Here is a 144179-nt window from a genome sequence, read left to right on the forward strand (position 1 = left end):
AACTCCTTGGGTATGTTAATGATTCTGTCGAGATCTGTTCAACAGAGATTAGGGTACTGGTTGGGATAGACAATGGAAAACAGGCAAAAAACTCCCCCCAATCCTTTCAAAAACCTTTGCTCTTTACTCAACTAAAGAAAATGAAGCAACTCTCAGAACTACTTATTAAGTACTGAGCTTTCTGCTGCTATGCAGTGATCTGGAAGGACGGAGACTGAAATTAGATCTATTTCAGTATTGATTAGGGCTTGAAATAAATGTTTACATCCTTGAAATAACTTCTTGGTGATTGTTTATTCATTAATGTCTTCAAATATTAAGTGGGAAGTCCATTGGTCTCCTACAAGTTCTAGATGGGCTAATTAGCCATTTTGTAAATCAATATACTACAGTATTTTATTTAAATAAATTAATTTATAATCTTTCATTGACATGGAATTAAAATGTTGGTACAACTAGTTTTTAGTCCCTAATTAATCTATAACCAATGTTACTATATACATGAATTGAATAAAAAATTTCATTATCAATTTTTTTGGGCAAAAGATAGTGTGTAATAACTTTCTCTGATTGCCAGACCTGCAGAACAATACCCTGACTTCAGCTTTCTAAGTAAAATTGTCTACACACCATTTTTAAGGATATAGAGATGAAGATGCTACTAGTTGTTTGGATGATGTTTTTCTGGTCCTTGATGTTGACCTTAAACTTGAAATTGCTTACCTCACAAATATGAAATTCAGTTGTTTTTACTGCAGTTTTAGGCAATATTCCCTTATTTTGTTTTTCCTAACTAAATACAATGAACAATGCATATCAATTTGTCTGCTAATGCTACTTAAAAGCAAATTTCAACATTGACACTTATCCATTCAATTATCTATTCTGTCATACAACAAATAGTTATGTATGGATGCACTCTCTAAATATTGGGCTAAACAGAGCTTAAAGTGTTATTTGAGGGAACAAGAAAACAAAGACAATATGAAATTAGTCCAATTAAAAAATTTAAAGGTCATATCGGGGCTGGGGTTGCGGCTCATTGGTAAAGAACTCACCTAATACATGCGAGAGGCTGGGTTCAATCCTGAGCACCACATAAAAATTAAAAAAAAATAAAGATATTGTGTCCAACTACACCTAAAATATTTTAAAGATTTTAGTGTTATATTTTAGTAGAAGAAAGCTAAAGTGATGATGAAATATCAGTAATATTATGCATTTTCACAACTATAAGAGTAAATATTTGTGAAAACACAAACTTAAATTTCCTTAATTAGTGATATTATTAGAAATTTAAAATGCTTGACAATAGACTTTAAAAACACTATACATCTTTCTGATGTATGTACAGAATCCAGTGACTGATCAGCACTGGAGTGGCTCTAAAGCTCAGTAACCTCCAACAACCTATCACTGTGTTAAAAACATGGTCACTCATCTTGGTGTATGGCATCTAATAACTCACCTATGGTAGTACTTTAGCAAAATTTTGCTCAGCAGAAACTCTGCTCAAGGTACCATGGGGAATTAGAACTATCTATCAGATGTAGGTAATCAAGCACTATAGACTCCTAGGGTAGCAGAAAAATTGGGGTTTATATGGACATTTTCCTGATGCTCTGTTTTTATACCGAGTCCCATTTACAAAATTCATTGTCCTTTTAGTGTTTCCCCAAGGATGTTGGTTTTAATGCTATTCTCAATTAGTTCTCTGCAAAAAGAAGTTTTCCAAGGTCAAACACATTTGAGAAGAAATAGCTACCATAGAGGCTCTGAGTATTCCTGCTAAAATTAAACCTACTTAAATTAACCTGGAGTTTGTACCAACCAATTTGATTACACCAAAAAAAATCTTTCACATATTACTTTCATTATTCTATTTAGTATTGTATTCACAGAAAATGACTCAGTGTGTCCTTTTTCAGATAATACATACTTATTTATAGAAACATAAAATTGTGTTTGGCTTCTTGAACTCATGTGTAGCTGTTCTTTGACTCTTTGAGTTTTTTTTTAGTGTGCTTACTTTTTAGACACATCTTCATGATTTACTTTGCTTGACTTCTTAAATGTAAATACCAGTTTTCTTTCTTTTTTAAAAAATGTTATTTTATTGGATCCAACCTATGTTTCAGCTTTCCATTTTGGATCATCGGTATTTTATATTAAGCACACATCATCAGTTTGAGATCTTTGCTATTTACAAATGCCATGAGCATCTTTATTTCAATTATAGAAAAGAGATAAGGAGAAGGAATAGTTAATAGTGGAACCATACTATAAACCATCACTCTCTGATTATGACTTTTGATCTCATTAACTAGTGACACATCCTTCAGAAGGGAAATTCCCATAGCTCATGCCTCTAGCCTTTGTGATTTGCAAATGTTTATTCAAGAGGGAAATAATATTTTCCTATTCTTAGCTCCTTCAGTTTTTCCATAATAAAATCATTAATAATTTGGTTTCTAAGAACAGTGGATGTCTTCTAAATAAGTAACACTGGTCAAGATCTTGATTTTTATTTTGCAGAAATATAAGTATGTCCTATAACACCCAGTGTCTTTCCTTGCTCAGTTTTTGTGATTTCAATATATTCATATTGCAGTTTCTATATTAACGAATAGCCACATGAAATTGTATATACCAATTGGTGTAGTTTGTTAATGAATGCATTTGAATACATGTGATGTAAGGCTTTCAAATTTAGCATTTAATATAATTTCTGTTTAAACATCATTTGACTTAACAGATGAGTATTATTTTATAATTCCATGTTTGGAGTGGTCTATTATTAATTTATTTCTACACAAAGGAACAATATAATTTAGCTGAACCAAACTATTTTTAAGGTCATTTGTTTATATTTATGTAAGTGTATTTGCATATGTTTAGCCCCAACTATTCATTTCCACTAATTTGAATCCTGGAGGAGGAGTTTTGATTTTTGTACAAATCACTAAGTTAGTATTATTGAGAATTTGAATCTACTTTACAATAGAAGACCATCTTTCAGTTTTCATTGTTAACAATAATTAAGAAAGGAATGTACCAGAAGTAGTAGAGAGCTCAAATCCTAAGACTGACAAGTCCTGAGTTCATGATTGACACTGTGCAATTTTCTATCTGAGGCATCATGAATAATTTATTCTGTGCATTAAAACTTCAGTTCCCCATTTGTAAAACGGACATCAGGATGGTGATGAATACCTACCTCATAGCATTGTTTTAAAGATTACATGGAATGAATTCAAGTAAAGCCCCTACTACATTGCCTTACAAACATTAAGTGTTGGGTAATGTGACTCTCACATGTGTTATTTTCACTTGTATTTGTTTCAGCCCTCAAAGAGATTATGAATGGACTCTTCCCCCACCCCAGAGCCTATTGAATGCTTTAAGTGTAGTATGAACTTGGCAAGATTGTGTTGAGTTAAATAGATTTGAATGTTTTGAAGGAATCTTTTCCTATAATTTAAAAAATAATCTTTCAAAATTAAGGCAGCTGCCCATTTTTCCTACCACAAATATGAAGCACGTCAGTCACAAAAACAGAATGCATTTTGATATTTGCCTGTGTGTCATCTTTTGAGGGTTAGCTTCAGGAGGTTGGTAGGTCCATGCTCCAAGAGAAAGGCTGGGAGTGCTGAATTTTCCATGGTGGAGTAGCATCAGATGTCTGCCATGTAGTGACCCAAAGTGTGTAAGTCCTACCAAATCAGCCAATGAATCTCCAACCCATGACATGCTTCATACTTATGATAATATCTTTTGTAAAATTCAAGCTCCTCTTCAGATCCTCCTAAAACATCATTGCTAGTATTGGTAGAAAGAAAACTCTATGTAAAGTTTAAGCTATTTTAAAAGAACAATAGAATCTGTTATTCCATAGTTGTTGAAAATGTAAACCCATACTACAGTTACAGAAAGTAAAACAGAATTTGTTTTAAAGCTATTTAAATTTGTTCTAAAGCTATTCACATAAATTAAATGTTTGATAATACTTTAACTTGTAAAAATAATATAACAAAGCTATTATTCTAAAGCAAATACTTCCTCTTCAGAGCTTTGATACCAAAGAAAAGAAAATACTATTTAATTATTCTGTTACAATACAAATGCAAGATAACCACTGAGCCACATCCCCAGCCCTATTTTGTATTTTATTTAGAGACAGGGTCTCACTGAGTTGCTTTTGCCTCACTTTTGCTGAGGCTGGCTTTGAATTCTTAATCCTCCTAAGCCCCTGGGATTACAGGTGTGCACTACCAAACTCAGCCAAGATATTCTTAATAACCAAGATATTTTTCAACTTTTTTGTTTGTTTGTTTTTGACGTACTGGGGATTGAACCCAGGGGTGCTCTACCACTGAGCTATATTTCCATTCCTTTTTATTTTTATTTTTTAAAACTTTTTTAGTTGTAGATGGACACAATACCTTTATTTTATTTATACATTTCATGTAGTGCTAAGGATCGAACCCAGTGCCACATGTGCAAGGCAAGCATTCTACCACTGAACTGCAACCCCAGCCCTTTTATTGTTTTATTTTTATTTTGAGACAGGGTCTCCCTACATTGCTTAGGCAGATGAACTTCTAGTCCTCCTGACTCAGGCTTTTGGTACCTGGGATTACAGACACATGCCACCATAACAGGATCAACTTTTAAAAATTATTGTTATATATATTTTTAATGGTTGATTTTTTGCCCATTTCATTAAACTCTTATGACAATATGATCATTTCTGTGTTTTTGTTTCTGGTATGAGTGAGACATGATCTTTTTGTTACCTGCTCCCCATTCTTGGTATCTATCCCATTGTTGTGTAAGTGATCAATATTTATTAATATTACTTATTAATATTGAGTTGATTTAATAGTTTAGTAACAGTGATCATGCAGAAGTATAGAAAAGATGTTCTTGTATTAAAAAATAAACAGTACTTCTTAGTGAGATAAGAAATATTAGGATTCTAGTCAACTAGATCAAGAAGGTCATGGAGAGAGTGAATGTCCATTTTAGATTTTCCCTTGCCATTTTGTATACATTTATTTAGGCTGTAATTCTCCCAATAGCCTGTAAAGGAGGTAGCATTCTCATTTTAGAACTGGGAAGATTAGAGTATTTATGTAAATGTTCAAGTTATTGTTGTAATTGTAGGGCTAGGTTTTGATTTAAACCTTCTACTTTGATCTCCTGCTGTTTCCCCTTTGCTTGTCAGACTTAAGTTCTCACAGTCCTTTCTGTGCCTTGAATAAGGCAAACTGTTTCCTACTTGGAACCTTTGTTGTTGCTCCAGCCTGTTCTCTAATACTTGGGAAGCCCTTATGCTAGAGCCACTTGTGGATGATTCCTCTCATCTCAGGTCTTGGCTCAAATGTCTTCTTACAGTTTAGTTTTGAAAGGCACCCTGTCTACCTTAGCTACTCTACCAAGTTCTCTCTGCTTTTACACAGCATCCTGTTTGTATCCTTCATACCACTAATCACATCTTACATTATCTTGTTTATTGGTTGGCATACTTATTGTCTACTTTTCCTTAGTAAGGTCTAAGGTCCAAATATGAGTTCTTGATTACTGTGTATCTTTAGCACCTAAAACAGTGATTGGAACATTGTGAGTACTCGGTACGCATTTATTGAGAAGAAGAAAGAGATAACGGATGAGGAAGAGCTAAAGGGAGAGAGAATAAGAGTAATGAGAATCTAGATACAAGTTTCCAGCTTCTTTCTCACTGGATGATTGACTCCTATTGGAATAAGTTATGTAATTACAACCTGTTCTTTTTGAATTTCCTTATTTAGGAATCCAATATGCCATACTCCTTTTAACTCAAATCTGCAAGACTCCAAAATTAAAGTCTGAGTAATTAGAGTAAAAACCATGGGTTGCCCAATTAATAATGCTAAATATTCACCTTGAAATAATTGCAGGTAGTCACTAGGAACCCATAAATTGGGGAATGAAACAATAAATTTCATAAAATACTTTTATAGATACAGATAGAATTGTAGAACATCTGTCTGTAGGCTTACATGCCAGAAAGTAATCAACCAGGACACAAGAGGTGATAGCATCATGTTGTTTGATGGCTTTCCTGAGGAGAAAGTCTTCTGTGTGTGTGTGTGTGTATGTGTATGTGTATGTGTGTGTACACACGTGTAAATATATATATATATATATATATATATATATATATATATATATATACACACACACACATATATATGCATGTATATATGTGTGTACACATATACAATAAATTTCATCATAAAAGGAATATTAGAATTATAACCTTGCTGCTGCGAACCTTACCAGTGTGATAAGTATTGAGGGAAATCTACTTAGGATAAAGAATAAGATGTGATTATCTATTTCTCTTTAATTAGTCATCTTCAGTATCAATCTTTTAATTAAAATACTTCAGGAGAAGCGGTATTATCTTTCACTGGTACCCCATATCACCTAGAACCTTGTACATTGGAGAACTATTTTATGGTTCATTTTCTATGAGGGCTCTGAGACTTTCCTTGGAGATCTTACAGTACTCTGGAAATACTGGTACCTGAAGTCCACTATGGACATTTTTATTTTGCTATGACACTCAGTAGTCAATTGTAGAGTCTTGAAATGATAGTGAAGCTCGGAATTTAAAATACATATATTAATGTGTGGTTAATACACTATAAAATATGATTAAAAGTATCAATTTAAGATATAACATATAAGACTAACTAATATATAAGACTTACATAACATGTAAGACTAAGATATAAGACTAATGTTTGTCTATGTCTTTATTCTAGTCCTAAAGAATATTCTCACATATAATAAAGAATTTCCATTTGATGTTCAGCCTGTTCCATTAAGGTAAATAAATAAGCATCCATATTTTGTCTTCTGATTTTATTATCTATTTTATGCCTGTTTTTCAAATATTTCTGGATTTTTTCCCTATCAAATTTGGTATTGGTGATATGGCTGGTATCATTGGTAGCAATGAGATGATTGACATTGATATTTATATCAACATTAACCTAATAATCAGCATCTTATCTGGGAAGTTAGTGGCTATGAGGGTTAGCTGGTGTATTAAGTGGAGTAGCTCACTAATTTTTCTGTCTTTTTTTTATATAGGAGAATTTTAGCCCCTGGTGAGGAAGAGCATTTGGAATTTGAAGAAGATGAAGAAGAAGGTGGTGCTGGAGCAGGGTCTCCTGATTCTTTTCCTGCTAGAGTGCCTGGTGGGTACAAAAAATGTACATTAAATTCAAGGTCAGGTGTTTGGAACTTACTTTTGTACTTGTTAGTGGCGGGTAAAACATCTCCAGGTTTGCCAATCTTAAGCAGATTATCATGGCCATTCTGTTAGTGGTAGCTATCAGTTTATTGTGAAAGTATCTTACTATTTGTGTCAGGGATCCTCAAAACATCCCGTGTTTAGTGATTGGCTAGGAATATCCACAGGACTCAGCATATAGCTGTACTCACAGTTGTATTCTGAGTCATTACAACAAGAAAACACAAGAACAAAATCAGCAAAGGGTAAAGGCACACAGGCAAATTCCAGAGGAAACCAAACTTCTAAGAGTCCTCTCCCAGCAGAGTCAAACATGTACTTGATTCTCTCAACATTCTTTCACACCTGTGAAATGAAAAATATTGTCTATTGGGGAAGCACTGTAGGGATTCAGTGCACAAGACACTTATTGGGGTTAGCATGAACCAAAACTACAGACTCCAGGAAGAAAGCAAGTGTTCAGCACAAACCATATTGTTTGCATGGACGGTTTAGGCACAGTGATCTTCTTAACAGGGCATGATGGGAATCCTGCTGAAATCCAGGTTCCCAGATGCTAGCCATGGACCAACATTGTAAGTAGGCTTTCTAGAGTAACTGTTTGCTATGTTAATTCTTTTCTTTATATACCTAGCTGTTCTTTAAATAATCATATATGATTGTGAAACCTATTATTTATTACCTGAAAACTTATTTATCATGTTGAATATTAAAGCTTCTAAATGACAAACCAAAGTAATACAAATAAAAAAAATAGCTGGCCAGGATTATATGCTTATAATCCTAGCTACTTGAGAAATTGAGGCAGGAGAATTGCAAGTTTGAGGCCAGTGGGGGCAACTTAGAGAGACTTTGTCTCAAAATAGAAAGAACTAGGGATGTAGCTCAGTGGTAGGGTGCTTGCCTCACCTGTGTGAAGCCCTACATTCGTTTCCTAGTACCACATGCACAAATAGCCATGACACAATTTTAGACACAATTTAAAAAAACATTTCTGAGTGACCTAAACATAAGCCTAGCAATCTCAACATTATTCTAGATTTGTATTGGTTATTCATCTTTTATATAGTCTTAGATATGTACAAAAAATGTTTTTTTTTGAAACTCAAAATGAAGAGTGAATCTTATTTCTTTAATATCAAACCTGTACTTGTTTCTTTCCTGCATAAATATTCAATTCTGAGTTGAACTTGAGAGTTAAGCAAATATGGATTTCATTTTCAGCTAAAGTGCAGTTTTTTTCTTACCCATGCATATAGGAAGTTGAAAACTGCAACAAAATATTCATTGCTGTTCCATGAATATTAGGGCATCCTTATTTCACAGAACTTCAGAATATATCTAGGGTTAAGCAGTAAATACCACCAAAGTGTGCAGTTAGACTCTGGCTCTCCAAGCACTTCCTTTCTCTCAAAGTCTCAAATTCTTAGACTGAGTCGTACATTCAGAGCCAGAGTCCCTCATCCAGTCATGTACTTATATTGAAAGGAAAGGAAAATACCATTCAATGTTATCTGGTAGTTCTCCTAGCTGTTTTTCAATAGTTTTAAGGCTTGTTAATATTCTATTACTCTCAAGCAGTTTTGGAAACATTTTAAGATTTCTTTTTTATAATTTGTTTCTTGTTTGTTTGTAGTACTGGGGATTGAAGTCAGGGGTGCTCTACCACCTAGCTACATCCCCAGCTCTTTGATTTATTTTTTTTTTTTATTTTGAAACAGGGTTTTGCTAAGTTGCCCAGGCTGGCCTCTCCTGCCTTAACTTGCCAAGTTCCTGGGATTACAGGCATGCACCACTATGTCTGGCTCAGTTTTTTTTTTTAATCCATGAATCTTGTCACTTGAAGTCAAAAGGTTTTCTCCAGAGCTTTGCAGAAATTGGTTCATAGGAAATGTCTATTGAGTAGGCTCTTCTTCAAGGCTCTAAGCAACATCTGGCCTGCTTTTTCTTGAAAGTGCTCTGGCCACTCAAATTTTTAACCCAACACCTGTAGTAACTCTTCCTTGCATGCTAAATGGCATCTGTGTATGAAGCATATACCCACTGATTTATCTTAGGTTTTGTGAGAGTATTTATTATTTTTTTCCAGATATGATGGTGACACTTAAGAATTCAGCCATTATCCAAGTCACATATTTCTGAACACAGAAAAATATTTCTAGTACCAGTCAATAAAGAAAATAAAAACGAGAATATACTCATATAACCTATATACAAACAACTTTAATCAGGTATAATTTTTGACAGACCTAGAAATATTATTATTTGAATGCTAATGACCCCTAAGATTTTTATCAAACTTTTAATATAACTTCAAAGTGAACAAACTTCTTATGATTTTACTCTTTATCTTGAAAGGTTGGAGCAGTTCCTCAACTACTAATCAGTTACCAACCAAAAGAAATTGTGCATGTGTTTTCATATTTTCACACAATTTGTATGTGTGTACAAATTGTAGATGTGCAGTACAAATTGCAAAATTTTTCTCTTGCTAGATTTTTAAGACCCATTTCATGTTTTGTGCCATCTACAAAATGTTATGGCCAAATAATGATTTGTCAATACCATTATTTTAAATTATGTTAAAATTATCCCAAAATAATAGAAAATATTATTTTATATATATCATTTTTATTGCATTTTAAAATTACAAAGAAATGTGCACTTAAAAAAGTGTGTGACTTTGAATTGGTAGTATCAGACATCTGAATTTAATTACAAGTATGATAAATCAAAAACAAAGAAGATATATATATATATATATATATATATATATATATATATATATATATATATCACATACATATGATAATGCTTAGTTTACATTTTAGATATCAGGTTCATCTCTGTTCTAAAAGTATGGACAAAAAATTTTGTACTCCTTATTCATGACATTTAATTCACCAAGCACCAAGGCAAAATGAAGACTGACTCACCTCTTATTGAAGTAAATGCCTGTGACAAAAATTTGTACAAAAAAAATTTGTAAAAAGCCAAGCAAATGAAATTATTCAATAAGCAAACTCAAATCAATGTTTTAAAAAAATATAATCTTTGGTAATTTTCCTCTTTTATGTTCTGACCTAGACAATAATGTACTATTTTGGAACAAAGACTGTCATGCCATTTCCAATTTTGGACTAGAAATTGTCCTTATGGTATGATATGAGATATAAACAATAGCAATTTTTAAAAAGTTGAAAGAAAAAAATGACTTCCTCTTCTGCATGTGATGACGGGTCTTAAGGATCCCACTGACCTTTATATCCATGTCACTCCAGACTCATCCTCAGGCTGGTGGTCCTTTCATTGTCTGATTCTCCATGATCTCTATGGCTACACAGAGACTATTGAATGTGAGGCCATCCTACTTGATATTCAGACCTTCATTTTTCTCAGCATCCTCTTGAAACAAAGAAGTTGTGGCCGGGGGTTGGGGGGCTTCATATGCTCTCCCATTGTTTTTCTGTACCTGTTGCAGGTAGAGTGGTGCTTCATTGCTTGGTCTGTGTCAGTGCTGTGGGGTGCCCAGCAGAAGTAGAGGCCTTACTTGCACAATTCCCTTTCCTCTCCACAGTGGCAGTGGCTGTAACATTCTTGGCTAGGTCAGACGCTTTTACACAGTTTTTAAAACATTCTTGAGCGAACTTGTCTGTGTTTAACAAACAGCCATTTGGGGGATCCATAGCTACCTTCATAAATTGTTTTCCACAGATGAAGCACAATGAAATAGAGCAACTTGAGTTTTTACCCAAGTACCACCTGTTAATAAACAGTTTCCATCAACAAGATGGACTTTTTGGTGTCCCCTATTACAGTAGTGTGGTGAAATGGTTCCAAACCTTCTAATTCATTGTCATTACTTTATCAGAGTTGTCTTTAGGTTTAGGCTTAGAATCTTACTCTCGCAGAAAAATCACACTGAATTGAGTAATTCCTTCCAACTCTTTTTGACACCAGTGAGAGCATGCTTGCTCTGGTTGATGCATAAGAGGTGGTTGGGGCAGATAAGTCAGAAAAAAACATGCTTTCTGTGTTCAGTACAACTTGGGGCTCACCAGCTACCAATGGCTTCCTTTGTCTTGCAGTAAAAACTGAAAGTGGAATTAACCAAATGAACACAGTCCTGCTGCTCACTGCTATATGAGTGTTAAAGACCTATCATATTGCTATCTGGGCTACTCAGTCTCTGTCCATTCCTGTGAATGTGAATTGCCCAGTGTACAAAGTTCAAATGTTACTCTTTTTTAATCACTCCCTTACTTGGAGTTCTTAGTGACAGCTCAATAACATCCCTGGGATGTTATTGAAAACTTGGTTTGGACAGCAGTAGCCATTTAGAGTTTTCCATATTTAAAAGTATGAGGCATAAATAGTGGCCTCACAAAAATGTCTATATTCTAATCCTGGGAACCTGTGACTGTTATGTTACATGGCAAAAGGAACTTTGCAGAAGCTTGAGATGGGGAGGTTCTCCTGCAGTTCCTTTTAAGGCTTTAGGGACAATTAAAATAAAGATGTTAAAATGGGACATGATGGTTAAAAGCATGGACTCTGTAGCCAAACTGCTGTGTGATTATGGATAATTTGTTTTTCTATGCCTCACTTTTCACCTCTGAAAAATAGAACTAAACTATTGTTGTGAGGATTAGATGAGAGGATTAGGATAGTATGTGGCACATCACAAATACTCACAAGTGTTAGCTATTTCTTATTTACATAGCAATTCCATGTGGAAGAACATTTCTTCTGATCTTTGCTCTAGATATGAGAGCAGATGATCTAGCTGGAATAGCACAGTTTACACTGGATTGTGTGTAGTGATTTCTTTCTTATCCTTGTTAGTCTTCAAATTTTATGAATGTAGTTGACTTGTTCTCATATTACACTATGTAATTGGATATGTTAATTCTTCACTTAGAAATCTTCCTTTTAATGCATTGGCTCAATTTACAACTATCATGGTTTTATCTTTGATGCAGAAACATGCACCCTTTTTCATCTAACCTGGGAGCTATAGATGGTATGGTATTATTTTAGTATTTGATCTTCTTTTCTGTTTATTATTTCTTCACTCATTGATATAGATTTTCTAGCCATTTGTTTACTAGAGAATGATAACCTCTAGAACTGGAAATTCAGTCATTCATTCAATAAAAATATTTCTTCAACAAAGATATGTTTATTCCTTGTGCATACTACAAAAGGAACATTTCCCACACCTTTCAGGATACTTATTGTGTAGTCAGCAAGACAGAGCCAAAAGCACATGATTATGATTAGAGATGTGCACTAATGTCATAGGTTGGCAAAAAGAAGGGCTGAGGGAGTTTAATAAATCTAGACAGATTTAGGACTCACTGAGTATGTAGGAGTTGACCATGCAGAGAGAGAGTACATCATAGACCATTCTGAAACACCTTAAATAGGCACCTTTCTATGTAATCTATGATCTTAATTATAGTCAGCTTCCTTCATCATGGAGCACAAGGTTTGACATTCTACCTTGAATTAAAAAAGAAATTCAGACTTGAAATCACTGCCTCCATATTAAATTATTCGAAGCATAATGATTACATTAAACCTTACTGTGTAGTCTCATGCAAGAAGATTGTTGGTAAGGAATGTAGCATCAGCCCTACCATTTCAACTGAAAGATCTAGATAATGACAGGTTATAAAATTGACTCATCCTAAAGTAACAACAAGTTTAATATCAACTTGTAAAAAAATAATGTTAACATCAAAAAGACTTTGAAAGTTGTAAAGCAATCATCTTTTGACTGTCAAAAAAAGTAGTAAAGAGGTAAGACATAAAAGAGGTAATATTCTTGGGGGTTTTTTGGGGTGGGGTGTGGTGGGTTCTTTTTTTGTCTTTTTTGGAACTGGAGGTCGAATCCAGGATTTTGCAAATGCAAGGCAGACACTTTGCCACTGAGCTACATCCCAACCCAACATTCTTAATATATAAAGAAAAATTTTAATTCTAATAACCAAAGCAAAATACGAGAGGAACAGACAACATGAGCGAGTGCGCACGCATGCGCGCGCGCGTGCGCGCGCACACACACACACACACATTTAAAAATGCCTGTTAAACATATAAAAAGACACTCAACTTTATTTTTAATAAAAAACATAGATTAAAGCTACTGTTGGTGAGTCTTAGGGGAAATAGGTACTTATTAATCACTGGTGGGAATAGAAAAATGGTACAGTTCCTTTGGAGGGGAATTGAGCATTCTCTAACAACATATAAGTACATATTTTTTCCCTTAGCAATCCCATTCCTGAGAATTTACTCTGAAGATGCACCCGTAAAATACAGGAAAAAGAGGGGGAAACACTTGCATATACACCAGATTCTCTGTTGAGGTGTTTTTTATAATGATAAAAAGTTATAAATAATGTAATTGCCATATGAAGATTGACTGAATAAACTATGATACATAGGATGCTGTGAAAATAATTCAGAAAATCTCCGTGAACTAATGAGTGATTTTTCAAAATATATTATTAGCAGAATTTATCAAGATAGTTCACATTAGCAGATTAAGGTGAAAGATTTCATAATGTTGTCAACAATGCAGAAAAAGTTTTCAGTTAAGTTTGAAATACAGCCTTGATTTTAAACAATTCTTGGCAAAGAACAGAAAAACATCCTTAACTTGATAAAACATGGCTACATGACATTTACAGCCCAAAATCGTTTAATGATGAATTTGAACAAAACAAGAGTGTCTATTACTTCTTTTCATCAGCATTGTTTTGGAAGCCCTAGCTACTGCACTAGGACAAGAAAAATGAAATATAAAAGGGGGGATGTTCTTTATTTGCATATTTATGAATATAGAGAGAATATGCAAAAAAAACCTATTCATAACTCATTAATAAGATAATGCGGTTCCTGGATATAAAATCTGTACAGACAAATCAATTCTATCTCAAACAAGTAATAGTTGCTTAGAAAATGAACTATTATAATATTTATAGTAGTATTAAATAATATCAAGGACCTTATTATAAATTCAACAAAAGAAATATAAGAAATATAAGAGAAGACTCCCCACCCCCAACTCCTCCTACCGCCAGTGGAGTGGTCATGAATGTAGGGGCTGAGGGAAGCAGAGGGGATCCTCGACCCCCAACTCCCATTACCACCAGCGGCGACACCAATGGTCTTAGCCACCAGATTTCAAAGGTGTGCCCACCAAAGGGGTCTGGAAAAATTAAACTATTGACTCCCAGACCACAGCTCCATAGCACTGGGTCTTAGATGAATGACAGAGAGAGTGCTCAGTTGTTAGGGAAATAGAGCACTCGCTGGGGCTGAAAGTGTAACCAAATCCTTGGGGAACTGCCTCCGGTGAGCAGGACCTGGCTGGCTGGCAGGAGGAAGGGGAGGAGGGGCCGTAGAAGTGAAACAGCTCTGGAACAACAGGATTGAGAGACTCCCAGGAGCTGCCTTACAGGGATTGCTGTTGACACATTGAGGGCAAAACTCAGCGCGGAGGGCACAGCTTTGCCTATGGGAAGAGAAGAAAATGGATCTCTAAGACCTAATTTTATTTCTTATTTTATTTTATTTTTTCTCTCCCTTTTTCCCACTTTCTCTCCCCTTCCAAGTTTTATTGTTCTTTCCATTCTCCTCTATGCTATCTATCTCCCTCTCCTTCTTTCTTTTCAAGAGCACCTTCCTTCCCCTTCCCCCCAACTTTCATCCCAAGCATTTCGTCCTCCATTTCGTGTAACTGTCTGAATGAAAATAGGTGAATGTTTTGAGGCCGTCTATAGTGCTCCTAAATACCTAGCTACTACCAACACCCTGATCCAATCGATGGTTAGTATCCCCCTTCAGTAGAGCAATCTTCTAAAGTAGCCAAGACATACTAACCCTTACACCTTCATAGCACCTAACCTAAAGTCCTAACAACAAAAAACAAATCACTATATGCATACAAAGTCTGGAAGCCCTTTATAAATTGAATGAATCAGCTCTAAAGTACAATAAAGCCCAACATCTATAGGCATAATCTCCCACCACAAAGGAGAGACAACAGAGATAAACAAAGCCAAAACAAATGTATAGGAGAAAGCAGTTACAAAGCAGTCAAACAGAGCTGGAAAGTAACATGAACAACATGAAAAAACAAGGGAAAAAAGGATTACAGATAATGCAGGACAACTTAAATCTACAGGAGGACCTAGAAGCATCAGAAACATGGAAAAGGAAAGAAATCAAGGCATACCTAACTGAGATGGAACGGAATTTTAGAGAAGACATGAGACGGCAAGTCTAAGAATTGAAAGTACATTTTGAAAACGAACTAAACAAACAAATTCAAACTGCAAAGAACGAGATTTACCAGGAGATAGAGATCTTAAAAAAAAACAAACAGTAATTTTAGAAATGCAAGAAACCATAAACCGGATTAAAAACTCTAACGAGAATATTACAAATAGACTAGATCAAGTAGAAGTCAGAACATCAGATAATGAAGACAAAGTTTATCAACTTGAAAAGAATATAGTCAGCACTGAAAAGATGCTTAAATCTCATGAGCAATCTATCCAAGAGATATGGGATCTCATCAAAAAATCAAATTTGAGAGTCATTGGAATAGAAGAAAGGTTCAAACCAAAGGAATGGACAACCTATTAAATGAAATAATCCTAAAAACTTCCCAGAGATGAAAGATGGAATGGATTGCCAAATCCTGGAAGCCTACAGGACCCCAAACATCCAAAACTGTAATAGACCAACTCCAAGACATATAAATATGAAGATATCCAACATACAGAACAAGGAGAGAATATTAAAAGCTACGAGGGAAAGGAGGCAGATTACACTCAGGGGTAAACCAATTTGGTTAACGGCTGATTTTTCATCACAGATTTTGAAAGCGAGAAGATCCTGGAACAATGTATTTCAAATGCTGAAAAATAATGGATTCCAACCAAGAATACTGTATCCAGCAAAATTAAGCTTCAGATTTGACAATGAAATTAAAATCTTTCATGATAAACAAAAGCTAAAAGAATTTGCAGCCAGAAAACCAGCACTGCAAAGCATTTTGGGCAAAGTTCTACAAGAAGAGGAATGGAAAAATAGTGCCCAAAACCAACAGCAGGATGTATCTCAGTAAAGGGGGAGGAAAACAACCAAAAAGTAAAAACTAGCCAAAACAAATAAATAAATAAATAAATAAATAAATAAATAAACATGGCTGGAAGTACAAATCATATTTCAATTGTAACCTTAAATGTTAATGGACTAAACTCACTAATCAAGAGACACAGGCTAGTAACCTAGATCAAAAAAACAAATCCAACAATATGCTGCCTTCAGGAGACTCATATGATAGGAAAAGACATACACAGGCTGAAGGTGAAAGGTTGGGAAAAAACATACCACTCACATGGCCCTTGGAAGCAAGCAGGAGTGGCCATACTCATATCGAATAAAATCAACTTTAAACCTAAGTTAATCAAAAGGGATAAAGAAGGACACTATATCCTGTTAAAAGGAACTATCCACCAACAAGACATAACAATTATCAATTTGTATGCACCAAATAATGGTGCAGCAACGTTCATAAAACAAACTCTCCTCAAGTTCAAGAGTCAAATTGACCACAACACAATAATTATGGGTGACTTCAACACACCGCTCTTGCCATTAGACAGATCTTCCAGACAAAAGCTGAATAAAGAAACTATAGAACTCAATGACACAATCAATAACCTAGACTTAGCCAACATATATAGAATATATCAACCATCATCAAGTGGATACACGTTCTTCTCAGCAGCACATGGATCTTACTCAAAGATAGATCATATATTATGCCATAGGGAAACTCTTAGTAAATATAAAGGTGTGGAGATAATACCATGCACCATATCTGATCATAATGGAATGAAACTGGAAATCAATGATAAAAGAAGGAAGGAAAAATCCTGCATCACATGGAAAATAAACAATATGTTACTGAATGATCAATGGGTTACAGAAGACATAAAGGAGGAAATCAAAAAATTCTTAGAGATAAACGACAATTCAGACACAACATACCGGAATCTATGGGACACAATGAAAGCAGTTTTAAGAGGAAAATTCATTTCCTGGAGTTCATTCCTCAAAAAAAGAAAAAAACCAACAAATAACCGAACTCACACTACATCTCAAAACCCTAGAAAAGGAAGAGCAAAACAATAGCAAATATAGCAGAAGACAAAAAATAACTAAAATCAGAGCGGAAATCAACGAAATTGAAACAAAAAAAAAACATTGAAAAAATTGATAAAACTAAAAGTTGGTTCTTTGAAAAAATAAATAAGATCGACAGACCCTTAGCCAAGCTAATGAAGAGAAGAAGAGAGAAAACTCAAATTACTAACATATGGGATGAAAAAGGCAATATCACAACAGACACTACAGAAATACAGAAGATAATTAGAAAGTATTTTGAAACCCTATATTCTAATAAAATAGAAGACAGTGAAGACATCGATAAATTTCTTAAGTCATATGAGCTGCCCAGATTGAGTCAAGGAAGACACACACAATTTAAACAGACCAATAACAAAGGAAGAAATAGAAGAAGCCATCAAAAGGCTACCAACCAAGAAAAGCCCTGGACCGGATGGGTATACAGCGGAGTTTTACAAAACCTTTAAAGAAGAATTAATACCAATACTTTTCAAGCTATTTCAAGAAATAGAAAAAGAAGGAGCTCTTCCAAATTCATTCTATGAGGCCAACATCACCCTGATCCCAAAACCAGACAAAGACACTTCAAAGAAAGAAAACTACAGACCAATATCTCTAATGAACATAGATGCAAAAATTCTCAATAAAATCCTGGCGAATTGAATACAAAAGCATATAAAAAAATTGTGCACCATGATCAAGTAGGATTCATCCCTGGGATGCAAGGTTGGTTCAATATACGGAAATCAATAAATATTATTCACCACATCAATAGACTTAAAGATAAGAACCATATGATCGTCTCGATAGATGCAGAAAAAGAATTCGACAAAGTACAGCATCCTTTTATGTTCAAAACACTAGAAAAACTGGGAATAACGGGAACTTACCTCAACATTGTAAAAGCAATCTATGCTAATCCTCAGGCTAGCATCATCCTAAATGGAGAAAAACTGAAGGCATTCCCGCTAAAATCTGGAACAAGACAGGGATGCCCTCTCTCACCACTTCTATTTAATTTAGTCCTTGAAATACTAGCCAGAGCAATTAGACAGACAAAAGAAATTAAAGGCATAAAAATAGGAAAAGAAGAACTTAAATTATCACTATTTGCGGACGATATGATCCTATACCTAGAAGACCCAAAAGGGTCTACAAAGAAACTACTAGAACTAATAAATGAATTCAGCAAAGTGGCAGGATATAAAATCAACACGCATAAATCAAAGGCATTCCTGCATATCAGCAACAAAACTTCTGAAATGGAAATGAGGAAAACCACCCCATTCACAATATCCTAAAAAAAAAATAAAATAAAATACTTGGGAATCAACCTAACAAAAGAGGTGAAAGATTTATACAATGAAAACTACAGAATCCTAAAGAGAGAGATAGAAGAAGATCTTAGAAGATGGAAAAATGTACCAGGTTCATGGATAGGCAGAACCAACATCATCAAAATTGCGATATTACCCAAAGTTCTCTACAGGTTCAATGCAGTGCCAATCAAATTCCCAACGGCATTTCTTGTAGAAATAGATAAAGCTATCATGAAATTCATATGGAAAAACAAAAGACCCAGAATAGCAAAAGCAATTCTAAGTAAGAAGTGTGAATCGGGAGGTATAGCGATACCAGATTTCAAACTATATTACAGAGCAATAGTAACAAAAACAGCATGGTACTGGTACCAAAACAGGCACGTGGACCAATGGGTACAGAATAGAGGACACAGAGACCAATCCACAAAATTACAACTTTCTTATATTTGATAAAGGCGCTAAAAGCATGCAATGGAGAAAGGATAGCATCTTCAACAAATGGTGCTGGGAAAACTGGAAATCCATATGCAACAAAATGAAGCTGAACCCCTTTCTCTTGCCATGCACAAAAGTTAATTCAAAATGGATCAAGGAGCTAGATATCAAATCAGAGACTCTGCACCTGATAGAAGAAAAAGTTGGGTCCGATCTACATATTGTGGGGTTGGGCTCCAAATTCCTTAATAGGACGCCCATAGCCCAAGAGTTAAATACAAGAATAAACAAATGGGACTTACTTAAACTAAAAAGTTTTTTTTTTTCTCAGCAAGAGAAACAATAAGAGAGGTAAATAGGGAACCTACCTCCTGGGAACAAATTTTTACTCCTCACACTTCAGATAGAGCCCTAATATCCAGAATATACAAAGAACTCAAACAATTAAACAATAAGATTACAAATAACCCTATCAACAAATGGGCCAAGGACCTGGACAGACACTTCTCAGAGGGGGACATACAATCAATCAATAAGTACATGAAAAAATGCTCTCCATCTCTAGCAGTCAGAGAAATGCAAATCAAAACCACCCTAAGATACCATCTCACTCCAGTAAGATTGGCAGCCATTATGAAGTCAAGCAACAATAAGTGCTGGCGAGGATGTGGGGAAAAGGGTACACTTTTACATTGCTGGTGGGACTGCAAATTGGTGCGGCCAATATGGAAAGCAGTATGGAGATTCCTAGGAAAGCTGGGAATGGAACCACCATTTGACCCAGCTATCACTCTTCTCGGTCTATTACCTGAGGACCTTAAAAGAGCATACTATAGGGATACTGCCACATCAATGATCATAGCAGCACAATTCACAATAGCTAGACTTTGGAATCAACCTAGATGCCCTTCAATAGATAAATGGATTAAAAAAATGTCGCATTTATACACAATGGAGTATTATGCAGCACTAAAAACCGACAAAATCATGGATTTTGCAGGGAGATGGATGGCATTAGAGCAGATTATGCTAAGTGAAGCTAGCCAATCCTTAAAAAAACAAATGCCAAATGTCTTCTTTGATATAAAGAGAGCAACTAAGATCAGAACAGGGAAGAAGAGCTTGAGGAAATGATTAACATTAAACAGAGGTGAGTGGGGGGAGAGAAAGGGAGAGAGAAGGGAAACTGTATGGAAATGGAAGGAGACCCTCATTGTTACACAAAATTACATATAAGAATTTGTGAGGGGAAAGGGGAAAAAAACAAGGGACAGAATTAAACAACAGCAGATGAGGTAGAGAGGGAAGATGAGAGGGAAGGGGAGTGGGGATAGTAGGGGACAGGAAACGTAGCAGATTACAACAATCATTAATATGGTATTATGTAAAAATGTGGATGTGTAACCGATGTGATTCTGTATTTGGGGTGAAAAATGGGAGTTCATAACCCACTCGAATCAAATGTATGGAAGATGATATGTCATGAGCTTTGTAATGTTTTGAACAACCAATAATAAAAAAAAAGAATATCAAAAGGAAAAGGAAACTGGAACAATCTTGAAATTAGGGAAAAAGATGGAAGAGTGACTTAATAATTGTTATGGTTGGTGAGATGTTGAATTGTACATTCTCTTTTACTTTTTTAATTTCTCTCGATTGAATTGTTTATGAGAATGCATTTTATAAAAACAGTGAATTCATTATTCTTTTTTTTTCATTTGTTCATAATAGTTATTCTTGACATTAGATTTATTTGGACTAATTATAAATGCATGGAATATAATTTGCTCCAATTCAGTCCCTTCACCTTCCCCATCCTCCCTCCCACTGTTCCCTTTCATGCACTTTACTGATCTATTTACATTTTTTAAAATTAGTATCTTATAGATATTCAAAATGATGAGTTTCATTATAGTATATTCACATATGTGCATTGGAAAGTTAGTTTGGGTTTATTCCACAGTTTTTCCCTACCCACTCCCCATTCCCTTCTTTTTCTTTTATTGATTTTATTTTTTTTAAATACACGACAATGGAGTCTATTACAATTCTTATTACACATATAGAGCACAATTTTTTATATCTTTGTATAAAGTATGTTCACGCCAATTCACGTTATACATGTACTTGTTTTTTGCATTACAATTCTTATTACACATATAAACCACAATTTTTCATATCTCTGTTTGTATATAAAGTAGGTTGACACCCAATTTGTGTCTTCAGACATGTACTTTGGATGATGATGTCCATCACATTCATTCCACATTCATTAGGAGGCTAATCCCCTGCCTCCTCCCTTTCCCTCACTCCCCTCTTTCCTATCTAGAATCCATCTATTCATCCCATGTTCCTCCTCCCTACCCTATTATTGTTCAGCCTCCTTATATCAGAGAAAACATTTGGCATTTGTTTTTTGGGGATTGGCTAACTTCACTTAGCATTATCTTCTCCAACTCCATCCATTTACCTGCAAATGCCGTGATTTTATTCTCTTTTAAAAAAGTTCATTGAGTGTATATATATATATATATATATATATATATATATATATATATATATATATATACGCCACATTTTTAAAAATCCATCCATCCACTGAAGGGCATGTAGGTTGGCTCCACAGTTTAGCTATTGTGAATTGTGCTGCTATAAACATTGATGTGGCTGTGTCCCTGTAGTATGTTGTTTTTAAGTCCTTTGGGTATAGTCCAAGGAGAGGAATAGCTCAGTCAAATGGTGGTTCCATTCCCAGATTACCAAAGAATCTCCATACTGCTTTCCAGATTGGCTGCACCAATTTGCAGTCCCACCAGCAATGTATGAGTGTGCCTCTTTCCCCACACCCTTGCCAACACTTATTGTTGTTTGTCTTCATAATAGCTGCCATTCTGACTGGAGTTGTATCTTAGTTTTGATTTACATTTCTCTGATTGCTAGAGATGTTGAAAATTTTTTTATATATTTGTTGATTGATTGTATATCCTCTTCTGAGAAGTGTTTGCTCAAGTCCTTGGCCCATTTTTTGATTGGGTTACTTGTTTTTTCAGTGCTTAGCTTTTTGAGTTCTTTATAAACCCTAGAGAGTAGTGCTCTATCTGATGTGTGAGGGGTAAAGATTTTCTCCCAAGATGTAGGCTCCCTGTTCACCTCACGGATTGTTCCTTTGCTGAGAAAAAACTTTTTAGTTTGAATCCATCCCATTTATTGATTCCTGGTTTTAATTCTTGTGCCAAAGGAGTCTTATTAAGGAAGTTGGGGCCTAACCCACATGATGAAGATTAGGGCCTACTTTTTTCTTCTGTTAGACGCAGAGTCTCTGGCTTAATTCCTAGGTCCTTGATCCATTTTGAGTTAAGTTTTGTGCATGGTGAGAGTTATGAGTTTAATTTCATTTTCTTGCATATAGATTTCCAGTTTTCCCAGCACCATTTGTTGAAAATGCTATCTTTTCTCCAGTGCATGTTTTTGGCACCTTTGTCTAAAATAAGATAATTGTAATTTTGTGGGTTAGTCTCTGTGTCCTCTATTCTGTACCATTGGTCTACCAGTCTGTTTTAGTGCCAATACCATGCTGTTTTTGTTACTATTGCTCTGTAGTATAGTTTAAGGTCTCATATAGTGATACCACCTACTTCACTCATCCTGCTAAGGATTTCTTTAGCTATTCTTGGTCTCTTATTTTTCCAGATGAATTTCAGGATTGCTTTTTCTAGTTCTATGAGGAATGCCATTGAGATTTTGATTGGAATTGCATTAAATCTATAGAGTGCTTTTGGTAGTATGGTCATTTTGATAATATTCATTCTGCCTATCCAAGAGCAAGTTAGATCTTTCCAGAAATAGTAAATGAATTCAGCAAAGGAGCAGGATATAAATCAACACCGATAAATCAAAGGCATTTCTGTATATCAGTGACAAAACCTCTGAGAAGGAAATGAGGAAAACTACTCCATTCACAATAAGCTCAAAAAAAAGATACTTGAGAATCAACAAAAGAAGTCAAAGTTCTATATAATGAAAACTACAGAACCCTAAAGAGAAATCAAAGAAGATATAATAAGATGGAAAGATCTACACATTCCCTTCTTAAAGTAGAAAGGGAGGAGGAGGGAGGGAGAGGGGGAAGGTGGGCAGGGTCAGATCAGAATATGATAGCCCAAAGAGTGGGGTTTTGGCCTGCTGAGAACTTCTAACTGAAGGAGATTGGAATCCCAAAAGCAACCTCAGCAGCAAAGCCTCTGCCCTCCTCCTGCCCTCCTGTCCTTCACCCTTCTCTCCCAAAGCCAGTCATAAAACCTAGAAAGCGCTCTCTCTCTCTCTCTCCCCCCACCCTTTCCCTCTCTCTTTCCTTTCCTCCCTGTCCCCCTACCCTCCCTTCACCTCTCCCTTAAAAACCCTAATTCCAGACAGGACCTGCCTTAGGTCCAGAAGGAAAGAAGGCTATACAGAGAGGCCAAGAAGAATCTGACCAGACAGGGCTTGCTAGGACCCTGGCAGCCTTTTACCATTAGCTCACACCCCCTTTTCCAGTCATTTCTGCATGGCCATCTATTCTTCATGGAACATAAACATAAAAACATGAGTTTTCCCTGGATCTGTAGGTCTTTATTTCTTAAGGCTTTTAGGTCAAATAAAGTTCTATTAAATAAATGTTATGATTTTTAAAATGTAAAGATATATACTAGTTCATAAATTAGACAAAGCAGTTTATAAAGATAGACTCTTTCTGAAACTCATCTGAATTTTTATTGCAGTTCCTGGACCTTTTACACAGCTATAGAATTAAGATACTGTATTAGTGGTAAGAGGATAAACAGTCCGGTAAGACAGAATAGAAAACTCAGAAAGTGATTGCCACATGATTTATGATTGAGGTGGGACTGCAGATCAGTGGTGGATAATGTCAGTCTTTTTAATGAGTAGTGCTGAGACAATTGAGTATTTATGTGAAATTGAATGAAATTAAAGCTCCTACTATACACCGTAGACAATAATTCTGTGTGACATATAGAATTAATGTCAATAAAATGCTTTCAAGATAATACCTTTATGATTTTGGAGTGGGGTAAGTTTTCTTAAATATGACATAAAAAGCACTGATTGTAAAGGAAGATATTAAGAAATTTGATATTACTAGCAGTAAGTATTTATCATAATCAGAAGACACCATGGCAGAGAAAAGTCATTCTTAATATTCAAAACTAATACTTGGTGTTAGAAGTTAGCAATGGTTGCTATCTTTTGGAAGAGTGAATTGGATAGGGTTGGGGGAAGGACACTCCCAGGAGGCTGATCATATCTTTCCTAGATCTGATACTAGTTATACAGGTGTATTCACTTTTTGAAAGTTAAGCAAACTGTACTAACAATTTGTACATTTTAAAATGTATATGCTCTACTTCAACAAAAAGTCTTTATAAAGGAAAACTACTAAGAAGCTATTTGTAAAACATTTGTCCAGCAAAATAATAGAGACCTCCTACAGCTCAATAAGATAGACATCTCAATAAAAAATTGAGCAAAATAATTGAACACACTTCAGAAAAGAGAAAATCATATATTTGATTTATTCTAAAAGGTGCTCAGCCTTATTAATCTTCAGAGGAATGCAAATTAAAATGATTGATCTCTTTATACCAAAATTGGCTAACATGAAGAATCTGAGAAAACAGTACCTAGTGATAATGTGGAGCAATGGGAACACTACTGCCCTTGGGCTAGGAATAAAAAATTGGCACAACCACCTTGGGAAATGGATTGTCGTTACATAGTAGGTATGGAGGTAACATGCCAGGTGACTTAGTGATTCCTCTGTTTCAGAAATGGGTGCTTATGGGCACCAGAAGATGTTCAGAAGAGTATTTATAATAGCCTTGTTAATTATATCCAAACACTTGAAGTAATTCAAATATCTATCAACACAAGAATGTGTACATAAACTGTAGCATATTTATACAGCCATGTACTACATAATAGAATGAACTTTTCTGCAGAAAAATTCATATATGATATACATACATGTGAATATATATGTATATAAATGTATACATATTCACATTTTTCATAAAATTTCAGAGGTGTTTCTTAACTCTCTGAAGTTCATCCCAGATGTCCAGGTACAAGCCCCTCTTCTAAAAGTACCCTCATGTGTCAATCAAAGAAGATGCATAAAAGGTATTATGTATATATTTAATGATATCAGCCTGAGCCCATTTAGGTTTGTTAATGCAACAGTGAAATGCAGCCTCCAGGCCTTCCCATTCTTTCATTTGTCTGTATTGCCTTCATATTTGTTTAAATTAGAAAGTAATACATTTTTAACAGCACTGTTGAGGTATAATTTGCATATCATAACATTTCCCTTCTGTAAGTATAAAATTCATTGATTTTTGACACTTCTATAGAGTTTTGCATCTGTCATCACTATACAAGTTCAGAACATTCCCATCATCTCCCAAAATTTCCTCAAGCCACATTTGCCATCAATCAAATGTGTATTTTCAAATGTAGTGTGTTGATTGCTTCATGTATTTCAAATAACTCATCATTAAAAGTAGCATAACAGGGCTGGGGATGTGGCTCAAGCGGTAGCGCGCTCGCCTGGCATGTGTGCGGCCCGGGTTCGATCTTCAGCACCACATACCAACAAAGATGTTGTGTCCGCCGAGAACTAAAAAATAAATATTAAAAATTCTCTCTCTCACTCTCTCTCCTCTCTCACTCTCTCTTTAAAAAAAAAAGTAGCATAACACATTGTTGAATAGAAACTTGAAAAAATCAACCACAATCTTTTGTTAAGTGTATTTTGAGGTTCTGTATACATACTTGACTAAAATCAGCTTATTTGCATCTGTTCTCTATTGGTAGTTTCAAAAAAGGGAACATACTAAACGGTTGATTTCTTCCTTAATATGTTCTTGGTGGGTGAATGTTGTCATGTTGTTCTGGGTGGGTTTTTAGTTTTAAAAATTTTAGTTGGTTTTGGGGAAATTTTTCAGTTATACAAAGGCCCTTTTATATGGCAGCCTGTATAGTACTAATTTCTGAGAGAATAAATCATACAAAATAGAATGAAGCATAGAAGTTAGACTATATAGTTAAATTAAAACATAAATATCAAATTGTAAATTACTTTCTTTATTAGGAATAACTAAAGGAAAGAATGTATTGATCAACTCTGATATTAAGTGTCTCAGAATTTAGAAGAGTATAACAAGTATTTTAAAAGCTTTTTTTGTCTTTGTTCTACCACTTCATATTAAGATGCTGAGTATAATATAGAAGTACATATGGAATATAAATATATGAGCATATTATACTATTATGTATAATTGGGCTTCCTGAAGTGATGTTTTTAACAAACTTTTATTATACATACTATACACTATTATTATAGAAATTATTATTTCTGCTTAAAGGTGATTGTATGGTTGGGAAATGCAGATATATTATGTGTAAAATTAAATATTTTTCTAAAAAAGTATAACATCAGATGTTCATGAATTTTGGAAATAAAAATACATAATGCCTAGCTAGTTCCTAAGAGGTAGGCTATATCTTCTGTTTGTCAAAGTATTTACTCTGAATTATTGGTGGAGCTAACTTTTATTGAGGTTTCTCTGTTGCCAGGTACTTTATTACCAAGGTTGCCATCAGAACCGGGAATGACATTACTCATTATCAGGATTGAGAAAATTGGTCTGAAAGACGCTGGACAGTGCATCGATCCCTATATTACAGTTAGTGTAAAGGGCAAATAACTGGCAAATTGCATTATGTTTTTTTCTCAAATGGGACAAAGTTTTTTGACAGGGGATGGTCTTGTATATGTGACAACTTACTTTAATGCATTCTATAATGAGGCAGAATCCTAGAAGAGATCATAACAGACCATAGTTCTGAAAGACTTTTTTTTATTGGTTGTTCAAAACATTACAAAGCTCTTGACATATATTTAATACATTAGATTCAAGTGGGTTATGAACTCCCATTTTTACCCCAAATACAGATTGCAGATTTTTTTTTAATAAGGACTGCAGCCTAAATTCCAAATACCAGAGACTGAAATTTTTTTATTATTTTTTTAATATTTATTTTTTAGTTTTCGGTGGACACAACATCTTTGTTTGTATGTGGTGCTGAGGATCGAACCCGGGCCACACGCATGCCAGGCGAGTGCGCTACTGCTTGAGCCACATCCCCAGCCCCTAGTTCTGAAAGACTTACAAAAAAATATTTCCTACTTATACACTCACTTTTGCTTTTGAGTTTTTGCGTTTGAGATTTTTGCTCCTCAGATTCCATCTAACGTGCAGACTAAACATACATATTGTCCTTAACAGCAGCTACAGCCTTCAGGATGTAGATTAACAATAGCACCCCTCACCTTCCATGGGTGTGTAGTTTTCTACACAAAGCCCCATGTCCTGTTTTCCCATCTCTCCTGCTTCAGCCCCTCTTTTTCCTGTGCTACTGAGGTATCTACATAGGTGAGTCCTACAGAGGCAGATGAAAATCAGGGGACAGGGAAGTAGGGTGCGTCCATAACATCCATGCCCTGAATGCAATCCCGTGGGATGATGATGTGATTAAGGAATAAATTATACCATTTTACAGAAATAACTATAGTTAGTACAAAGGGCTTATTTTAACCTGTAGTTTTGCACCAAAGGAACAGATCGGTGCTGAAGTTAAATGGAGGAACTTTTATCAATTGCAGAAATAAAGTCAGATCCATGGGTTCATTAGTGCTAATTAAAAGAAAAATATGACCACAAAGAAAAACATTTATTTAAAGAACATAATCCACAGCAATAATGCTGGTACACTTTTAAATTACGATGTTACCAGTTATCAAATATATAGTGTACTGGAAAATATTTACATTGTTTGATAGGCCATTTGTAAAACTGCATACTCATTCAGAAAGTATACTTAATACACAAAAATATTCAATGATGTTGTAAATGTTAAATTACCTTTGCATGTTAAACTGAAATATTTTTATGTAAATATTTTTTAATTATTAAATATACTAAATTGTTTTTGAGCTTTTTGAGACACATAAATGAATAACACATAAACACTGAGGAGTTATTAAAAAAAAGTCCTTGTTGAATTTGATTAAACTGAGATTTTAAAACCCGGAAAATTAAAACTATATATAACGTACCATCTGGTTGTTGTAAATTCAGGGTATGTTGTAAACAGTATAACCAGAATTTAGATAATATATATGAAAAATTATTCATTAACAAAAGGGTTTTTGTTGGCTGTTCTCATCCATTTTTTGTTCTTAACAGGGAAATTATGATAAGGTTCGGTTTAAAGGCTTTTCTAAATAAGTCATATACTTGATCAAAGTTAGAAATTGGTGGCAGAGCTCCATTGTGGCAAATTATATACTCCATATTTTTTTTTTTTTTTGCATAGAAAAATATAGTGGGCTATTCCCTAAGGAAAACATGTTTGTTCTTTTTACCACTTCACTATGAAGATCAAGTTTTGTCCACTTGGCCATGTAAAGGCTTCCTTGTCCCCTTCATGAGGTCTCCTATTCAGTCTATATTCAATTCTCTCCACATACCCCATGAACTTCAATAACTCTCACATACTTGCTCACACCAAATAGGAATCTCTTAGCCTGAGAATCTCCTCTCAGCTCTTTCTATGCCTCTTTAGGAAGTGTAACCTTTGCAGTTTCTAGATTTTCTATCTGTATATGTGAATGCTCATAAGCAGAAACTTATTTGTTTCTCCAGATCTGAATGGCATAGATTTAACTCCTGTGCAGGATACTCCTGTGGCTTCAAGAAAAGAAGATACATATGTTAATTTTAATGTGGACATTGAGCTCCAGAAGCATATTGAAAAATTAACCAAAGGTTTGTAATTATCAGTTACTGACTTCTTAAGGACACAGTACTTACCTGGGTTTGTGTTCATAGTGTACTTAACACAAGATCTTACGTCACATAGTTATGAATATTGACTTAAAGAAAGTCAAATCATTTTTTTTAAATATGAGAATTAGCAGTTGCATTATCTAGTTGTGTAATAATGTGGTTAAATATTATTTGATAGGGAAGTTTTTCTCATAATACAGACTTAAGGAAGCAGGTTCCCTAATAATTACCTTAAGTCTTTTTAGGAACCTAATGATTACTAACAGTTAAAGAATTATTATTTTTTCTTTCAATAAGATGCATTGGGTAAAAAGATACTATAACTGGCAGTTACTTTGTAAGAATATGGAAAGGACAATCTGGGCATGGTGGTTTCAGGAGGGAGAGAAATGATATAAGCTAGAATTTTTAAAAAAAAATTTTTTTTTAAAAATTTCTATTCTATCTAATATAGGTGCTTATTGAAACCATTTCTATAGGTACTGCTGATACTTAAGTAACTTCTGTTTTTCTTGTGGTATTTAATATTTTATATTCTTTGGTAGTTTATGATTCTACCTGTGTACATAACTTACATTCTTGCTATACAATTTTGTTGTACTTTGTAGAATTAAATGATATGGAGAAATGTCACTCAGGCATGGTAGAAGAGCTTGGAGTGACAGCCACAGTGAGTTATCAACAGTTGTCTCATCAGACTGTTTGACACATGTTACTTTGTAAAATCACAGGCTTCTGGTGACACATAAGAAATGTGTGGTCTCTGGCTTATGTGGTTTGTTTTAATTCCTTAGGTGCAGCTATCTTCTTTGAATTCAAACACTGCAAGCCTAAAAAAAGGTTTACCAGCACCAAGTGTTTTGCTTTCATGAAGATGGATGAGATTAATCCTGGGCCAATTGTAATAGAACTGTAAGTGATATACATAATAGGATTCATACTGGTCTAATGGTTACTAGTTCATGTTTCTTCTTAGTCCCTCTCATCTAGAATATAACATTGGAGTAGATCAATCATCAAAGTATTTTAAACAATGATCTTTCTATTGTGGTTACAGGTACAAGAAACCCACTGTCTTTAAAAGAAAGAAATTGCAGTTATTGACCAAGAAACCACTTTATCTTCATCTACATAAAACTTTGCACAAGGAATGATTCTGACATGAGTAATATGGAATTTCTGTGAATTTTACCACTCAGTAGAAACCATCATAGCTCTGTGTAGCATATTCATCCTTCAGGAGGCAGGAAGTGAGCCATACCTATAGACCAGTGAGTCCATTGCAAAGCTGTACCACAGAACTAAAGTCCAGCACCTCATTGTTATGACTCCTTTGGATACAGGTTTATTGTAGATTTTGAAACATTTTTTTTTACTTTTCTATTAGTTGTGCAATTAATAGTGTGTTTCCTAATTTACCACTGTTCCTACCTTGCTTCCTGGAACAATACTGCTGTGGTAGGTATGCTCATCTTCAAACTTAATACAGCAATAAGAATGTGCTAGAGTTTACACATTTGCTCCAATATGGTCTTTTGATTTGAATTAACTTTAAACTTTTGAATTGAAGTGGGTAGGATAGTACCAGATTGCTTTGAAAGGAAATTGGATCAGTTATGGTCTGTCTTATAGGCTATTCCTTAGAGCTGGCCTAAATTCACCCTCATCTGATAGTTCTACTTAGAAATAGTGTGCCTTGACCAGATCAATATCTTATATGGGAGTGTTCCCCAGGTTGTAGCTGTGATTTTTTTCCAGATGACCAGATTGTTTTTCTGAAAGTGAGCATATTTTTAGTCATGTTGATTAGTTGTTCTACATCACATTGCTATTGTTTCTAGGGTTAACATTAATGATTCTAGGGTTAATATTAAAACCATCTCAGAATAATTACAAATTTTGGGGTGGATTTACGTCTTCTAAATCATGTCATCTAAAAATAATTGAGTCAGATGCTAATGAGATACTGCAGGAACAACTGCTGTTTTTCTGACAACTGATTGTGAAACCTTAAAACCTGCATACCTTGTCTTTATAAAGTGATGAGTATGCGAAATCTGGAAAGATACTCTATTTTTTTAATATAGGTAGATACAACTGCCATTTATTTCCTATTTAGATATATTGACATTCATATGAAAATATGCAGGTCATTAGCCTATTATAATTTCACTATTTACATTACTTTTAACTTAATGATGAGACATAAATAAAACTTTCATAGGTGGATATTTGATACACAGAACATAAAGATTTGTGAGGAGCTTTTTTGTGGGTTACATGTAGAACCCACGTATTTTAATGTTCACTATTTTAAATGAACAATGCATGAAGGGAATGCAATACTTGGCCTATTTTTAAACTAGTGTAAACCCTAATCATACCATCTGTTTGCTTTTTAAAATGAATAACAGTTATTTTAGCCTTTGCACTTCAAGAGATCTAGTCTTTAATTTTTCAGTTGTATGTTAGGTCAATTTTGTTTACTAGATGAATGTTAATAAAACTATATGAGCCTGAAAGAATTATCAACCAAATTTAGTCTTTTCTTTCATCTGGATTGGGTTAATTTCACAAGTGCAAAAATAGTTCAGTCTACAGTAGTTCTAGGAAATGAAGAATTTACCTTAATAAAATGTTCACTCAACTGAAACTGAGTAGTCAAAATTTCCAGACTGTAAACTTCTCAAGAGAAGGGCCTCATCTTCTCCATGTCATGTAAACTTTCCAAGGTGCTTGGCAGCACTCTGTACCCTGTGGAGTACTCAGTACCTTTTTGTTTGATGTTACTGATGTTTGATGTTGCTCCCTTAAAATCTACTATTAAAATGTAGCAAAACTGATACATTGTTCTGTTTTCTCATACTATAAAACATGTATATCAAAGTGATAATTTTTTTAAAAAACCTTTTTTTTGGCTGTCGATGGACACAGTACCTTTATATTTATATGTGGTGCTGAGGATCAAACCCAGTGCCTCACATGCAACCCCAGCCCCTCAAAGTGATAATTTATATGAAGAAACATTTAGCATCCTTCACATAAGAATGCTTTTTTTTAACCTCTATTTATTTATGTGGTGCTGAGGATTAAACCCAGGGCCTTGCCTGTGCTAGGCAAGTACTCTACCACTGAGCCACAACCCCAGCTGCCACCAAAGAATGGGGTTATATGAAAAAAAAGAGGATACTTTGTATGAATGTCTTTCATCAGCATTAAACAAACTTAAATTGAACATTGTCATCAGCTTAGCTTTAATTCAGACCTGAATGACCAAACCTCCCCCCGCAAAAAAAGGTGATTTTATCTTGAAGCAATTAACACAAAGCAATCTGTATCTCACAAATTAGTTGTTTAAATTTACTTTCTAGTGTGGGAGGGGATGAGTCACTGGACAATAATTACAACTATAGCAGTAATACTTTCAGGTTGAAACACTACTGCTTCACAAATGAAATGATTTTAGTAACTAAACTCAAACACAATTTGCTGGAGAGGACTTCTAAAACTTTTGAGATACAAAAGTATAATTGAATCAAGGGACAGTATTCTCTACACAACCTGTATATGGGCAGCTACCTTGGGCTTTGCTACAGAAGTGGTACAATCAGATGGATGTAAGGACAGGCAACTATGGGTCGGTTCAGAACTGCTCAGATAAACTACGTAGAACGCATTATAACTTACTAATAGAATAAATACAAAAAAGGCTTTAGAGGGAAAACTACTGTTGCTTTGAATAAAATAATAAATCTGCCTTTCCTTGAAAATCTATCTTCCTAGCTGACATCACCTTTATTTAAATGCTATTTTAAAATTAGAAGTTATAGTAACTTCAGCATTGCCTTGTGTCCTGTAGAGGTTGAAAGATACATTCAAAATGTGTTTGTGACTTAAATTTTATTTTACATGGTTAAAAATGGCATAAGCTATTATATGGTTTTCCTCGTACACACAGCTGCTGCTTCTAATATTAAATGGAGGTTATGTAGATTGAATTCTTCCTAAAGGACTCAAATTCTTTTTGATTCTGAGTTATCTTCAGTAGTTTAGAGATTTTGTTTCACACTGAAGCTTTTGCCCCTATTTTGAGAATACTTAGGGGACATAAAAAGAACAATGATATGTTATGTTCTAGGTTTCAACAATCCTGTTACTTTCTAGAATTTAAAAGAATGGAAGAATATGGTCTAGCAGTAAACAAAAGTACCAGGCTTTTATAATTTTATTTAAATCTTAAACCTCTTAAAATGTACTGTTAAAATTGCCGTAATTAAAATTACAGTTCTGGAGAGCTAGTTCTTAGAAACATTGTTTTAAAGACAGTAGTTACAGATTCAGGACTTGCTTTAATTGATTTTTAAATAAAATATATTTGAGTATCTATCAAAAACAAGAATTTAATTCAGCCCATAGTTGCTGATTAAAGACATTATAAGCCTTAGAGTTTCATTCATTCTTAGAGGATTATACTTTTCTAATTTTTTTTATCATATTCCTTGAAAATCAGTGGCAAGGTATGGGAAAGAGAAGAGTGTGTTGTGTACATTTTTAAAAAGAAATTTCCTTATTTCTTATAGACACAACATACCACCTTATATTTTACTGTTATAATGCAATAATGGAAAAAGCAGTAGAACTTCAGGTCAAACAACTCTTGCTACTAATGTAAACTCATTCTCAGAAAACCATTCTCACATGGACAGTGGTTAGAAAAAAGTACATGAATGTGCTACAAAAATAGAGCCACAAGACTTCTCACAAGTAAAAGAAATCCTGTGTAGAAGTCCACAGTTGACCAAGGTCCAGCCTCCTTAACAGTGAGCAACAGGGAATATGCTGTCAAGTCACCATATTCAGTTCTGAGAGTGAGTTTACATGCTTCCCCAATGGCACAAAGTCTCATGACGATCCAATGAATCAACAGACACTTGGGAAATATTAATAAACAATTTTTTATGAACTATTACAACAAAGAACTTCAGCAAGAAGGAAAATGAAGTGTATGATCTTTGAGTAAACATTTTTAGTGTAATAGTCTCTTTGACCAGATATTGAAAGAGAAAAAAAATCAAGCTTATAAAACACCATTTCTCTGTTATCAACTGGAATACACTAAAAATAGGATAATGGAAATACATGTTCTTAAAGCATTTCCACAGGAAATGTCCATAATTATGACATTCTAAATCATTTAGCAATTGTATATGCTACATTAACTAAAACAAAGGTATTCCTTATTGCACATTTTAAACTTGGAAGGATACTCTAGCTTAAGTGGGGGATATTTAGGGGGAAAATATTTTGGCTCAAAATGTATACTGCGCCAAGGCAGCTTCATTCTAAAAACATAAACCATTTAAAATAAACTTTTATATTTTGAAGCCAATAATCCTTTAACTTGATGAATAGTTCATAGTCCATTTTCTGACTAAGTGTCAGAGGTTAATTTTATGGGCCCTGTTTTAACTCCTGTGAACGGCCCTCACTACTCTGAGAATTAGGTGTAGGTGGAGGTTCATCTTTAAAGCCTGAAGGCATTAAGTCTTTTGCAGCAGGTGGTGGCCCATAGTCTTGGGGACCATGAGTTGGAGGTGGTAATGGGGCACCAGGAATGAAGTACTCTCTTGGGCCAAATGAGCCTAAAGGTCTAAATGGTGCTGGTGCGGGTCCTGGAAAAAAATCAAGAGGGTCAAAAGGCAAATCCCGTTTTCCAGGTGGAACACCTGGTGAATATTCTCTGAAGCCTATTGGTGGACGCATACCAGGACCTGGAAAATAAAAAGAAAGTTATGTAAATACCCAGAAATTTCTGAACTAGGGTGATTTCAAGTATGTTAATATAGTCTTTAATTTCTCCCAAGCCTAGAACATCAACTGGTGAACATCCTGACTTGCCAGATGAGGCAAACTGAGATGGAACAAGTTTAGGTTATAGCCTTTGACCAACCAGCCATGAAGCAACATATTAAGGATTTAAACATGGCTCTACCTAGCTCCAGGCTTGTCTTTTTTCTTTCCCTACTATATAATTGCAGAATTATTTCTATCTCACAAGAGCTCCATTTATATTTGGAAGTACTATATTACCATGACAAGATGATAGATTATGAAATAAGAACTTTACTACATCAAAGAAATTTTGATAAGAGGAAATCCCACTATTTATTACTGTATCCATTAAAAATTCATGAAGTATTTCAGCATGGACTTTACACATGCCATCAGAATCAAGGTGCATGCCCTCCTGAAAAAGGCCTTCCACAGCCACCTAATTAAATCAGCAACATTTATTAGGTCACTGTTAAATCCTCCTCTTTAACACTTCCCTCTGACTTTTCTCAAGGTAAGGAGGGTTTGACTTTTCCTTTTCTATATTCTATAACCTACTGCTTATGCTTCCATTATGGGTGATTACAAACTTTATGTTATAGGATTTTCATATCTGTGACAAAATTTTAAGTTATGGCATGTGTCTCATCCACCTTTCCATCTATTGCAGTGCATATCAACAGATTTTCAACAAACATCTGCAGAAGTAATATTTCTGGCTTTTCTGTATATAGCCCCTTATCCTTGTCTATGAGAGATAGCTATTGCCTATCTCAGTATTAGATTATGTAGTGTCCCATATGTCCCAGAAAACTGGAGGAAAAGTTAAAATGTACTCAGCTTTATCCTTTCATTGTTAAGACCTGAGATAGCAACCGTTTTAGCAAGCAATAGAAATGAAAGATGAATGTGATTTATAAGTCAATCACTACTGTTCAGATCATCATACCAAATGGTGGAGGAATTGGCCGAGGCCCAAAAGGCCCACCGAGCTGAAGTGGCGGTCCATACCAAATGGGGGGGCCCATGAAGGGTACCCCTGAGAAAGGAGGGGGCCCTTTCATAGCCATATGAACCTGCAATTTAAGATTTGAAAGCAGTTAAAAGTTTTAAAATTCCTATATATTAAGACAAAGTACCAACACCGATAAAAGCTAAAACCCAAAACAGGCACCTGTCCAGAGAGCACCATCAGTGCAACAAAACTCTACCCACCCCTCCTGTGTATTCCCCCTGACAGCTTACAGAAGTTGGAAGGATGCCACAAGAGGGAGCAGTTTGTTACTGATTATATCTGCACAGGAAAGGGAAAGGCAAGAGAACTGGCAGAGGTTATTAACAGAGGTGATTTCTGACCAGTATGTCATGCTGTGTTCACTACAATCTATTTCAAAGGGAGTCCCCCCCTCCCCATCACTTCCCTTTCATCACAATAGCTCATTATTTCCATATTAAGAATGAACAGAATAAAATGAAAAATCCATTCTCTACCCATGTAATAATAGCTACTATTCAGAGTATCTTCAGTAAGTCTTTCATATATTATTCAACCTCTGAGATCTTTAAGTAGACTGTCTTGTTTTAAATAAGAGGGAACAAAAGCAAATGGAATATCATAATTTGTTGAAGGCCACACTGCATATTAAAGGAACTCAATCCCAGGTTTGCCTCCAAGCCATGCTTTTCCCACCTCTACTCCTCTCTAACAATGGGTCTTTGCTCTCTTTTAAATCTTCTACTACAAAGGGTTTTGGGGTCTAATCTAAGCTGCCCTTAGATTTCTCCAGAGATGTATATTCCTGGAATATATATACACTGGAACTTGAGAAGTATTTTCCAACACAGTGCTATACACACAAATTAGGAAGACAAGGCTTTAATATTTACTTTCATTTACTGTACACCATTTGAGATATTGATTTATCATTTCCTATGAGTAGTGGGTTTGAAACTAAACAATTAAAAATTTATTTTATTATAGAGCTGCAGAAGACCTACCAGATATAATAGCAACACAGTTACAAGAGAATACACTTATGTGAACAAATGAGACCATTTCTTGGGACTGGCTCAAGAGGTCATTTCAGATTATCATTGTTTCACTGAAACAGTATTTCACTTTCAGAAAATCCGATACCAGTCTAATTCAAATCACTCAAAATAGGGTTTGCACAAATGGAGGAATTCTTAAATAACATTCTTCCAAACAAAAATAAAAATGATGAATTATGTAATTTATAATGAATTTACTTTGCCTTAGAACATTCAACACAAAACACCATATAAAGTTAGAGTGATAACTTTTCACATTCTGTAGTTCATTATAGTTGTACACACTTAAGCAACATTCCCAAGTGAAGGAGAAAAATAAGCTCAATATTGCATGCAGTTTAAAGCAAACAAGATCAGTGTCATGCTCTGAATATCCTTTCCAGAAATGCACAGAATAAAACCCAATTCAGTTCTCAACCTCTAAGTACTTACTCCAACTGGATGCTCAGTCAAAGAAGTAATGGTGGAGACTGAGGGGGTCTCAGGTTCTTGGGGAACAGTTTGCTTTTTAAAAAAACAAATGGGATAGTACAAATAGAACACAAAGAAAGATAAAGCAAAGAGCAAGTACTGTAGGAAAGCTACATGTTCCTGCATGACCACATGATTCACAGTAACTACAGAACTTACCTTGCCCTCATTTGTCACCTTAGCTGGAGAAGAACTTCTGGAGCTGTTGTTCACGTGAGCTGGACCACATCCTGGGTCTGTTAGAGATCAAAGAATGGATTCAGACTTATTCTAACATGAAAAGAATAAAAATCCTCCATCCACAATTACAGATTCTTTGAAATTACTTGGTCCCTTTACCAGAGGCAACGGGTTTCCCAGATGCCTCAGAAGACCAGTATGAGGTAAAGGTCCATCCATTGACCCTTGGGAAAGGAAGATCAGAGCCCTTGTATGTATTTTTCAGAAGAAATAAACCACTGGTGGACAGGTCAGGGTTCAACAATAACTAGAAAGCAGCATGAAACATGGGTTTCCCAGGGGTTGGGGTCATAGCTCAGTTGTAGAGTGTTTGCCTAGCATGTGTGAGGCACTGGGTTTGATTCTCAGCACACATTTAAAAAATAAATAAAGATATCATGTCCATCTACAATTAAAAATATTTTTTTTTTTAAAAATGGGTTGCCCAATACGTAAATCACAATTTATGAAGAGACTTAAGTAAAATAAAGAACTGCCTTGGGTTGACAGAACAGCAGATTAATAAGTACTGGTCCTAAACTTTAAGCTATAGACTTGAAGTATGTATAGGCTGGCTTTTCTTTAGTCTGTATAACCTGACTTCCAATCTTACCAAGACTACAGTCCTGTTTAGAATTGGAAATAAGACTCAGTATTTCATGTTGGAAATATGTATGCTACATAAAGTTTAAGACTACTTTTATAATATTTGGGAAAGGAACACCATAGAGATTTAATTTAAAGATAAAGGTTTACACTTCACAGTGTAAAATTTAAAAGGAAAAAACAATACAGGGACCTCCAGGAAAAAAAAAAAAAGTTTTCTATTCTAGAACAGATTTTACAGAAAACATTCACTAAGATAAAGTACGAAATTATCTTCTATATATTGTTCAGGCCCAAATTCTATGTTTTCATTAGAATATTCAAAAGGGAAAAAAAAAAACAAAACCTTGAAGCAGTTTACTATAAAGCAACATGTGAATGCTCACCAAATCCGTTTTTAGGCGTATCCTTTCGATTAAGAGTAGCAGAAGGAGGTCTCCCAGCTGGCTCTGTTGTCAGTGGAGGGGAACATTCTCCACCACTCACGGGGGATGGACCAAAAGAGCCATTATGGCTCAGTGGACCTAAAGACAACAATGCCATGTTACTACTTTAAGGCAGCCTTCTCCCTGACACCAACCCTCACCTCCCGCTTTAGCAAATCATTCAGATTATTTCATAACCATTACACACAGAAATAAAAAGTAATTTACATACATTCTGCACCAAGAAATAAAATAGCTCCTTTTACAAAGTGTCCCCTACCTCTCCGAGGAGGATTTTGTAAATTTGGTCTTCCCGGCATAGGTTTTACAATCACGGGTTCATATTGCCGCAGTGCCATCTTTTGGGCCATTTCCAATAGTCTTGAATATTGAGAAAGAATGGGCTGAATTATGAAACAGCAATCTATTCCTTCATAGATAATATCTAGCATAACCTTAAAACACTATAAAACATATAGTAAGATACCAAAATCACATACTTCTGTCTCAAATTAGCAGCTTCCCTTTTCTCTTCAGCTATAGCTCTTTCGAGCTTTGAGCTATTAAAGAGAAAATATTCAAATTCAGTTGCGGTAGGCTATGCACAAAATAAAGAAAAGGGGGAAAAAATCTTACCCAGTTATCATGAGCTTTCTTCTCATTCATAGCAATCTGAAAAGGACAACACATTAAAAAAATATGTTTTTAGGGACTCATTATAATAGCCTATAATTGTCTGTATTAGATATCAAAGAATTCTGCAACTACAGGACAGTATTAATTACTACCTGGTTTTTAAATGAGCGCTCGGTTTTCTGTAATTCTTCTTCCGTCTCTTCAATTCTCCGCCTAAGAATTACAACAATTGAATAACATTTGAAACATTCTGACCATTTTCCCTTTATTCCATCAGCTATACTTTTAAAGACTTTATCATACATAAGAAAAACATTTCTATAGTTATATGAATCCAGTGTGATCAAAACTAATACTACAGGCCAGGTGCAATGCCACATGCCAGTAATCCCAATGCTTGGGAAGCTGAGGCAGGAGGATCACAAGTTCGAGGTCAGTCTCAGCAATTAAGTGGGAACCTATGCAACTGAGACCCTGTCTCAAAGTAAAAAAAAGGTCTAAGGATGTAGCTTAGTAGTAAAGCACCAAAAATAAATAAATAAATAAAATAAAAAACTAATACTAATAACTTCTTTATCATTTAATTGCTAGAGATTCTGAATGATAAATTATAATTTCCTTAACTGTTTATCAGTGTGTTCTCAAGTAATTCTGCTAGAAATATCTTCCTCCTTAAAACTTTTTTTCTTTTTTTCAAATTATATCCATAGAAGATTTCCAAAGTCTATCAAATGCCACACTTTTGTGGGTCTCGATACATCACACAGCAAACTGATTTCTTAAAGAATGACTACAACATACAAAAACCTCAAAACTGTTTGCATTGACCAAGTTCCCTATGGTCTTGCCCATTGGGTATAAGTAAATTTTTGTTAACATTTTTCATTTGTAAAGTTGAAATTTATTTTTTCTCCTGTGTGAATTGAATGTATTCATATCCTCTCGTTATTTATACTTCCATGCTATTTTCTTCTATCTACATAATGTAAAAAAAGATTAAAAAAGAAAGCTAACACTAGTTCATTAGACATTGACACCCTCCTTTAGAAACTGAACTCACTTGTAATTTTTAACTTCCTGTACAGCGGAAACCACCTTTTCATCTGCAGCTGACAGCCACTGCTCTTTTTCTAGTCTCTCATATTCTTCTTGTCTTAGTTTCCTAAAATAAAGCCAGTTATCAAATCAAAAGTTTCTCTCTGTGAATATCACTTCCCACAATTCTATAAAATGCTTAAGCACATAAAATAGGAATTCAAACCTGCAATTTTGTAAATCAAACTCTGGCAAATCACTTACATTTTCTAACTTCTCCTCTTAATTCTCTACTTACCAGTAAATAAAATAAATGTGAAAACAACATGTGCCCCAAGGGCAAGTATCCTGTGTGTAAGATAATAAAAACTCACTTTACTTCAATGTGGAAGATCAGGACTGATCAACCTAACATCATTAAACATATTAGGATAAAGCAGGGGATAATTCTTTTCTCGTTTCTGCCATGGGTAGGACACTAAGTATATCTTTGTCATGGAGGAACTCTTTTCTCAATCCAAGACTGGTACCATAATAAAGATATAGTCAGTCAAAGAAAAAATCTTCTAGAATATGTCTTTTAGCTATGCAATTAACCACAGAACATTTTTCACACTTTATATATCTATTTCAAAAGAATTGCAATTAAGCAAAAAGACAAATCTGAGTTTTGATAATGTCTGTCAACCAGAAAAAGAAGCCAAACAGACCCACGATCAGAGTATTATCTACTGACAAGTTTTAACTCTGATCATGAAACTCAAGATGTTCATCTACTGAGACAAAGGTAGCCACATTTAATGATTTAAAAAATACTATTTTCTGCTATCCTTGTACTACTTTAGCCATAGTTCCAATTCAAAAGATAATTAACTTGAAACTTAATTTTCCATAAATCAGAAGAATTATAGTAAAAAAGGATTATTGATACCAAATAGAAAAAGGGGATTATATATTCTTATATAGCTTCTCATTTAATTCTTCAGCAAGTATTTTATGAGTGGCTATAATATACTAGTTACCTTGTAAGATGCTAAAGAATAAAAGAGCTCACTGTTTCAGGTATAAATGACGCCTAAAGGAATATAATAATTTTCCCCACTGGCTTAAGAAGGAATATGGAGAAAACTGAATCTTGAAGGACAGAGAGAATTTTGTTTCCAATTATCAAAGAGTTAGTCTGAGAGCACTAAGAACAATTAAAACATCTCTATAAGAATATAAAATTGTGTTTGAAAGGATCCAAGCTAAAAAGGCAGTGAAGATATATGTATGTAGCCAAGATCCATTAGAAAAAGGAATCTCAGAATTACAAGTAAGGCTGGTACTTTGAGGTACTTTTCTCCTAGGTTTACCCACATATTGAAGATAACACAAAGATATAATGAGTCTGAACTAAGCCTTCATCAAATTCCTGGGCTTAGAGGAAAAAAGAAGTGTTTGGGGCTACAAATAAAGGGACCCTTAATAAAAGCCCTAGCCTTTGAGTTTAGATTAGAAAGTACTGCACACTTAAGTGATGAACAGGCAAAAAATCCAAAAGGAACAATACTGAAACATTGAAAAGACAAGTCATTTTTGAATTATCTTAATTGCTAAGTTTAAAGTGACAATCTTACTCAAGTAACCTCAACACTTTTCTATAAGAAGATAACTTCATCTTAGTCCTCAAATTTCATCTATAATTATCACAACAATGTTAGCCAATCAAAACTGACCAGGCACTCCATAAGACAAAATTCTGTGAGAAAAAATCCCACAGAAAAGGAAACCATCTAATGGGGTTATCCGCACATGTTTTAAAATCACTGTGCTTTATATAGTCAAAAAGGTAAAGTCAAGATTATGAATTTCAGGGCTGGGAATATAGTTTAGTTGGTAGAGTGCTGCCTTGCATGCACAAGGCTCTGAGTTCAAACCCCAGCACCACAAAAGAGGAAAAAAAAAGATTATGAATTTTGTCAAAGGATTAGAAACTATAAAACCAAGAAATAGTTGGGTGTGGTGACCTACCTACAGTCGAAGATACTCAGGAGGCAGAGGCAGAATGATGAGATTAAAGATGGCTTGGAAAGCAGTAAGACACTAGTCCCTTATGAGAAAGAGCAAGGAGTCTGGGGAGGTGGCTCAATAGTAGAGCACATGGCTCAAGGTCCTGGGTTTGAGCTGTAGTACTGAAATAGGACTGGGGTTGTGGCTCAGTGGTGAAGCACGTGCGGGGCACTGGGATCAGTCCTCAACACCACATAAAATAAATAAAATATTGTGTCGGGCTGGGGATGTGGCTCAAGCGGTAGCGCGCTTGCCTGGCATGCGTGCAGCCCGGGTTCAATCCTCAGCACCACATACAAAGATGCTGTGTCCGCCAAAAACTAAAAAATAAATATTAAGATTCTCTCTTTCTCTCTCTCTTAAAAAAATCCTATAAAAAATAAAATAAAATATTATGTCCATCTACAACTAAAATAATATTTTAAACCCTGAACTTTTTAAAATCCTAAACTCAATGAATGATTTTAGCAGCAGATTTGGGAAGTAAAATAAATCCTAGCACTTTTAAGACAGGTCAGAAGAAAATATCCAGAAGAAATAAATCCAGAATGTAGGAGGCAGGGGAAATCAAATTCTAATATGCATTATTATAATCAGAAGAGAGAATGAGGTAAAATCAACATTTAGAAAAAGACTTGAAAATTCAAGAAATGTTTAATGGTCCCGAGCAACATAACTGCAAGAGGAAAATGTGGGTGGGGTGGGGAAAACTACACCTAGGCACTTCCCAATACAACTGTTAAAAAAACAGAGAAATGACTACAGGAACTAGGGGAGGGATAAGACCAAACAACAATGATAATGGACTCCTTAAAGAAAAAATTTAAAACAGATGGTAATTAATTGGATATTTTTAAATTGCTAAAACTAAGTAACAGTCAAAATTCAGTAGCCAAAAGAAAGATCCTTCAAAAATGGAAACTGGTTTTAACTCTAATCATGAAGTTCATGTCAACCTAATACAGATTATAAAGGTAGCAATATTTAGTGGATAAAATACTATTCTCTGTTTATCCTTGTACTACCTTTGATACACTAATCAAATCTATCATTAAAGGACAATGTTCAAATAGAATGAAAATAATTTCAAATAAGAAACCAACAGTGTAGAATGCAGAACTACAGAAACTTTAAATATGTGTATAAATTGAATGAATGCCTTGTGGAGTTCACAGTATATGAAGTACTAACATACAATGCCACAACAGTTATCTGATTCAGGAGCTACTTAAAGCCCATAAAAAAATAATAAACCTATTAATCTATGTCAGGTTTTTATTAAATCCAGAATATATACCATGGCCTTTAAATTATGAGAAGATGAATAAAATTATAATTATATAATTATAATTCCATTATAATTTATGATTACATCAAGCTTATACAGGGGATGAGGAAAATGATTAAAAATATTTAAACTATTAAAAAGATACAAGGAAGAAAAAAAGAACAGGTCATCAAATAGAAAGCAAATTCTTCATAAACCACAGGCACATATTGACATGGACAGACTTATATTTTAGAAAGTCCACTCAAGCGGCTATAGAGAAAATTACTAAGAATTTGAAATAAATTATATAAAAATATAAATAACGGAGAATGAAGACAGATCACCTAGGTTAGAAACAGAAAAGATGACACAGGCATGAACTAACATAGTACCTGGGGATGAGTAAAAAGAGTACAAACCACAGATGATGACTCAATGAATTTTGGAGGAGTTGAGAAAAATAGTGCTACAATTTAACTGCATTACAAAGAAAATTAATTGCCATTTAGGTCATTCATATTACTAGTAGGGACAGAGAAAACAAGTGTTCTTTTTAAAAAAAAAAAAGTGATAAAATGAGAAATGTTTCTTTGAAACAGGCCAGGCATTTAGAACTGGCCTGAACAAAAATTCGAGATTCTAAAAAGGTCGCTTGGAGATCAAAGAATTTTAGAAAAGTTAATGGAAAGGTTTCAATATTTAATGCATTAATTAGGCAACAGAAGTCAAAATACCTAAAAATAGTTAGGTCTGTAAGAAGGTCTGTCTTTGCTTTAACAAGATTATATATATATATATATATATATATATATATGCAGAAGAGTAAAATCAGGTGCAAACAAATAAAATATGACACAAAAAACCTATTTTTAGAGAATTCAAGTATTTTTGTGGATTAAAAACTTCAAATGAACTTTCAAAAAATAACTAGCTCCACACTGAGAAGATTAATATATAAATATATACTACAAACAAGTACTTCTGTAATCATAACTCCTAAGGTCCTTGCCACAGTTCAATTTTTAGTGTGAACATCTGAGATATTCAAGTCCAAAACTTGTACCATCAATAAGTAAATATTATTCCTTTTTGAAGTTTTTATTCTACTAAAACATGTCATTCCAAATCACTCAGTATTTTTAAAGGTCCAGAGTTAGAGATACAAGTTCAAAACATTAGAATTACATAACTGATCCCAATGAAAGGTAATTAAAATAAATAGTGGGATCATAGAAAGGGTCTAGATCTTTGAGAGGTATCTCCACATCAGTGACTGTTAATACCAGTTTACCACTTCCGGCCTTCATATGAATTTGACAATTGATTACGAGGTCCTCACAGCCTTAGTTTATGGTTCCAACTACCTCAGGACTCTTAAGACTGACGATGGAAAGAAAAATGCAACTTATAGGAAACAAAACACAAAGGAAAAAAGACAAATCTCTACTTATTACAACTAGAAGAAATTGTAAATAATCTTAAGAAAAGATAAAATTATCTGTTAGTTCACACAGAACAATAACAAACAATGAAAATCTTACTTTTGTAATGCCATCTCATTTTGCTGGTAGAGTTCATTTAAAATCTCCACTTTCTGCCTAAGAGTTTTGCATTCATCTTCCAGTCCAACTTTAGAAGACTGTAGTGAATTGCAGTCACTTTCTAATTTCTTTTTTTGGTCTGTAAAGGATAAAACAGCTTATCTCTATAAGTGTACAAGGACTTAAGAACTTGTTTGAGGGAGTAGTGCCAAGAAAAGTAAGAAGCATGAAAGCAAGAAGCCATTCTTTATCTTTCCAATAAAATTTTAAGTCTTTCCAACACGGCAATTTCTTCTCAAGAAGAACCCACCTTCTAGATTATATTTTGTGGACATCGAGGCTGTTAGCTTAAGTTGTACAAGTTTTAGATCCTCTTCAACTACTGATATTGTAGTTTGTGTCTAAAAATTGCAGAAAAGAGAGGTATTCTTAAAAGTGAGGCACAGGAAGAATTCACAGGCACTATGGGACTCTTACAAAGAACTATACCCGAGAGACATCCATCATCTGCTTAATTTGATCTTTGATCTTCTCGTTCCGATCACCTAAAAAACAAAAGACTTTAGCTTTTTCTTTCCTTACTTTTAACTCTATATTCTCCTAACTTCCCCAAACTAAAGAATGATTGTGTTCAAACACCAAAAGAAAAAAAATCAATTAGAGAGAGGTGAATTTCAGACTGGGGTTGTGGCTCAGTGGTAGAGTGCTCACCTAGCATGTGTGAGGCACTGAGTTTGATCCTCAGCATAAAAATAAATAAAAGTACTGTGTCTGTCTTTAAAAAAAAAAGGTGAATTTCTAGTATGCACAACTAAAATGTTATCTATGCTATTCTTGTAAGATAAAAGCTTTTCTTCTCTCTCAGATCTATCTTCACCTGGGCAAGTAAGTGTCTTGTTTAGAAAGATTCAATCCTCTATTTTCTCCCTGAATCTACTACCAGGTGTGGTTCGAAATACTTGCTATGTAAGCAATATCCAACTTGGGAGAAAACATCTGGAAATATTTTCCTCATCAGTAAACACTGTTACACTCCCTCTCTAGCTTTCTGATAGTCTCTAGCCTCTGTTCTCACAGCCTTAGTTTATGGTTTCAAATACCTCCGGACTCTTAAGACTGACTGTGGACCTTAAAACCACAGAGCCATAGAGATGATGAGTATCAAAATCAAGTATCATCTGCATAAGTTAAGAAATAAATTTCTCTTACTGTACAATGTTCAATACTTAGAGGTATAGGATGTGACTATTGTAGCTGCAGTGTACTTACTAGTTTTCAATGGGATAGAAAAAGTCAGTGTTCTTCACATGCCTATTGCTACATTATACCCCAGCAACCCACCTCTGCCAATGCAACAGACATATCTATAGATCCAGTGATATATGTCTACAACCCTGAAGCTTAAGAAGAAATTCAGCCAGCTGAAAAGTAGCATCTGTATACTTAATTAAAGACAGGAAAGCAAAAAAGGATTCAACCTCCCTGAGACTGATCTTACCTGCTACCTCTCCATTGGTTAATTCATCTGACTCATCTCTACTTTGATCCTCAGATTCAGATTCACATTGTAACCAATTCAACTGTGTGATGCAATTAGTCAAAGCCTAGAAAAGAAGCAAAAGGTTGGCAGACTCTCGATTTTAATTCAGAAGATTTTAGGAGAATTCATGAGATGAAACATGTATTTGGAGTATAAACTTACATTAGTAGTATCATCTTTGTGACTAAGAGCTACTTGTAAATCTTTCTGGGACTTCTCAAATGATTTCATTTGTTCACTGAGCTCAGCGTGTGATGTACTCCAGTCTTTGACTTCCTGCTGCAACTGAAAAGTCAAAACACATGAATTCCTATGGGTTAGGGAGGGGTTTCTGCACTGGATATATCAGGACTACAAGACTTAGACAAAGAAATAGAGAGCCATACTCCTCAGTGGCCTGCCTCAATCGAGGGGGTTGAGACCTTGGTTAAAAAGAGGGCAGAGTGGCCCCAACTCTCACAGCTGCAGTAAGAACATCAGAGCTATCAGGAAGTTGACCCTGTTTATTGCATTCCCCAGAAAATTGCTGCCAATTCAAATAATTTACCTCCATCAGGAATGGCTGGGCACATATGACTGTCTCCTAAATTTAGCTTCCTTATCATGTAATCTTCCCTTGGCTGGTGAATCAGTAACTACTCAAAAGAGGATCATAAAATACTTAATTTTCTGGTTTAAAAAGTTTCTTTGAGGCTATGCAAGTTAATAACTGATTGACATTTGATAAGAAAAGCAATAATCCAAAAATCCAAAACAGATGGAGACCATATATATGCACTCAATTTGGGGAGCATTGCATATCTAGAAAAGGTCCTACATGAATATTCCTTACCTCAGAAACAGATCCAAGAAAGATACAAGATAATGATATTCACTTCTCTAGTTTACATTATGTATGACATCAAATTTTCTTTACCTGTTCATTCTTCTTCTTAAGCATGGTATTTTCTTTCTGAAGCTGACAGCATTCCAACTTCACCTTCTCTTCACGAAGCTTAGCTTCATTAAGGAGAATTTGAAGCTAATGCAAAACACTACAGTTAGTGAATTAATTCCAAAGAAAAAACAAAGTTATACTTTCCCAAACCAGTCATCATATAGTTCTCATTTTTTGCACATTTTAGCACACCTCAAATTTTTGGTCTGCAACAAAAATAAGATGTAGTATTAATATCCGTTAGCAAGAGTTGGCATCTTTACCTCTGTAAGTTCAGAAGTATTCACTGAAATGACATCTTTAAGCTTCTCTATAGATTTCTTATTTTCCATTATCTGCCAGGTGAAAACAGAACACAAAATATGCATTATGATTTCAGTAGAAATACTGATATATATATGTGTGTGTGTGTACACACACACACACACACACACACACATATATATATATATATACTAAAAAAGATAAACACAACAAAATTTTTGTCAAGCCATCCCATTACATTTCAGGTAAATGCAGGGGATCCAGCTTTGGACTAAGCAAAAAATCAAGAACTGAAAGAGAAGAGGGAAATGAAGTCATAAATATTTCATGGCATCCACAACCTTACTGTTTATGAGATAACCAGAAAAAAAGGTCAAAGTATAGAAAATCATAATGCAATAAGCAAATAAAATGTTTTAAAGCATAGAAAATTAACTAATTAATTACTGTTTCAAGTAAACCAGTTCAAATTAGTAATTTTTTTTCTAGTGATAGAGAAAAAAATTTCCCAAGATCATTTTTAAAATGTTCTTATCTGAAGTAAAAAATGTACTTTACATACAGATGTTTTCTGCTGTGATTCATTTAGTAGTTGTCTCTGCTCTTCCAAAAGTAGGTTTAGTTGAATATTTCTCTGTTTTTGATCCTCAAGTGAAAATTTCAAGTCCTTGTGAGAGAAATAACTTGATTCATTAAAAATATTTTGTAGTGGCTGGGAATGTAGCTCAGTTGTGGAATACTTGCCTTGCATATACAAGGCTCTGGGTTTGATCCCCAGCATCCCCCACTCCCCCCCCAAAAAAGCTTTGTAAGTACATGATTACACCTTTATTAATATTAAATTGGTAGTATTTGGTAATAGAAAATAAAACTTTTGTTCAGTTTATTAAATTTTCTCTCATTTGTGGAAGCTAGAGAGACAGGAGGAGAGGGGGCAGGGGGGAAGGAATCTCATGAAAACAGAAAGAAGACCAGTAGAAGAAAGGCATCAAGATGGAGAGAGAAAGGGAGGCCATAGAGAAGTACTGGGGAATGAAATCTAATCAATTATGCTCTGTTCATGTACATATATAACACAATGAATCTCACTTTTACATACAATTATAATGTACTAATTAAAAAAAATAATAGAAGGCAGACCAGTAGAGGAAGGGAGTCAGAGGAGAAGTGGAGGGTGAAAGGGCAGCTACTGGGGAATAAGACTGATCAAATTATGTTACATACATGTACAAATGTGGCATAATGAATCTCACTATTGTTACAATGCACCCCCCCCCGAAAAAGCTTGGTAAAATAATAACACTTTTAATCTTAAATATTAATCTTACATAGTTAAATATGAAGCAGGGAACATTTCTCCAAATAACAACCTTTAAAAATGTGTTTTTGCTTCACAGTTTCACTATATTAATAGTGTTTTTTTATTGTTAAGTACTTCTGTATGAATAAGTTTCTGAGAAAGCCTAATGTTCTTTTTTTAGTTTTTTAAAAATATATTTATATATATTTATAGGTGGACACAATACCTTTGTTTTATTTTTTTTATGTGGTGCTGATAATCGAATCCAGTGCCTCACGCATGCTAGGTGAGCACTCTACCACATGAGCCCCAGCCCCAGCTCCAGCCCCCAATGTTCATTTTAAATCTTCTTGAAGTATAACAGAAGGGCTCCTGGTACCAGGAAAGTATTCTTTTTACCTTTCTTTAAGAGGAAACAGGAACCAAAAAACTACTTTAGTATTAAACCGACATAACTGCCCTATTTATCAAAATGTGTGTGTACTAATTCATATCCCAAAAATATGGTGCAGCAGAGCAATCTGTCTGCTTCCTTGGATGTAACAAAAATTTATCGTACCATTAACATTTCTTCATAATTCAGTTTAGATAACACTACAACAATATTCAACACATACAAGAGTCTAAGGTTGTCATTTTTTTAAAAATATCTTTTTAGTTATAGAGGGACATAATACCTTTATTTATTTATTTTTACATGGTGCTGAGGTTTGAACTCAGTGCCTCACACGTGCTAGGCAAGCGCTCTACCACTGAGCCACAATCCCAGCGATTAAGGTTGACATTTTATTTATTTATTTATTTATTTTTTAAAGAGAGAGTGAGAGAGGGAGAAAGAATTTTTAATATTTATTTTTTAGTTCTCGGCGGACACAACATCTTTGTTGGTATATGGTGCTGAGGATCGAACCCGGGCTGCACGCATGCCAGGTGAGCGCGCTACCGCTTGAGCCACATCCCCAGCCCAAGGTTGACATTTTAGACAAAGAAAAATCTCAAGAGTTTAGAGTTTCCAAAAATAGAAGCGCAAAGAGAATACCTCAAGTTGTTCTTTATCTCTCTCTTCATTGTGTCCCAATTTGGCTTTTTCCTTCTCTAAGGCCCACTGGAGCTCTCTTGATTTTTTCTGTTCACTTGCTAGTGTATCATTAAGCAAACGCAGTTCATCGGTCTTGTCTTTTACTTCCAATCTAAATAAAATGAATAAATGAACTTTCATAAAACTATTCTATGTATTGAGAGAAACAGGCAACATTTTCACTAAAGGGCTGAGGCATATTATAAACTACCTAATAGAAAAATATAAACTATTTAGAGATTAAGGATTAACTGTGGTTTATTTCAAATTACCTGTTCCTAGTAGTACAACTACCATTATTTACCAATGTAACAATTATCCAATCTGTTTCTAGAAAAGAATATTAACAAAACATTTCCCTTGTCTTTTACTGAACATGGGAATTGTCATGCATTTTTACAAACGAAATACCTTAGTATTTACACCAACAAATATATCCTTTTCATAAGCGTTATATCTTCAAATACTGTGTATTTTAGCTAACTAAATTCTGAAACATATTGAGATCATAAAGGTTAAGTTCATATTGGCTGCAGGTAAAATAAAGATCACAAGTATATCTTATACAAGTCTCAAATAGAACTGAGGGCCACAATACAGATTGGGCCAAAACAATCTTAAACTTATAATTTGGAAAAATTGGGGATTTTCACCCTCTACTGTAGTTTTTTCCTATGAATAACAAAATCACATGCTACTTAAACAACATGTATTTTATTTTTATAATATCTGCATAATATTTATGACAAATTTACTCCAATTCCTTCACTAATACACGTTTATAATAAGGAAGTGTGGTATACCTGAATGCTTCTAATTCCTTTAGATGCTTATGCTGTGCCTTGAGTGTTGTTTCAAGTTCCGATTCCGTTTGCGCAAGTTCATTTTTTAGTTCAGCAACTACCATTTTTTCTGAACTCAGGTGTTCTTGAAGTTCACTTGCTTTGTCTTTCATATTGCTGAGCTCCACTTGCATCTCCAGAATTTGAGACTGCTTCTGCTGCACAGTATATTCCAAAAGTTCTAAAGAAAAAATGATCAATATTTATAATTTAACCTAGTAACTCCTATTTGGTTTATAAATATTTTATTGATAAGAACTGATTTGTAGCATAGGAGATAACTGCAAAGCAATCATGAAAGGATTACAATCCCCAAAGTTTAATACAAATAAACTTTATGCATGTTTTCCTCATAGTGGTAGTGGCCAAGATTTCAGAAGTATTTATGAAAATAATAAAAGTTTAACAACAGGGGCTGGGGTTGTGGCTCAGTGGTAGAGTGCTTGCCTAGCATGCATGAGGCACTGGGTTTTATCCTCAGCACCACGTAAATGTAAAAACAAAGATATTGTGTCCACCTAAAACTAAAATATATAAAAAAATAAAAAAAAACAATTTCTTTATTTATTAATTTTAGTTGTAGATGGACACAATACTTTTATTTATTTATTTTTATGTGGTACTGGGGATTGAACCCAGTGCCTCACACAGTTAGCCACAACACCAGCCCTCCAAGAACTTTTGAAAATCGCACATAGTACTTGTAGGAGTCATTCATGTATTTATGACTATAATGGTTGCTTCTTTTGTTCAGCCTCTCTTTGCAGACAGTCCTTAGGAACTTTACTTTTATAATTGTTCCAGAAATGGAAGTCCAAACTCCAGTTGAGATCTTGTTTTTTTCAATAAAAACGAACCAAAACCTCCATAATACACATTTGTTACAATGAAAACAAACTCAAGAATTTAAATCTCGGCCAGGTGTGTGGTGCAAGCCTGTAATCCTAGTGGCGCAGGAGGATCATGAGTTCAAAGCCAGCCTCAGGAATGGTGAGGTGCTAAGCAACTCAGTGAGACTCTGTCTTTACATAAAATATAAAAGAGGGCTCAGTGGTTGAGTTCAATCCCCGAACTAAAATCTTATACATGTTAAATAAGAACAGGTTACAAAATATGCATCAGGATCCTGTTTTTATGACAAAAAATATACTTATGTACATATGGACATTGAAAAGGTCTGTAGACATATTTAAATAGTCATTATTTTAGGATTTATGTGACTCAAGATGTGATTTTTACTCTCTTGTTTTTCTATCCCACCATAAATATGTAACACTACATATTTAATAAGAAAAGTTTTTACTTAAAATTCTAGCAAAGTTCATCAATAGACATTACAATTAGTAAGAATGATATTACAAGAAGGACATAACATTGACTTTAGATGATAATCATGTTAATTTAGCTTTTAAAACTATTTCTTAGGGGTAGAGGTTAATAATTTACACATATAAACATGAATCTACAGAGATAAGACTTTAATAGCATTCTATATAAACAATATTAATTACCTTTAAAACTTTTCAATTAAGCCTTTGTCTACAGGGATATGTTTAATTTAACTTATTATACCTGTTTTCTCTGAAGAATTTTAACATGATTCAGCTTTTCAATGACAAATTTTGAGCTTGTGTTGTGATTTTAAAGTCTGCAAAAGCACAGGTGTTTCTATCATCACTACATGAAACAGTGACTAAAGATGCATGTGTCCTCAATAGATACGATAAGAATTTAATAACGATTCCCATTTATAGTTAAATTAAATAGACTTTTGTCAGAAAGTGGGGAAAAGATCCAAGCAAGCATATCACAAAAACAATAATCCAAATAGTTGATAATCATATGAAAAAGCACTAAGCCACTTGAATAATTAAAATCAATTAAAACTACAATTATGTACTGCACACCAAACGGACTGGAAAGTTGGCAAAGTTGTATATAACATAACTCTCACATACTGCTAGTGCATGCACAAATTGACAAAACTACTTTTTAAAAAAATATTTATTTTTTAGTTGTAGTTGGGCACAATATCTTTATTTTATTTATTTTTATGTGGTGCTGAGGATCAAACCCAGGGCCTCCAATGTGCTAGGTGAGCACTCTACCTGTGAGCCACAAACGCAGCCCCTAACAAAACTACTCTTTAAAATAGTTTGGTGTTCTCTAATAAATTTAAAGATATGAATCCTATGACCCAGCAATTTCACTCCTAGAAAGACATAAGCACAACTGCATTAGAAACACTTTGCAACAGTGTCCACAACAGCATTGACTCTAATAGCTAAAAAGCAGAAACAATCCAAATCTAATCAACCACAGAATGAAATATTATATAAGTTGTAGAATATCCAAACAAGAGAATTCTATATGGTAACAAAAATGAACTATAGATAAATGCAGTAAGTTGGGATAATTCAGGAAGGTGACAGAAGCAAGACATAAAATATACAGATAAAGTTCAAAAATAGAAAAACTAACATATATGATTTTGGAATATATAAATTAGTAATAAAACTAAAGAAAAATCAGGATAACCTCTAAGTTACTAAAGAGGGGGCGGCTTTAGGATGTGGGCAATGTTCTACTTCTTAACACAAGCAATGTCTCCTCCACAGACATTCATATAATAATGTTATACTGGGGCTGGAGTTGTGGCTCAGCAGTAGAGTGCTCGCCTAGCATGTGCGAGGCCCTGGGTTCAATCCTCAGCACCACATAAAAATAAATAAATTTAAAAAAAGGTATTAAGTCCAACTACAACTAAAAAATAAATATTAAAAAAAATTTAAAAAATAATGTCATACTGAAGAGTTGAATTGTTCACTTTTCTGTATGTTGTTATAGTTAAATTTTTAAAAAGAGGGATTAAAAAAGAAATGGCTACTTTCATTATGGATTTCCTTTTCCTTTAGGTAGTTATCCTCTAGTATGTAAAACACCTTTCTTAATGTACAGCTTTAAGAGAGTTCAACATCTCTAGCAATTAGAGAAATGCAAATCAAAACTACTCTAAGATTTCATCTTACTCCTGTCAGAATGGCAATCAATCATCAAGAATACAGGCAACAACAAATGTTGGCGAGGATGTGGTGGAAAAGGCATACACTCATACATTGCTGGAGGGACTGCAAATTGGTGCAACCACTATGGAAAGCAGTATGGAGATTCCTCAGAAAACTGGGAATGGAACCACCCTTTGACCCAGCTACCCCATTCCTTGGTTTATATACCCAAAGGACTTAAAATCAGCACACTATAGTGGTGCAGCTGTATCAATGTTTATAGCAGCTCAATTCACAATAGCTTATCTATGGAACCAACCTAGGTGTCAATCAACAGATGAATGGATAAAGAAAATGTAGTATATATACTCAATGGAATATTACTCAGAGCTTTAAAGAAGAGTGAAATTATGGCATTTGCCAGAAAATGGTTGGAGTAGGAGAATATCATGGTAAGCAAAATAAGCCAATCCCATAAAACTAAAGGCCAAATGTGTTCTCTAATTTGTGAATGCTAATTCACAATAAGGTGGGGGTTAGTAGGAAAGAATAGGGTTACCTTAGATTAGGTAGAGGGAAGTGATGGGAGAAGAGGGGAGGAAATTTGGGGATAGGAAAGATAGTAGAATGAAACAGATATTATTACTGTATGTATATATGTGACTACATGACCAATATGATTCTTCAACATGTATACTCAGAAAAATGAGAAATTATATCCCATCTATGCATGATATATCAAAGTGCATAAATGAATTCTACTGTCATGTATAACTAATTAAAACAAACAAACAAACAAAAAGAGACCATGAAATTAATTTGTTTAACTTGGTCAAGGTAAGGCTACTGTATTTAAAATTAGATACAGTTGTTTAAAACCAATTTGACAATCCTCTAGCCACTACAGTAATCAATATAATTAATGTTATGAAAATGAGAAATCAATACCACTAAAAGGAAATGTTTTAACTGAGTAATAATAATGTAAAGTGAAATATTTTCACCCATTTGTGTAATTATATGAGTCTGTTTTGTAACATACCTAGGTTTGGTTTATCATTTTCTTGTTCTCTTTTCAAGGTCATTTTCTTGTCATTAATTTGAGCACGTAGTACTTCAATTTCAGATAATAAGCTTCTTCTGTCTATTTTTTGGAGATATTCCATAGCTGCTTGATATTCAATACCCTTTTTGTAACAAAGGAAAAGAAAAAATCAAGTGAAGAGAGTTGTAAAGATAATAAAATTAACAACCAGAAGTCTGAAGAATAAATGAACCACACATGCTAAAGTTTTTTTCTTTTAAAAATTTCATTTTTTCTTGTCTAAAATGTGGGAAGATTTCTTGCAGATAGATGCTTCTTTACCTCTAAATACTGTAGTGTATTTCCTAAAAATAAGAGCATTCTTTTACATAACTGCAGTACAATGATCAAAAGAGTAATTAACTTATCATAATATTATCTGGTATAGAGAGTTTATTCAAATTTTGCCAAAAGTTCTTTAAGAAAAAAAAAGTGATTCATTCCTTTGTCTTTTGTGATCTTAAATTTTTTAAAGAGTACAGACAGGTTATTTTGTTACATGTCCATTAATTTAAAAAAACTTTTTTGGACTAATGTAAGTCAAACTACTTGAGGGGTTCAGCCAGCTTTCCCCAATAATAGCTTATATAATCAGAGCACATTATCAAAACTAAGAAACTGACATGGATAAAATTCTATTTAAACTATAGGTTTTAATAAAATTTCATTTGTTTACATGTACTCATTTTTTCTCTTGGCATACAGTACTATGAAATTTCATCACTTGAACAGGTTCATATATATGTACCACAATAAGGGTACAAATTATTTCAATCACCACGGAGACTACTCTGTAGTCCTACCCTCTCTCCCTAATCCTAACCTCTGGCAACTACTGATATGTTCTCTATCACTATAATTTTGTCATTTTTAGAAGTTACATAACACACAGGAAGTTTAGGGTATTGATTGTTCCTTTTTTAATTGGTGAATAGTATTTCATTGTATGAATATATCACAGTTTCTCCATCCATTCACTTACTGGAAGATATCTGGGTTGTTTCAAGTATTTGATTATTACAAAGAAAATTACTGTGAACATTCATAAATAGGTTCATAAATAGACACAAGTTTTCATTTCTGTTGATTAAATATCTACAAGTGTGACTGCTAGGCTGTGTAACAGATGTACGTTTACCTTTACAAGACACTGCCAGATTTAGTTTCCAGAGTAGCAGTCCTACTTTACACTGCTTACCAGCAATGTATGTGACATGCAGTTTCTCTCCCTCTTTACCAGCACTTGGTGGAGTCACTATTTTTTATTGTGCCCAGTCTAATAGATGCATGGTGGCCTCAGTTGGTTGTGGTCTCATATTTCCCCAAGTGGATTCTGATTATGCATTTCATAGAAGTACAACAAATTAATTCCTTCATATTAGGAAGTACTCGATGTCTTTCTTTCCTCATTACTGGTAATATTGATTCTGATCATTTGGGTGGGGTTTGCAAGGTTTCTCCAGTGTAAAGTTACTGTTTTTCCTTTTGTAGTTAAAAATGCTCTTTTAGGAATTTTACTTTTCTTATCAACTTTTTCACATTAGTTTTAGCATCCACTGTTGATTATTGCTGAATTGATCGTTACTATATTGTTGAATAAAGTATGATCTTATAATTCCTTTGTTCCTTCTACATTTAATAGCTGGCATTCAACTGTGATAATATATATCCATCTATATGAGCTCATGAATTCTTATTTTACTCTTAACTTTAAAATCTGTCACTTTCATTTTGTTTGATCTTTTAATTTTCTAACTTTGGCCAGTGAGGGAACCTTCAACAGGCTTCTGTGACCTTCTGTCATATTCCCTTATTTCTTTGAATAATTCTTTACATGCTGGCAAAATGAGGGATTCCAGGTTTACCTTATTGTCTTCCTACTCTATTCTTGGAATCACCAGATTCAAAAGGATTCCTAATTCTTTTTAATGGATAATATATTTAAAAAAAACAAGTCCTGGGTACTAAGTATTGTGAGAAGATTTAAAAAAATTTTGTTTTAGTTGTAGATGGACACAAAACCTTTAACTTTTTTTTTAAAGAGAGAGTGAGAGGGGGGGAGAGAGAGAGAGAGAGAAAGAATTTTTAATATTTATTTTTTAGTTTTTGGCGGACACAACATCTTTGTTTGTATGTGGTTCTGAGGATCGATCCCGGGCCGCACACATGCCAGGCGAGCGCGCTACCGCTTGAGCCACATCCCCAGCCCAAAAACCTTTAATTAATTTATTTATTTATATGTGGTGCTAAGGATCTAATCCATCAATGTACACTGAGTTGCAACCCCAGCCCTGTGAGAAGATTTTTAACTACTGATTTGATTCTGTTGTAGGTCTTTTCAGGTATTTTATTTCTTCCTGCATGAATTTTGATAAGTGATTTTTTTTTAAATTTCACCTCAATTTTTTTATTTTTATAAATAAAATAATTTATAATATTTTGTTATTTTATTTGTTGCATGTTTAATTATGATCTCATCTTCATTTATAACATTTAAAAATCATAATGAATTCTCCAGAAAAGATTTTCTTATTAGCATTTTCAAGGAACCAATTTTTAATGTTTTATCCTCTATATTGTACTGGTTATACTTTATTATAGTTAATCCTCATTATTAATGGATCCTGTGTTTTCAGATTTGTCTACTTGATAAAAAGTTTTTGTAACCCTCAAATCAATACTTGTATTGCTTTGTCAGACATAGTTAGAGTAGTAAAAAATTTAAATTTCCTCATGCATATGTTCCTGGCTGAGTTAAACAAGGGCATACTCTACCTTTGTATTTTAGCTCTCATATTGTACACAAATGTCCTGTTTAGTAACTTGTTTTTCCATATTGTGCTTTTTATTTGTGATTTCATGGTTTTAAATGGCCCACAAGTGAAGGGCTTGGTGTTCCTAAGTGCAAGAAATCTGTGACGTGCTTTAAGGAGAAAATTGTGTTAGATAAGCTTCTGTATGATTGCTCTTTGCCGTGTTAAACATTTTTTTTTTTTTTAAAGAGAGAGTGAGAGAGGGGGGAGAGAGAGAGAGATAGAGAGAGAATTTTTAATATTTATTTTTTAGTTCTCAGCGGACACAACATCTTTGTTGGTATGTGGTGCTGAGGATCGAACCCGGGCCGCACGCATGCCAGGCAAGCGCGCTACCGCTTGAGCCACATCCCCAGCCCCCGTGTTAAACATTAATGAATAATATACAACACAGAAAGTATTTTTTTTTCTTTTTTTTAATGGCACTGAGTACTGAGCCCAGGGCCAAGAGTATGCTAGGCAAGCATTCTACCACTGAGATACATCTCTTTTCCCCTCCCCATATAAGATTTCTTTAAACACAACCACACAGAAAATAAGATCATGTATTGACTGGTTGATGAAAATATTGTGATTGAGGCTTGCAGTAATCTATTCCTGTATTTCCCACAGGAGCAATGACTCCTTGTAGGTTTATAAAATATAACTACTGCAAATAATGAGAAGTGACTGTATCTTATTCCTTCTCTTTTCTTTAGGTTTTACTGCTCTTTTTAACTTTCCACGTTTGAGGACTATCTCATTAATTTTAAGTTTTTCTTACTTTCTAATATAAGACAAAAGATAATGTTCTTCTCCTTAATACTCCTAGTGGCCCCTGTTAAAAATGCTAATCTTCATACTTAAATTAAGACTCTAAAACAAATCAGCAACTGATTTTCTTATTACTATTAAAAATAGTATTCTTTAAAATAAAATTTTGTTTTGATACCTGTTCTTGTATTCGCTGTTCCAAACACTTTAATAATCCAACTGCATCTTTAGTACCTAGAGCTGTCAGTTCAGTCTGAAATGCAGCTAGCAAAACATTGTGCTCCTTTAAGAAAACATGTTGGAGAGCAAGTAGAAATTCCCCTCGCCAGTCCGGGAGGCTCTCATGAGATTGAGAATTATCATAAACCTAGCAGAGTACAAATAACAAAAGTTAGGTTTCAAATAAGCATGTTTTTAAAACATTCCACTAACCAAAATAGGTATTTAAAAGAACGTATGTATTTTCAGACTCAAAAATACATACAATAATTTGTGAAAATTCATATAAAAAAGAATTTAATTTACAAAGTTCATTATTGTCATTAAAAATAACAATGCTACATAGAATATAATATTCTTTGGGAAGACATAAAACTGATAGTAAGAAAAAAGTATCAGTGTACATAACTGTTTAAAAATGAAGATTAAAAATAACATACCTCTATTGCATGATCAATATTCTTTTTTAGACAACTTCCAGGATGTACTACTGATTTCTGTACATCAGATTCTTTAATTACCACTGAATCAACAGAGAAGCTAAATATAAATGAAAAAGTATAAAAAAAATTAGTGTTATGTGTTTTATCCAAAGTTTCTACCATGCATAATGTGTACTGAGGCAGTGGGGAGACAAAAATGATAGTTCCCCCAGGGTTACAAGTATTGTAACTTAAAACATTTTTGACTAAGTTTTCCATTTAAAAGTAACAATGAATATTATGTCATTTAATGAATTTCAGTATAAATGTATGATAAAAAATTTATTATGTAAAAAAACATTTTTAGTAAGTCTTTTAAAAATAACATCTTAGATATGCTTATATAGCAACAGTGTACATAATATAATATACTATATACACTGATACTACACACTACTTATATACCTAAGATATATGATACATATTATTCATATTACATGGATATCTAAATTACACAGACACAAAACATATAATAATATAGATTATATTGGATTAAATATATTAAAAGAGCCAGGTACAGTGGTGCGTGCTTGCAACTCCAGAAATTTGGGAGGTTGAGGCAGGAGGATCAAAATTTCAGGACGAGCCTTAGCAATTTAGTGAGACTCTCTTTCAAAATAAAAAAAAAAAGGGTTGGAAATGCAGGAAGATGGCTGAATAAAGTATTTGCTTCCCTGACAGATCTGTGGAGTGAACCAAGAAAAGCAGAAAGGCCACTTTTCAACAAGTTGGGTGGGTGAATAGTCCAGAACTAGGAAGGACTTAACTGGAATTTAATACTGGATACTCAAAACAGATCATGGACTCAAGAGATCTTGTATAATAAATCTGTAAAATAGCTGGAAGTACAAACCAGAATATCCCTATGTGAATGTAGTAAAGCAATAAAGGAACTAAAGGAACCCCCATTCCTAGGAAAACGGAGGTGTTTTGCGGTATGGAGAGCTTAAGAGCTCAGAGATACTGCTCAAAAAACAAAAAAACAAACAAAAAACCTCAGTAAGCTGTGCTGCACAGCATCTGTGTACAGGAGGGAAGCCACCAGCTTTCTTGGCGTCATGCATGGAGGACAGCAGAAAGAACCATTGCGAAGCAGTGGCTGGGGGGCCTGCAGCTAGGTGAGTCAATTATTGGCAGACCAAAGTCTGGCCCCCAAAATGTGCAAGGCAATCCTATGCTGTGTGATAGAGAGTGTTCCAAAGTGAGAAAATCAAGAATGGAGTGATATTTACACAGGAGAATACTGATCAAGGAAACCCACCTGGCTTTCCCCTCCCCATCCAATCAGCTGCTTGCAGTACTGGATGGAAGAGAAGTGCCTGACTGTGAATTTGAAAGGACAGGCAAAGGAGAGATCAAGTTTGGAGACCAAATGACGACCAGGGTTCATGGGGTCTGCAGGCAAAGTAGTGGGCTAAGAACAGATTCCTACATCACATGTGTAGAACCTAAAGGAGGTTCCCAAGGTGCGGTCTTCCAATGTGGACAGACAATTGCTGAGCCTTGGAGGTGTGATGACTTAAAATCTTCAGACCAATAGGCACGCAGTGAAGAGATTGGAACGTACCTAAGCCTACACCTTGGCTCTAGTAGTTCCGCTTCCAGGACTAACCCTCTCACCCTAGCAACCCTAACTACCCTGAGGGTAGAGCTAGCATCAAACTCCAGACAACATACCTAACTGCTCAGAAGAGAAGCTGAGAAACTTTTGAACTGCCATGGAAAAAAGTGTTCAATTTTTCATCCAGATTCCTTTTTTTTTCTTCTCTCACATGTCTACCATTTTTGAAACCAAGTATTTTTCATGGATCAGTTTACTGAGGACTGGGATATCTGAATACTACATTACAGTTTTGTTGTTTATTATTTTCTTTTAAAAATTTTTTTACTATATATATATGTATATATATATATATATATATATATATATATATATTTCCCCTCTCATTTATCTGTCTCCTTGGATTCTCTTTCTCACTTTTCTCTTGCTAACACCCAACCTCTATTAAGTCCTCCCTTCATTCTTCCTATAATTTTTTAACTTCTATCTTTTCTGATCCTTCCTCATAAACATCACACCTTACATGACTTTTGTTCTCTCTTTGTCCACCAATGGAAACTGTAAACTTTTTTGCAAACTTACTGTTTATGTTGCAGACAATAATTGAACACATCATTTCAGTTTTATGGAACAAAACTGTGGATGCCTTAATAGGAGCTATTTGGTTTAAGGCTGTATATTGTTTGTATTGGGTGCAGTTATTATTTGTCTCTTCCTTAAAGGCGAGGTACTAGAAATCTTCAGGGACACTATGAATCTACAGGGTAGAAACTGTACTGCCTGAAATCCACACTGCTAGAAGGGCAGACATAAGAACAACATGAGAAAACAATGGAACAAAGTGGCCCAAACAAACCAAGATGATCCAATAATTAAACCCATAGACAACACAGTAAAAGAAATGTAGAAAAGGAGTTTAGAAAATACATATTAGACTGACCTGGTACATAAACAACGATATAGGGAATAAAATCAGAGATAAATTTGAGGAGGTAAAAGATCATTGCAGAGGCAGAGATTCTCAGAAAATGACAACAACAACAACAACAACCCCAGAAATCTTCAAAATGAAAAATCAATAAACCAACTAAAAATTCAATGGAAAGTATTATCAATAGACTACACCATTTGGAAGATAGAACCTCGGGCAATGAAGACAAAATATATAATTTTGAAAATAAAGTTGACTACACAGGGAAGATGGTAAGAAACCATGAACAGACCTTCCACGAATGATGAAATAACAAGAAAAGACCAAATTAAGATTTATCGGGATAGGTGAAGGCATAGAGATACAAACCAAAGGAATGCCCAATTTTTCAATGAAATAATATGAATAAATTTCCAAAATCTGAAGAATGAAATGGAAAATCAAATACAAGAGGACCTCAAATGTACAGATCACAACAGACCCACATCAAGACACATCATAAAGAAAAAGGTCAATTATAGAAAATAAGGATTGAATTTTAACGGCTATGAGAGAAAAAATATCAGATTATATATAGAGGGAAACTAATTAGGATCTCAGGTGATTTTTCAACCCAGACCCTCAAAGCCAGGAGGTCCTAGAATAATATATACCTAGTTCTGCAAGAAGATGGATGCCAACCAAGAATTCTATATCTAACAAAATAAAACTTCAGATTTAAAGATGAAATAAAAACCTTCCATAATAAACAAAAGAATTCACAACTAGAAAATCTGTGCTATAAAACATTATCAACAAAGTATTCCATGAAGATGGAAAAAAAAGTCAAAATCAGCAAAGGAAGGAGCCATACAAAAGGAATAATCAATCAAAGGAGAAATTAATTCAAAGTAAAAAGTAGAAATAAGCTAAAATGACTGGGAACACAAATCATATCTCAAAAATAACCTTGAATGTTAATGGTCTAAACTAATAAACCCAAAAGACATAGATTGGCAGATTGGATTAAAAAAAACAAAACCCCAAAATCTGTTGTCTCCCAGAGACTCACCTCATAAGCAAAGACATCCACAGAGTGAAAATGAAAGGACGGGAAAAAACGTATCACTCACATGGATTGAGTAAACAAGCAGGGGTTTCTATCCCCATGTCAGATAAAGTGTACTTCAAGCCAAAAGTTAATCAGAAGGGACAAAGAAGACATTTCATACTGCTTAAGGGAATTATACATCAACAAGACATAATACGTTAAATATTTATGCCCCAAACAATGGAGCATCTACATATATCAAACAAACCCTCCCTCAATTTCAAGAATTAAATAGACCATAATACAATAATACTGAGTGACTTTAACAAACCTTTCTCACTACTGGATAGATAGTCAAACAAAAACTAAACAAAAAAACTATAGAACTTAATAATATAATCAATAATTTATACTTAATAGACATATAAAGAGTATTACATCCATCAACAAATACATGTTCTTCTCAGCAGCACACAGACCCTTCTCTAAAATAGATGATACATCTTATGCCACAAAGCAACAATTATGAAATAAAAAAAGAGATAATACCCTGCATTCTATCAGATCATAATGGAATGAAATTAGAAATCATTGATACAATAAAAAATAAAAACTACTCCAACACCTAGAGACTAAATAATATGCTATTGACTAACCAATGGATAGAAGAAGAAATCAGGGATGAAATTTTTAAAATACTTACCAGAGATAAATGAGAACTGATACAACTTATCAAAATCTCTAGGACACTATTTAAGCTAAATTCATTAAAAGAATGGAAACTCAATGAGCAAATGACCTAACATAAGATCTCAAAGCCCTAGAAAAGAAAAACAAATCAACACCAAAAGCAGTAGAAGACAGGAAATAATTAAAATCAGAGCTGAAATAAATGAAATTGAAATAAATGGAACAATTAAAAAATTAACAAAACAAAAAGTTGGCTCTTTGAAAAAATAAATAAAATTGATAAACTCAATTGTGCTAATGAAGACAGAAAACTCAAATCACTAAAATTCATAGTCACCAAAAATATTACAACAGATACTGTTGAAATACAGTAGAGAATCAGAAGCTATTTTGAAAATTTATACTCCAATAAAAATGAAAATTTTAAAGACATCAACAAATTTCTAGAGACAAATGAGCTACCCAAATGGAATTAGGAGGACATACACAATTTAAACAGATCAATATCAAGCAATAAAATAGAAGAAGCCATCAAAAGCCAACCATTTAAGTAATGCCCAGGACGAAACAGATTCTTAACCAGTTCTACAAGACCTTTGATGAATTAACACCAATAAGCCTCAAACTATTTCATGAAACAGAAAAGGAGGGAACTCTTCCAAACTCATTCTATGAAGCTAGTATCACCTGATATCAAAATCAGACAAAAACACATTAAGGAAAGATAACTTCAGACCAATATCCCTAATGAACATAGATGCAAAAATTCTGTATACAATTCTGGCAACTCGCATATAAAAACATTAAAAATATAGTTCTTATGGTTTGGTTGTGAGGTATCCCCCAAAAGTTCACATAAGACAATGCAAGAAGATTCAGAGGAGAAATGACTAACCCAATCAGTGAATTAATCCCCTGATAGGAATTAAATGAAGTGGTAGGGTATGGCTGGAGGAGATGGGAATTGAGGGGATGGCTATGGAGTATACATTTTTTATCTGGAGAGTGGAGTCTCTGTATGGAGTATATATTTTGTATCTGGAGAGTGGAGTCGTCTCTGTCTCTCTGTTTCCTGATCACTATGTGAGCTCCTTCCCTCTGCCACACTCTTCTTCCAGATGTTCTGCCTTACCTCAAAGCCCAAGGGATGGAGCTGGCCTTCTATGGACTAAGGTGTCTAAACACCATGAGCCCTCAATAACACCATGAGCCCTTTTCCTCTCCTAAAATTGTTCTGGTCAGATCCTTTAGTAACAGAAATAAAAAAGCTGACTAAAACAATAGTGCACCATATTCAAGTGGGATTCAAGGTTGGTTCAACATACAGAAATAAATAAATGTAATTCACCACATTAATAGACTTCAAGAAGAATCATATGATCATTTCAATAGGAGCACAAAAAGCATTTGACAAAATAAAGCAGCCTTTCATGTTTAAAACACTAGAAAAACTAGAGATAATAGAAACATATCTCAACACTGTAAAAGCTACACATGCTAAACCTGTCGCGACCCCCTTGCCCGCAAGGAAGACGCAACAACAGGAATCTTCTTTCAGCCGTTTATTCAGGTCCTTGATATTTCTTCTTCTCCCCTCTCGGATGCCCCTCCCAGCCTTAATAAAGCATCTCAAGCGCCAATGCAAAGCTGCCACGTGGAGCTTTCTCATAGGGTGTTAAAAAACCATGCACCAACTCTCCCAAATAAGGAGTTGTTTGTTACAGACCACAGCGGAGCCAGCGCCATCTTGTAATGGCGACCACAGTCCGCAGAAACGGCTCACCACAGTTCCCCCTTTTGTTTTCTAAAAACAATACAGGCGAGAGTAGAGGTCCTATCCCACTGTGCAGAAGTGGCTGCATAGTATGGCTCAGCCCCAAGGAGGGCCCTTCCCCAGATCTGAGGCCATATCAGCCGACGCCTTTTTTCGTGGGACGGGGCGTGGACGCGTCTAACCCGCATGCAATAGGACATGCTCTCCTTGAGGTCCACTTCAAGGATCACTCAAGTGCAGTGCCTTGCCTCGCATCCTGTATCGTGACGATGGTGGACGAAGGGGGATAGCTGAGGCTGAACTGTGGCTGTATAGAAATACAACGATAAACAAGTTGGTAACACCCTAAAAGAAAGGCACGGGTCTTAAGGCGATAGAAAAGCACTAGTGTGGAAACCCATCTGCGTGCAATGGCAGTAAAGCCGGCAGAGTGCAAGGGCTTTCCAACACTAAGAGAATAACAAAGAAAGACATGTCGTTCCCAGTGCAATGTCCGTAAAACTTGGGGTGCAACGACCATGTCAAAGATTTACTGTTTATCGTGAGCATTGCGGGCCTTGAGGCATGAACCAGCATCGGCATTGGCCAAGCCCGTGCCACTGCCCACCACTGCATTGGTGTCGTCTGTGTCATCGGCACCAGCACCAGAGCCAGAGCACTCAGCAGGATGAAGATCCTCATCACGGGATTGCTGTGGTGCTTCTTGTTGCTGGGTAGCTGGCGTCAAGACTCTTCTTGTCAGGCGTTCAGGGACCCACAATGGTTCCGTGCGATCCTGGGGAAAAACACATACAGATCCTCGTGCCCATGTCAGCACGGGGTCGGGGCCGTTCCATTGGCCCGTAAGAACATCTTTCCACTTAACATAGCCAATCACAGAAGGCTGAGGGGACACATGTCTATCGGCCGCAGAGCGACCGTGAATATCCAAATTCAAAAAATTAATGGTAAAGAGAGCTAAGGACAGGCGTTCTTTAGGAGTATGTTCAGCACCTATTCCCCCTTTTTGCTTTTGTAAAATTTCCTTTAAGGTGCGATGAGCACGCTCAACAATGCCTTGTCCTTGAGGATTGTAAGGCAGACCATGAGTAAGTTGCACTCCCATAATAGAACAAAAAGATGTGAATTGTCTGCCAGTATAAGCAGGTCCATTATCAGTCTTAAGGGATGCAGGTGCACCCCACGCCTCCCAGGCCTCCAGGCAATGAGTAATGACATTACGTGCCTTTTCTCCTGATAAAGCAGAAGCATGAATAATTCCAGAGTACGTATTAAAAGGGAGCAGTGCGGCTACAGATAAGCTGTTGAAGCTGATTAAAGTAAGCAGATACATTATGGGCATCACTAATAGCTCCCACAGCCTCCAGGATTTTTAGTGCTTGCACTACATAGATGGAGTCCGAAATGAGATTAAAAGGAAAAGAACATTGTTTAAAAACAATTTGTAGTTCTACCCATTGTGGATTTCCAGGAGCAAATTGATGCTGGACAGGGGGAGAATCATTAATTACATAAGCTCCCATTCCAGACTTGGAACCATCAGTAAAAATGTTAACAGCCCCCGGAATTGGACTGGATGAAGTTACTTTAGGGAAAATGATAGGATGTTCTTTAACAAAATGGAGTAACGGATGAGAAGGGTAATGATTATCAATATCCCCTTGAAACGAGCAACATAGAATAGCCCAGTTATCTAGAGTAGCACACAAAACACTAAGTTGAGCTTTAGTATAGGGTATAATAAGAGAAGAAGGTGATTGCCCGAAAAATTGAATGCTTTGTTGAATCCCTTTAAGTGCTAATGCTGCAACAGCGTCAGGATAATATTCTAAGGATTTTCCTGGGGATACATGTGGGTGGATCCATAGCAAAGGTCCATCTTGCCATAGTACTCCAGTAGGCTGCCGCATAGTGGCAAGCACACATAACTGGAAAGGTTTATCATTCTGGAGCCTGCATAAAGTAGCATTTTGTATAGCTTCTTCCACTGTCACAAGGGCCGCTCTAGCCTCTTTGGTGAGGCTACGAGGGGAAGTAAGATCTGGATACAATCGTCTCTTCCCCTGCTTCACGCTTCGCACACCTCCATCCTCCCGAGATACCTCACTTCCTGCCGTCTCTGACCTCTCCTCATGTAATTGTTCTAAAACTTCCTGTCCTTTTGTCAGCGCGTCAGTGAGGCAACTACGGACTATTTTCCATAGGGGTATCACCCCGCCCTCTAATATGCCCTGCTCAGAAGCAAAGTCAAGATCTTTGCCTAATTTATCCCAACTAGGTATGGTAAGGCTGCCCGAAACTGCAAACCACGGTGCAGCAATATCTATCTTCTGTAAAAATCTCTGTAAAGTACGATGCTTCACTTCCAGGCCCTTGGAACGTAACAGGCCATCTAGGGCCAAGAGAAGCGGACTTGAAGATGCAGCACCCATGACACAACAACAAAAGAAACACAGAAAACAAAAGACACAGACGACAAAAGAAACACAAAAAACAAAAGTGAAAGTACACATTGCAGCTGCAATAAAATATGAGGCTCTCTCTTTCTTTGTAGAGGAGCTGACCCCGCTTTGGACGCGGGTCCCACTTACTGGGACTATCCCCGCTTTGGTCGCGGGTCCCACTTACCTGGGACTAACCGGTGCACCACCCCTGACGACTGAAAGTTCTGGTTCCCGGGTCTCGGCACCACTTGTCGCGACCCCCTTGCCCGCAAGGAAGACGCAACAACAGGAATCTTCTTTCAGCCGTTTATTCAGGTCCTTGATATTTCTTCTTCTCCCCTCTCGGATGCCCCTCCCAGCCTTAATAAAGCATCTCAAGCGCCAATGCGAAGCTGCCACGTGGAGCTTTCTCATAGGGTGTTAAAAAACCATGCACCAACTCTCCCAAATAAGGAGTTGTTTGTTACAGACCACAGCGGAGCCAGCGCCATCTTGTAATGGCGACCACAGTCCGCAGAAACGGCTCACCACATAAACCCAAGACCAAAATCATTCCAAATGGAGAAAAACTGAAGGCATTCCATCTAAGAACTGTAGTAAGACAAGAAAACCCTCTTTTTACCACTTTTATTCAATATAATCCTGGAAACTAGCCAGGGCAAGTAGACAGAAGAAAGAAATTAAAGGGATACAAATAGAAAAAGAACTCAAATTATTACTATTTGCCGACAATATGATTCTATATTTAGAAGACCTAAAAAATCCACCAGAAAACTTCTAGAATGAATGAAATTCAGCAAAGCAGCAGGACATAAAATTAACAACCATACATCAAATGCATGATACATCAAATCAGTGATAAAGCCACTGAAAAAGAAATTAGGAAAACTACCCCATTCACACTATAGTCAAAAAATAAAACAGAATATTTGGAATCAATCTAACAAAAGAGGTGAAAGACCTCTACAGTGAAAACCACAGAACACTAAAGAAAAAAATTGAAGACCTTAGAAGATGAAAATATCTCCCATGTTCTTGGATAGGCAGAATTAACATTGTCAAAATGGCCATACTACCAAAAGCATTATATAGATTTAATGAAATTCCTATTAAAATTCCAATGACATTCTTTGTAGAACTAGAAAAAGCAATCATGAAATTCATTTGGAAAAAAAGAGACCCAGAATAGCCAAAGCAATCCTTAGCAAGAAAAGTGAAGCAAGAGGCATCATGATACCAGAACTTAAATTATACTACAGAGCCATAACAACAATAACAACAACAACAAAAAAAATGGGATGACACTGGCACCAAAACTGACACATAGACCAATGATACAGAATAGAAGACACAGAGACAAACCCATATAAATACAGTTATCTCATACTAGACAAAGGTGCCAAAAATACTCACTGGAGAAAAGATAGCCTAAAAAATGGTGCTGGGAAAACTGAAAATCCACATGAAGCAAAATGAAATTAAACCTCTATCTCTAATCTTGCACAAAACTCAATTCAAAGTGGATCAAGGATTTAGGCACTAGAACAGAGACCATGCACTTAACAGAAGAAAAAGTAGGTCCAAACTCTACCATCTCAGCTTAGGAACTGACTTCCTTAACAAGACTTCTAGAGCACAAGAACTATAAGCAAGAATCAATAAAAAGATTCAAACTAAAATGGTTCTTCACATCAAACAATCAAGAACATGAAGAGAGAGCCTACAGAATGGGAGAAAACCTTTACCACATACACCCCAGAGCATTAATCTCCAGGATATATAAAAAACTCAAGAAACTTAACACCAGGGGCTAGGGTTGTGGTTCAGTGGTACAGCGCTTGCCTGGCATGTGCGAGGGACCTAGGGTTTGATTCTCAGCACCACATATAAATAAATTTAAAAAATAAAGGTTCGACAACTAAAAAAAAAAAATAAAAAACAATAAAAACACCAGAAAAACAAACCAATCAATAAATGGGCTAAGGAACTGAACAGACACTTCACAGAAGACATACAATCGATCAACAAATATGTGAAAATACGTTCAACATCTCTAGCAATTAGAGAAATGCAAATCAAAACTACAACGAGATTCCATCTCACTCCAGTTAGAATGGCAACTATCAAGAATATGAGCAACAGGCCTAGGGACATAGCTCAGTTGGTAGAGTGCTTGCCTCGAATGCACAAGGCCCTAGTTCAATACTCAGCACCACAAAAAAAAAAAAGAAAGAAAAAATATGCAACAATAAATGTTGGCAAGCATGTGGGGGTAAAGATACACTCATACATTGCTGGTGGGACTGCAAATTGGTGCAACTACTATAGAAAGCAGCATGGAGATTCCTAAGAAAACTTGGGATGGAACCACCATTTGACCCAGTTATCCCACTCCTAGGTTTATACTCAAAGGACTTTAAATCAGCATAATACAGTGATGCAGCCACATCATGTTTATAGCAGCTAAATTAACAATAGCTAAACTAGGGAACCAACCCAGGTGTCCTTCAACAGATGAATGGATAAAGAAAGTGTGATATATATCTCCCCAATGGAGTATTACTCAGCCTTAAAGAAGAATGAAATTATGGCATTTGGTGGCAAATGGATGGACCTGGAGAATATCATGCTAAGCTAAATAAGCCAATCCCAAAGAACCAAAGGCTGAATATTTTGTCTGATATGTGGATATTAATTCACAATGGGGTGGGGGGGATAGGGAAGAATAAACATACTTTGGATTAGACAACAGGCAATGAGGGGAGGGGAAGGGTTATGAGGGAAGAAAGGATAGTAGAATGAATCAGATATTATTACCCTAGGTGCATATATGATTACATCACATATTCTACATCATGTACAACCAAAGAATGAGAAGTTATACTTCATTTATGTATGATGTCAAAATGCATCCTACTGTCTTAGGTAACTAGTTAGAAGAAAAAAAAATTGCTAGAACTAAAAAAAAATAATTAGTTATTGAAACTACATATATAGAAATAATAGTTCATTAAATTTGATTTGTCTAACATTACCCAACTGGTATGTGGTAGATCTGAACATGAGTTATTTTAAATAAAAACAGTAGTTCTGAAAAAAAAGAAGAGGGTTGAGGATGTGGCTTGGTGATTAAGAGCCCCTGAATTCAATCCCTGATACTATATACACACACACACACACACACACACACACACACACACACAAACGTGTGTGCGCGCGCGCATGTATGTATGTATATAAAGATATATCTAAGATATATTACTGAGTTTAAAAAAGTTTGTAAATTCTCACTTGCATTAAAAACCTGTTTTAACATATATGTCTATATAAATAGGAAAATGTCTGAAAGAACACATATCAAAAGTAACAGTGATTGTTTATATTGGAAATGAAGTGTGGCAACAGTAAAGAGAAGATTCTTAACTTACAGTTAGTTTAATTTTAACTTACAATTAGTTTAATTTTAATTTTATCTACCCACATATCTTTTGGTATGTATGTCTGAATTCTGTATTGTTATGTAAGCATTCAATACTTTGTAAAAATGTTTTCTTAAAATGTCTAATCTTATACAATAAGGTAAGATTAGTATTTAGGAATCATGTGGATTTAGAATATATCAGTGACTTAAATAGACAAAGATAAGCTTAAATTCCTAAGCTGGGGTTGCGGCTCAGTGGTAAAGTACTTGCCTAGCGTGTATGAGGCACTGGGTTCAATTCTTAGCACTGCATGTAAATAAATAAATAAAATGACAACTAATAAAAATATTTTTTAAAAAGGCTTAAATTCCTTAATTGAAGACAAACAAAATGAAACAATACTTCCTCTAAATTTATATACATTTGGATATATAAAGTGCATACATACATTATTTATATATACACATACATGCACACACACAGTGATTATAATGTATGTGTACATATAAAACAAATAATTTTAAGAAAAAATGAAGTAGAAAAGTAAGACACAGACTCTTTGGGGACAATTTCAATTTATGTAAGAACATGACATCTAAGTAAAGATCCAAAAGGAGATGAGGGTGTGGGCATACAAATACCTGGAGAATAATCATTCTAGGTAGAAGAAAAAGCCAATGAATCCCTAAAGCAGAAGCGTACTGATATGTGATATATTTGAGGATCACAGTGGGGTTGTATGAGGTTTTTATTAATCTTTTAAAATTGTTTTTAGTTGTCAATGGACCTTTACTTTGTTTATTTATATGTGGTGCTGAGAATCAAACCCAGGGCCTCACACAAGCCAGGCAAGGGCTTTACCGCTGAGCTCCAACCCCAACCCCATGGGATTATATGGTTTGAGAATAGTAAGTGATAAGAAAGACAGTAGGAAATGAAAGTCAAAGATGTCATGGTCCTCAGGACCTAGTGAGACTGTAAAGAGCAGAAGAGGATTAGAGTAACATGATGTAACTGAAATTATAAAAGCAAAGGTTCTGGCGCTTGTGTTGACTATATAGAGAACAGACTGTAAACAGAAGTTGAGTAATCCAGGTGAAACACACAACAATGGCAGGGACCAGTGGAGCAGTAAGGAGTGGCACAGTTTTGATGTACTTTGAAGGTTAAAAAAAAAACCAAGATTTTTTCATAGAATGGCAGAGAGTTATGACAGAAAGGAGTCATGATGGATGAAGATGGCTACAGAAGGAGCAAATTTTAGAAGATCCTGATCCAAGAAAACATAAATAGTGGTAATTCAAGATCATTTCTTCTCTCCTCATAGATCAGGGTTCTATTTGGGACATGATGAATTTGAGCAATTAGACAATCAAATGGAGTATGTTCAAGTCATAGTGGAATGATCATACTTAGACTATTTAAGTATTCACCACATCAACATATCAAAGCCTAAGCATAGAATAAACAAGTAAATGTCTACTACCTGACTTATTTTAATTCAGAAAATAGATTAATAATAACATCTTTATAAGAGTATAAGTAAAATTCCTATAATAAAATGTCTTTGGTTTATACCAACATTTATTTCACACATTTCAATGTTACAGAATTATCTCCTGCTCTTATTTCTCAAAAATGTTACATCCTATCTCTTTGTTAAAGTTATATTTTATTCTTAAAATAACCATTCCAGATGATACTATCATTGTTACTAAGCTACAAATACCGCTGAATGAAGTTTTAAGTAAATAGATACCTTGGGTCCACCGTGGCCTCACTAATGGCTTGAAGCTTCTCCTGTAGAGAATAAATTTCTGCCCTATGATTTTCTTCAGTTTCTTTCAATTGTTGGCGCAAAAAGCATATGAAGTTTTCTAATTCTTGAATTTGTTCTTCAAGTTGTTTAATTTTTTTGGTATCTTACAGAGAAGATAACAGGAAGAGAAGACAATACACATTTCAATACAAACTTCTCAGTGAAATAACAATCATTTTATTTCAATGTATAAAAATATTTATTCTTTGAAAAATGTTTTGAGTGAAACTCAGGTTTTAATTTGACTCATTCTGACTGATGAAAACAAGAAAACAGTGTGATTCAATATCATTTCTCCTATCCTTATGGTATAGTATCTCTAAATTCAACAATTTTATATCATTAAAACAATTCAGAAACATGAAACAAAAGAGGTGTTAAAAAGGGACCAGAGGAGAGTAGTTCATACCTTTCACTTTCCTCTTTTATTTTTATTTCTAAAAAATGCTGATAGTTAATCACTAAACTAACTTTTTTGCCAATTAAATGAACCATTAGTTAACATGAAATTTGGGAAATAGTGGACAGACTACCTCAAGAAGATATCAATTAAAAAAATACAAACTTAAAATATTACTATATTCAAAGAACCCCTGAAGTGAAAAAGCATGGTATTATCTGATATGCTTGAAATTCTATTCTGTTCACCAAAGCAATTCCAATAATAAAACTCATTCCTAAAAGCAAAAGTAAAAGCCTAGAGATACCTTGAACACAAGAAGTCTAGTTAACTGGCCAAATATTCATGAAAGAAAAACATTAACTGTGACTAATTGTTTATGGTTCATTGTATGGTCCCTTAACATTGTTGCTTTCCATTATGCCATCTTGGTCTTTTAACTCACTCTCTAGTTTCCCAGGATAACTCATTCTTGTCCTTGACCTCTTGTCCTTGACATTCATGCTGATTATAAATCTTTGCCTCATACTTAAAATTTTTCTCCCAGGTTTCAGACTTCTATTTTCAACTAACTCCTATATATTTTTTCAAAGTCAGTAAGTATTCTATTCTTAACTCAATATATTTAAAACTGAATTTATTATTTTTTTCACAAATTGGTTCCTTTTTATGACTAGAACCATACTCTAGTTTCTTAAGCTAGAAACTTGGGTATCATCCTTAATTTCTGCTAACATTAACGACAAACTAAAACCTAACTCTAAGTGTTGAACTTAACTTTCTATCATACTCAATTCAATCTGGCTGGTCTTCCCATCAATAATTTCATCCTTTCCAACTGATCCTAATGGTATCACCTTAAAATAAAAATCTTATTGGTACTCCCACTATTTAAAATCCTGCTGTAGGTCTTATCACCAATAGCATAAAACATAAACATGTTTCATCAGGGTACATAAAACCTTTCCTGATCAAGCTCCTTCCAATCTCTCCAGTTTTTTCTAGCTAACACGACTGAATTCCCAGTTCTCCCAAATGGATGCAATCTTAGATAGAGCTCAATGCTTAAGACTCCATAGCCTTCCCCAAATTTCCAACCTAATTACTCTTGTCCATACCCTCATCCTAGTCATCTCCCCAGGAAAGACAAGACTCTTTTTTCTCCCTCCATTCATTATATTTCAGAAATTTTCAGTTTATTTTATATATGCTTTCCCAATAGATTATGATTTCCTATGGGAAAATGACTCAGTAATTTTAGTTTTCTCTAGCACTTGAATGAATATCCAATGATTATATGAACAAATAAGACTAGGGTTAGATACACAAGTCACCTTCCCCTGTGAGTTCTAAGGACAGAATTATGAAATGGTGGACTCTAAGTGATGCTTCATGGTAATTATAAGTCAGAAACTATTTACCTGTTTCTTGTGTTTTTACATTCTGTAGTTCTAACTGGTATATTTTCTGAAGTTCGTTGATCTTTTCCTCTTGAGTAGAAATAAGCTCCTCTTTAAGACTGCAAAGAGCTTTATCTTTTTCATTTTCCATATATTCACGAACCTGATCCACATGAGCTGAATAAACCACTGAAAGGCATATGCGCTGAGCTTACATCTGTAGCCTTAAATCATTCTGAAAGTGAATATATATTAGAAAAATTTAAAATAATTTACTATAAAATAATTTACTTTTTGCATATACTAAAACAAGAGGAGAAATAAATTATAGTTTAAAACTTCATAAGAGAACCAATGACATTTTTTTCTTCATTCTTCATTCAGTTATACTGAGCTACTTCTTTTTTCAAGGAGAGTAGTATCATTACCTCAATTTTATAGCAAATTTTGATATTTGGTATAGCTTATAATTTGTCCATATTGGAGAGTCTTTATTCTGACTGTCTGGGACTGCTCCCTACAGGAACAAGTTAATTTTCTGATTTAAAAAGTTTCTTTGAGGCTATGCAAGTTAATAACTGATTGACATTTGATAAGAAAAGCAATAATCCAAAAATCCAAAACAGATGGAGACCATATATATGCACTCAATTTGGGGAGCAATGCATATCTAGAAAAGGTCCTACATGAATATTCCTTACCTCAGAAACAGATCCAAGAAAGATACAAGATAATGATATTCACTTCTCTAGTTTACATTATGTATGACATCAAATTTTCTTTACCTGTTCATTCTTCTTCTTAAGCATGGTATTTTCTTTCTGAAGCTGACAGCATTCCAACTTCACCTTCCCTTCACGAAGCTTAGCTTCATTAAGGACAATTTGAAGCTAATGCAAAACACTACAGTTAGTGAATTAATTCCAAAGAAAAAACAAAGTTATACTTTCCCAAATCAGACATCATATAGTTCTCATTTTTTGCACATTTTAGCACACCTCAAATTTTTGGTCTGCAACAAAAATAAGATGTAGTATTAATATCCGTTAGCAAGAGTTGGCAGCTTTACCTCTGAAAGTTCAGAAGTATTCACTGAAATGACATCTTTAAGCTTCTCTATAGATTTCTTATTTTCCCTTATCTGCCAAGTGAAAACAGAACACAAAATATGCATTATGATTTCAGTAGAAATACTGATATATATGTGTGTGTGTGTGTGTACACACACACACACACACACACATAATATATACTAAAAAAGATAAATACAACAAAATTTTTGTCAAGCCATCCCATTACGTTTCAGGTAAATGCAGGGGATCCAGCTTTGGACTAAGCAAAAAATCAATAACTGAAAGAGATGAGGGAAATGAAGTCATAAATATTTCATGGCATCCACAACCTTACTGTTTATGAGATAACCAGAAAAAAAGGTCAAAGTATAGAAAATCATAATGCAATAAGTAAATAAAATGTTTTAAAGCATAGAAAATTAACTAATTAATTACTGTTTCAAGTAAACCAGTTCAAATTAGTAATTTTTTTTCTAGTGATAGAGAAAAAAATTTCCCAAGATCATTTTTAAAATTTTCTTATCTGAAGTAAAAAATGATAAAATTTAAGGAATAATAGACTAATCTCACATACAGAAGAATTCCAAAAAATTTATAAAGATACTCGCTCCTTAAGGAAGTGGACATAACTCTGCAATCTTTGTTTGCAATGCCTGGGATTGAATCCTGGGCCTCATGCATGCTAGGCAAGTGCTCTACCATGAGCTGCATCCTGAGCTTGTAACTCTTCATACTTTAACTGTGGGCTGTGCATGGTAACTTCCAAAGAATACAATATGAAAAGGATTGGAAAGAATTTTTACAGTGGAGAAATCTTATAAATACTACCTCAGCTAGGTGATCAAGCTTACTTGGGGGTAGGATATTTCAGAACACACTCTCTACTATCTTTTGCAACTTTTATGTAATTACAGAAACTTATAGAAATTGAAAATTAAATATGTAAGTAAAATTTTTTTAAGTACAGAAAATTGATTAATTCATTACTCTTTCAAGTAAAAAGTAAACAAATACCGTTCAACTGGACAATAGTTTTTTAGTTGTTCTGCATGTTTCCAAGGGCAGAGCAAAGCAATATGAAAATTATCCAAGGTTGAGAATAAAAATATTTCCTAGGCCCATAAAAATAATTTGTTGTATCAATACTTAAAAGTTCCACAAAATGGGCAGAAGTGGGTTCAACTTCCTTGACTCCTAATCTTACTTTAGTTAACAGCTGGACTAAGTTCAACTTAACCAATTTTACAAAATATTTCAAAAGCCAAATTGCAGTAACACTTAGCAGCAAAACTCTTACCAAGTCCTGATTCTTAGCTTTCTGTTCTCTCTCAGATTCTAACATAACATGAAGAATTTTAGCTCTCTCATCCAGAAGTTCTTTAGCTTTTTCAAGAAGCTTCATTTTATCCTGGAAAAAAAAAAGGTGTCAAGATTACTCACTCATTACATTTACTTTTGAGTTTAGAATGTAATTCCCCCCAAAGATATTTTTACCTTATATTTATTTGCTTCATCAGAAAGAATCATATTTTGTTTCATGATCTCTTGGACCTGTTTCTTTGATTCCTTTATCTATGTAAATAAAGCATTCAGAATTAAGATACACAAATTATAGTGCTACTATTCAAGTTACTTCCAGACAAGTGACCCTTTCTAGAAGAAAGCAGTACTTAATACATATGACTGCTTAGAATTTGGATGATTTGTAGGAAATAATGAAACAAAAATTTTAAAATATGATTTTTAAATTAAAACAGGTAGAAATGATTCAAGCTAGAACCAAGGGAGAAAGAAACAAAAAAATAATTATACCTTCTGTTCATAATTTGACAATTTCTGCATTAGTTCTTCATTTTCTTTCATGAAATTGTTCACCTTTTTGGAAATTTGCTGTTCATTGACTAAAAGGGGGAAATATACAAGATTATTACAATCACTAAATGAAATTCAATTACTCAATCTACTAAAAGCAAAGACATGTTATATGGTACTATGAGGAAATACTTCTTAGCATAACTATTATGCTTTTAAAAAGCAATCTATGCTTATTAGCAATAAGAGTATAAAAATTATTAAAATTTAAGAAAAATATAAGAACAATGATATTTTGCTGGGTGCAGTGGTGCACACCTGTAATCCCAGTGGCTCAGGAGGCTGAGCTAGAAGGATCCCAAGTTCAAAGCCAGCCTCAGCAAGAGCGAGACACTAAGCAACTAAGTGAGACTTGGTCTCTAAATATAGGGGGTTGGGGATGTGGCTCAGTAGAGTGCCCCAGAGTTCAATCCCAGGTACCCCTCCCATCCAAAATGATATTTCAATTTAAGCTTATTTCACAGATGGGAAATACAGTAAAGTGTTGTAGCTTGATATTCCTCCCTTCTCAAAATACTTTCTTTTCAGAAAATGGAATCATTTAATTCTTTGCGAAGAAAAACAGAAATGAGAACATACTGATTCACATTACCGTTCTTTAAATTATCTACTCAATTACTTAATGCATGATTAAATCATTAGCATACAAATACTCTTCAAATGTAATACATCTGCATTACATCAATATTCAAAAGTTAATCTGCCCCAAATTAAAACTTATCATCATCTCCCTATCCACAATTTGTTCCTCCTCTTTATCTCCTATCTCAGAGCTGGAACCATCATCATCCACTCTATTATCCATGCTAGCAACCTAGGAATAGTAAAATTTTCAGGAGGTAAAAAAGATAATAGACATTAAAAGTCACTGTATCTACTTCTAACATACATAAAACACACATCAAACACCAATACAAAGGGTTATTACAAGTTTAAGAAACTTAAAAATTTACCTTGATATACTCTATCTTTTACCTAGAAGAGAGAAAAAAGATTAAATTTGATGTCAAACATCTGCTCAATAGAAACAGCATTCCTAAAACAACAGTCAGAATCATAACCAAGTGAGAATTTAATAACATTCTGGTTCAGGATAATAATTTATAGGATTAAAAATAAGTAAAGGTTAACAAGCCTTTTAAATTTAATTGGTAGTGATATTTCATAAATAGCCTCTGACATAAAAACACTAAGATATGTACCTTATTTCACAGTAAAGATGTGTGTGTGTATGTGTGTGTGTGTGTGTGTGTGTGTGTGTGTGTGTGTACTCAAAATCATTTACTTGACAATTCTAAATAACCAGGATAAAGTCTAGAAACAATGACTATTCAAAAGGAATCCGAGGAAACAATATTAAAGGCATAATCTTTGTACTAAGATATGCCACTTTCACTCACCAGAAAACATCTTAGAACTCCAATTTAAATTTGGCTATTGGCTGAATTTAGAAACTAAGAGGCTACATCATCTTATTTCTGCAAACCACTAAATATATAGCAAGAAATCTGAAAGGGAAGACTGCTAGAAGAAAATGTACAAGCAACAAGAGAAATGACAATTAACATATTCTGGAAAAGACAAAAACAACCATTTCCAAAAGACAGCAATAAACTGCCTGATAATAAAACCTAAGCAGAAATTTTTTTAAAACATCACTAAATTTCTTTGTAACTTAGCATATTACTTTCAAATGTTATAAATGGTGATGGGATACTCAGATGTGTCCATGGATCATCCATGGGATCTTCGTAATAGGAAATTGCATTCAGAAAACTCCAACACAGAAAGAAATGAACATTTCTTTAATGTCATAGCCTTGCTAACCTTTTACTCAAAATGACAACAGAGGAAAATGGGAAGTAGCATAAAAGCAGTCATCTAAGGTAGGAACTAAAGTTCCAAAGTCAAATGCTGAAACTGAGGAGCAACAAGCTAGGAACCAGATCCCACATAACCTAGTGAAAAGAGAAACAGGTACCGGGGTTCTTGAAATGAAAGAAACAAGAGAGAGAAATATAAAACGTTTTCCTGTTTTTCCCTTCTCTTTATCCTTCTATTTCCTTTTTCCTTTTAGCTGAGAAAAAGTTCAATGAGATTAGAAAATTCCTCACAGGAATCCAGGCAAACGATTCTTCTATTTAAGAAGGGAATACTTTTTAAGAGATTTTACACTCAATTGTACAAGGAGAGGAAACTTATCTTAACAATGATATGTCTGAAATAATTAAGAAATCAGAAAAAGAACACTCAGATTTGAAAAGATTTGTATCCAATGCTTTTGGCCTCTTTAACTGTTAGGCTTTTCATATGCAAAGTCCATTTACCTAAAATAATTTTCTTCCAATTATGTTAAATAACTATGAAACAGAATGACCTACAGTACAAACATAAGTATGTATAAGCGCATCTATATATATATATATACACACACATACACACACACACACACACTTATACATATATGTACACACATACACAGAGATAGACTAATTCTGCTCAGGAAAAAAAAAACTTAATGAACAAAACATTTAATGGATTTTTGGACAACACATAATCTATACTTCCAAATAAAAAGGTATTTTCTGAACATATGATCAAATCATAAAATCTGGGAAAAATTTATATAAAAGACTGGAAAAATTATCTCATCTCCTTTTTCTCATTTTACTGTATTTCTTTGCAGCATTTCCCCGTTTATATGTGTTTATATTAACATACGGTTCATCAACATTTAAATCTTAGTTTCTGCTTTTTTTCCCACTTCACATTTAATTGTGAGCATTTTCTGTACCTCAAAGCTTTGAAATAAATAAATCTGCCTACTATTCCATTAATCGAACATACAATAACCCCTAAATGAATTATGTTGTGCTAAGTCTTCAATCTAATACACTGTTCCATTGAAAAACATTACCAAAATCTTCAAAGCATAGTTATTTCTTTAAGATAGATTACTAGACATATATGCTACATAAAAGGATATTTATCTAACCTATCCCACCTTTTATCCCACTTTTAAGACTTCTGATACATATGAAACTACTGGTCAGGATGGCTGTAAGAATTACCAGTTCTACCAAATGCACCCACACTAAATTATTTTATAAGGTTAGTTTGACTTAAACCACTAATTTGTGTTTTAGCAACTGAAAAAGAAAAAAGGGGGGGGCAGTGACTATATAAAACAATCCTTGTGCTTATGTGCTAAGGAATAAGTAAGTTAATTTACTCACAACAAGAGCAGTTCTCCAAAAGAAAATGACAAAGGATACAATCCCAAAGAAAACAGTGAAAACTACAGGCTTCCATGGTAGTCCATAAAAATCAGTTCCAGGTTGAGTATCATCAGGCAATGTAGTAAACAGCTGAAACAGACAAATTAGAAGAAATGGGAAACCTTAAATTTATAACAAAACAGTCACAAAGAATCATGGCAATTCTAAACCAACCTCCTCATCAGAAATCCACCTCCTCAATATTTTCCAATAGCTTCTTCAAGAGAGAGGATACTGGCAGTCTCATATTTTTTGTTTGCTTGCAGTGTTTTCAAGTATAATGAATCTAAATACTTTTTAAAAAATATTTATTTATGTATCTTTAGGTTTAGGGTGGACACATTGTTTTGTTTTTATATGGTGCTGAGGATCGAACCCAGTGCCTCATGTATGCTAGGCAAGCGCTCTACCACTGAACCACAACCCCAGCCCGAATCTAAATACTTTAAATTGAGCATACATTTCCAGTTTGTAACAGGCCCTATATCATCACACTGTCTAACACCTGGCTAGAATCCCTCTGGATCATTCATTTCTCTTAGATAACCTGGTTTTTATAATTTAAAAAATTCATTTAAGACAAATACTTAAATATATGAAAGAACTAATTAATTTTATGGCAACAAATAAAAACAATGATGATATATGTATAAGATTTTAAATCTTACTTCCATTCCACTCTTATAAACAGATAAGTGACATGTAATTTCAGACAACTCTTGAAAACTGGCTTAGATAAACTTCTCTGAATTTAACATCCTTCTATAAAATTCAAAGCCTAATTTTAAATGGTTGCTCAAAGGCAGTGCAGTAAACACCTGCCTACTCTTCCCTGTTTTCACCGCCCTCTACACGTAATAGGAGATAACTGTCATTTGGGCCCAATTCCCCAGCAGTCTCCGTAGGGAAAAGACCATCCCCTTCCAACTTCACACTTTACAACACCAACTATTCACATTCTCCTGCCCTCCCCAAATATCCTTTTCTTCATGTTTCCATTTCTCTGAACACATTTCTTCTGACTACCACCTTCCCCCTCCGTCTTCCACCCCAGCCTGTCTAATCAACAACAAACCACATGTCAGACTCCCTGTTTGCCCTTTGCCAGTGCTTCAAACACATCTCAACTACTTTATGACCTTATTGATCACCCTTCCAACCATAATAAATGCATTTATGGACAATAATGTTCTACCATCAAATAAATACCTCTCTTTCTACCATTATGTTACTGTGTTTTAAGTGAATGCCATTATCTCCCTGCCAGAAAGAAAGGTTCTGAGGGGAAAAACCAAGTTTTTACAGGTGTGCAAATGTCCAGCCTTGGTAGACAGCAAATCTTTCTCATGTGCTAAACCATGTAGCCATTAAAGCCACACCCCTATGGCTTTTGTTTCAGGAGCTATCTACTCAAAGGGTCAGGAGTCATTTTCATAAAGACATTTTAAGTTCTTCACTTCATGACCAGAAGCCACTTAAAAACTAATAAATAATCAACATTCTAATTGAAGAAACTATGTCAAACTTACCATCTTAGACAAATAAAGCAAGAATGAATGTAACAAGAAAAGTATGCTGTCCAAAAGGGTGGCATCTGCTGGCTCTTCCACCTTTATCTCTACTTGGTTTTCTGTATCAGCAGCATCAACAGGAGTACCTTCTGTTATAAGTAGCTCTAAAATTGAAAGGGGAAATGGCTATTTTATTTTATGCTATAGAATAAGAATTGTCTCTCTTCAGTTTCAATATCTCTTCAGTTTCAATATCCATCGAGTGTTTCACTAAATATATGAGTCACAGTGCCTGGAATATGTCCCTCTCCTAAAGACAATTAACACAGAGAAGAAAACTTCAAAATCCTAATTAGAGCTGGCTGGGGCTCCGGCAGAGCCGGAGGGGACACACGCAGGGTCCCGAGGCTCTGTCACTCCTGCGCCCCACCCGTCATCCTGCGACCCCCTAGCCCAGCCCGCGGGGCTGGGGACCAGGGGATCGGAGCCCCATGCGGCCCCAAAGAGCCACCGCAGAGACCCCGGGACACTCGCCCGCCTGCACACTCACTGCTGCATTCGTCGTCTGCACAGAGTTTGTGCTTCGGGTCCGGTTGGCCCAGCACTCGCCAGGTAGGACAGAGCACGAACAGCCAGAAGAGCAGCCCCCGCGCCACAGCCATGTGGCAGGTGGCGCCAGAGGCGGGGCTCAGGGGGTGGGTGGGTAGCGAAGCGCGGAGGGGTGGCGCCCGGGAAGGCTTAAGCCTTTCCTGGGTGACACGTCAGCAGGGATATCTGGGGGTCGATCCACAGACTCTACTGGAGAACGCAAGGAGCCAGAGCTCCATCCTTCTCTAGTGGAGACTTCTCCTCAACTGAAGACCTTCTCCTCTAGTCGCTGCCTTGGCAACTAGGACTCTCCTTCTCATCCAATCACCTGCCTTTGCTTCTGTGACCTCACAAGCGACCCTCCCTGTGATTCTAGTGGTCACCCACCCATCCCCCCCCCCACTTCGCCAACTGGTCCTTTCTGGATTTCCTCAACGTCTCATTTCTGGTCCATCCTGAACTAGCCCACTCCACCATCACTCCCATCCCCCATTCCTGGTCTGGTACCTCCTTTTCTGAACTACCAAATCCCACCCCTGACTTGTCACAGCTAGTCTATGGTTCCAGGCTCCCTCCCCTTCAAACTCCTAGAGGTTCCTTGAAGCCCCACCCCAAGATCCCTCTGATTAGGAAAGGGGAAGGTGAATGAAACTGTGAGTGAGGGTGTAAACTGGAGACAGTGGCCTGCTTTATTTTTTAAGGCGGGGACAGGTGGGGGCAGAGAGATGGACATTAGTCTTTGGGCTAAGATCTTGAGATTCTTATCTTTATCCATAAGGGAAGAAATCATTTAATTCAACAGCATAGTTTTAACTTTCATTTTGTGCTACCACTCATGCCAGATGCTGGACAAAGCCCTAGCTTGGTGTGGGAGTGGATGAAAATCAAAAGACAAGATATCTGGTCCTGGTCCAAAAAAGTCCAGAACTTAGTGGGAACCAACTGACAAAACCGATTGTCAGAGAAGAAGGCTAGTAGATAACATTTCTTGAACGCTTTCTTTATGTCCAGTTGTTATTCTGAAGGTTTTATACATATCAATTAATTTAATGTTCATAACAACAGTACCTTACAGTAGTAGTAGGTCCTATTCCAATCCTTATTTTATAGTAAATTGAGGCAGTCACACATCCAGTGAGTAATGGAGCTAAGTTTCAAGCCCAAGGAGTAGACTCCTTTTCATCACAACCTATCAACTAACAAGCAATTGTACTTTCTGACAAGAGGAGCAAAATCTGATTTAAATCATAATATAGCTGAATTACTGATATGTACAGTTAAGGGGGGGGGGGAAGGCACAAGCTAGCCAGCCCAAGGAAGAGTGTCTGCAATGCTCCCATCCTGGGTGGAGCCATTCTCATTTGTCTGTGACCAAGGGCTTGTTACTATAGTCTCTGCAAAGGTTATTCATCAACCTCCAACAATGAACCCATCAGTTGTTTCCCCAAATTAACTGAATCTTTACAACTTAGAGAAAGGAATGTAGTCCACCGTGTTCATAATGTTAAATAAAGAAAACGATGGAAAAAAAGGTGTGCACAAACATTTGTCTACAGGGGCCATGAGAGGTCCCCGTTGGTCCAGTGTACTTCTACACTTTCTGGAGAACCAGTGGATCATACAGAGAAACTGTCTATCTGAGTCATTCTTCATTTCTTTTCTACCATGTATTTATTATGTTATAAAATGTATCTAGTAGGCATCTCTAACAACATGTTGAAAACTGAACTCATTTTTCTCTCAAAATCTGCTCCTTTCAGTCTTCCCTATCTCAGAAATAAGAATGACAATTTAATTCCCATTATCCAGGTGCTCAAAGCCCAAAACTTACAAACCATCTTTGATCTCTTTTCTCTCACATTTCAACTCCAGTCCATTAGACAATATTATGTCTTTATTTTTATAATTTTATTGAGATATAGTTGACCTACAATAAATTGCACGTTTAAGGTGTACGATTTGATAAGTTTTGACATGAATATACCCATGAGACTATCACCAAAATCAAGAGTCTTTCATCCTTCTTTGTAATCTCTCCCCTCTCCTTTTCTGGGCTGTCTCCAAACATCTCCTGTCATTATAGATTGTTTTGCATTTTCTAGAATTTGATATAAATTATACAGCATTTTATTTATTTATTTTTCTGACTTCCTTCTTTCCAAATAAGCATTTGAAACATGCCCAGAATCTGACCACTCCTCTGCATCTGCTAAGCCAATATACAGGCCAAACCCACATCATAAGTCACCTGAATGATTCCCATAGCCTTCTGTCCTTGCTTCTGCCCTCATTTTCCCCAATATCTATTGTCCTGATGGCAACTAGAGTGATATTCTTAAATATAAATTTGATTGTGTCTCTCTGCTCAAAATCTTCCTATAGCTTCCCATTTCCAAATAAAAGGCAATGACTTTAGCCAGGCCTGGTCGTACTCATCTGTAATCCCAGCAGCTCAGGAGGCTGTCAGGAGGATCCTGAGTTCAAAGCCAGCCTCAGAAATGTAGTGAGTCCCTAAGCAACTCAGTGAGACCCTATCTCTAAATAAAATATTTTAAAAAGGACTGTGGGTGTTGCTCAATGTTTAAGTGCCCCTGGGGGTTCAATCTCTAGTATCAGGAAAAAAAAAAAGGAAAAAAAGCCATGACTTTATTATGGACTGCCCTGCCTTATTATGGACTGTTCTTATTCAATGTGACTCCCCTCATCCTTTTCTCCCCATTTCCTAACATTCTTCTCTTGTCTGTTAGTTCCATTTAAATACACCAAGCCCACCCCTGCTTCAGAGCATTTACACTTGCAACTTTGCCTCAACCTTAACTCCCCAAATCATCTGACTCGCTAACTGCCCCCTCACTTTATCATGTCTCTGTAACAGTGGCATTTCATGTGGTAAAGGCCTTCCCTGGCCATCCTACATAAAATAGAGCCTCTTGCCATGACTATCAAGCCCATTACCCTGCCTTTCTCTTCAGACTTGCCTTACCACTTCAGACTTCTCTTACCACTTGCCTTACATTTGTTTATCTACTTGACTGCTCTGACCCATCCTCAAACACAATTTCCAACACGAGCAGGAAATTAGTTGTTTTGTTCACTACTGTTACATCAGTGACTAGGGAAATGCCTAGAATGTATGAGAGAGTTAACAAATGATTTGTTGGATAAACTCATGGTTCCAATAATATTATAAATATACTACACTATTAACCTAAACACATATATTAACTATTAAGCCCCCATATATAAATAGTACTGAGAGGAAATAAGCTATGAGAACAAGGCATTTAAGGTCCACCTCTCAGCAGCATGCATCCTCAACTCCAGGAATGTACCCCTGAATGTGTTTGTTGTTGAATAAAAACATACTTGTGTGGAGAGTAGTTGTTTGGTTACATGATACTGGAATATTTAAGTAGATCTTTTAAAACTAGTTTTAATTTTTTCTTATTTTTCTTATTATAGAATGTGGTATGTTGTAGAATTTTTCTTATTGTAGAATAAATTAATGATAATTCATTGGTGGAAAAATCAGAATAGCAAAATGATCTAATTGCATATTACCTTCTTGATATTTACTTTGACTCATAATCAGATATACTTTTATATGCATAGTCAGTGCTTCCAGTTACTGAAGAACTAGCTGCTTAGTTTGTAGAGTTTTCAATATTTTGATTTATCAGTATTAGTTTTTAAACTTATTGCCTTAAAGACATATTAACTAGTCTGGTGGATAATGAGAAGAAAATTTCTCAACTGGCCACAATAAGGTAGTGGTAGTTCTTTCTACCAGGATACATACAATTAGTGGATGAATCGGCATTCACTTTTACTCATAGCATTTAAATATGTAGCATTGATGTTTAACATGATGTTTAATATAAGGTTATATTAAAAACCTTCAGAAAAGGAACAGGATAGAATGTGGTGGTGATTGTTGGCCTGGAGATAAATAATCTCAAGTGCATTATTCTTTAATACCTCAAAGGGAATTCTTACGGGGTAAGGGTTGAGTAATTGTTAAAGGTAAATGTGACCAGTTTGGGTGGCAGGGACATAAAATTCTAAGATATGAAGTGTTCCTAATGTCAGAGTACAATCTAAATGAGACAAGAAAAACATATCTGAAACAAATAATTGGCAGCATAACAACATATACCATTGGAAATTTGTGAAGGCACTTGCCTAGGAGCATTCAGTAGGCCTAATGCTGCTGTTACCAGGAAGAACCTCATCTATTGTAAATGATGTGCCAGAGAATAGTGTTAAACATTTATGGAAGACTAAATCTCTCCAAGAGGGGCAACAGATTTACCCTCGCATATGAAACATTGGAAAAAAAGTGGACAAAATAGAAACAACAGTTCTCAGATATTAGATAATAAGCAGCATAAGAGTGACCTCTAAGATAAAGTTAAGCATGAGAGATGAGTGCTAGGATTATCCCAATTTACTCCCTGGAAAGAATTTTTCAGGCCACATCCAGAGAAGGGAAACTCAAATAGAAAAACTCAAATAGAAACATAGTCAGTAAAAGGGAAAAATTAGCCCAAGATTGAAGGTAACCCCTGTCTAGCAGAATCTTAAAAAGATAAAAATGTTTCCAAGATAGTTCAGAGAAAAAGCTGTACACAGCTCAAGAATATTTAAAAGAATACAAAATATGTTTCCAAGATAGTTCAGCAAAAAAGCTGTACACAGCTCAAGAATATTTAAAAGAATACAAAATATCCAGTATTCAACAAGGTAAATTCACAATGTTTGGAATCCAATAAAAATGTATGAGGCATGCAAAGAGGTAGGAAAATATAACCCATGTTGAAAAGAAAATTAATAGAAATGATCATTAATTGCACTGTGATAGAGTTATTATACAAGGACATTAATACAGTTGTATACCATATGTTCAAGATGCTATGGAAAAGCATAAGCATGTAAAGGAGAAAAAAGAAGATATAAAAATGTCTGAATTAGATGAAACAGATAAAATTAGATAAAATCAGATAAAACAATGGCTAAGGTGAAAATTACACTGAATGAGATTAACAGCAGATTCGACATTGAAGAAGTCAATATCAGCAAACTGAATATGCAGTGATAAAGACTCCAAAATCAAACACGGAGAAAGAGACTTAACTGAACAAAGCATCAGTATGCACAGCTTCAACCAGTCCAATATATATGTTATGGTAGTTCCTAAAAGAGGTGGGAAAAACACATTTGAAGAAATAATAAATAAAAATGTTCTATATCTGATGAACACTCAGATTCAAAAAGCTCAATGAATAAGAAAAATGATAAAGATGACACAAATATACACTGAATGCTTAAAACCAGTGCTAAGAAAAAAATTGAAAAGCATCTACAGAAAAGAGATACCATTATGTACAAAGGAGTGAAAGTAAAATGTCAAAATTCATTCAAGAACCATGCAAACCAGAAAACAGTACATCAACATTTTCAAGTTCTGAAATAAAAAAACACTGACATCCTAGAATTGCATTCCAAATGAAAATATATTTCACAATGATGTAGTCTTTAATGCAAAAGAATTAAGTTAAACCCTACCCCACATAAAAATCACTTCAAAATGGACCACAGACATAAATGTAAGAACTCAAAATGGACAACACATATATATGTAAGAACCAAAACTAAATGTAAGAAAGGTAAATCTTGGAGTAGACAATGACTTTGTAGTTAAGACACCAAAGGCCCAAGCACCAAAAGAAAAAAATAATAAAGTAATGAACTTCATAAAATTTAAAACTTTTAAAGGCTACCATCGAAGAAAGTGAAAACACAATCATAGAAGAAAATATTTACAATTCATGTAGTTAGAATATAACTACCTAGAATATACAAGCAATTCTTATTGTTCAATATGAAAAGACAAATGGCACGAAATTAGAATAGACATTTCTCCAAAGAAAATATGCAAAAGCAAATAAGCAAATGAAAGGATACCCAGCACCATTAGGGAAATGTACAACCTCAGTGAGATACTACTTCACATCTATTAAGATGGTTATAATCAAAAAGATAATAATAAGTTGGCAAGGATGTGGATCAATGGGAGCCCTCACACACTACTGGTAGGAATAGACTACAGACCTAAATGTAGCAGCTAAACCTATACAACTTCTGGAAGAAAATATAAAAAGCTGCTTGGCAGAGACTTTTAAAACTAGCTAGCTCTCTCTGCCTCATGCTCTCTTTTTTCTCTCTCTCATCTCAGAAATAAATCAGACTTAAAAACTTTGTCTCATGCTGGGCGTGGTGGTGCATACCTGTAATACCAGTGGCTCAAGAGGCTGAGGCAGGGGGATGGCAAGTTCAAAGCCAGCCTCAGCAAAAGTGAGGCACTAAGCAACTCAGTGAGACCCTGTCTCTAAACAAAATACTAAATAGGTCTGGGGATGTCGCTCAGTGGTGGTATGCCCCTGAGTTCAATCCCCAGTACCAAAAACAACAACAACAACAAACTTTATCTATTCTATATTCATTGTTACGGAAGTGGAAAGGTAAGCTGACAGACTAGGACAAAGTATTGGCAAAACATATATCTCTCAAGAGAATGATATCTAGGATATACAAATGATTCTTACAACTTATTAATAAGAAAAATCACCCAATTTGAAAAGATGGGCAGAAGATTTTTTTTCTTCACCAAAGTAGATACAAATATGGTGAATGTGCACATGAAAGGATATCCAACGTAAGTTGAAATGTAAATCAAAATTGCAATGTTATTACACATACAGTAGGATGGAAAAAATTTAAGACTCATCATAACAAATGTTGACAAAGATTAAGACTATGGTATCTCTCTTAGAACTGCAGACTATAACATGTAGTATAAACAATGGCACAAACTGTTAGAAAACTGTTTGGCAGTTGCTTTAAAAATTAAATCACATCTGTCGAGATATTTACTCCAGAGAAATAAAAGCATACATCCACACTGAGACTTGTGCACAACTATTCATGGTGGTTTTATTTGTAATGATCAAAAAATCCCCAATGTTGGACTGTGGGAACATGTCTGTCTTACATGCCTCAGAACCCTTATACTCATATTAACCATATAGTAGGCATTTGATTACTAACTATTACATGAATGTAGAGATTGATTTTTTATTGTTAATAGAGCTTCTCTTTTATTAAATATAACAGACAAAAGAAAATCACGTATAGCACAATGAATTATCACAAAGTAAACATATCCACTGAACACTAACCCAGGTCAAGAAATTGGACATCAAATGCACCTTCATGAGCCCTTTCTCATTGCTCCCCTAATTATTCCCTCCGCTCCCCCAGAGTTAGGCACTATTTTAACTTCTAATAACAAGGATTAGTTTTGCCTCTTTTGTTACTTTATACAGTGTAATCATACACATGTGTTCTTTGGTATGTGGCTTTTTTAGCTCCATATGTATTTTTATAAGATTTATCCAAGTTGTTGAATGTGAATGTACTTCTTATTTTCATTGCTTAATAATTTTCCACTGTATAAATATAACCTGGTTTACTTAAAAAAATCCCCAATGTATATCAATAGGAAAATAGATAATAAATTTTGGAAACATACTTAGCAAGAATAAAGAACTATTGATAATAGCAAAAACAGGGAGATTCTGAATGAAATAAACTAGACAAAAAGTAATATGCATTGAAAATTCTTTTTTTTTTTTTTTGTACTCCCTAGTACAAATATCCAGGGGTGCTCTACTGCTGAGCTACATACATCCCCAGTCCTTTTTTATTTTATTTATTCATTTATTATTAATTTTTTTATTTGCTATCAGAGATGGAACTCTTGGGAACTCAACCACTGAGCCACATCCCCAGGCCTCTTTTGTATTTTATTTAGAGATAGGTCCCACTGAGTTACTCAGGGCCTCGTTAAGTTGCTAAGGTTGGCTTTGAAATCCCAATTCTCCTGTTTCACCATTCTGAGCCGCTGGGATTACAGGTGTGTGCCAACATGCCCAGTTTAGTTTTTATTTTGAAACAGAGTCTGGCTTAGTTCCCCAAGTTTACCTCAAACTTGCGATCCTCCAGCCTCAGCCTACTGAATATCTGGGATTAAAGATTCTGCCACCACCTTCCAGCAGATTCAGTTATATTTAAAGGTAGAAAGTTATAAACCAGGTGAATCCTAGTAAAGGTCTTAGTAAAAAAATAATAAAAATAAAAGCACTATGCTTGGTCACAATATGGTAAGTCAGAAAATGACAACAAATTGATCAGAACAGTATCATTTCTCAATGGATTTCAAAGGGTCTCCTTCCTTCTTTCCCTCCCTCCCTTCCTCCCTCCCTTCCTTCCTGAGTTTTGGTGTGTGTGTGTGTGTGTGTGTGTGTGTATGTGTGTGTGTGTACATCATCTTCTGTGCCAGTGTAAGAGGTTTAGGCAATGGATCAACCTTTACACCTGTGCCGAAGGACCCCAAGCTTGGATCTATCTCCAAGGGTGGAGGTGACTCTAGATCCTCATTATAATGCCGAGAGTGGGAACTCCTAAAAAATAACAGGTCTTTCTTGGTAACACCAGTTTCCTCCTTGGTAAAAGTTAGTGTAGTGGGAGGGTGGCAAGGACCCTACCCTGCCACAAAATAAATGCTAAAACGTTATTTTGGTACAAATTGTAAACACTAAAGAGTTAAACGTAAGAGATGAGTCTTGGGATTTGAGCTAGACCTGGATAAGTACATAGGATTCAGATTCTAAAAAGAGAATAAAAGGCAAGTGAATTAAACAGCATAAGAAAGACTCAGCAGAAAGAAGTATGTTTAAAGGACAGTAAAGACATCTCATTTTGCTAAGAGGAAAGGATTCTATAAAGGATGACATATTTGTGTGCTTAGGTCAGATTATGAATTTCCTTGAAAATCAAGCATAAGGATTTAGACTTAATAGAATAAAAATGCATAAAATATTAGACTTTTCAAGTAAAGGTATCATATAACTTAAGTGGAATTTAAACAAGTATCTTGTCCTTAAATCCAGGGAAGATGGAGGTTTAGGCTGGGCATGACCAGTAGGGCTGAGGCACTCCCCACAATTAAAAAGTCATGTCGAAGTGTACTATACTAATGGAAGTGAGTCATATACAAGGCAAGGTCTTCTGCCAGCATCTACTGTTTGTCTAGCCCTGACAAATATTATTCCACTTTCAACTGTACAAAGAAAGAAACTCAAACATCTGAAATTGCCACTAATATATGGCATGTATATGAGTTCCTGTTTCTGGTTCTGCCTAATTTACCTTGGCATTCTTTTCACGGAGGTCAAACATTTGGTGTGTTGAAATAAACACAGAACAGATATTGGGGACTTGTGGCCTGCACATCTCAATATCCACAGTGCACTGTTGGGCTTTATCCATTTAGTTTTCAGAAATATAAATTACTTCCTTACCAGAACAACAGCAGAAGTAAGGAATATAGCCAAAAGGATTGTAGTAAGAGTCAGAAGTCTAATTGTGTGACTATAGGCAAATCATTAACTTTTCTGAGTCTCAGATATTTCATCTATACAAATATGAGTCAAAGTTAAAATTTTATAATTCATTTTTAAAGAAGAAATAGAGATAATATATGAAAGATTGCCCATTTATGTGGTTTAAATAATTAAACAGCAAAATCCTGGCGGTTACAGCCAATATAGACAATTGACAAAGCAACAAAAGTCTTGGCAATAAATGCTTTCATCACTAAGGAGACATTTTTAGATAGTTCCTACTCTGGAAACTGTTCTCTTCTCACTGAAACAAAGTAAGGCTGATAACATCCTCCCAAAGTGTGCTTGGAAGATCACAAGCACCTCTTGGAGGAGACACGGAGAGTGGAGGAGAAAATATGTTCTTCGGGATAACATACAGAGAACTGGAAATCCATATGCAACAAAATGAAATTAAACCCCTATCTCTCACCATGCACAAAACTCAACTCAAAATGGATCAAGGACCTGGGAATAAAACCAGAGACTCTGCGTTTAATAGAGAAAAAGTAGACCCTAATCTCCATCACGTGGAATTAGGCTCTAACTTCCTTAATAAGACTCTTTTGGTGCCAGAATTAAAATCAAGAATCAATAAATGGGATGGACTCAAACTAAAAAGTTTCTTTCTTCTCAGCAAAAGAAACAAATCTGTGAGGTGAATAGAAAGCCTACATCTTGGGAGCAAATCTTTACCCCTCACACATCAGATATAGCACTAATCTCTAGGGTATATAAAGAACCTCAAAAGCTAAACACCAAAAAAAAACAAATAACCCAATCAATAAATGGGCCAAGGACCTGAACAGACACTTCTCAGAAGATAATATACAATCAGTCAACAAATACATGAAAAAATGTTCATCATTACTAGCTATTAGAGAAATGCAAATCAAAACCACTCTAAGATTTCATCTCACTCGTCAGAATGGCAGCTATTATGGATACAAACCCCAATAAGTGTTGGTGACGATGTGGGAGAAAAAGACACACTCATACACTGCTGATAGGTCTGCAAATCGGTGCAGCCAATATGGAAAGCAGTATGGAGATTACTTGGAAAATTGGGAATGGAACCACCATCTGACCCAGCTGTCCCTCTCCTCAATCTATACCCAAAGGACTTAAAAACAGCATACTACAGGACATGGCTGCATCAATGTTTACAGCAGCACAATTCACAATAGCTAAACTGTGGGACCAACCTAGATGCCCTTCAATAGATGAATGGATTAAAAACTGTGGTGTGTGTGTGTGTTTGTGTGTGTGTATACACACACACACATACAATGGAATATTAGTCAGCAATAAAAGAAAATAAAATCATGGCATTTGCAGGTAAATGGATGGAGTTAGAAAAGATAATGCTAAGTTAGCCAATCCCAAAAAACCAAATGCTGAATGTTTTCTTTGATATAAGGAGGCTGATTCATAGTGGGATAGAGAGTGGGAGATGGGAGGAACAACAAGCTCTAGATAGGGCAGAGGGGTTGGAGGGGAAGGGAGGAGGCATGAGATTATTAATGATGGTGGAATGTGATAATTATTATCCAAAGTACAGGTATGAATACAGGAACTGGGTGTGATTATACTGTGTATACAATCAGAGATATGAAAAATTGTGCTCTATATGTATAATAAGAATTATAATGCATTCTGCTGTCATATATGAATAAAAATTTTTAAAAAAGGTCAGTAAAACCCTCTCACACCAGCCCATATTGACTCCCTCTTGATGATACAGGAGAACAGTCATTTTAAAAATAATCATGAGAAAACAAAACAAAACAAAACCCCTTTCAAGTCTGAAATTCAAATATTTCAGAACAGAAAATGCACAAAAAGATAAATATTGGGGCTAGGGCTGTAGTTCAGTGGCAGAGTGCTTGCTCAGCATGTGTGAGGCACTGGGCTCGATCCTTAGCCACCACATTAAAAAAATAAAATAAGGGCATGCTGTCTATCTACAACTATATATATATATATATATATATATATATATATATATATATAGAGAGAGAGAGAGAGAGAGAGAGAGAGAGAGAGAGAGACACAGAGACCAAATTTGGGAAAAAAGAAAAAGGAAGACAAAATGATCTCCTACACCTCATGGGTCTTTTTAATATGCATTTTTTTAGTTGAAGTTGGACACAATGCCTTTATTTTTACTTCTGTTTTTATGTGGTGCTGAGGATTGAACCCAGGCCCTTGCACGTGCGAGGTGAGTGCTCTACCACTGAGCCACCACCACAGCCCCCCACCTCATGGGTCTTAAACGACCTAAAGCACATGACATAGTCAGTACTGTTGATGAACACAATAAATGTCCATAAATATCAGTTGCAATATAAAAAAAACATTCTACTATTGAGAAGAGGAATCACTGTGCAAAGCACCATCATAAAGATAGGAGGTTTACCAAATAAACTCCAGAGAAGATGTCTGCGTCAAGGGAGAAAAGGTTCAAATTTAATCCTTGAGACTGACAGGACCATAAACATTAATATCATCACTTGGATTCAAAGTCCAGCTTCAAGGGAACAAGGATTACTCTGGCAGTTCTTGGACCAGGAAGCCTTAAGAATGTCATCAGATCACTACAGGGCTGGGTATGAAAGAGAGGTCCCAGAGTAGGACACAGGACTTCCCGTGGGGACGCATCTCACTCACACCCTAGCTTGAGGTGATGGAGTCACTGGCTCACCTAACCCCACAGATAAAGTACTTACTTAAGGATGGTTTTTGCGCTACTGCAGTCTTCAAATCGAATGGAATAACCAACTTCCTGGCCCAACATCACATCCATCTCATCAGCAACTCTCTGAGCCACGCTCATTGCAGCCACTCTCCTGGGTTGGGTACAGGCAACTCCTCTCTTGGGTCCCGGTAATGATCGCATATACTCCACACACCACTGTGGAATCTATCAAATAATTTCACATTTAAATTAATTCTATTCTGCCGCATATCAACTATGTTTAATATAAAGCACTTTTATCTCATTCCAATAATTTAAAATAAAATTCAATTAGGCAAGTGACAGAGAATTATTTATAACAAAAACTTAACATATCATAACTCCTTTAACATATATAATTTAGATAGAAAAATATCCAAAAAGAGGTCATGTGTAACAAGGATGTGATGTGATTACATTCTGTGCGCTAGGTCCACATAAGCTTTGCTTGGTATGCTCACCAGTGTTTAAGTGGTCCCATCATTAACTATTTGTCTACCCAATGAAAAAAATCCTACTTGAAACAAATTCTACTTAATAACAAAAATGTTAATTTCCAATAAGTACAGCATCAAAATTCATACAATGAGTTACAATATGCAGATACAAGTAGAAAATATTCCCTTGTTGCACAAGTATCTTTTAATTCAATTCAAATTCTGTAAGCCAGCAGAAGCCAAATCCTAGCACCTACTAGTACTCCAATCCATCTTTCAGGAATGTTATGCACAGTGGCAACACTTTAGGTACCATCTTTAAAGTAATTACCAGTCTCAAATTCAATATGGCTTACAGCAATAGCGCTTCGCTGAGTAAGGTCAATCAAGGGAAAAGGGGAAAGAGAAAATCTCAACCACAAGATGGTTGTCAGGATGACAGCATATTTCCTTCCTAATTATCCACACACTCATAGATTCTCTCATTTTATGGTTCTTCTCGACTGACTTAACTGTAAAAGAACCATGGGAAAAAAGCAAATGACCATCCCATAAAACTGGAATCTACTGCTACAAGGACATGATTTGTCTTCACCAAAGCTTCCAAAAGCCTATCAGGTGCTAATGCTATAGAAAAAACAAGGGGTTTTTGGGTACACCATGTGTACAATGACATCTGATAACTAGTATTGATTATTGCATTATTATTACATTTTAGTTAGGTTACTTTTTAATTTGGAAATAACTTGTAACTGGAGAAACAAATGAAAGATGATTATGTTGCTTCTCAGAGAACATAATAATATTTTTACATGGTTTTAAATGAACAAAATACTTCACTAAAATAGCAGAGTCTTCCTGGTATTGCAAATCAACAGACCCATGTTAAGTGGTCTTCTTATGAGGTTTTAATTATCTACCCTCATTTTACCAATCCTCAAAAAGTACTGACTTACAAATTAAAAATACTTAAAATTAATTCGTAATTCTTAAGGCAAGATTATTCACATTTTTAAAAATTTCACTCCAGTGAAATTGATAATTTAAAAATATATAGTTTTGGTTAATTTAGCAGTTCTGTTTTAGAACTCCTTATACTGTTAAAATAAATGAGGATACCAAACAATTAATACATTTATTGTATTTGGAAGTTAAAACTGAAAAGCAGCTAAATTGTTTACTAATTACTAGTAACAACCTATCTTCTATTTTTAAAATGTATATTTTTCAAATAAAATAATACTTGGCTAGTAGAGCACATTTTATTATTTTTACATATCTCTCATGTCTAGCTTATTGGAAGAAACCTCAATTCTGTCTCTACATTCAGTATGCTGCAATATTTTGTTTTGTATGAAAAATACTAAGAAATTCTTGGACCCTGGAAAGGGTTTCAGAGATTTTTAAGGGTTCCCAAAACAGCTTATGATAAGGCATCTACTCAAACTTTCTAAGGAAATATAATTTGGAAGGGATGCATATCCTGAAAGATGTGGGCGACTGGTCTGCTCAAAGTAGGCATCTGCTCTGCTCTTCCTTCCTCCCCTTGAGGCTATTTTCCCAAAACCTAATCCTTGTTTTATATATTGTCCTGAGTAGCCTTTTCTATTCTCTTAAATTCCAACATTGCCTGCAACAGAACAAAGTCAATCCTATAACTCTAGCTCCTACCCCCAAACCTAGTAGTCACATCTCCTTCTGAATAATGAATATTTTATTGGTATCTCAAATTCATCAAGTTCAAAGCAAAACCATTTCTCACCTTCCTTCAAGTTCTTTTAATTCTTCCCATGTCCCCTATTCAGTGGCAGTAAAAAACAGACTCCATTCTTTGTTCCTCATTCCCACTAACCTTGCACACAAAGTCAAAACTTGTTAGGATCTCCTATATGGTCTTTCATGACTGAACATTTTTAATAAAAATTTGTGTCACTCCCCTCCAATTAAAAACTCTGATGGCTTCCTTACCTATGGCAAGAGGTAGTAAGGCTCAACCTAGGGCTCCAGTCTCACCTACCCCACCAACCCTTCACACTAGTCAAAGTGTGCAGTGTTCCCTTCTCTAAACTTGTACCCTCACTCATGTTTTTCCTGACTGAACTAGCTTTAATTTCTCAAATATAGGCATAGTATGTGCACACCAAGCACAATGCAAAATGTCTTTTCTATGGCTCTTTCAAAAGTTAAAGTCATTATTTCAAATTATGTTTGATTTCATTTTCTGATAGGCAGGGATAACCAAAACAACTGCTAAGTACTCTTTATTAGGTTTGTGTCCAAGTTTGATAACTATACTAAAAAGCATTTGGATGAAATTTACTGATTTAACTTTCTAGTTTCCCTTTCACATCCCCAAAATTCCCTGCAGTCTTCAATATTCACATAAAGTAACCCCTGAAAGCATGTGTAATCCAAATCATCACAAGCCTCTTGTGCCTTGAATCGATTAAATTATCCACACTAACTACTAATAAAAACTCCTCTGAACCACATCAGACCACAGAACAGCAGTATGAAATAAATATAACTGGTTATTGAAAAGGGACAAAACTGTTAATGCTGAACTTACCTAAATCCAGAAACTATTTAACCCAGAGCAGCCCACTAAACCAGAGTTCTCTCATTAATCTAAGCCGCATTCTGGTCCTCCATAAAATGTGATTACTTTCCCTGCAGAGTTGTACATAAACTTAAAATGATATAATACATGTAAAGTACACAATGCCTGATTAATTAACAGGTGTGTTAATATTCTGCAAACCAGTAAAACAGTTGATATAATTATTTAAAATACTCCGACAATGCTCCATTTTGTCCTATTGTATTAGATGTAAAACATCTATAAAAAATATAGTATGTAGCATTTAATTAGTATAGTGATATAATTAATATTACATTATTTCCAATGTATCTGAATGCACATGTGTCCATTTCATTGAAATATTTGCAAATTTAAAAACATGGGACTTAATGAAATAGATTAGCATAATTAAGAGTTATAGACTTGCACGTTTCTAAAACTTTTTAAATTTTGTTTAATTAAAAAAAAGGCTACAGTTTCTTTTCCTAACATCAGCACTAAGTTTTCCTTCACTTGAAAATAGTTCTCACTAAAGTTCAGTCTTCAATAAAAGCTTTTCTATTTTGGTTGCTGTAGTAGTTTTCGAAAAGCCTCCATGAAATACTCAAATTGACTTGCAGTCCATATAACTTAAAAAAAGATAGTTAACCTCACTCAGGGAAACACACACAAATTAAAAATTACCCCAGGTTTATTTTTTTCACCTATTATATCTGTAAAAACTCCAATCCAGTGATACTCCCAAACATGCTCTCACACTTGCTTATGGAAAGGTAAACTGACAGGTTACTTATGAAGGGAAGGCAATTTGGCTACATGTATTTTAACTGCAAATGATATCCAAGTTTCCATTTCTACAAACATACCTGCCCATGTGAAGCCTACATATCTATTAACAGAAGCCCAGTAAATAATGACTCATCCATGTTTGAAAAATATCCTAGATGTCTTATTAGTTCTGGCATGAGGTAGGGATGACTACATATGCCTTCTACTTTGTGAAAGAATAGGTAATATTCAGTTCCAAACAACTATAATAAAAAGAAAAAAGAAAAAGTAACTCACCTGTGTTGTCTTACCAGACCCAGTCTCGCCAACCAGCACAAATGACTGATGTCTAACCAGGATATCTGTAAACCTATCCTTGTATTCCCAAACCGGGAGCTGAAGTCGTTTCTTTAGAATATCATAGTATCGAGGTGTATGGGGTAAATTGGTGAATGGATTAATGCACTGTGGAAGTGATGTGTGTCCTGCATGTCCAGTGTGTGTTGAATGAGCAGAATGTGTCGAATGTGTTGAATGAGCCAAGTGGGTTGAATGAGCTGAGTGGGAAGCTTTCAAAGGTGGTAATCCAGCACTGATAAGCATAGCATTGGTTGAAGCTCGCAACTCCTTCTCCTTTTTTTTTCCCTCTCCCGCTCTCGATCTCCTCTATCACGTTCTCTGTCACAATCTTTAGACCGATCTTCACGATCCCGGTCTCGATCTCGTTCTTTCCTAAGAACAAAAATTTTAGAATTCAGATTCTAAATTTTAAGTATAATGTTCGAGGCAATATTACAGTCATAAGAGCACAAATGTTCACTAACCTAATGAAAAAATTAATGTAAAATTTCAATGAATTACATAACTATTAGAAATAACAATCAAGAATTTTCCACACTCCACCATAAACTTTTTCCTTCCTTGATGATGCCTCAAATTATCTTACTACAAACTTCAACATAAGGTTAAGACATCCTAAGGAAAAAAAAAACAACTTCCTATTTCCACAACAGAAGTCAGAGACTGCAGCTGGAGTGGGGAAGACAGAAATAAATTGGGCAAAAGAAGACAGCCCCACAATCTTTCCTAGATTCTCCTTCAAGCTGCACTTTGCTTTAAGTTCTAATGCTAAATGAAAAGAACACAGTACAATGTTACACACAGTATCACAAGTAATACAAATATGAATTAGAGGATTATCTGCAAGTTTGCTTTCTTAATTATACTTTCCAGTACTTCCTCAATTTTATTCAGTAAGTGTATACTGCTTTACAAGAAAAACGAAAATTCTAAAACACTTTTATTCCTTTGCTTTCAGTGTCTACTCTTGCATTTAGCCTTTGGGGATAGTAAAACACTGGAAGTAAAAGGTAAATCCGCATATACTGGCCAACCATAAATGAAATAAAGCAGAATTAAAACTAGCTTCATCATTTTACCGCTGTTTAAAAAATGCTAAAATTATGCAGGCAGCCACTTTATTAAACTTAGGCCAGTTTTAAGTAGTCAATTATGATATCTACTTCTAGTTACTAGATTGTCCCAATACGATGATAACCTTAACTAATCTAGGTGAGGAAACCTGACAAGCAGCAAGACAAAGGGCTGTATCTGGTGGCCTCTGAGGGCCTGGTGACAGAAATAAAATAATCTTTCCTTGCTCATTTTACTAATCCACTTTATTTCAGACAAACTCCTATAGCAAAGAAGGAGTTTGTAGCAAAGAAACTTGCCACGAGGTGTTGGGACCCAGATTAAAAATAATGAGGACCAACAGGAGGAAGCTAAATGTGTCATTGCTCCTTATTCACAATACACAAATGAGTACAAGTTTCCTGTGCTGTAAGTATCAGTAGCAGAGAAAGAGCAGTCATTCTCCATAATGGTACATCAATGGGGCAATAGTAAATTCTTGACAGACCAAAGATAAAATACTAAACCCAACACGGAGTCAGAATGGTCCATCTACAGAAATGGTAGGCTGACCAATCAAATCGGATCCTTTCCTTCTAAAAATATGCCATTCTATTCCATTAAAAAAAAAAGACTTAAGGGGGAAAATCCTTGTTTTAAACAGGTGATTTTTTTCCTTCTTCCATTTCAATGTCCACATGCTACAGAATTATAGGGTATACAAGCTAGAAAGTTTTACTCAAAACCAAAAGAAAATGTGAAAAATGACTAACCATAAAGTCTCACAATTCAAAATTTTAGAGTCCTGACCTATCTTTGAAATATGCTATCAACTACCTGCTTTCTTTCCCTCCTTCTACCTTATCATAGTGCTCAACATATTTAATAAGCATTCATATTAGCCCAAAATGTGGATGGGGAATAGTTTACAATTGGGCAAGCAGAAATATGCTCACCAAGTGAGAAGCACTATAGTCACAAATAATTCAGAGTAGCTATCTGAAAGATAATGGTACACATAACTAGAGTGAACTCTTTAAGAACATCTGGTCTAAATGAAAAGGATTGTTTCTAATACTCATACCATCATGGGGGAGAAAAGAAGGACCGAGAAAAGAAAATGTTTAATAAATTCCTCTTGTACTTCTCACATAATATCAGATACTTAAGATATGGACCAAAAATTCAATAGTTACAAAACTGGGGGGAAGAGGGATTATGGAAGAAGTAAACTATGTATTACATACTCTTGTAGTCCTGTGCCAACAAAGATTGGTTTTCAGAGACCAACTTCATCCATAGCTTCATTAAAAAAAAAAAAAACTCTACAACACAGGAAGCAAATATCAAATACATTCTGAAGACACAAGATTAGGAGCTGACCAAGAAATGAAGGCAATCATAGTATAGAAAGAAAAGGAGTATAACCACAGGTAAGGCGTAAGCCTCAATTTATTAATTTGCATAGTGAAAAGTATTAGTAAGATTAAAGTAAGAAAGTAACAGAGAAGACTTTATAGGGTCATGGAAAAAAGGAAAGAGGCAGATGTAGAAAACAATTCAATCACCTAGAAATACTGCCTTATGGTTCAAGCTATCTATCTTCAATAGGATAGGAAGAATAAAAATTAAGTCTGTTAAGTGGGAACTTAAACCCTCTGCTTCATAAATATGTATAGGCTTGTACTTATGCATATTTTCTTTTTTAAATATGTATTTTTGTCAAGCACAAAAATTGTATGATTCTATACAATTTTTCAGCTCAATTCTGGCTCAGCACTTAAGGTAGCTATATAACAGTATTTCTTTTCTCATCTCAAAACACAGCTATTAATGCCTTGTGAGGTATTGAAAAGATTAAATGAATTAACATGAGAAAGTGTTGTCTAACTCTGAAAATGCCCAGTAAATGTTGGTTATTATTAAAGTTTTTTTTTTTAAAGTTAGAATTACCATGTTAAAGCCAGGCATGGAGGGACATGCCTGTAATCCCAGTGACTCAGGAGGCTAAGCCAGGAGGATCACAAGTTCAAAGCCAGCCTCTGCAACTTAGCAAAACCCTATCTCAAAATAAAAAATAAAAAGGGCTGGGGAAGTGGCACAGTGGTTAAGCAGCCCTGGGTTCAATCCCTGGTATGGTGGGGGGTGGGGGGGATTTAAAATTCACAAGGGATAATAGGTATTAAAATGCTGCAAATGAAGATATAAGCTGGTCATCAAAATCAGAATATTTTGAACACACACAGTTTTTCTGGCAATCTTATTTCCACAAGCTTCCAATCCCATGAGTGTGCAAATATGTATACATAAGGATGTTCATGATACTTTTAACCTATAAAATGACAACTGGGAAACCACCTAAACAGCAAGGAACAGGATACTGGGTAAGTTATGATATACCTTTACAAGTGGAGTACTACACAGCCAATGAAAAGGATAGTTACTGACATCTGAGCAAAACTAAAAGCACACAATAGAGATTCTACTGATATTCATATTATACTTCATAGTCATGAGTAAAAATGCCAAGACTGTCCAAAATTGTTCATCACAAAATGTTTTTCGAAGATTTCCAGGAATTTGCCTTTTCTGTTTTGTTTCTGCAACTTTCTTCACCTATCATATAGGACTGTCATAAAAATGTGTTTATACATGTAAAAAGTCTGGAAGTGTCACGTATACATTATGTGTTCTATTTGTATTATATCAATGTATATAATAAACAACCAATGTATCGATCAGGAAATATCGAAAAGCCAACATCTAGTGTGTTTTCCACACTTCATAGAGGTTTGTTTTGTTGTTAGTAACATTATATTGAAGACTCTATAGGGTCATGGAAAAAAGGAAAGAGGCAGAATACGTAAGAGACCTATAACTTCTCCACCTGCTCCCAAACAAAAACATGCAGGAGTAAATAAACCCTTATATAGTATACGAGCAAGAACATGGATGAAATCTCCCACTAAATAAATGACCCTCCCTTTTTAGTACTAGAGAAATGGGACAATCATGTTTAACAAAAGAGTTCACAAAAGTGATATGCCTGTGCTCTCAAACAAATACGCCTCCTAACTATCAGCACTAAAACACAACGACAACAACAAAAAAAAAACACTACAGGTTTGTTGGTCATTCAACAAGTTACTTAAAATTATCAAATGGGGGAAATTTGATATTTCACGCCTTGAGCCATAACAAACTTCAGAAGTCCACTGCTAAAGAAAACTAGCCCTGTGAGAAATAGCACTCAAATGACACAGAAGTTAGTTTGAAAACTTCCTCCAGAATTTATCCAGACCTTAAGCACTATTTCATGGATGAACTCCACAATACAGGCAAATCTCAAATATTATGGGGAATCAGAGACCCAAAAAATCCACTTAGGATATCTGTTTTGGAGCATTCACCTAAGTGTATCATGAGACTATTAATCCCAAGGAAAGCCCTTTTAAATGGTGCACATACACAATAAACCTGATGAGTCAATTCTCCAGTATACTTTGATCCAACCTGACCTCTTACTGGAGATATTAGCTGCATCTTAGCCAACGACAAGCAATTTTATTTTTACTTGAAAGGAAATCAAGAACCAAGTGTTCCCTGCTTTACCAACCTATTATAAATGTCACTAAAACAAGCTGTAATGATTCTAAGTACAGTATCAGACTGTGTGTCAGAGAGTGGAAATTCAAAAAGCAGCATTCCAGATTCCACTATAAAACTGTTAACTTGCACAATCCACTTAACTCCACCCCGTCTGCATTTCTCATTTCTTGAGTCTCCATTTCTCATTTCTTGAATGGAGTTGATTATACTCTTTTGAAAGTTGTTTCCAACTCTAAGGGTCTGTGACAGAGCTTAAACGTGCTCATGTTTTTTGAGGGAGCAGTCGAAGATGCTATGTTATTATGTTATTGTATGATTACTATACCTAATATCATAATTTCTAAAAAACCTACAAAAATAAAACAGCATAAATATTTCTGTATTTACAATTAAATATACGTTAGGTATCAAAAAGTACATCCCATTCTGATTTATACTCCACCTTGACAGTAAAGATTACGTGGAAAACTGATGAAATTATGCAAGGTATTTGGACATTCGAACTTTTGTTTGAGGTTTTTCTTTTTGCCTATTACCCAGAGAATTCTGCTCTTCAAGAGTGAAAACACACACTGACTGGACCAGAAAATGACTGTGATACAATTCCTCAAGTTAACTGCTAAATTCCTCGGTACCTTTAGACAATGGCTAAGGAAAAGGAATCCGGAACCCTATGAATCTTGTATTTCTCAACCTCCACATGGCGATATTTTGCCATGAGCATGAGAACCACTTCTTGAATAAGTCTCCGTATTTCAAAAGCTCCTTCAAATAAAAACTTAGGGGGGAAAAGTATGCCTGCCAACTCCTAGCCCTAGCACCGTCTTCACCAAAGCAGGAAATAAAGGAGATGGCGGGAGAGTGGGCGGCAGACGGAAGTTTGCCTGCCGTCTACTCCGAAGTGTTTGAATGGACGGAGGAACGCGCTCTCCCGCCACGCTGCGCCCCTAGGCTCCGGGACGCCCCGGCCCACCAGGCAGCCTTCCGGTGCCTTCCTCCCGCAGGCCTCCGCTCCCCCTGCCCCCGGACTCCGCGCTCAACTCCCGCCACCCCCGCCGCAGCCCACACGAGAACCCACGCGCTCCCCGCCCTCGCGGCCCGGCGCCGTCCCCTTCCCAGGCCCTCTCCCGGCCCTCGGCCCGGAACCCGGTGCCCTTGGGCGCGAACGCTCGCCGCGCCCTCCCCCACCCTCGCCAGGCCTCAGTCGGGAGCCGAAGCCACGAGGTCCGCGCTCCGCTCCCGCTCCGTCCAAAATGGCTCTGGCAGGCTGGGCCTGGCGGAGGCGGCGCCCTAGTGGCCGCCACAGGCCTCTCCACCTCCCGACCCGGCCCCGCCAACATCCGCGGCGCCCTTGCCGGGCCGAACCGGCGCCGCTCCGCCCGGACCGCCGCTGAACGGAGCCCCAAAGAAAACAAAGGCTCGGGCTCCGCGACCTGCTCGTCCACGCCGGTCGTGGCCCGCTCCCCGCCCGGACCCCAACAAAGCCCGAGCCGCTGCCTCACGCCCCAGGCCTGGCTTACCCATCGGTCCCCGCACGCTTCTTGCCGGAGGGGTAATCCTCCCCCAGGTCCAACCGGTGCCGCTTGGACATCTTCGCACTCTTCCAGCCGAGCGGTCCACACCGCGCGGCCGGAACCAGGAGCTAAAATGGCGGCGGCCACGAGGGCTGGGCCTGCGCTGCGCGCTTCCGCAGCGTGCGTGCTGAGCGTGCGTGCGTGATGAAAAGTCACATCACATATGTACTTGCCTTTAAGATAGTTAGGCATGATTTTTTAAAAATTTTTCTGTAAAATAATGCACATACAGAAAAATGCTTTGATACAACTTTCAGAAATAGTTACAGGTCCAAAGCTTAAGCTAGTTTGACTCATGGGTAATTAGATAGGAGGAACCACATTTTTATTTCTTGTAGCTTACCTAGTGTTCTGTCTACAGTAAAGTTTTTAAAAATTTATATATTTTTATAGTGTGCTACTAACTTTCAAAAGATACATTTACTATGCGACTTAGATACTTTCAAGCAAATGATTTATGAATCAGGTCCAAATGTTAAGCCAAGCTTTAATATTTCTAATTAATTAACCTTGGCTATAGCAGCTATAAGCTGCAAAGCAAGGGATTACTGGTGACTTATCTGAGAATAAAACAAATGCATTATTTGAACAAAGTATCTTTAAAATGGTTGCCTGAAACCTACAAAAGCTTTGAAGCATGTTGATATAAAAATCACTTTCAAAAGCCATTTAATTCCCTTAAGATACTAAAACCCACTCAGTTAAAAAAAAAACTCTTAAACTTTAAATACTCAGAGATTAATTCTGTTGTCTGAAACACAAATCCGTCATTCTAGTGTTTGAACAGCAATTGAAGTAGAATACTTATGCAAACTACAGGAGAAAATACTTTCTAGAGGAAAAATATGTTGATTGGGTTGGGACATTTTTTTCTTTAGTTTTCTAGAAAATCTTGAATTAGTGAAATAACTTTGCATTTAATTTCAAACAAACTAACAAAAAATTCAGAATATTTTTTCTTAATGAAACTATAAGTAAACTCATAATAATTCTACAGTTTTTTATTGAGTCAAAATAAAATGTGGTATATTGACTGACTTTACATAGAGCAATGACAAAATTTAAAATTGATGTGTATAAAATCAAATAAATTCTCATGATATATACATACACTTTTAATGATTGATCACAATCTTTAAGCCTCAAGGAATACAAATTTAGTGAAAATGAGTCTTAATTTTCATTCTACCACTTAGTTGTCACTTCGATATAACTATAATTAATTTCAATTTAGCAGTGGCATTATATTCTTCTTATAATCATTAGCTGAATAAAATAGAGTATTGTAAAGGACCTCATTAACCTTTTAAATTAATCACCACTAATAACCAACTCTATAACAAACACATTCCAAACAATTCTAAAATGTTTTCTGATTGGAAAATATCAATAATCAGTGGGGAGATATGGTAAAAATGAAATATTGGACTATTTACTTTTGTTTCTTTTGGAAACACCTACTAAAGAGCATCAGTTTTCAAAATGCAAACCTACAAAGATGAACAAAATAAATGAGAAAAAAGTCAGTAAATTTAAAAGAAATAGAATAGCTGGATGACTTGTAATTTATTGGAGCACTCGAGAATGATGACATGCAAGCAGACAGTAAAGATAGATAAGAGCCCATATGTTTTATTCCATAGAACCCTACAAATCTCATGAATTTGGATTCAATTTCATCTGTAAAGTGAGAGCTCAATAGTGTCCCTAAATAAGAAAAGCACTGTTTTTTTTTTTTTTTTGGGGGGGGGTTGTTGTTGTTTTGTTTTGTATTCCCTAGGTTCTCTTTCTAATATTATGCAGCCAAAAAAAAAAAAAAAAAAAAAAAAAAAAAAACCTCCCTCTCCCATTGTAGCACAAAATTACAAAAGTAGGGCTTCTTTTCTGAATCTTAAAACAGAGAGTGAATAGCCTGGAAAATGTTAGGAACTGATCCTTGTGGAAATGAGACTCTGAGCAGCAGGACCAAGTAAACTTGTGCCCACTGAATGCTGAGCGCCACCCCTCTCCTGCTGTTGGGGTACCAGGGGCCTAGCTAACAGGCTGTGGGCATCCAGTCAGGACCGGAGAAGTACTACTTCAAAAAATCCAAGTGTCTTTTTAAAATTGAAACCATGTACCTTCCCCAGAGAAATAACCCATCTATAAACCCTAGAATATATAATTGTTTGTAAGCTAAATCTCCAAATGGAGCTGAAGCTTCCAATCAGCTTTTTAATGTTACTCTTAGGTAAAAGAAGGCAACAAAAGATTATCTTTGGATATTCTCCATCGTAAAGGATAGAAGCAAGAAGTAGAAAAAAAATATAATAAAAATAGTCATTTTTGATTAATAAAGCTTTAATATGCAATTGTTTATTAGCGCTTTTAAAGTCTCCAGTGTCAAAGCTCATAAATAAGACATTCACATTTTTTTTCTGTGTGAAATATGTGGCCTAGACAGATCAAATTCCTTCGCATTTCAAGTTGATGCTGATGTTACCCATCTATCTTGCTAAGAAAACATGATGTGTTCTGAAGAACTCTCTTGTTTGGATAAAATAAACCTAATGAAGAGGAAATTCAAGAATTATTGATACACACACATATACTAGTAATTAATTCCACATAAAAGGCTAGTAATGTCATACATAATTTTAAAGATAATTTAATAAAATATATTTTATGAGAGAGATTTTTTTTATAACTCACCTGTCATTTTGAAGAATTCTAACAAATTCAGTACAGAAGCAAGAGCAAGTTACCAAGTATCACAACAACATATAACCTTTATAATTTCATATTTTTCTATCTTATTTTGTTGATTTTTAATTTCTTCTGCATAGATTGGGTTGAGTTGGTTTGTTTAACATTATCATTACAGATATAAACTAAAGGTTAGAGTGATAATAAATTGAGTTTCCTTAATTACAAAGATGTGTTTAAAATGCAATGTAAGTTTCAGAGCATGGTAAAATCCAGACTAAAAATATTAGAAACATATACTAGTTTTACATTTACTTATTTTTTGATAGAATTTAGTTCATTATAGGTAATTTAGTCTTCATATTACTTCTTTTCACACAGAACCAAAAATGGTATTACATATTTGTCAGAACATGGTTACTGCTAGTTAAATCCCTGTGTATGTGTCAAGCTGTCTTTCTGTGCCTTGAGAGCCTGTCAGGAAGATTCATTTCATGGATTCACAATCACAAAGGTGAAAACCCCTGATATGCTTGCCTCTTGTATGTCAAGAATTGTGAAGACAAGAATGTTAAATAAAACGACTGTGGACATGCAAGGAAGCCCCTACCCCCATTCTTTGCCATGTTTTGTTCTGTTTTGTCTTATTCAGTAGTAGATCCTGCATTTTAGACAATCTGCAGGTTTAAAAAAAATGGAGCCACAATATTTTATTAGATGACTAAAATATATTTATAACATATGAATCCTAATGAGAAATTCTGTGAAGGCAATGAGCATTTTATAATGTAGCATCCTTAATGTGAATTATTAAATGTTTAGTTACACAAACCAACACCCTTAAACTCCCTGTTTAAAAATAACCAGTATTATCTTAGATTTATTAATTTCACATATGACATAAAAAAAAGGAAAAGATGGCAATGCTCTGATGGTTCAGGAAGAAAACATTAAAATATGCACATATAGAGGGAGTGAGACTGTGGCTGTAAAGTGTGCCTAACATGTCTGAGGGCTTGAGTTCAATGCTTAGCAATGTGATGCAAATATATATTACATGTATGTATGTATGCATTATATTTTATATGCTTTTGTTTATATATATGTATATAACATTTATAAGAAAGTTTATAGTATGTCTAAGATTATCTATCTATATCTGCAAGGAAAGATAACTATACTATATATATTTTTCTTTCTTATGATATGTCTTTTATCAGGATTTACTCTCAGGGCCAAATGTTATATTTCTAAATGTTAGAACAAAAAGAAAAGAAGAAGATAATGGAATACAAGAGGAAATACTTTGTATCTACTCAACAATTCAGATCTTGATCATTTCAATATTGGTAAGATATTAACAGAGCAAAATTAAAACCAACATGGAAATTTCACCATTTGATTTCACTGAGAAGAAATTCATTGTGCTAAATTCATAAGAACACACAACAAATGTTCTTTTAGGACATAAAAATGTGTTTTTAATGAAAATTACAAAGAAATATGCCTTTAGATTTTTTATCTCTAATATAGGCTCTTTTTAATTTTGATGACCACTTAAATTGCAGAAACTTGGTGAAAATCAAAATGAAATTTCCTGTTTGTGCCTAGAATATCAGATATTTTTCACCACCAGTACATTTCCTTTCCCTAGTTTAACACAGTAGAATAGGAAAATGACCAGATAGATGGTCATTTGAAGGTAAAGGTCAACAGGTTTAATATTTGGGACTTAGAACTAGTTAACTTACAGGTCAAGAAATGTATTCTATAATGATAGTACTTGAGTTCCAAATCACAGTAAGTCTATTAGTTCAAACAGGCTACTCAATTTCACTAAATCTCATTTCCTTCATCATTAAGAAAAGAATTATAATGATTCTATCAGCTGGGAAGAGAATTAACAGATCAATACCTATTACAATATTTGGATAATAAATGGATTTTTAACCATTACTATACAATTAGTATTCTAAATTTGGCTTTAAAGAGCATAATCAATATCCAAAAAGTTTCCATAGAAAAATAATAATTCCATGACAAATTTATAACCCTAAAATATAAAAATAGTGTCAAAATATCATCATATAATAAAACAAGAGTAACTTATCCTGTTAGAGTAAGTCATAAAAGGCTAAGTATTTCATGAATAAAGCAAAAGCAAGCAAACAAAACAAAATGAGCACAAAAGAACTTCTTTCTCCATATACATATTTATTTCCCAGTGAGACATATGCATGAATTAAGAAAAGCTTTTTTTTTAAATTTTCTTATTCTGTTACTATATAAAAAAATTTCCTTGCCAAAAGTAAGCATTAATCGGGTATATAGCTTGCTTGAAATTGTTATGCTTCAGGCAAGAAATATTGATAGTTTTTTAGAGTAAATGGTGAATAATGTGCCTTCTATCTATGAAACAAAATGACCTATTGAAGACCTTATGTCAGATCAAGGTGGTATTTGAATAAAGTCTCCAAAATCCCAATCCAATACTCTACACTGAAAAAAAAAAAGCAAATTGAAAAACAACAATGAAATCTTTAATATGTTATGGCTCTAAATAAATGTTCTTTTCCCCTATTTCTGTTATTTAAACCAATCAAATTTTAAAGTTGGCTCTTTTGTTTTCACTATTTACATGCTTTCCTCAATGTCGGTCTATACACAGATTTTAATATTCCATTCCTCCCAATTACTAACTGCCAATATTCCATTTTTCATATATATGTAATATTTTTCTTTAAAACTCATCTTCTAAATATGCTTTTATATTACTTTGGAAAACACATTAAAATTATGTCATTGTTTTCTATATTAATTTAAAAAAATAAAGTAATCTAATAGATAGGAGTGATATTATGTACTCATGAAAAGTTTACTTTAAAACCTTAATGAATAAAATATGGAAGTCTAAGGAACTTTTTTTTTAAATGTGTTTCTGAATGTGTGCTTAAAATATTAAATAGAAATAAGATAAAGTATAATAACTTAAAAAGGATCATCATAATAGCAAAGCAAAGGGAATGATCATGATTCTCATAACTGTGTTATTTATTGCTAATTGTAATACCACCGACTTAAAGACATAATACAACACAAATTTATTTTATTTCTGTAGGTCATCACTTTGTTGTTCTCACCTGATATTTTTTCTTCAGTTTTTACAAATAAAGGTATCAACAAAATTGGTTCTGGAGACAAACCCACTTCTAGATTCATTCCCAAAAATTGCTCAATTCATTTGGTGAGACTTGAGCCCTCTTTTACTTGTTGGCTTTTGACAAGGTCATTCTCAGCTTCTAGAGGCCACATTCCCTCTTTCCTGGCCATCTTCTTTTTCAAGTCAAGTAACCCTGGATCAAGAAGTTTGCGTTTCTCCTGCTTTTCTTCCTCTTCATCTCTCTGAGTAAAATTTTCACCGCCTTCTTCTATTTTTAAGGGCCCATGTAAATATATTAATACCAGATATAGTCTCAGGAAAATTCACCTATATTAAGAATTGCAATCTTAAATGTATTTGTTAATGCCTCCTTGCAATGTAATATAATATTTTGCCTGAAATTAGAAATTGCAACATGAATATCTTCCTGAGTTATGCAGAGGGAAGTTATTCTTCCTACTTAATATAGTTAAAAGGGGGAAATAGGATGGCAGACCTCAGTGGCTCTGTTCGCTGTTAAGTAAAAAGTGTTTTCATTTCCCTTCATGTTTGATGAAGGAATATAAAACATAATTTTGAGTTCACTGCACTGTGGAATTCTAAATTTGTATGGGTTCATTCAATAAATTTTTGATGGGAGCATATTTTGTGATAGACTCTGTTATATCACTAAGAACAGAGAGGAAAATGTAGTCCAATGTAGCTGCACGCATGGGCTTTACAATTTTTGCTTCCATCACGATCTCAGATTCCGTCAATCACAATGAATAAATTTAAAGTGTGAGTAAGAAGATCATCATTAAGGTGGCCAAAAGGGTATCCTTTAGGACATTAACCAGTTAAATTCTGGGGAAAGAACTCCTAGGAGAGGGAACATAAATAAGAATGGAAATAGATACAGAGAAACAGCAGCACACCAGTGTCAAAGAATTGGCGAAACAGGAAAGGATGAAGTTAGGGAGGAGAGCTTGGGGAAGGGTGGATGGGAATCTGATGTGAGGAGGAACAGGGCTCTGTGTTGATGTCAAGGAAATGTATGCTTTACTCCTTCATTTTAACCACAGGATTTCCTTCAGAATCTTTTTTTTTTTTGGTTTAAAATATTTAATTGAGTATAAATTTCACAGTTTATATTTTTACCTTAAAAAAATAAATGTCTTTTGTATAAAACAGCAATAAAAACATTTAATGCTTTGAATTTCTAAAATTTAAAGTGATTATAATTTATGATAAAAGTGAAATTTAATTTATTTGTGTATAATCCTAATACAGAGAGGAACAATATAAAGAAACAAGAAAATAACTGTAGCGTATGTGTTCTTTAGTTCCTGTGTACTTTAATTTACAGTCTATCTCTTTATTAATAAATTTCTTCAGGTATTTCATAAATGGCATACAGAATAATTTTAATATTCAGGTCCTGGGCTGCTTATTCAAAATAAATACACATTTTCAAATTTTCTTCCTCCATAAAGAGGGAAATAATCTACAGTTTATACTTTTTAAGCAACATATAAAGTGTGATGTGTATTTTTCTTGTAGCATATAGAAATAATCAAATTTTTATATCTAACTGAACATTATAATATGCCATTATTTAATTGGAATGAACTTTGTTCAATGGAATTGGGCACTATCAAAGAAGGGGAAGTCACCATTAAAAAAATTAAAAATAAATTAGAGAAAATTGAGTATTCTTTTTCCTTTTGCACCCCAAAATACCTCAAGATAGTCAATGCTAGGATCATTGCTGTTTTAGTCAGCTTTTTTGCTGCTGTGACCAACAAACCTAACAAGAACAACATAGGAGAGGAAGGGTTTATTTTAGGGCTCATGGTTTCAGAGGTCCCAGTCCGGAGATAGCCTGCACCATTCTTTGAGTCTTGACATGAAGTAGAAAGAGTGAAAGAGTGTGCCAGAGGGAAGCAGCTTGGGACAACAACATGAAGGAGCAAGACAGAAAGAGGGGAGAGAGAGAGAGAGAGAGAGAATGAGAGCTGGAGAGCAAGAGAGCAAAGTATATGCCCCAAATGCACACTTCAGTGATCTACCTCCCCAAGCCACCTTCTACCTACTTACAGTTACAAGTTAATCCCATCAGGGGATAATGCACTGATAGTTAAGGCTATTATCCATTTTTTTTCACCTCTAAACCTTCTTGCCAATGCATATAAGCCTTTGGGAGACAGTTCATATCAAACCTATAGCAATTGCTAAGCTCCCAGGTGGAGAGACGCAGTATCTTCTCAATCCACTCAGAATGTTTTTCAAAAATTGTAGGTTCTATATCACTGGGCTAGTTTCTAGGTACCCTGAGCAGCCAGTATGCTTCAGACAACTACTGGAAAAACTAGATGTACTGTCTTTTGAGGATATTAACAGATGACAAAGAGAACGAAGTTTCAGCTGAATTCAGATGAAGTACTGTTTTATTTAAAAACTATCAGTTTAATGCCTAATTCACAATAATTATCATGTCTTCAGTTCTTCTGTAAAAACTTTGGCTAAACTTTTTTAAAAGTATAAGACAATGCTGTTTAGCTTTAAGATAATGTATACAAAAATTTTTAAAGAAAATGTATAAAGATTTAGAAGCATGCAGGAATCAAGTTGGGTTCTAAATTTTTTTTATGAAAATGTAGTTATATATATTGCTCTTTTCATGAGATTTTCTTCATTGGTCAGCCTTAACTATTTATAAGATCAATTTTAAACTACATTAACTAATATACCAAATATATTATACCAAATATAATATACCACATTGTTTCAATGTGGTCATGCCAGAGATGGTTTCTATTTGATCTTTCTTGAGGGGAAAAAATTTCATATAAAAATGGGAGAACAATAATGGATTTGATCAAATGCTAATATAAAATAATTATAGAGCATGGGTTGTAAGGGCATGACATAGTTTAAATTGTGCAAAACATCAGAGAAGGCTATGATTGTGAGACCAATACCTTTCCCAAAGGCTACTCATTCTTCATCAACTAAATATGTATCCACTTATCACTATAAAATATTTTGCATTATAAATATTTATTTTCTTATTTTCTTTTTATAGACTTCTAATTGATAGTTATTATTTTTTTTTAATATTTATTTTTTAGTTCTCGGCGGACACAACATCTTTGTTGGTATGTGGTGCTGAGGATCGAACCCGGGCCGCACGCATGCCAGGCGAGCGCGCTACCGCTTGAGCCACGTCCCCAGCCCGATAGTTATTATTTTAATAAAATAAAAAATAATTTAAATATAACATTATAGGAAATATAAAAACTAGTAAATCACTAATTAATTTTAGCAATTATTCTACTACAATTTGCTAAAATTGAAGTCATTAATGATATAAATATCATTAATATATTGTTAATATAGCTTTAATATGCTAATAATGCATTATATTTATATAGACAATTTTATATCATTAATATATTATATATATTATTGGATATTTTATATAATTAATATATGTATTATTGGATATTCCACATTTCACCTTAAAAATTAAGAGAAAGGAAATCATACATAATGCATTATTTTCTGACTACAAAAAGAGCAAATTGAAGTATAAACTGATATAAAATCCATGTACTCTACGCTTATATAATTGATCTTATAAAAAGATTTGCTTCAATGTACTTTGTCTTTTTCTCAGTATGTTAGAATATTTCTGGCAATATTTGCATTAGGAAATTATGCTACCAAACTCAATATTTGTAAGTGATTGCAGAATTTGCAGATTCATTTTATCATTTAAAGGATGTCTCAAAATGCTAACTCAAATGTTAACACTTGAAGTTATTATTATGTAGAATGATTGATTCCATTCTGGTGTGATAAGAAACCCATGGCAAGTGAGATATTCCCAATACTGTTATAATTTAGACTTGGATCATCACCCAGAGGCTCAGGTGTCGAAGGCTTCTCCCTAGCCTGGGCACTATCGGGAGGTAGTAGAACCTTTAAGGGGTGGAGCCCACTGGGAGGTCTTTAGAGCATTAAGAACATGCCTTGAAGGGATCTATGGGATCCCAGGCTCTTCCTCTTCTTCTCCCTTATTTGTATCTTGGTTGTGAAGGGAATGATTTTGTTCTGCCATTATGTGCTGACTCACTTCCGGCCCAAGGTTAGTAGCCAACTGATTATGGACAGAAAACTCTGAAAGTCTAAACCAAAATAAGCCTTTGTCTTTGTAAGTTGATTATATGAGGTATTTATTCCATAATGGAAAGCTGACTAAAACAGATACTGTCTCTATCATACAGAATTTAACTTAGGGTCCATAACCTTATTCAAGTGAATAAAAAGAAGGAAAAAAATCCTTACTACATTAGTAGCTTTTTTGAAAGAAAAGTTGATTTTTTTTCTGCTTTTCTCCTCTGTGACACATTTAGAATGGCAACATTAAATAACTGATCCTATCTTTATAGAATTAAATTCAAAATAGCAATAGAGTTCTTGAGATAAAAAGAGATTTAAATCATATTTATCAACCTGCAGTTAAAAAGCTTAAATTTTATATAGTTCATAATGTAATGATATGTCTTTATTCATATTCTTATTAAAATATCAACATTAAAATTAAAAAATAAATGAGTTTTCCATGAGAATCACATAAGCATATTTCTATATTTAAATATTTTAATATCTTAAGTCTGTGATTTTTCAATTATAATCTGAAAAATTATGAGCTCATACAAAAATTCTCTCTTCTTTTGTATTCAGTATCTTCTTTCACTGATAATGATGTTAGCTGTATCAATTCTTTCCAAGATCATTAGTGCTCCATTTCTCTCTGTATTTCTGAGTCAATGGCATAAAAACTTAAAAATTTTGGTGTAATGTAAGTTCTTACATTACTTTCATATGATTTGGTTTTGGACATAACATCCTACATGAACCCATACTTTGCCTTCACAACTGCAACAAAACTCTTATCGTCCACTCAAACTAAATTGCACTACCAGACCAGGGAATTGTGATTTCAGAGGTTTCCTTGTAAAAAAATATAAGGAAGTAAAGTGTCTACTGAGATGGTGGTTGATGAATTCTTACATAGTACACATTGCCTTTGTGAAATATGTTGAGAGTCCTCTGGCTTTGCTTGCTGAGAGCAATGTTTTATAATTGTTATTGTTCAGAAGTGTTGAAACGTGAGAGTAATAAAAAGCAATCTTTCCTTACTGCATGAAATGGGGCAGAGAGTTCTTCCCAACATTGGTAGCCATCCAGATGAGACTAGACTCACAATGGTGCTTGCTGATCTTTGACTGGATGAGCTGCTCCTCATATTTTCCCTCCCTTTTTCCCTTCCACAATCTTCTTTTACCCCCACCTCTCCTGGGATTCTACCCCCTGATAATTTTTCATACAAATTAATTTGTTTTATCATCTGTTTTCTGGAAGCTAAGGTTAAACCATCAACAGCATCTTCTATCCAACCTCACATATCCTTATGGCTCCACCAGCTACCATCCTCCCAAATGCAGAGATCCCAGTAACACTAACAACTGCTTTTCTGGAATGCATCATTCTTATTCACTATCATGTTACCTCTAACTGGACTGTTGTGCTCTGATTTGTTCAAGCAAGAGATATATACTCTGAGCAAATAAATTGACTGACTTGTTCTTATCTACTGTGGTCACAAAACAGAAGTAAAACTGACTGTAAACCAATGATCGTATAATAAAAAATAAGATTTTGATTTGTTCTGATCCTTTATAAAAATTTAGATAAAAACATGACTACAGAAACTGTGAGAATCTTCATATTTTATTGTAATATACTTAACTCGTGTTTTTTTATGCACTGCATTTAAATGATAAACTAGCCTTTTTTCAAAGTGAAGAGGCAGTTGCCCAAGCAGAATAGCTTACAGAGTAGAAATGTGTCCAAATATCAAAGCTGTGTTCTTTGAAGGTGAAGATAATAGGTTAGAATGGTGTCATGTCTTAGATTGCTCTATCAAACTCAGGGAGATTCTGGACATGATTTTCAGTATGAGTTTTGAGTAAACATATTAAGATTTTTTATGCCCAAGACATTTATAGCAGGGACTTTCTAGATAATAATAATTTTCTTTTTGTACCTTACCTCTCCAAATGTGCAGTAGCAATCAAATTCACACAACATTATGGTGCATGATTTTTGATAATCACATAAACAATTATTTGTATCTTCTCCATTTGAGCTGAAAAAGTTGAAACAAATTTTACAGTCACATGAGTGCTGAATTTATAACTCACACCCAGGCGGCCAAACACAAAAACTGCTACACAGAACCTCTACAGAATAATGGCTCATTAGTTATTGTACCATTCTGACCACAAACAGCCAATAGTATAAGAACAATGTTTTAATACCAGAGAATTTGTTTTAGAAATCAATTATTATATGGAATATTGAACTTAGAAAGATTAGTTAGGGCAATTATTACTTATCATTTTAACCCTTAAGATTTCTAAGTGATTTCCCTATATTATCTTTATATCATATTAGCCTATCTAAAAGTTCCTCTAGTTTGGGGTAGGGATGGAGCTCAAAGATGGCTGACAGTGAAGAAGGTGGAAGAACACTTGCCTAGCATGCACAAGGCCTTGAGTTGGATTTCTTGCACTATGAAATGAATAAAAAGGAAAACACACACACACACATACACACAAACACACACAAAGTCCAATCCCTGTGCCTCCTCCAAATTACTCTAGTTTAAACGAGAGCACAGTGCTTATCTTTACTTTGAGTTTTTGATGAATCATACACCCTCCCTTTTGGTCTCATTCCTTAAACATGAAGTTTGACTTTGTAGTGAGGAAAATGTTCAGGAAAAAATAAATAACTTTTCAAAATCTGCCTCAATTACATTGTCTCAGTGTCTAACAGAGACAAAATCCAGTGCATTTAGTGATGGAATAAGAACTGGAGATGAAAAACAAATGTCCTGAATGATCTACAGTTTTCTGCTTGAATTCTGAATGCAGACACTGCACAAAAATATGACTGCAAATTCTATCAAGACTAATTCAAATAAATTGCAAAACTATGACTTTATTCGGTCTATCAGAAAACAACTAAATAACCACTCTTTCTGAGACCAGAGGAGGGCAAGAAAATAACTCATCTGAATTCTAAAGAGGGAAATCTCCATCAAAACAAGGTAGATCATACCTCCTCTCCCTTTTGTTAAAGAGAATTGGAGAGGAACCAGTCACAGGATGAGCTGGTAATTGTGATCCAAAGCTTAAGACTGAGACTGGGACATAATTTTGAAGTGCTTCAGATACAGGGATCCATATTCTGCTCCCAAGTAAGATTGGGAAAGGGGATGGGACAGAGGGAGTCCTGCTCATGCTGCCAATATGCAGGAGATGATGAGTGTTATTTGAGGATACCTCCATCTCCTTCTATTCTCTCTGACTAATCAAAATCCCAGATACCTGGGAAAAGAGAGGAAACCAACTGGCAATAACCATTGTGGAATAAAGATAGAAGAAAAAATGCTGTCTCACAATGACAGAGCTAGGAAATCTCCTTGGCCCAGAATTCAATACCAACACCAACCCAATCACCGCTACTGATGAAAGAGGGCAAAAATTGCCACCTAACTACAACTTCACACGTAAAGCAGGGCTTAGGACACAGAAATGCCTCTGCTGAACACCAGGTGCACAGACTGTCTACAATTAGGCTGGAAATGGTGGAGAACTTGCCACTCAACCCTAAGATGAGCCTAGAAAGGAGTAATAAAAGGAGAAGTTCACAGCAGGAGGGTGGATAAACATCATGGAGAGGGGCTCTGAAGTGCAGCTGTGGGAGGTTGGTTGGGAACTGGGCACAGAGGAAAGCACCTCAGTGAGTGGCAGCAGCAACTGAGGCCCTCGGATGTATCAACAGCAATGACAAATCAGATGACACTCCCCAGTCAACTAAGTTTCCTACATGAATGGCCAAAGCATGAAGCATTTCAAAAATTAGGTAATTGATATCCGGTTTCCATTGCTCTGCATATGATGCTCATCATTTAATCAAAATGTATTCATATACCAAGAATAATGGAAATATTTGCTTTTTTCAAGATATAAAGCAATCAAGAGAATAAGGCAAGAAAATAATGCTGATGCTGGAAGTATAAGCCAAAGTGTTTAAATAATCTACTCAAATGTTAAATGATGGAGTGAAGGTGGAGACCGCATACATGAGCAAAGAGATGGACAATAAGGAGAAATCAAACATCAGGGTTGAGGAATTGACTACGATATTAGGGCAAGCAATTCAAATTTTTAAAGAATACAGGAAAGAATGAAAAAATTAAAAAGGAGAATACACCATCTAAGAATCATAAAACATACATTTAATTCAAATCAAAAAGAAGAAAAAATAATAATATGGAGAAAATACCTGAAAATTAAAAATTGCGATTTTTTAATAAATCAAAACAGATTCATAAATCTTACATGACTGCTTATATCCAGTATGATTCCCAAATTTCAAGCATGTATGATGTTCATGGACATAGTTAAGTATATTACAATAAAATATGAAAATTCTCACAGTTTCTGTAATCATGTTTTTTATCTCAAATTTTATAAAGGATCAGAACTAATCAAATCTTATTTTTCATTATACAATCATTGGTTCACAGTCATTTTTACTTCTCTTTTCTGACCACACTTGAGAAGAACAAGTCAGTCAATTTATTTGCTCAGAATATATATCTCTTGCATGAACAAAGCAGAGCAGAATTAATATTTATAAGATGTCATTTATATTCAACTTCACTTAAATTTTCATCACATTACCATTAAAATTCACATGGTTCTTTCTTTTTCTTTTTTCTTTTTTTGGTAGACATCAATGAAGTGAATTCAAAATTCATAGAGGAAGAAAGGTCTTTGAGTAACCAATTTTGATAAAAGAGCGTATTTGCTTTACCTAACTCTAATACTGCAAAATACAATCTAGCTAAGGGTACAGTAAATAGGATGCATGGTATTGATATAAGGATAGATGCATAGGACACTAAAATAGACTAGAGGGTATGAATAAAAATGCCTATTAAATAGATATATAGATAGATAGATAGATAGATATTATTTTTTGAAAACAAAGATTCCAAGACTAGTCAATATTAAAACAATAGACTTTGCCAAAATTGGTATGGAAAACAATAACCTTGTGCAAAACACTAACCTTCAATACACATTTCTCATTATACCAAAAAATTAAGTCTCTGTGAATTATAGACTATGAAGTAAAGCCTGAAACTATTATTTTGATGAGAACATATAAAAGATAAGATTCCAAAGATAGGATGTCAAACGCACAATATATTAATACTTTGGACTTGGTTTAAGCTAAAGACATGATCTATTTGAAAGATGGACTACTAAAACATAGAAAGGATAGACAGCAGATTAGGAGAAAGTGGTTGTAACATACATAAATGACACATGCTCAGGATCCAGACAATGCAGAGAATTCTCAAAACACAATGAAGTACAAATGATTGTCAAACTTATGCTTATTTTTAATGAATACAGTTTATGTTATATTTTAAAATTCAATGCTGTATCAAGTATCTTTTCTAGAAGGAGGGGGACATTCCCACTTTCCAGAATACATTGGAGACCTCAGATGAAGATTTCTGTTGTACCCGTCTACCATTGTATTCCATTTGATTTTATTTGCTAATTCAATTATCCTTTCAGTTTTCTGCCTTAAAGGTACATAGTATGTACATTATTCATTGAAGGTACATACTATGAATACTTTATTCCTTATTGATAACTTTCACCCAGTCTAGAAAATTTCATTTAGATGATGTTTAATTATTTTATTGAATGGATGTTTGGAGAACCTGAAATTTAAAAGTTTGTCTCAGGAAATCTTTTGAAATCAGAAATAGAATGCTTCTGTATATGCATTTATTTGTCTGTTAGTTTATGTAAAGTCAACAAGAATGAAATGTCAATAGCAAAATACCTGGATATCTCCAAGATCCAACACTTCTTTAAAATAAATAATTTTTTACTGAAAACTCAGACCTTAAAGGGAATGAATTTTTAAAAAAATGTCTTTTTCACATACCAAGATCTATATAGCATTGACTTAAAATAATGAAGTAAACTGATTCTGTGATCTACTAGAATGAAGTCTTCAAAAGGTATAATGTATGGTACATTTAAATAAATATATTGAATTTGATGTCTCCTCTAACCTCATTAACAATTGATTTTAATTATGACAGTTTATAAACATGTCTGTGAATTCAGCATATAGTCTGTGTGATGATTTTTGACAAAAGTAAATGAAAGCTGTATCAACTTGTAATTAAGCATGTAGATATTAACATAGAAGAACTGGTATAAAATCATGACCATCAAATTTAATTAGGTGGTCTTGAGTCATCCTTGCCTTAATCTTGTCATATACAAAATTGGGATGAATAAACTCACTGAATTAGTTTTCAATAAAATAATCTAGAGCACATGTAATACTAGTGTGATAATACTTAATGTACTAACTAGGACATAGAATACTTTATATAAGCATTGATTTTTCATATCTCTAACTTTAAATCCATTTACTATGTGAATACTTTAAATTCTTGTGTTTCTCAACTCATTAAAATAATTATATAATTTACAAAATAATAATTAAGCTTATAAAACCCCAAAAACATAGATATGCTTGCCCATGTTGAAACCTAAAAGATAAAATATTTGAAGAAAATATGTCACCAAAAATTTAGTAAATTTTTCTGACAATTATTTTCCTTAAAGGTAGGAACTTCTTTGAAATATATAATACCTACAGGAATTTAAATTAAAAGATCTGGCAGAAATATTGCAATACATACTTAAAATTACCTATATAATGAGTCAGAGCGACAGGTAGGACTGTAAAACAAGCCAATTTATGAGAAAGTAAAGTGTACATTTCTGTGTTAAGATATTTCTCATTGGTCTCAAAAGACTAAAAACAATCTAAATGATAACTGCCTTTATGCACAAGACCCAAGAAAAATGGTAGGTTGAAAGGGAAATCAATATTCTTTAGATAAAATGTTATTTGGATATGTAGAGTGCTCTATTTGAATAGACCATATTTTATTCAGACTGTTATGATCTTTCTTTAATTTCTCTAGCTGTATACACTCAAATTCTTTCTTTGTAAATTTTTTTTTATAAATTTGTGGACTAATTCACAATCTCTTCAGGTACTTTCAAAGGTTCCCCTGCAATGTTAGCTACTATAATCTATTGGTTATCTAATGCACATACCTACATCATCGGCTTATTTATTTCTTCACTGTGTGCCCAGCGTTAATAGTAATGCAGGAACCTGATATAAAAAGACTTCTAAAATTTTGAAAACTTTACTTCTCACAAGTTTGATAATATATACTTCGTGTATTCATATATTTCATGATTTATATATTTTAATATTGTATATTAGAACAAAGATTTAAAGCAGCTAGTCCAATATTTTGACTTCAAATATTTTACCTTAGGAAAATTTCTAATTCCTAGTATGAAAATATGTATTTTACATTCTTGTTGTGTCAATAGTACATCTTTAAGTGTTTGATCAACTTGTTCATTCTGATTTAAAAGGCAAGATCCTCTAAATATTTACATTTACTTTTATTTTCATCTCAAGAATACATAGAATTACAAAAATCATTGTTTTCCACTTACAAAAGAAAAAAAAATCCAGGCAAAATTAGGCTCATTACTTTGAAATCATCAGAAAATTGAAATTTCAGAGCAATCACAGAACCCGAAATCTAAGATGTCATAGACTCCTGCAGATAGCATGGGACGAAATCACAACATTACCAGTGGCTGGGGACACAGGATGTGGGCTGAGAAGAATTCATCCTGAACTGTAGACGAATGGACAATGGCTGAGGACACACTGGCACAAGAGTCAGATGTCCTGACTGGCCAGAGACAGGACCATCAGACTTTCGTGTTGGCCATTTTACTTTAATTCAAAGGAAGCTCCCCCTGAGTCCTAAGAAAGTTCATCTCCTTTAAAAGCATGGGTAGGGGAATCACATACACTATGAGATAAACATTTACAGAAAAATTGTTCTCCAAGGTCTTGACTATAGGGTAAAAACCTTTCCCATTTTCAACTGAAGGGTAACCAAAACTGTCACCCCAAAGACACTGTAAACAACCATTGCGTATGGAAAAATAGGGGTCTACTTCTACGGAGGAATAGAGGTACACCTTGGAACCAGAACTACAGCTTGTGGAGGAGCACAATAATTCTGAAGGACTCTCCCAGAGACCCAGGGACAGAGCTATTTAGATCCAGGGTCAATGGACACAGTAGAAAACGTGTCCCTCACCTCCATCCCCCAACTTTAGCCCAGCAAGTGTTGAGTGAATGCATCAGCAGAGTACTTCTGGAGTATATCATGGACTAAAGCCCTAGAGATGGCAGTGGGGAGTGTCTGTGTGGAGGAAGCCTCACAAGCAGCCCTCACAGCGACCCTGAAGAAGGCAGCGCAATCCGCAGCTTGGGTACAGCATGCAAAGCCACCGCACTACACACGCTCAAAACCAGACCAGCCCCTGAAGAGGTTAAAACAAAGCCCGCTCAGGGGACAAGCACAAAGAAGGGCAGGCTCACCTCCCAGCAGAGAAACAACTCACCTCCAGCCTGCTGTTCTATGCCACCTCTGGTCTTCAACCAGAGATTGCAAGGCCTAACAGAATGGGGCGGGGGACATTCGGAGCTGACAAAGCTTCCACAGACCCCATTCCCATACGACCAGGGGGCTGTGACGCTCTGCCAGGGAATTTGAGTAAATAGAATGAATACATCAAAGTCTCAAATAAAGAAGGGCAACAATATCTGAGAGCAAGTGGGTCATTTCAAGAGAGAAGGAAAACATGGCAAAGAATAATGGAAACGTTAAAATGAAAAAACACGGTAGCAGGGATGAATGAAGCCTTAAAGTGGCTGCTTGGTGGGCCTGCGAGCTGGACCGTGGTGTTGGAGAGACCTCAGTGGCAGCTGATGTCACCCAGGCATGGGGTGCCAGCCGGCGGAGGCCACGTAGCTGGTAGCTGCGGCATTTCCCAGATGGAGATGTGATAAGGCTGTTAAACTTGGAAGAATCCAAAATCAGAATGCCATTCCGCATGCAGCGCTTGGAACTGGGGCGGGTCAGTGCAGGTCAGGCACGTACCATTGGCCCCAGGTCCTAGTGTCTACCAGTACCCTTCCCCAACTTCACAGCTGTCAACCTTGAACTGCCACCTTGTTTCAGGCTTGAATCCTCGCCTGATGGACTCTACTTTGTACTGTTCCTTCTGAGCAGACATCTCTAGAAATCTATGAGTACCAGGGTCGCCAGGCAGCAGGGAACCTGCCGCAGGGATGTGATGCGGCACCCTATGCAGTGGTGATGGCCAGAGGTCAGTCAGTAGCAGGGCCCTTCTCCAATGCTCTTTGTCCTGCAGCGGCCAAAGGCGGGAACCTCGTAGGTGCAGCGTCTCCACTGGTGGTGGCCGGTGTGTCCTTGTGGGGCTCGCTGCCCACTTCCCAGACCAGTCTCACCCTCCATTCTACTGACTTATTTGAAGTCCTTTTGCCTTCTCCCTGTGGAAATGCCCAGCATTAATTAAGTCCACTTAAACTTAGTTTAGCATTTTGTTCCTTCTTTGGCACGTGGTACACAGCTCAAATCAAGTAAATATTGTTTACTCATGAAGACTGTGAATCTTTTTTCCACTTATGCAACAAGTCGAGCTTTCTTTATAAGAAAAATATATATATATATATAAAGTTTATGTTTTTTCTTACTTAAACATAAAAAAATAAATAAGAATTGTCCATACTCTACCACAATGAAAAAAAGTCTCCAATAGCTGTGAAATGACATCAAATGGTATAAAACATGTTTTGGAATAACAAAAAAGGAAAGAGGAAATGGGGGTAAAAGGAAATATCTGAAGAAATAATGGCTGATATTAAAAAAAACAACAATGTAATGTAGCTATTAAACCTGAAAATCCAGAAGCTCAAAGAACATAAAAAGAATAAAAACAAATGAGCACAACAAAACTCTGGCTTCCTCAAATTCAAACTGGTGAAAACAAAACAAAGAGAAACATTGTAAAGGTAATAAGAGAAAACAGGAGATAGTCAACGCCAGGGAAGAGAGAGAAAAATTAGCGTAAAACTCACTCTTGCCAAAAAGCACCAGTAAGAAAAATACCAGTTTAGTAACAAACTTACAGTGCTACAGGAAAACAAGAACAAGAACAAAACAAACAAACAAACAAAAGCCCTTTAACTTAGATTTCTATGCCCACGTTTCTCATAGAAACAAGAACTGGGAAAATTCTCTGCCAGCAAATGACACAGAAATACTAAAGAAAGCCCTTCAGACTAAAAGACAGACGATGATGCAGGGCAGAAAAAATTAATTTATGGCAAGAAATTAAAAGCACAGGGAATTAAATAAATAATAAAAGAAGATAAAGTTAATTGCTTAATTTTTATATTCATTTTTAGTTCTTTAAGAAAATATTACAGGGTATTGAGTGCTTTAGTATCTATAAAACTAAGACATTTAAAAAAAGCAATGATGAAACTGTGGAAGGGAGACATCAGAGAAAGGAAGGGGATCAGAGGAAAGGGAGGAAAATTGAAACAATAGGTGTGTGAAATGATCAAATAATATATCACAATAAAGCACATTATTCTGCATAATTACCATGTGGTAAAAAAAGACATATGACATCAGTATCATAAAAAAGGAAGAATTGAGAATATGTTGTCTATAATTCCTCACAATACATAAAGCTGTATTTTTGACTATGAGTAAATACAGATGCATATCTGAAACTCACCAGTCACTAAAAATATACATGAAAAAAATAAATAAAATGGAATCATTACAATGACAAATTAACCTCAAAGAATTCAGAAAACTATAAGAAAATAACAAAGAAGCATATGGAACAAATAGAAAATAGCTTTCAAAATGGCACAGTGTGATCCACATTTCAGTAATCACACTAAATGTGAATCACTTAAACATAACAATAAAAAGGCAGAGACTGGCAAACTGGATTTAAAAACAAGAATTTCAGTTAGCATTTCATAAGAAACAAACTAAGTATAATGACAGAAAAGTTTTAAAAAGATGGAAAAAGATGTGCAATGTAAACATTACTCAAAAGAAAATGCGAAGAGTTGCATTCATATTAAAGTACTTTAAGATCATGCTTATTATAGAAATTAAGAGAAATAGTACACAATGGAAAAGAAATCAATTTTCTCAGACACAATCCAAAACATATGGATTCAATAGTGCATGAAATACTTAAAAATTGATAGATTTGGAAGAGACAAAAAACATGGTTGCTAAAAATTTCGACAGCACTCTAATTGATGAGATAAGAAATTGAAAAATCAGGGAGAATATAGAAGGCAAAAAGAATGGCTCATGACAATTTGTCCTTATTGATATTGACAGATCATGCTACTGTGCAACATTAAAATACACAATTTATTGACAAATACAGGAAATAATCACCAACAGAAACATACTGAGCACAACTCAGTTTAAATAAATTCAAATAGGGCTGGGGATGTGGCTCAAGTGGTAGCGCGCTCACCTGGCATGCGTGCGTCCCGGGTTCGATCCTCAGCACCACATACCAACAAAGATGTTGTGTCTGCCGAGAACTAAAAAATAAATATTAAAAATTCTCTCTCTCTCTCACTCTCTCTCCTCTCTCACTCTCTCTTTAAAAAAAAAGACTCCATAAAAAAATAAATAAATTCAAATAAAACAAACTCTGTTTTTCTATTATAAAAAATGAATCTAGGGCTGGGGAATGTGGCTCAAGCGGCAGCACGCTCGCCTGGCATGCGTGCGGCCCGGGTTCGATCCTCAGCACCACATACCACCAGGGATGTTGTGTCCGCTGAGAACTGGAAAATAAATATTAAAAATTCTCTCTCTCTCTCTCTCTCTCTCTCTCTCTCTCTCTCTCTCTCTCTCTCTCCTCTCTCACTCTCTCTTTAAAAAATGAATCTAAAATAATCTAAAAAATGTTAAATAATCCATGTTGAAATAATTCTTGGTCATTGGAAAGATCCCAAAGGCAAGTTTTATCATGTTTTGAACAGCCTGAATATTAATATTTATAAAATTAAATGTTTATGCTAGATAAAATGTCACTCCACTTGATAGCAAATTAAGACCAAAGTAACAGACATAAGGAAATAAGATATTAAAAATTAATGAAATTAGAAAATAAGAAATAAGAGGAAATCAATGAAGTTAAAAGCTCATTCTTTGAAAGTACCATAAAATGAATAAACCTATACCCACACTGAATAAGAAGTTAAGAGAAGACATAAGGAAGGAATGAAAAAGATACAATATAGGACGGATAGGGCTTAAATAAAAACTGCAAAATATTATAAGTAACTGCATGCTCTGAAATTCAAATATAAAATAAAATATACCAATTTCATAAAAGACATGAGCTTCCAAAACTCAGTTAAAAAACAAGAATTTGAGTAGGCCTATGTCTTTTAATTAAATGAATTTAGTATTTAAAATATTTTCAAAGAGAAAAACTTCAGGCCCTTCTTGTTTTATTGGAGAGTTCTACCTAATGTTTCTTTTTGTTTGTTTGTTTGTTTGATTTCTGAGGGTTGATCCCAGTTTTACTTTACCATAAAGCTACATCCCCAGCCTTTATACACACACACACACACACACACACACACACACACACACACACACACACACGTTGCCCAGGCTGGCTGTGAACTTGCAATTCTCTTTTCTAATACTTCCAAGTAGCTGTCCTGAAGAACCAATCGTCACCCCTTATCTTGGGATGCTGCCCCCCTTAACCTTCATTGGATGGGATTTTCCTCGGAATTTCTTGTTCTCCAATAAAAGTCCACTCCCTGGCGTGTGTGTGTGTGTGTGTGTGTGTGTGTGTGTGTGTGTGTCTGTCTGTCTCTGTCTCTCTCTCTCTCTCTCCCTCTCCCTCTCCCTCTTCCCGCCTTCTCTCCCTCTCCCTCTCCCTCCCTCCCTCCCTCTCCCTCTCCCTCCCTCTCCCTCCCTCTCCCTCCCTCTCACTCCCTCTCTCTCCCTCTCCCTCCCTCTCTCCCTCTCTCCCTCTCCCTCCCTCTCCCTCCCTCTCCCTCTCTCTCCCTCCCTCTCTCTCTCTCTCTCTCTCTCTCTCTCTCTCTCAATAGGTCTTCAGTAAGCCTCGCTAAGGTGGCTGGAGGCTGGAGCTAGGAGAAGCCATCCTGGAGCTGGTTTTAAAGGTAATTAGAGTCTTGTCTCTTAATTTAAAACTCCCTAGTGTTTTCTCATGGTTCGAACCTTCTTTCATGAAGCCAGTGTGGGTCGCAGGCTAGAGCTGGGATTACAGGCATGTACCACCACACCAACAGTGGTTCTGTCTAATGCAGCAACCAGTTTATTCAAGTTATTTCAGGAAATGCAAGGGCAGCTGGGTGTGGTGGCACAGACCTGTCACCCCAGTGATTCTGCAAACTGAGGCAGGATTGCAAATTCCAAGCCAGCCTCAGCAATTTAGAAAGGCCCTTAGCAGTTTAGCAAGATCCTGTCTCAAAATAAAAAGGGCTAGGGATGTGGCCTAGGGGTTAAGTGTACTGGGCTTAATCCCCAGTGCTAAATAAATAGATAAATAAATAAATAAATAAAATGCAAGGGCAAGAATAGGAGCGTCTCTCCTTTTGCCATCAGCTTCATGATTGGTGGCTTCATTTTCAACATAAAGGACTATCTTGCAGACTTCTGGCACACAAGCTTCTTCGAAAGGCATTGCTTAAATATCTTTGAGAAAATACCATTGAACATCAAGCAAAGCCAGAGCTCATTACATTACGTAACATTGAAAATTGAACTGGGGAAGGTAATGATGAGTTGTTTTTATTATTATTATTGGTGGGATGTGTATTGAGCCACATTCTCAGCTCTGTTTTGATTTTATTTGGAGACAGGGTCTTACTGAGTTGCTTAGCACCTTGCTGTTGCTGAGGCTGGCTTTGAATTGGAGATCCTCCTGCCTCAGCCTACTGTGTGCTGGATGATGTTGAGTTTTATTTGGAACATTTTGATGCTTCATGTTCTGCCTTCTGAATTCAAGACACTTTTTTGGTTTTTTCCTACTCATAAACTGGCTTAAAACTTAAGAGAGTTCCTGTCTGCACAGGCGAAAAAGGAAAGTCACTGCCTGTCAGGCCAAGTGATCATAGAATATTTGAGGGTTGACAGGAAGAAAGGTCTTCACCCAAATCATAGTGGCTGTAGGCAAAATCTAGTATCAAGTTCATAATTTTTATTCTTCACCCAGACCTTTAAAAACCAAAAAGAGAAGAAAAACTAAAACAAAAAACTGACAAAGCAAACTAAATCAGTTAATGTGGTCAGGTGCTCCTGCTTATTCCCCTATTTAAGGAAAAGTACAGACCTATTTTGGAATTAAGAATAATTTTACTTTGATTCAAAAGGGGTGGCCATGGAGAACTTTATAATTTAATAGAAAACATGGCATAGGCTTGGATTATCATATGATACCTGGCTAAAACTTTCCAAACTAACATTTGCAGTTTTTCTCATGCCCGCTGGATATGGCATCAATGAAAATTAAACTTGACTCTCCAGAGCATAGTTGTCTTGCAGCTGGCCTTTCCTTGCAGGATCTAGAAAGTGAGTGGAAACAGATCATGTTCAGGTTTCTGTACCTGGAGCTGCTGCCTGAACCATCAAGGTGTCACCAGAAGTCCTGGTAGGGTCTTACCAAAACCACTCTTCAGGCTACGCTATCATCATACACACCAAGACCAGGGATCGGGGAATATTTTGGATTGTCCCTGTTGTCCCCCCTACATCATATGAAAACACTTCAAGCACAAATCGCAAGGATATTCTGAATTGGCTCTTTATAGGTTTGGAAATGGAGCCTGTGGTCTGTTCCAGACCCTATTCCTTTTCTTCTTATTTTATTTTCTTTTTATTTTAATAGCAAAACATCTGATTGCAAATATTCTCTACTGATTAGTCTCAGTAATGAGTACTTCAACAACAAAGATCTTCTCAAATGAACACCACACAATAGATTCCTTAAACCATATTAGGTGAATCAGTTTCCTCATTCAAGAAAACAGGGGGTTGGCCAAGATTGTCTTATATTCCTTGTCTTTTGCTATATTGTAGACCATCTTTTTCCTGAATCCAGGCCCCTCATATCTACTTCCTTACAACAGTTGTTTTAGAAAACTTATAAATTCTTTCTCTGTAAATCTTTGAGATATTAATCTTTTTTAAAGGTCTTGCCAGTTTTACAAACAAGGAATATCTTTATCAAGGACCTGAGAACAGGTGTTTTGAAATGTGATCATTAAAGACAATGTCCATCTCCTACTGCCATTCAGTTTCTGAGGAAGGACAGAAGCCTAATTTTTTTTATTGTTTTGTTTGCCATATGAACTTAACATTCACTGCCAATGCAGAGCAGACTTACTTGGCATTTCCAATGTTTTCATGCTACTTGCCTTTACTATAATATGAGAACCGCGAGGGTGGGTCTAAATGTGGTGGATGCCTGATGCTCAGCACATTGAAGAACATGAATAAATGTTTTTGAAGGCTGCATGTCACAAATATACGTGTGTTTCATGTTATTCACACAGAAAATAAACAAAGGTAGATTCTATTTTTCATGTTATCGGTTTTCCGTGATGAGTAGTGAAGATAAATTCTTGTTGTGGATAAGCATACTCTCCATTTAGCCATTTCCAAAGTCTTGCAGTGTTTGAAACTGGGAATAGTACAACTGTATCCATTATGTTGGATTTGCTTGTTTTATTTGCTATAAATTAAATACTGAAGGAACTCACTTAAGATGTATCAAATTTTTGTCTCTTTTTTCTCTCCTCAACAAATTAGTAAATAAATGGTAACTTTTCCAAACCATAATAACTAATAATAACCATAAATGCATGAGGGTGAAAGTTTACTTTGAGGAATATTTTTCACCAGAAAAAGAATTTATTTTGTGCAGTATGTAAATAAAGATAGGAGATGGACAATAATTGCATGTTATGCTACTGAGATGCCTCATAGGAAACGCTGGTGTCAAGAGTAGAATCTGATTTCTAATTCTTTATGTATATTATTACTCTTTGAGAGAGACCCATTTTTTGGTAACAATTATAGAAAAGAATATATTAGTTTTCTCTCTTTTAACACTAAAAGGTTGAAATTTAATCAAGCTCTTATTTTTCAGATGCATATTCTATGTTTAAAATAAACTGACTCATCTTATGGATTATCTTCCTCCTTTCAGAATAATTGATTATTATCTTTAAGCATTCAATTAACCTTGTTCCAAAAAGGAAATACATACTTTATTAACATAAAAGTTCATCATGCTAATTTAGAAAAATATGACCCTTTATAAGAGCAAAGTTTGATATTTTAATTATAAACATAATTAAAAAGGTCGAAGTGAATCTGATTTAAGACTTTTTAATCTATTAACAGGTATACAGTAATGTGAAAAATATATCCATCGCTGTGCTTACATTACAGATGTGAGATTATTAAGAGTCACAATTGTAAAACATTAAAAGAAATTAAGAGTTGTATATTTTTAAAAATCTATATCCATGTTATCTTAATAGTATAGAGAGCAAACAAAGCCTGCCCAGGCACCGCCCTTTTATAGATTTTATTACCCAGTATTATTCTAGGTGCCATAACCACTTTTTTTGTTTAAAAATATTAGAATAAAGTCTATTTATTGCAGATAATCTCAAAAATAAGGACCAACCTTCCAAAAAAGTGCTATATTAATATTGTCCCAATTATCATCTACCAACATACTATCAATGATTTTATTTATAAAGCTCAGAAGATTTTTTTTCCTACTATGCAATCAATATAAAAATAAAATTAATACATCCTACCTTTATTCAGAAATATAAACAGATTTGGGAGGAAATTGTTATTTTCTGTGAATTTAGTAGTCATTACTACAATGATAAATTTATCATTTTAACTACAATAATAAGGCTGCGGTTGTGGCTCAGTGGTAGAGAGCTTGCCTAGCAGAGGTGAGGCACTGAGTTCAATCTTCAGCACCACGTAAAAACAAATAAATAATATAAAGGCTAAATTCTTTATTTTAAAAAAAACTAAAATAATAAATTTATCCAGAAATATCTACAAGTTCTTCAACTCATAAATATGAAAAGTCAACAAGCGAATGCTTCAGTAGCTCTTACAAATTATGAAACTATTTCATGGTTATGTACAGATAGGTCAGAAATAGATTGATATATGATAACATAGAATCTTAGGATGCTGAAATAAACTTCTGTGATAATATAGTAAGTTGAAATGCTTTTCAAGCTTTCACTAAATATATAGTGTCTGAGAAAATTTACATGTGGTTCAGTATAGATCAATCTTTCCTAAACTGGCCTTGCCTGTACTTCTGTATTGATCGAGCAGTGTTCACTCTACATGAGTGACAATTGGCCTTGTCAACAAATCCAAATCAAGACCTTTATTACAGACTGAGATGAAGCTCAACTTTGCTCATGCACTTGCTGAAATCTCACCTTGGATTCTGTGCTTCCTTTAACTCTCATTGATAAAAGAGGCTTTGCTTTTTGTAGACATTATGAAACGCTACCTTCCTGCCTATTTATTAAGGTCAAAACATGTCCTGTCTGTTGTTCAAGGTGCCACTGTTCCTCTTCCGTCTTTTTTTCTGAGATTTTTGTGTCTGCTCTCAACAACCTCTCTTGCACCTCCAGCAGAGAGGTAACATATGCTTATTTCTGTGAGAAAGCTGCAGTTAGCAGAATTATGGATGCCATACCACTTCCCACAGCAACAGGCAGAACAGACCTTCCTAGAGGGACGGAAGGGACACTTTTTTTTTTCTTTTTTCTTTTTATTTCTTTCTTTCTTTCTTTCTTTTTTTTTTTTAGTTTTCCGTGGACACAACATCTTTATTTTATTTTTATGTGGAAGGAATACTTTCTAACTCTTTGGTGCTTGTTTCTTAGTCGTTTATAAGTTCAAAAAAGTTAACTTCTCCAGGGATATTTATCAATTCTGTCAATAAACTCTACCAATGTGCCACATCAAATTCTCTTCTTTTCATCTAGATTTGAGATAATATCAAGAGAATAAAACATGCTCAGGTCATTTTGTTGTGGAGGTAGAATATGCAAGCACCTTGCATACAGAACACTAAGGTGAGGAAAGGCCCGACATTTGTACCTGTTCCCCCTGAACTCTACCTAGATGGTGACATCTCTGTAGCCATCCCTAACTTTGCACACTTCATTTACTAATACACAAGTATGTGTGGACATGGATTGTCTAAAACATTTGTTTCTTAGGGAAGAAATTATTTATCTAAGTTAATATGAACTTAGGAAAAAAAATTCCCCACTTTTCTTTACTAATGTATAGGTTTTAAAAGCTGCGATGGGAGGAGGATTGAGTCAAATCCATGATGTGTATACCCACCAAAGATTCCTTTTTATCAAACTGTGAATGTTCTTCACAAACTTATGTTATCCTTTAACCGGTTTCTAGAAGTATATGCTTTTTAGTAACAAATCATGGTAAAATTGTGCCAATAACTAAAATATTATAGGTTTTTAAAATTTTAGTCTCTACACTTTCTTTAATAATTAAGTTTATGGAGGGCTGTGGATGTGGCTCAAGTGGTAGTGCGCTCTCCTGGCATGCGCACGGCGCTGGGTTCAATCCTCAGCACCACATAAAAATAAAGATGTTGTGTCCTCTGAAAACTAAAAAATAAATTTTAAAAAATTCTCTCTCTCTCTCTCTCTCTTAAAGAAAAATAATTAAGTTTAGGTATGGAGTACCATAAAATAAATTATTTTGCAAAAATGAGGGCAATGTTGTAAAATGTAATATTATCATACAAGTTTAGGCCATTCTCAATGATACTGTGAAAATGTTTTCTTTAAGAGCAATAGAAAGTGATATTTTTAAATGGCTGTTTTTATAATTTATGCTTCTTAGAAACTGTGGTAGTAGAAAGACCTCTCTAGAAACTTATTCTTGCTACCAGGTCAGAAAGATTTCAAACACATCTCAGAATAACAGGAATGAGTTTATTGAATGTGTAGGAAAAGGGAACAGAGACACTCTCAAGTGAGAGAGAGAGAGTAGGTCCTCTCATAGAGGAGAGGGACAATGTGCCTTTCCTACCCTCCAATTTTGTTGGGGATCCCAGAGAGTTTTCCAGAGAATCTATGTCCACCTCTTGATTTTTGACTGACAACAGGGTTACATCAGACTTTCTAGCCCTCACTATGATGGCAACTCTGAGTCACCTTGGCCCATACTGGATGGTTCCAATTAGATCTTTAACCATAAATCCTTGCAGATTGTATAGTTAGGAGGAACTGTCTATCTCTCCCTGAGTTTCAAGATCAGTTCACAAAAGTCTCCTAAGTTCTACCCACTGACATTATCTTGGGCCTTCAATTTTCCAGCAGTTAACAAGCAATTTGATGAGGAAAAGTGTTACACACTTAGGCTAGAAATGGCTGCAGATAGACTGCTTCTTGGAAAAGAAAGCCTGTGGGGTTCAGCACAGTGGCCCCATTTTATGGAATTATTCTCTTAATTTCATGTTCCCACCATCCTCATCTTTCTGTTTCCTAACACTTTCACAAAAGGCAGATTTTCACAAAATCTAAATGACTCCAGATTTTGCTGGTATGAGGTCTGGCATTAGTTGGAATAAAAAAGTATCATTATTCATTATCTTCACCGAGTAACTTCCTCATGACAGAGCAGTAAACTCTTCCATCAATTGTATTCAGCTGAGTACAAACTAGGATTTTTTTTCCAGTGCTACTATTACTAATATTGAATCTTGAGGATGAAAACATATCTAAATGTCATGGTCACTGTGTGTATGCTTTACTCACATCTTAAATATGCATTTAGCTTTAGTTTTTTTTAGCTTCCTAAAGTCTATTTCCATTTAAATGTTGGTGTGCTGAGTTGGTACAAAAAAATTGTATTGGCCTCACTTTCATAAAATATTTACCATGTTACAAAATGTCAAAATATTTTAGCCTATTGTTTTAAAAATCATGATTGATTATGCAGCCTGGATGGAAGAATTTGATTTCCTCCCTTAGAAAGAGGAAAAAAAAACTTATATCTTCAATTTATGATTTTATAATCTTTTAAAATTCCATTTAGTGATTTTTGTGTTAAAAATTGTATGTAACACACTTCTTGTTCCTGAAAAATAAACTAAATTTTAGTGAAAATATGAAGTTTTGCTACAGACGTAGCGGTCTAATTTCCAATAATTCCACAATTCTTTTTACCTTTAATAAAAATTCCCTCCTCATCCAGAAGACCAAGGCTATGATTTTCTGCCACTATGGAGAATAAACTTTTCCTTTCATTCCACTAGCATTTCTATATTCTTTTTTCTTCAACCCACTTATTTATAATAGACTTAAAGGAAGAATGGCTTCTCTCATATCAAAGACAGTGAAGCAGCTCACCTAGGATTTCATAAAGTTTGCTGGGCATCAGAGCAGCCAAGTTCCGCTCCTGGGAGCGTGCTGTGTGCCCTGGGCTTTTATCACTGTTTCCAGTGCCTGGTTCTCCTCAGTGCGGGTCAAGGTCTATCATCAAGAGATAACAGAGAAGCTGCATAATGAAGATGCATTCATTTTAAAAAGGTGAAGAACTCATGATCGCCATCCTTGTTGTTCAACAAAGTAGCAGAAATGATCACATACTGTCCTCTTAGGAATATTTATGAAATTCTGATATAAGATCTCTTTCAAGAATAAATTAACCAATATTTTGGAATACATACTCTTGAATGACTATAGAAGACACATAAGAGACAGTTTTCAAGAGACGTCTTCCAAATGAAGGAGAATATTCTACAGAAGATAAATGATAAACTGTAAATAAATGTATGTATATGCCTTTAAATGTATTTGTAACTATTATATTCCTGGTACCTCATGCAATTTAAGGGATTTAAGTAAAACAGTTCTTATATAATATCAGTATTTTAACTTCAAAAAATAATTACATGTAACGATAGGCTAATACCACATATTTAAGATCTATAATCACTAAGCTTATGATGTCAAGAAAATGCTTTAATACAATATTGGCATTACATTTTGAATTATTGAAGATCTTACTTAAGCCATATGTAAAAACAGATATGGTCTGTTTTACATACTTAAATGAATTACACAACCTAAAAATACATGTTGGTGTGAGAATACCATGTTTAGCGAACTATATTGCTATGTTAAATTGTGTATTCATTTTGATAAATCTAAATTTTCCATGAACAAGTTTTAAAAGCTGCTTTCAATGAGTCATTATGTGTGACAGTTGGAAAATCTACCCCAAAAGAAATTCCATTCCCAATTCTAATACTTAACTGATGGTTGGACTTGTGGATTTTATTAAGACCCATCAATAATGAATACCAAAATCTCATGTAAAACTTGTAATTTGAGAAACATTTACTCAGCTATAAATCTATGAATCTATAAATAGATGAACTATAAAGACTTGCCTGTACTACCAATTCTATTGTTCTGTGATCTGCTGTCTGTGAGTCTCAAGTTGTGCAAGAATTGAGAAATACGATGATGTTGTAATCATACTAATTTTGTCAAGTATGTCATTTCATTATTACTTTTCATACCATTATGCCAAAACTCAAAATTAGTTAATAAGACATATTTTAAAAATAAGTCAATCACTATGCTACATATTTATATTTCCATGCCTTCTTCTCTTCCAACCCTGTACACATACACGCATACACTCCTACATATCCAAGCACATAAATGTGATTGTAACCCTACCTCCCACTGAAATTTTTACTTTATGACCAGGGCAAGAACTCCAAAATATTAAAGCTAAAATGTATTTTTTCCTTTAATACTTTTTTAAGATTTAAAAATATTATGAAACTTTACTGAAGATGATGTGGATAAGGTCACCCTAACCTCAGGAACTATTAGGAATCTTAACACCTCTTTCTATTAACACTATACAAAGCTGTGAGGGTGATTTTTTTTTTACCCCAAATTCCTCAAAAAGCTATATATCATAAAATCTGCATCTTTTTCCCTAGGAAAAAAAATTTCATGTGTGCTTTTAAGTTGTAAAACACAGTATTGCATGAAATGTGATACTTCAAGATTGAATAGTATACAACAGTTTAATTATAAAAATCAAGTCTTCCTGCATCATGTATCCTTTCCCTAACTATCCCTCTTGAGAGCACTTTAATTATTTCTGCTTTTATGGTTCACTCTTTTTCTACTGATACTGATTACTAACTTCCCACCATTACACACCTTTTCCTTGTTCCATTTAGTCATTGGACCCTATGAAAAACTAGAATTTAATAAAAGCAAACCGACGGATTGGAACACCAACTTTGATACCATTAAATCCCTTTTCTTATTTATTTTTTGTTCATCTATTTATTTATTTGTATGTACATTCATAACAACTAAGTAATTATATGTATATTGTTCACTACAAAGGTTATTTTTTTTAAAGTGGAACTGAGAAAACTTATAAAGTTAAATTACAAACACTGTCATGTTAAAATTAACGGAAAATAATGCAAACTCATCACGTCATAACATTTACATTATAGACTCGAATACAGAGCAGACGCATACACACATATTGCTATTTTTAAAGAATCTGCTGATTATTTAAAAGTAAATGTAGCAGGTGTACAATAGGAGCCTATGATATTTTGTTGTGACAGAAAATAAAGCTATTAAAAATGATTTGGTTTGTCAAAAGAACCAGGGAAATAATGTAATGGTGATCACACTGAACCTCAAACTAAATTGCCTCTTTGATTAAACCAACTGAAACTTTTTATTTAGGAACTTAAAAAAAATTAAATGAATTCTTAATTTTATAGGAGCGAGAGAAGGAAAAAGAGAATAAAATAAAATTTCATTGAATATTTTTAATGCAATTAGTTTCTGTGTTTAAAAATAATTAAAAATTTACTTTATATTCCCTTATGAATAATTTTTGAATGAATATATAATTATAGTTCATGAAGGAAATCAACATTTAAAAAAATTTAATTAGCAGCTTTTGCAAGAAAATATTTCAGCCCTTATAGAAGTCTGATTCCGGGCGAGATGATCCGTGGATGAAGCATGACAGGCTCAGCATATGCACTGCCAGGAGGTGAGCCTCGAAGCTCACAAGGGCTTCTGCAACCACAGCTGAACCCACACCTGCTCCAGATGCCAAATGCTGAGGTTCGCAGGACTTGCATAAATATTCTAGGTGAAAAACGTGAGTAAATCTAATTCAGACTTTGGCATTAAGCTCTCATTTAAAGGTGAAGCAAAATCAGGAGAATAAATACAGCACAAGAGAGATGGACACAGACTAGCAACTGGGTCATCATTCAACTGGACCATCCATCCAGTCTCTTGATAAACTCATAACATGGTCTCTTTTGTTTGGAGAGGCTTAAAGAATATAACACATGCAAATGAACATGAATTAGGTATCAAAAACTATCCAATAAATGATTGATAATGCCATTGTGTTTGTATAAAAAAGATATCCAAATTTTCCAGAGATAGATACTGAAGTATAGCAGCATGAACGCACAGAATGCATGGGCCTCAGTTTTAAAATAACTAGGGAAAAAAATACACCAAGTTCTGAAAAATGATGACATTTTTGTATTAAGTCTTGACCCATAAGGGTATTTATTATACTACCTCTTTGTGTGTGTGTACTTATAATTTTCATGATAAAAGTCAAATACATAAAAATGATATGAACATATTCTAGTAATCTGGGAACATGTGTAATAAATTCCTGAAAAAGTACAACATTACAAATATGATGCATAAGTGAACAGAAAATCCCCATGTCTTGTAACCATGGTGTCCCTGAACCACACATATGGGTCTTCCCACAGAGAAATGAGTAAGCTTGAACCATTTCCCAGGGGGTTCTATAAAACATGCAAGGAACATGTAATTTGAATTTTACACAATCTCTTCAAAAAGAAGAACAAGGTGGAAATAGCGCTTTTTAAAATGATGTCAGCAAAACTTTGGAAGCAACCTAGACAGGAGGAAGAAAAGAACCACACGGCCAGTCTTTCCTGCAAATGTGAATAATAGCTGTTAGCAAAAAAATGTGGACAGAATCTGTGAAGCCATGGAAGAACATTGAAACCTGGACACCTAAACTTCCCCTTAGATGCTGTATTTTTAAATCCCATCTAAGTTGCTACTTCACACTACACATAAATCTGCCCTCATATTAGAATTAACTATGAAGGGAAGAAGAAACTGTCTAAAACTATATAACAAAATCAGTATAAGCTGGAAACGATGGCACATGTCTGTAATCCCAGCAACTATGGAGGCCAAGGCAGGAGGATAGTGAGTTCAAAGTCAACCTCAGCAACTTATCGAGGCTGTTAGCAATTTAGTAAGACCGTGTCTCAAAATCAGAAATAAAAAGGACTGGGAATGTGGCTCAGTGTTCAAGTGTTCCTGGGTTCAGTCCCTGGTACAAAAAACAAATAATCAGTATAATGTAACTTTTAAATATTTTTTTTATGATTTCAGGAATGATTAGTATAATACCTCATATGAAGTCAGCATAAAACTATTTCTTAAACAAGGTAGAAATGCAGAAAATATAAAGAAAACCATTGATGTATGCCCTAATTCAAACGTTTGAAATGAACACTTTCTGGTTATCAAAGGCTCTGAACTCATACCTACAGTCTTGGAGAAGAGCTGTTCGTAGGCCCACTTTCTTGTGGGGTAGGTAGAAGGGATCTTGTTTTTGTTTCAGAAGCCAAAATACAACTCCAACCAAAGGCCCCTAAGTCATCTCAACCCTCAGAAAAAATTCATGTGTGGCATTTCCACCGCTGGCATTTAAAGAAGGTATCAAGTCATTGTTTTTGTTGGGAATGGGGATGTGACTTTCACATGTCAAGACATAGTCTCATTTTGTTGTTCCTCTCAACCATTTAAAATATAAAAGTTTTCTTAACCCTTGAGCCATCCATAAGCTCTGTGTCAGATCTGGCCTATCAGCCTTAGTTTCATGAACCAAGAGTGATCAAACTTCATGGTTTCAATATCTGCTTATACTTTTAAAAATTATTAAGAACCACAAATGGCTTATTTATGTGGGTTATACTATTAAGACTTTTGTTAAAACTAAAGGACATTTAAAGATATTTTATTACTACATTTAATATTTATTAATTCATTTAAATATTACAATAATAAAAGATCCATCTCATGTGAATGTATTTTGTTTCTTTTTCTTTTTTTTTTTGAACTTAAATCATTTTTTGGTCAGTTTTTTTTAACTTTTTAAAAAATTTTGACTTGTTATATATGACACCAGAATGCATTGCAATTTGTATTACACATCTAGAGCACAATTTTTCATATCTCAGGTTGTACACACATCCTTGGTGTCTTCTTACATGTACTTAGGGTAATGATGACCATCGCAATCCACTGTCTTTCCTACCCCCTTGACCCCTTCCTTCCCCTCCCTTCCCTTTTCCTCTTTGCCCTATCTAGAGTTCATTTAATCCTCCCATCCCCCCCACCCCACAGCATATTATGGATCAACATCCTTAAATTAGAGTAATTATTCGGCATTTGTTTTTTTGGGATTGGCTATTTTCACTTAACATTGTATTCTCCAGCTTGATCCATTTACCTGCAAATGCCATGATTTTATTCTCTTTTATTGCTAAGTAATATTCCATTGTGTATACATACCACATTTTCTTTATCCATTCATCTACTGAGGGGCATTTAGATTGGCTCCACAGTGTAGTATTGTGAATTGTTCTGCTATAAACATTGATGTGGCTGTGTCCCTGAAGTATGCTGTTTTTAAATCCTTTGGGTATAGACTGAGGAGAGGAATAGCTGGGTCAAATTGTGGTTCCATTCCCAGTTTTCCAAGGATTTTCCATACTGCTTTCCATATTAGCTGCACCAATTTGAAATGCCACCAGCAATGTATGAGTGTGCCTTTTTCCCCACATCCTTGCCAACACTTATTGTTGTTTGTATATTTAATAGCTGCCATTCTGACTGGCACAAGATGAAATCCTAGAGTAGTTTTGATTTGCATTTCTCTAATTGCTAGAGATGTTGAACATTTTTTTTTCATATATTTGTTGATTGATTATATATCCTCTTCTGAGAATTGTGTGTTCAGTTTCTTGGCCCACTTTTTTCTTTTCTTTCTTTCTTTCTTTTTTTTTTTTGGTGTTAAGAATTTTGAGTTCTTTATATACCCTAGAGATTAGTGCTCTATCTGATGTGCATGTGGTAATAATTTGTTCCCAATTATTGGGCTCTCTAGTCACATCACTTATTGTTTCTTTTTCTGAGAAGTTCTTTAGTTTGAATCCATCTCATTTATTGATTCTTGATATTAATTATTGTGCTATAGGAGTGTTATTAAGTAAGGTGGGGCCTAATCCCACATAATGGAGATTTGGGCCTATGTGAATGTATTTTTAATTGAATATTAACTTTATACCTAAAAATAATAAACAATGGGAGTGTCATTGTTTCATATTTTTGCAATTTTCTTTCATATCTGGCTAAATAGAAAACTACTGAGTTTTTAATCTATTTCTATGGTCTAACTATTTAACCTGTCACAAGCCATGCAGGCTCATAAATGTGAACTGTACGCTCTAGAGATCATGAAAATGAAAATGGTAAATGACATTTCACATACTGTGAGAAGAGTTTTGACCTTGTTGCACCCCTGAAAGCACAAAGCATATGCTAGACCCCAGCCTTGCTAAAACAAAACAGCAAATATTAACGTTGAAAAATTGTTTTGGGCAAACTAATATTTGCCTTTCATTCCTCTCTCAGTTAGTGTTATTTGGGATGGACATTTGTCCCTGAAGCCAGCACCTGGCCAATGACTCATAGGCAACACCCTCCTCCTCCCAACAATTGCATTTGCCCAACCATCATTGTCCAATTTCCAAATATTTTTCTGCACTCTACCTTCTGCTTTCCCAAGAAATGGATGTGATACCATACCATCTTGCTAAGCTGATTATTTCATCCATTTCACCTCTTCACTTCCCAAATTTCTTGTGATTTAAACATCTTTGCATTTCTTTCTCTCACTTTGAGCAATAAGAAATGGTTTCCTCATTTCCCAGATCAAAATGTTCACGTTCATAAGATGTTATTTTGTTTTCTATTTCTCTTTGAACTTCATATTTTTTTCCTGCTATGCTGGTTTTTGTGCATATGTAATATAATTTCTTGTGATAAATTTTTCACTCCCCAACCTAAAAACAAGACATAAGAAACAGAATTCAATTCTTTAGCAAAGAAGCGTCCTTATGTCTTGTGTTTTGGTAAAGATTTTGTATCACTTAATTAAAATCTCAAGACCCACCAATGTTCTCCTAGAATATTTTTTCATCTATTAAGGCAATAAATATTTAATGATTGTTAATTATGCACTGGAAATGATTAATATATTGATCATTAGAGAGAATCATTAATATACTATAACCCTACCCTTCATAGAAGTAAAATCTGGTTGAGACAAACAAAGTAAAAATATTAATTCACTTGCTTTGTGCATTGCAGAGATATTTAAAGTTCTTATTAATCACAAAGCTCTTCAACAATTCTCTGGCCTCCCAAGGTGAAATTCTCATTTATCTTTTCTTTCCACTTCAGTTTTTCCTATTTATCTCTGATTCCTCATCTTCAGTTGCCTTGGAAGAAATCATTCTCTCAGGTTTCCTAGCCTTCCCCTTAATTTTCTTCCCCTTTTCTCTTTGATTTATGCTGCAAATTGACTAAGTAAACACTGATTTTCAGCAATTATCAGTTCTATGGATAAGAACCATAGCTCCCAGCAATAAGTACTAAGCAGAAATCGAAAAAAAAATGCTTCACACTTTACTCACAGGTAGTGAGTGTACTGTAAGAGACAGGAATCTTAGATGAAAATCTGCCAAATGGGAAGAATGCAAATATTCATTAGGAAAAGTGAGGGAGTGGGAAGCACTGGCCCAAAAGACGCTGTGCTAGTTAAGTCAGGTAGTCATGCTCAGGCACATGAGCGAACCACATGAACTC

General features: G+C 35.0%; 2 protein-coding genes and 1 long non-coding RNA gene across 3 annotated transcripts; all 3 read right to left on the reverse strand.

Annotated features, from left to right (window-relative positions):
* Window positions 1–39321: 39321 nt before the first annotated feature.
* LOC308635025 (transport and Golgi organization protein 1 homolog) lies at window positions 39322–83008 on the reverse strand (the record flags this gene model as incomplete). The annotated part of the gene is made up of 17 exons (XM_081269302.1): window positions 82863–83008; window positions 81292–81423; window positions 79009–79030; window positions 77996–78084; window positions 77678–77755; window positions 77481–77591; window positions 48063–48134; window positions 47779–47883; window positions 47025–47147; window positions 46821–46926; window positions 45812–45867; window positions 45633–45723; window positions 45323–45461; window positions 40485–40586; window positions 39577–39637; window positions 39425–39460; window positions 39322–39348 (listed from the first exon to the last, which is right to left on the reverse strand). The coding sequence occupies exons 1-17, from the start codon at window positions 82863–82865 to the stop codon at window positions 39322–39324; spliced, it is 1353 nt and encodes a 450-aa protein (XP_081125428.1). The 5' UTR covers window positions 82866–83008.
* Window positions 48305–59241, reverse strand: LOC308635026 (A-kinase anchor protein 9-like; the record flags this gene model as incomplete). Its single annotated transcript, XM_081269303.1, has 6 exons — window positions 59117–59241; window positions 55331–55475; window positions 51245–51464; window positions 50403–50553; window positions 48626–48730; window positions 48305–48334 (listed from the first exon to the last, which is right to left on the reverse strand). The coding sequence occupies exons 2-6, from the start codon at window positions 55452–55454 to the stop codon at window positions 48305–48307; spliced, it is 630 nt and encodes a 209-aa protein (XP_081125429.1). The 5' UTR covers window positions 55455–55475; window positions 59117–59241.
* Window positions 59589–75342, reverse strand: LOC308635110. The gene is made up of 3 exons (XR_014019136.1): window positions 75132–75342; window positions 73251–73413; window positions 59589–59697 (listed from the first exon to the last, which is right to left on the reverse strand). It is a non-coding gene; the product is annotated as an uncharacterized lncRNA (long non-coding RNA).
* Window positions 83009–144179: the final 61171 nt, after the last annotated feature.

Source organism: Spermophilus citellus (assembly GCF_964194105.1).
Source record: "Spermophilus citellus genome assembly, chromosome: 16".
In the NCBI taxonomy this organism is placed as follows: Eukaryota; Metazoa; Chordata; class Mammalia; order Rodentia; family Sciuridae; genus Spermophilus; species Spermophilus citellus.